Here is a 115,656-nt window from a genome sequence, read left to right as displayed (position 1 = left end):
GCTGGGCGCGGACGGGTTGTAGGAATAACTTTGAAAAGTAAATCATAGCGGCATTATTTAAACGCACATTAGTATTTAAAACTACTTTTTATAACTTGCAGTGTGGTCACACCAATGTCAGCAGTAGACCCCGAGCGTGTGCCTGACGCCAGAGGTGGACTCTTACTCCGGGAAAACACGCCTTTGAAGGAAAAGTCTAAAACTATTATTCGTGCTTACACAGGTAACCTTGAAAGTTGCAGGCATTCCTGGAAACATTCAAGGTCAGACTGGACGGGCCTCTTCGCAATCTGATGAGGGTAAAGGTGTCCCGCCTCACTGCAGGCAGACTGGAGCCAGATGACCTTTGAAGGTCTCTTTCAACCCTAACCATTCTATGACTCTCTGGTGCAACACCACTACCGTAGAGAGCTGCAGCAAGAAGTATGTTTCATGCTAGCACTGGGGGTTTTCTTCAGTGGGGGAAAAAATTTTCTTTAGAAATAGAATCAGCATTTAGGTGGGAAAAGACCTTCAAGATCATCAAGTCCAACTGTTAACCCAACACTGCCAAGGCCACCACTAAGCCACTGTATCTACACATCTTTTAAATACCTCTATGGATGGTGACTCAACCACTTTCTCACACAGGTTGTTCCAATGCCTAACAACCCTTTTAGTGAACAAACTTTTGATAATATGCCACCTAAACTTCCCTTGGTGCAGCTTGAGACCATTTACTCTTGTCCTGTCACTCGTTACTTGGGAGAAGAAACCTAGGCAACCCACTCTACAATCTCCTTTCAGGTAGGTGCAGCAGTTGTCACTTGCTAAGGGGTTTTGATATCTATAGTCACCTCCCAAGGTGTCATTAATCTGAATGCTGAACCTTGACAACTTGAGACATTGTTCCCCCAAGTTGCATAATATATACCCTTGGAGGTAATCAGATTTTGGCAGTAGTGTTTTCTACTACAGGAAATGTGGAAATTAAAAATTTATTTTTTAGGAGTTCTACCAGACTTCCTTGGACCTTATTCTCTTTAGGAGCAGTTATTAATTGAAAGGAAATTCAGAAAGTAAATCTCTTCTTTTACAGATTTGTTTTTCTTTTCACTTTTTCACAGGTGGCTCTTGCTTCTCCCCCATATAGATGTAAATATCATTTCCTCCCTAGGTTATAAAATAAGGTATTAGAAAACTGGCTATGGGAAGGGAAGTCGCCCATGCAGGGGGGGTCAAGGAGAAGCCCCCTAGAAAGATGCGTTTATTCTCACAGTTACCAACAGTGAAAATGAAAACATCAGTAGTTCTATTCACATGGATACATGAAAGTGAATGCAAGTAATGCTGCACCAAATGAGAGCAGTGAGTTTCTCTCCCTGTGCACATCTGGCCAAGCACTGGGAACTGCAGCCACTCTTTCATTCACAGAATGCATGGAGATGGCATTTGGTTACCAGCTGTTTCTCCAAAAGAGAGAAAGAGGATTGGGTTAGGGTCACAGTGCCACTGACCCACCTCCTGGATCAGCCAGCAGAGCTGAAGGAGCAGAGAAAGCCAGAGATGGTATGGCCTCTCCAAGGCCCATGGTGAATCTCATCTGCCATCTGTCGCCCCACAGCTTGGCTTTGTTCAGTGGCGGAGGAACTCCTCAGTCCACACTGCTCTGAGCGATTGTTATCTCTCATCCATGTCAGCTCTACAGAAACAAAGTGCCTCTGGAGTGAACAGTTTTCATTCCCCACATATAATTAATTGTCAATTAAACTTGAGGAGCGGGACCACCTATAAAATGCCATACACTTATACTTGGAAACTAGTTGATGTAAATCCAGCTCCCTTGACTCCCTAAATTTATCTGCTCCTGTACCCACTGTGAAAAAAATCCTAAATGCTTTTGCAGTCTGAAGCATGTTTTCACTGACATGAGAGTTCATGTCTGAGGTTATAAGGTTGTTCTCACAAATCGTTGAATGGAGACCTCAGTATAGCTGGAGTTCAGCATTTAATGACAAGGACCATCTTGTGTCTCTCTTGGGTCTTCAGAACAGATCTTCATCCTTAGAAATTAATGGCTGCCTATTCAAGGTAGAAGATTTTTGCACATTTCAGTTAGTTACGTTTCCCAACCATCCTGCTGCTGCCAAAGAGTTTACCTGGACTTGCTTTTCACTGGAAGACACTTCCACAGAGATGCCTGGGTGACTGATTTTTAGACCGATCCTATATTTGAATGTGAGTGCACGTAGTTACTAGTTGGGATACTTTGAAGAAAAGACACTTCTATGGTGGGCACAGCTAATGTGTCCCAGAAATGTTCATTCAGGTGGAAGGATTACCACCTCTCCTCAAACAGGAGAAGTCTGGGTTTGCCAGTTCAAAATCAGTTTTTAGCACAAGCCAAGGTAAGATAAAACTGAGTGGAAGATACTTACATGCTCAACCCCTTGTATCTCCATCCCCCTGTCAAAAGTTTATTAAGACAGAGGTGGAGAGGAATGCAAGAAAACCATGTTTAATCTACTTATGCTGAGATTAACTCCAAAGGGCTTCTCTTTCTATCTCTGCATTTATTTGACAGACTGTAGATGCTTACATAATCCGTGCAAACTATCCTGATGCTTTGCTAAACCCTCTGCAGATCTTTAGTCTCTTGTGTGGCAGGAATATCCTTCTGAAACCAGCTGGGCAATGTTCAACTGTGAGAATGTGGTCAAATTGTGAACCTGATTACCCACATACTCAGGTAACTTGCCACTTGTGCTGTATGCAGTCACATAACTGGGGACTGTTGCCTGCGGTGCATTACCTGCTTTTGTTTTGAGACTTAGGTAATGAGGGTAAAGTGTGTAATTCGGGATGATAAAAAGCTTTGGAGTGCTGTCTTTGAAGGATGGCCTGACATTAAGAAAATGGTGCTTCTGTATGGGGTTTGAGGTTTCTGAAGTGAAAAGTTGTTGAATGCAAAATAAGGAAGCTAGGCTGAGCATGCCATGTGTATGGCTCAGGGACAGCCTGAGGGACGCATCTGTAGTATATGCAAACTCTTGAGCACAAACCTAAGGCTGAGCCTCAGCCCAAATTTGTTATTTCTCACATTACCAACCTACATTCAGACAGTCCTGCAGTGAGATTTGGAATGTCCTTTTGTAATCAGAGGTGGGAACGTAGATAGATGCGTTCAGGTTACTCCTATGAATAGTGTGAATACAAGTTGCTTGAGGAACAGGTATCCCAGTGTAAGTGATGGAGATGTATAATTCTCCATCTCACTGCCTCATAGATGCAGACAAAAATATGTCAAGAATGGTCAGACCAAAGGTCCGTTGAGCCTGATTGGCTTCATTCTACCACTGGTCAATGACAGATGCTTATGCAAGAGGAGAACGGGCAGATATACAGAGGTACTTTCCTGATAATGTCTCCTGACCTGCAACAAGCTGAAGGCAGTATCTTAGGCTTAGATCTACAAAAACCTGATGAAGGAGAAGAAGGCAGGACTTCATGGAAGGTGTGGTAGGGTGTGCTGCCGTGCAACAGAACAAGCTGATCTGCAGCAGAGAGGGTGGGACTCTATGAATTGGAAGACAAAGCAAGTAGTTGTAGAAGAGTTAAAACTCAGGATGCTATAATCTAAATCTGCTTCTGAAGAGATGCCTAAGTTTTTTTAGTGCTTTCCCCTAAACAGAAACAAAAGAGGAGATTTGTTTTCAAATTCTAAAGTAAAGTTACTTTTACAAACTGTTTTCTGTTCTCTTTTCACCTGTACCTTTATTCCTTAGGCTGTAAGTATTTTGGCTGAAGTTCTGGGGCAATCACCAACACTCATCCAGGGACTGAGTGGTTGGGTATCATAGTCTGCATGGCAGGAACATTCCTCTGAGCCTAGTCTTTCTTTTTAGACCCAGCAAAGTTTAGGAGCACCCAGATCCAGTGTTCAGCAAAAACATGAGGTTTCAGCTAGAGACCACTGGGGAAGAGTGACTTGACAGAAAGCTTTGTCTTTCAGAAGCTGATCAGTATGTGTTTGAAAAAAAACAAACAACAAATGCATGCTAAAATGCAGAGAATTCTGTAGTATTTTAACTCTGCTCCAGTTAAGTGATTTCTAGATATTTTATGGCGTATCTGTGCTTTTTGACATAAAAATTGTTTTGAATTGATCTTTTTTATCACTAATGAAAAGCTTGAGGCAGATTTATACAGAAGTCATGCTTTCTTAAATGCAAACAATTTTATTTTTAAAAGCTAATAATGAGAACAACTATTTGATTACACCTACTTTTCTTCAAATGTTGAGTGAGCACACTCCATTCTGTAGACTGCATACACTAGCTACCTAAATGTTGTCAGTTATGTTATGCTATAAAAGGCACAGCAGTTAGGGGGCTGTCAATCAAGTCTGTTATGAGAGAGATCTCAAAAATCATTCTTCCAACATTATTTATCAAACATAAAAATAGCATTTATATGACAACAGCAAATACACAGATATTGCATTTCATTTTCTAGTGAAAGTAGTTTGTACTGAGCACAGAATTAGTAACGGTGAATAAAAACTAGCTGGAGATCTCTGCTTGTAAAGCAGTGCCCCGTTTTGTTCGTTCCTACAGATTTCCTTCTGTATGAAAGAAGGTGTTCCCCAGATCTTCACTGCACTTTGGATCACAGCCCCACATCTGTTTTGTCTTTTCTTCATAGTCCAAGAGTTGTTGGTTGGTTTTTGACTTTTATTCCTCACAGCTTCTGAGTATCATTGAGCACTGCAAGGCATTTTGGGGAGCATTCTTTTCTGCAGTGTTATGTTCCAGCTCTGCCATAATTTATGTGCTTGAGTAGCCCCCATTGAATTTACAAACAGTTCTCAGAAAGAAAGAGAACTTATATGGATGTAATTTGGAGGCATCTGAAGACAGTTTTATTCCACATGGATGCCAGAGTCAGCCCAAAGAGATCCAAGTGCAGTGTCTGGGCCTATTTTTACTTGGCAAGTACTTTTAGACTATGTAAAATGTCTTTGTCATTTGTCTGCCATATGCTTTGCCTCCGTATGTTTATCACTATTGCTATTGCTGATTCAGTATTTCAATAATAGAATCATTTGGAGATGTTTTTGACTTTTTTGTCTCTGTATAATTAGACTAATGTCATTACTGAGCCCAGCAGCAACTTTGAGTCAGAGCTGGCATTATATCTAGAAGCTGTGCTTGTACTGCTAAATGAAAGAGGCCTGAGGACTGGCCTACAATGTGACCGTGATGGAGTCACGTGAGCACTGATCAGGGCCACCTTCCTCATACAACAGAGCTTCTTGAAACTGCCCAAAACAGAAAAAGAAATTCAAATAACCTTTCCCATCCACAGACACAAAGCAATTGTCTCTTAATCACACAGCAGGAAATTTATTTCTATTCCCATTACTGAACTGTTCAGATTTATAAACTTTTCATTATTGATTTTTCTAAGTACTGGAGACATATATATTCAGAAGAAAACAGCAGTTTTTCAAATCGTATATGCTTCCTGAGATTCATTTATAGATAGGGAGTAGACACTGTAAGTCCTGTCTACTTCACCAGATAACCAGAAAATACATCTCAGAGCGTGCCTTGTGAGACAACACGAGGGATATGCCAATGCACAGTTTATGGAAGCTGCTGGAGGTTGTGCACTCTATCTGTATCTTTGTCAAACTGCAAGCGCCATTTTGGATTTAAGGGTGAGATGAGCCTTCTTGTGGCCTCACATCTTTCTTGCTGGATTAAAATTCATGTAGGGTGTGTAATTGTCAGTGGCCAAGCATTATTCCATGGAGTCCTATGGTCCCAGACACTATGTTACTCCTTCTGAGGAGATTAGGTTGTTGAGAATACAGTCATCTTGGCCACAAACGAACCTGTCAGGAGACCTCATTCACCTGTTGAAAGCTGGATGTGAGCTGAAAAATTACAGAATAGAAGTGGTCATCCCAGTTTCTGTGGAGCTCAGGAAATGGCAGATCCAGCACCTAACACTTTTCCATGTTTCTTGGAGGTGCTCTGAAGAGGATAAAGTGGTTATACAGAATTAAATTTTTTCTCCTCTTAAAATGAAAACGATGGACAAAATAACCAGCCCATCCACAGCTGAAAAGGAATCTTGAACTTTATTTCAACAGGCTTTGGACCAGCCTCTGAAGTAATGAAGGACAAGGAAGTATGACTTAAAACATTTGGGATTTTTAAACAGCCATAGCAGGAGAAGCTTCTGAGTCATGAGGGCTTCCACAGAAAGTGTAAAGAAATACATGCAATTCATCTTTCACAGAAATAACAGAGAAAGAGGAGGACAAATTTGATCCAGATCAAGAAGGGAAAAAACCAACCAAACAAAAAACAAACACCAACTACTGCTGTTACTTTCTGACCATTATATTCAAATACAAAGGAAATATTCTTCAGTTTTCTGCTATAGAGCACTTTATAGAAACAAGCTATTTGTTTGCCTGTATTGAATTTATGGGAAGGTTATAAAGTGTCCAGGCAAACCACGTGTTTAGCGTGATACGGATGTCTTCCCCAGATGTCCTGAGAAAAGAACTGATTGTTCTTCTTTGCTTTTTTCCTGTTTCAGCGATGAGGCACTACCTACATTCTGTCCTGTAGTACCAATACTTGAAAACCCAGTCAGAGCAACAGCTGGAAAAGGTCCCTTTCACTCATTCTGTTGTACAAATTAGAACAGCTTAGTCCACAATAATCCTGTGAGGGTGCAGATGGAGAGGATGGTAAGCACAGGAAACCACTTTATTATTTGAATGTCAGTGCAAGAGTTAACCTGAGTGCAGAAGTAGTGCTCTGCTCTCTGACAGCTAGTCTGACACCTGGAAAATAGTTTTGCCTCCAGGCATTTCATGCTTGCCTGGAGAACCTGTCAGCCATTGACCACGTTGGGCCAAGTTCCAACTGCAGGAAATAATCCTGAGGAGAACAGTAGGAAGCACTATAGAATGTTTTCTCTTCTCAACCATCTGACCTGCAGGTAGAAAGGCAGTATCTGTTTTGACAGCTCTTGCTCTGTCATCTTCCACCATCAAAGAAAGTGCTTAAGAAGGCAAATGACGCAGTCTGGAGCTAACTTAGGAAATAGCACACATAATTGAGATTATTACAAGTATCAGTAGGAACTGCCTGAATCATCACCTCTTTACATGTGAGACTCTAATACTGCATGTCAGCCTAAATCTGAACATCTGCAACAAGCAACTGTGTTTCATGGATTATGGTTTCAAAATGGGAGGAGAAACAGAGGAGAAAAAGTTTGCAGATTTCAGGGGGGGAAAGAGAAGGGATCTCCCAACTTCTGTGAGCATAGTCACAAACTGACTGATTTACTTACTTTTTGATGTCACGGGTCATGCAATTTATAATGTGCTGCCACAATCCAGATGACCATGGTTGGCTGGCAGCAAATTATCCTGAACCTTGTGGAGGTAAATAGCCTCCAGCTTATTTTAAAGAATGACAGACATTTTGTCTCTTTGGCCAAGCCTTTTCAATAATTTATAAAGTTACAGGGAAAGGTCAATCTATGCTTAGATATACAATATGTTTAAAACAGATCACATTAAATTATTTCAATTTACTTACATAAAAGCAAAGCAAAATGAAAAAGCTGGTTAAAGGTCTCTTGGGACAGGACTCCACTGTCCCCTGAGGTATGATTGATTTCCACTTTTCTGGATACAGTAAAAAAAAATAAAAATCAAACTGGAGTTTCATTAAGATTTTTTGTTGGAATCCAGGGATTCTGAGTAAATATAAGGCTTCTTTATGCAAGGAACATTCAGGGGAAAAAAATCTTTTTGAGAATGAAGTTGTCAAGGAAAATGTAATACTATTCAAAATAAAAAAAACACGTAGTTTCAAACAGTAAAAGGAAAAAAGTCAGCTACTCTTTTGTGGGATCTATAGGACAGACATTTGTCTCTTTGGCTCTCATTATATTTCTGTGTGACTATCAGCACTGTTTCCTCTACATTCTAATAAATCTAGCGTTGAAACAGAACTTGAAGGCAAGTCTAAAGAGATGACACCATTTGGTATTTTGCTTTTCCATAAACTTCAGGGACTGCTCCATACCTTACTGATCTTGCCTATACATGCTTGGCCTTACGGATTTGATAGATGCTGTATCAGATCCTGTCTAGATGACTTTTATACACCCATTTTCCTTGGATTTTCATTCTGCTATAATTAGAGAACACAAGACAAGCATGTGTTTACCAGTTCTGGGACCAGCAACTGTTAAGAGCAGGACTCCAGTCCCACTACACCTATGTGCCAGGACAAAACAGTAGAATGATTAAGAAAGGTTACTTTGGTTTTTAAAAGTGCTTTCCTGACAAACTGCAAATGTTGTCCCTTTTCAGAGGAAAAATATTTCTTTTACATGCATTTGTTGTAAAAGATCCAATTCTGAAAATGCTCAAACAAATGAGTAACTTTACTCCTGTGGACAGTATTTAAACAGTTCTTTCATTATTAGGTTATTGATTATTGTTCCTGTGTTAGAAGTACTTTCTCCTAACATCTGAGTAGGAAAAGGATTGAGGGATATAACTGGCAGAAATATTCCTTACATGACTGGGTCTGTCCTTCTCCCACCTCTTTTCTTGATAGAGCTATTATTCTTGTCTTGATATGGACATTTTCACTCCTATCTTGTCAAGGCTATTGCTTCATCCTGACCTGATAATGATACCTCCTGCTTAAGCTGATAGCATGTTTTAGGAAACACACATGTGCTTTACTTATAAATAAGAAAGCTTTCTGGTGAGGTGTTTCTCTCAGTGTCATTTCATTCAGTGGACAATACACAGAAGAACATTAAATTAAGTGGGGAATTACCTGGTAAAGTACACCCAGAATAGTGCTCAGGTCACTTTTTAAACATCTTCCTGGAACCTGGAAAAAGTTTGCTTCACAGTGAGGAACAGGCTTAGGGAGCCAAAATTTGTTTTGCTTGTTCCTGATTTAAATTTTCTGCAAATTATATATGAGGTTTAATTGTTACTTTAAATTGGGGGTTTTTTTTAGGTTTATTGAAAGCTGATTTTACACTGTGCCAACATGTGATAGCCAAGCACCTTCTAGTTATTTTGAGAATGTTCGCAAACACACATCGGTCTTCAGATTTTTTTCTCAGATTAAGGCAAATATTAGATGTATAAGATTGGAATCGTTTTAAATTCTTAAGAGGAAGTAAATTTTTATATTCTGATGTTCATGCTTTGTAAGGGTTTAAGAACCATAGGGAAAAAAGGTCCTCCAGAAGTACCAGAAGGTACAAGGGGGAGGACACAGGAAAGTGTAATCTTTGTTATTTCATTCCCATCAACCTGCACCCCACTATGTAAATGGACATCAACCTGCACCCCACTATATAAATGGACATCAGCCTGCACCCCACTATGTAAATGGACATCAACCTGCACCCCACTATATAAATGGAACCATGTCTGTTCTTCCCCATTATCTCTTGTTTGGTATTTCAGGGGGGTTTTTCCGCCTTGAGTGGCCTGGCTAATTTTTGCTAGGCTGGCTAATTCTGGCCTAGGCTGGGAGGGGGAAGCAGTGAGGCATGGAGGGGGGCTGGGGGGTGGTGTGCGGCAGTTAAGGCTTGGGTTTTGGCCTGGTTGGGGGGAACGTTTTGCAAGGTTTTACCCTAGTGAGGTTTTGGGGAAAGCCCAGGTGAAGACCTGGGCTGAGGCTGAATATGAATGTTTTGTATTTTTGTATATATTTGTGAGTAATAATTTCCATATAAATGTTCAATGTTGTGGAGCATTAGTATTTTACTCCTTGAGGGGGGGAAGGAATAAAATAGCTTTCTGTCCGCTCAAATGAAGACAATGCTGAAACTGAGATTATAAATATTTTGCTTCTTCACTCCACTAGTAGAACGAGTCTGACAAATGAGTCAATATGCCTGAGTGAGATTTCTCTTTTCAAACATTAGAGGACCCTCACAAATTCTCAAATCTTCTTTGTATTACTGGATAAACCTCTCAATTAAGGTTGAGTTCTAGATAACGTTTCTGTGGTTCTGTGATTCTGCGATAATGACAACAGTGTGTTTTAGCCGTTAGAATACATAGAACAGCTTGCCCCTATCTCTGAATGATGGCACTGCTCTTACTGGTAGTGAATATGCTTTTCAGAAAAATGTAAAATTTAGGAATCTTCAGAAGTTAAGTTTAAGGTCAGTGAAGCAAATTAACAGAAATGTAGAGCAGATGATTATAACAAAATCAAATGTAAAGAGCACTGTGTTTTTTGAACTTGGAGGATCTGAATTATGAACAGAAGGAAGAACAGTTACCTCCTCTAGGAAAAACACATACCATCAGTGAAGGCAGAGAATAAATGACTAAAAATATTTTCAAAAATTGATGGATTATGTTCTCTTGAAACTAATTTTAGAGCTGACCTAAGGATTCTGCTACCTTATTTCTTAAAAGATCATCTTCTCCAGTGAACAAAGCTGTGGCTATTAATGGCATGCTATTCAATGTGTTCACCCCCCAAGAAGGGATTTCAAAGCCAAGTCCTTAGGTTTCCAGGGCTGGTTAATGAAATTTCTTCAGGCCAGGGACTTTCAGCTTTCTGTAGAAGATGGCAGCTCTACCACACTACAGGACTGTCCTCAGGAGCCCAAGAGTTCAGCCTCCCCCTCCACAAATCATGCCTTTCTAGCCAGCAGAGAGTCATCAGATGCCTTGTCAGGGTGGTGAGCGCTCTAAGGCTTAAATGTTAAATCCCAACTACTGTCTTGTGAGTGCTAGCCAATAAACACACCTTGAAGTTATGTATATGCAGCTTGCAGCCTCTTAGAACCCTACTGAAGAGGTGTGAACAAGCTGACCCAAGGGAGGAGCTGTAAAAGGGACTGGACAGGGAAGTGTCTCATTTCTGCTTAAAAATATGCACTTTACACCAACATATATAGTGTTTGTTTATCCTAACACAAGATCAGCTCCATAAATAAAAGACAAGAATAAAAAGAGTAATTAATACTCTCCCTTTTGTACCTATTCTGTACTTGCTTTATAATTTGTAGCAGATGGAAGCCAAATGTTTTGAAAGAATCAAAACCTATTTTATATGAAGATGGTTCACCATCTCTAAATAACTTCTCCTTAGATTGCAAATTATGATTTTAACCTATAAAAATATTACTGTTGAAATATGATAATATTTTGGGTAGCTCCAAGTGAAATCACATTCTTGAACCTTCCTCCATGTTCCAAGTCTGAAGAATCTTCCTTTTAATACCACTCTCTTATTGTTTTACTTGTCTTTGGAAAAATCTAGAAAGTTTTATGCCACAGCAATATTCTCACTCTCTGCTAACAAGCTGTTACCGTTCTATTTGTGGTAGATGGTCTTGATTTAGATCAAAATCTGTTTTTTTTGAGTTTAATTTGTTGCAATGGCATATATAGTACATTATGAGTAATTCTAACACAATCCAAAAAAAAGTGTCTGGGTTTTTTTTTTTTGTATTTGAGATTTAAGTCAATATTTAAAGGAATAAAAGTCAAGATATGAAAATAAAAGAAACAGAACTGAGTGAAGTAGAACAGAGAAGGAAGTTGGCAAAATGGACTTTCCAAATGGTGACAATTCCAAATACGCATTTAGAAGTGAAAATTAAACAGGCCATGGTGGTGGGAGAGAAAGGAAACAATAGTGTGTGTCCAAAGCACCCAAATAAACAAGACTGAGAATAAAAGCTCTTATACATAAATGCACAGAAATTATTTCTCCAAATACATCCTTAGGTTGCTTAGCCAGAGCTTCAAAACATCTAATAGCAAAAGTACAAAATACAGATTAATTGTATTTAATCTTAAAAAATCAATTCAATGTTTCAAGTGTCAATATTATCTAAAAATGTTCAACAATGACCTATTCTGATCTTTCCTTTAGACTGCTGGAGAAAACCCAGGTGAATAAGTATATTCAGAAATGTAATTTCTTAAATAACTCATTTGCCAAGTAGGCTATCACTTAGAAGCTTCGGTGAAACTATTTGTTCTTGGAGAGCATCTAATGTGTTAGTATTGCTGGGAGCAGTCCTGGTATGTTGGTGTCAGTGTAACAGAGAGAGCTCCTAACTTTCAAAAATACATGAGAAGAAAGTCAGACAAGGCCAACTGTCACAAAGTGGTTTGCATCCACAGACAGAAAACTTTTGTCCGTGATTTTTTTATGCCTGTCCGCCCCGAAAGAAAAGTCCACAAACTAACCTGTTACGATGATTTCAGGAATATCATTAAGAACTCTGTGAAAATTTGAGTGCCTGTTTTCTGAATGGTTGCCATAATGGAGGAGTGGTTTATAGCAAGTGTTTTTGAAGCAAAAATGCTTTCTCTTGCATTGGCATCAGAGAAGAATAGCAAGTGGTTGTGTAATTGCATGTCAGAAATACAAAAGTGTGAAGAGCCTGGAAGCAGATAATGCCACTGTTAAATTGTGCAGGAAGGCACATCATGTGTACTTTACACTTCACATTTTATGATGCCAAAAGTTAAAAGTGTAATATAAAAATTTCAGAAGCTGAACTATGATAATTGTGATAATTGGGCATATTTCTCTCCAGGGAGTGAGCACAAATAGTTAAAAAGTGACTTGATGTTAAAATAAAAATATCTCTGTGCACTGATTACTGAAATAAAATAGAATTCAGGAGGTTTATTGCATGGTAGTAAGGCATATGATTTGTACTTCCTGTGGGCCACAGTATATGTTTATTAACAACCATGTCTGTGTTTACAGGAAGTTAAGACAGTAGCAGGACGTACCCTCCCATCTGAAAATTACCACTATGGAAACGAACACCTAAGTGGGAATCACAGAATCACAAAATCATAGGGATTGTAAATGATGATCTGGAGATCATCTAGTCCAATCCCCATGCCCAAGCAGGTTCACCTCCTTTTCACTTTCATATTCCCTGTAAGTGCAGCAGTCCCATGCTCTGTAGTGCTTTCATTTCTGGTAGCCACCAAAAGCAATACTTACCTTACTTTCATTGACAAGCACTCCTCAGCAGCATATGCAGATGAGGTATTGCTCTCCAGAGGCACTCCAGAGTGCCTTGGATTTCTGAGGGCAAGTGAAGTGGTCTGGCTCGTCATCCACCCTCGCAGTGTCTCCAGACCTTTGGGGAAAAAATGTTTCACATCTGGTCCTGAATTTCTGCAGAAGCAGAGTATGTCTTCAGTTGGCAGGCGTTTAGTCTACATTTGGTGGTTAGCGAAGCCTCCTGAGGCCCTATTCTGGCACTGAGGCCAACTGTCACAAAGTGGTTTGCAACTATATTAATAAAGCTTTTACCCTTCAGCAAAGGGCAGCCACATGCAAACCACTGGCTGGACGTGGTGCCAGGGCTGAACTAATTCTTGAACTATGCTTGGCAAAGCCGAGTTTGGCAGAGGCCAAGCTCTGCCTGAAGCCATTCTAACTGTGTAATTTTACAGTATAGCTGCTGGACTTCCCCTGCTCTCTTTAATTTGTTTGTATATAGCCCTAGAAACTGGCTCAATAACAGTCCCAAGAATCAGTTACATCAGTGAAGCCACTAGCGGCTTCTGGAACAACATAGTGGGTCTCAAGTGAGCTCTTCTGTAGGGACTGCATGCAGTGTAGCAGACTACTGTGGCGTAACCGGACATTGCTTTAGGCCCAAGATACAGCCAAGGTTTAACTTGCTTGTTGCTCTGCTAGGTGATGATTACCGGTAGAATCAAACCCATCAAGTGTAGTCCTGTGGTCTGCATTGCAAAGAGTAGTGCTTCTTTCTCTAGTTACATTAGGTATTCTTTTATCTTCTCCATCCCAGTCCAGATGTGTCATGCGTTTTTCCTACTTCTCTTCTCCCCTTTGCTGAAACAGGCCAAGGAGTGTGATCTTCCATACCCTGACTTCATGCATATTTAGGAGAAAATCTCTGCTGACTTTAAGAATCCCTTTCATGGTGACACCAAGGTCCTTGGTATTGCCTTTGCTAGGAGATGTTCTCTTCATGCTGCGAATGGGGTGGCCTGGGCTTAGAAGGGGATGACTGTCTCTCGTGAGGTACAGAGGTGGTTAATGGTAGGTGAAGTGACATTTGCCATATTCTGTGGGGAGCTGAGCTGCACCACACAGTACCAGAGCTCATCCTATTGAGATCGAATCGCTGTAATTCTCTCAGGATATAGCTATTAGACACTTGGGCTCTTGGGCTCAATCCTTTAATTGATATATTTAAATAGAATATTGTAGATGTAGAGTTTAGAATGAATTATGCTGTTTCTCCTCAGGAACCAATGGTGGATCAGTGCTGAGCCATCTTAGGTGGTAGAAGGTCAGGCTGGTTTCCTCATGACCTTTGGACTGAGGAAATTGATAGAGGTTTTAAGTGCTGAATGTATTAGGTGTTGTTTAGAGTTAAAAAGGGCCTTTTTCAGAGTTGTCAGGCTTGGTTGAACACCCAGCTTCTGAAATCTGTAGGGACAGAGTCGAGCAAGAAGAAAGCCTGGATAAACCAACTGGTACAGGGAATGCTCTCTAAATTCAGAGAAAATCTTCTGAAATTCACCCCCCTGCCAGACTCCTCCTTTTTAAATGAGAGACTTCTAACACAAGTCCCTCAGCTTATTTGGGTTGATGCAGCGTGACATAAGACAAGCAGTTTAAAGGCTGAGGCAGCTCAATCTGGTGTTCATAGACTGACACTGAAAAAGAGGACCCAATTGTTTTCATTCTGAAACAATTTTCATAACTGATTCGTCAAAGTTATTTTCACTCTATTAGGTTAGAGGAATATGATGATGGCATGGTGATAAAGCCTGTTTCTCCTAGGCAGCCTATTTGTGATATTTGTTTATTGTCTTTGTAAGTACATTCTATTAATGGCATATATTTTTACTGTGTAGACGATGCAGTGTTAGAAGCCACTTTCCACACAGTTTATTCTGAGATTGTATGTCATAACATTGCTTATACTGACATGAATATTACTTGAGCTTACAGTGGCAGAGAGATAGCTATCTCAACAGGATAGTAAAACAGCTGATTACTTCCCAAAGCACCTCTTTAAATCAAGAATCTTCCCAATAAAATGCCTTTTTAAAATCCTTTTAATATTAGAGCATACAACAGTTAATCACCTTCAAAAACTGTAGGTATAGCAGTAAAAGTAGGGAAATGTCCTTTCTCTTTCCACTGGTACTTCATCCTTGTCTGAGTTTAAAGTACAGCTTTGATTTAATATTTTTAAATGTCTTAATAATGAATTCATAGATTTTTTTTTTTTGCAAAATTGAGAAGAAAAAAAAAGAATGCTGAAGGCCTCCACTCAGTCTAGACTGCAATTTTTCTTTTGTGCAGAGGCAAAATGTTTGATGTTATCCCTGAATAATGTTGAACACTGTTTTATCTATCAGAATTATCCAAATACAAGCAAAGGGCAACTCCATATTTCAGTGACCTCACTGGTCCTGTTGTTGGATGGCCAGCTCCACATAGCTGCAGGTAGTTATATGATGTAAAAGCATAAGGCATCATAAAAAGTGGTGCTGTAATCTCTGGAATACACTTTTAGTTGTCTGTGCACATATTTGCTTCTGCACTAGAAAAGTTCCAAAAGATTGCAGCAATTAATTTTATTTCATCTGTGTTACTAGGAAAAAAAATAATCCCTGACACTGACATTTTGATTCCAGTTCAAACTTGTTTAGATTAACTTCTCTTAATTAACAACCTAAGTGCAAACAAAACAAGGGTAAAACAACTTCCTGGGCACCACCGATGGATGTGTCTTCAGTGAAGAGTTAATGTGAATTATCTGTACTCAAATTACTCTGTTTGTATTAGCTCCACTTGCATGGAAGCAACCACACTGTGAAATAACACCTGAGTGTTTTGTCCACACCATGCTTGTAGGTAATACTAAGAGTTGCGGATGAGCATCCTATGGATTTCTTTACTGAAGCAAGCTGCAAAACAGAACAAAACAAAACATGCCCAGTTAATTGCTTGTAAGAAAAGGCTGACCTCTTTAGATAAGCAGAAGGCACTGAGGGACAGTATATCCTTGAAGTTTTCCCATGGAGCAAACATATGTTCCTGCTACAGGGAGATCAGTTGTTAGACTGCATCCACTAGTGGGCCAGCCAGTTAGCGCTACTGGCTTCACCACACTGAAGTTAGGATCCTTGCTATGAGTGAAACTTGGGCAACATTAAAGCTAAAGTTAGCTTTGCAGAGATATTCCTGCATTTGGGATTTGCGCTCCTGTACAATAAGACACAGATTTTTTCTAGTATTGCAAGACTCATAGTGTTGCTCAGATCTTCTTAGTGACAATAATATGACAGATTCTGGATGAGCTCTCCTGGGTGTGCCATGTCTGCAATGTGCTTTTGAGGTCAGATGTCTGTTCAGAGAGGCATATTTTCCTGAGCTTTATTCTGTGATATACCCTGGTTTACCTATCCTCTGACATATGCATAAAACTTAGTAATTACATTAAAGAGGTACCTTCACTCTTCCAAACTTAAGGAAAAAAAAAAAAAAGGCAAAGAATGTAACAGTTTGGAGGACAGATTAGTACATATGGCAGTTCAGTGCTGAAGTAAATTGAAAATACTAGCTAGCCTTTCCAAATAGGAATCTATGTTTAGGAATATAAATACATTTTTGCTCTCTTAAATGCATTTTGAAGGTGCTGAGTTGATGCAAACTCTGAATGTTTTTCATCCTCAAAAATCTGGCCAGTTGCTTTCATGTCCCTGTATGTTATGTAGTCACCCAAGTTTGACAGTTTTGGCTCTAAGGTTTAGCTTGACTGAAAACAAACTGGCTTCAAAACTGTAGGGGAGGTTAGTAGCAGCTGCTCAAACCTATGTATCCAAGAAAGTAAATCTTAAAATGTCAAGTGGATTTCTTTTCATGAAGTCAACCAGCAATGAACAGGAATGGAGATGTATCTGGAAGGGTAAAACTAGACCTGCTTCTGCTCAGATGATATTTCTGAGCAACCCTGCCCTGGGTCAGGGGCTCAGGTGGACTGCTGTACGGGAACCTGAGGATTGTCGTATTTGTAACAACATCTATGATTTAGATATTGTTCTCTTCAATCTGCAGTTGAGGAGCTATGAACTGGCACAATGATAAACTCTGTATCATCCCTCTTCAAAACAAATTAATAATCCTGCAGCAAAAAAGAGCTGCCCAGGCTGTGGCAGAGCGGTAGAGAACTGCCATAAAGCACTTGTAATGCTTTGTGCATCTACAGGTAGAGTGAAGTTCAAGGTAGCTTATGGTAGTTAGCAAGCAATTGAATTTGGTACTGCTGAAACTCAAAAGCTGAGAGCAGAATTAGTGAACCTTTCAGATTCAAGTGTTTGAAATTCTAGCATAAAATTATCTTTCAGTAATGAAAAAAAAATTAATATTGGAATGATTCTTCATTCAAGAAGTGCAAATCTGTCTTCAAGTTCATTTAGCAAAGTGACATTTAAATTACTATGAAGAATTGTGTGCACACTATATGTTATTTGTAACTTCATAAAATGTTGAGATGAGGTTGTCCTGGGATCAGCATGTGATTAAAGTGATTATATACCTTATATACATGGTATGTTTCTTATTCAGTCACAATCAAAATAGAATCTTCTATTAATATAATAATTTGGATGTCATTAATGAAATCTCAGTTAAATATTTTTATGTTTCTATTCACAGCCTTTTATTCTCTATTAACAAATTCATTCCTCTTACCTAAAAAAATATGCTACTTTTCCCATCAGCACGATGGCTGACATCTGCTAGGGTGACCTCTTGCCCCTAGCAGCAAAGCTCTGCTATGTAGAAATGGACGACAGGCAGATGCTCTTCTCTCAATTCTACAGAAATTTAAAAATATGAGTGGGTGCAGAAGAGGGCACCAAATACTAACCATCAAAGCAGGCACTGTTTTTCTCTCCTTAACACTCATGCTGAGTGTTTTTCTCTTCCTCACTACCAACCGTTGTGTATGCATATGCATCTTAATACTCAAAATGAGTTTTTTTATTGTATTCTAAGTCCAGGAACACTTACATCCAAATTCCTTCAGGCCTGTTGGTCTTCCTTTTCTGCTATGAAAATTAGGATGTGAGTAGCAGACAGGGAAAGAATATGCTACCATAACCCATGCTGGGACTCTGCGTCGCTCATGGCTGATACCTTTAATGTCAGGCAGAGGTTAAAGTTACTAGGCCCAGAAGCCCACATTTCAGTTCCTGCTACACTTGCTCATTTCACCCTGAATGTAATACAAAGAGGACTTTTAATGTAATGTGATGTTTGTAAGGCTAAAATTACCTCAGGAAATTCCAACATTAAGATTTCTAGTGTGGTATGGGATTCTATTGCACAACTAGCACCTTTTTCATTTTTTGTTGTTTTTATACTTGCAGTTTATTATCTGTGACACATGCATTCTGACCCAGTTCTTCAAAGTCAGTTGAAGTCAAAACAGGCAAAGTTTCATCACAGCAATACAGGGATAACTGAATAATTGCACGCTGGTGATAAGATGAAGGGGCACAGCAGAAAACAGAAATTATGACTTTACCTGGTTATGGGATCCCTGGACCACAGAATCAGATTCCTCCATCATCGTTTGCTTTTCCTGCACCCTCTGTGTGTTGGTTGAACTTTTTTTGTGCATTGTAGGTGATTATCTATAGTCTGTTCCATACATAACTCCCGTGATAAAAAATAATCCAATCTGGAATGCCTTTGGACATGTGCACATGTAGTTTTCCTCTGGATTAGTAGAGCACTGAACTCCCTAGTCCATGATGCATGATAGCAAAACTCTCAAGCACGTGCTGAAGAATGCTTTGTTTTGGTGTCTAGGAAACTTCGTGGCTGAAAGCAAAGGAAATGGTAGATGTTGGACGTATGAAAGGCAGTTATGCTGGTTTTGTTCAGAGACTCAAGAAACAAGCAGATGTTAGTATGAAAGAACTGAAAAGGTTATGAATTAGCAAGTGAAAAGATAAATGTTGTTATGGGAATACAGATTAACTAATGACAGTGGAATACTCTGGACATACTATATGTAGAATGATTTATTTTTATCTGTTTGTCTGTCAGTCTGTCTCTCTAATAATATAAATGCCTAAAGAGACACGGAAAAAAGTATTCTTGCTTTCCCATACATAGGATAGAAATCTGTACAATACCCTTTCATCAGATCTGCATTTTGTTAGGGCTATGCATATTCATAACTCAAGCTTTGGTAAAGCTTGGGAAACAGCATGGGTGCTAGTAGCTTAAATTCAGACTCTCTAAAAATCTAGAAAAGGTACATAACTTGTCTGTAATGCAATGGTGATGATTGGAGTTCACTGATGCTAGGAACCTCACTAAGAAGTAGCTGGCTGTGCATGTTAATTCCAGGTACTCCTCTGTCAGGTTACCGAGGGGTTCATTAGGTTCTATTCCATGTTTGAGAAGGTAAAGGAGTCTTGGATAGTAGCTGTGCAAGCATCACTGTCAACTCATGGAAAGCTGAGTGCCACTGAAAAGTGTTTTGACTTCCACTGAAAAATACTTATTTTAAACTGAAGCTTTACTGTATCTTTTTGCTTCTCTCTTCTGGTTCCTGTACCACAACTGACATAAAGCACTCATGTCCATTCTCCTGGATCTTTGCCATCTCTTTCTACTTGATGTATCAACACTGCCATTATTCCAAGTCTTTCATCTAACTGTCCTATGAAACCACAGTTGCTTCCCACTTACCACACTACTAAATAAATGCTTTCACCCTTTTGCTCGAGGTTTGTTTTGGAAGGGACTCCCAGCAGACGTCTGTAAATTTACCTCGTTTCTTGCTTTGAAAGCTTCATAAAGCTTGCAACACATGTAACAGCAATCGGGCAGCTGGCTTCTGACTATGATGCTGAAAAACATCAGCTCCCCCTTTCATTGTGTTTCCCTGTCAATGTCCATGTTCCCACTGATGTCTCTAGTTTCAGGCTTAGACTGTCTCCTCCTTTGGGCAACAGCATCTTTTGTGATTTGCTGGTGCAGCACCTCATCTTGCAGTATAATCTGGGCTCTGGGTAAGAGTATAAGGTAACACACTAGGACTAGATGGTCTTAGGCAATTGCTGTATTTCTCTGTTCAGGAAAACCGTTTGCAAATTCCTGTACTGGATCTTCAGGGTGCAGGCAGAGGAGGAGAGGGCTGGTTCAGGTGGCCCTTCTGACCCAAACTGCTGTACAAAGAATTGTCCAGAGCAGATGGAAGTGAAGACTGAGTAGGGTCAGGTCCCACTTTCCCACTGTTATAATGGCCTTTTGGTTTGCAAGAAAAGTTAAAGCTGCCCTCCAGAGCTTTTATTGGGAAGCCTCTGGCTGGTGATCTGCCCCATCTGCTTCATCCAGGCAGTGAATCAAGCCTGTTGTACTTAAACCATTGACCCCTACTCTGAGAAATACCAGAGAAGAATAGACTTTAACTGAATCTTTCAGTAGCACCCTCTCCCCTTATTTTGCTCCCTCCCTCCCATTGTTTTGAAGCCAAGTCACTTTTTGTTTGCCGGAGGAAGATTAAACAAAGGAACCCACCAGCAGCGCCAGGGTTTTTTGATGCACGTGTTGGCTGTATCACTCAGGCAGCCTTCCAGCAGGTATGTCCATGCAGCTGCAGAGCCTTTCACTGCCAAGCCATAAAACTGCTGGCAGGTCTCACCATCTGTGAGGAAGATTGTGTGAGAACTTGCCTCCTTACTGGATGGCTTTCAAGACAAATGTCACCACTGACCCCATTAAGATAGCCAATGTTCAAGAGGCACCATAAGGCATTGCAAGGGTGTTCTCTTTTCTGTCCTCATTGAGTGAGTCATGCAGTTTTGTAGGTGTTCCCACAACAAAAATACTTTCATGCTTGTGACATTTTAATACTGAGAAACACTGAGTAATTGTGAGACTCTTTCCATTGAGTGTCACATTCTGTGGTAGCCATTAAGGTGGGAAATTTTGAAATTTTTAAGCTACACTGCTACCATTACAGGAAAGAAAATGGGTGGGGAAAGAAAAGGAAAGCCAACCCAAGAGCTAACATTCAGAGTCTGGTTCATTAGTCTAGCACAGTCTCTGGAGAGAAATAAGTGTCCTGTGTATCTGGTTGATCACCTATAGATTTTGGACTTGCTATTCACAAAATTGAAATCCTTTCTTCCTCAAAGTCCTTGCAAACAACTCTACCATCCAAATGGTGTGTGAATTTAATCTCTGGCTGATTCTGAAAGATACTGAATCAAAAATAATTTGAAACAATATCTGACTGCTGCAGTGCCAGCATCTGTAGCTAAGACCATGGCCTGCCTGTAAGTTTGTGTTTCAGGTGTCTCATAGTCTTAGAGAGTGAAAAGATATATGTCTACTGCATCTGTTCAGTATTCAGGTTACATAGCTATCCAGAAATTGTTAACCAAACATATTTGCTTTCACGGGGAAAAGTACATTTTAGTACGAAAATCCAAGCCTTTTTATCCAAAGAGATTAAGTTGTCTTTTCTGTTCTTTTCTTTAACCTGTATGAGTTTCACCTACAGCCATAACAAATGCAGATAAGGGGAAAATAACCAGTAGGCTCCTAGTTCAAAGGCCACAGAAATCAGTGGGACATTTTCCCTTGCCTTCAGTGGATCATGGATCATATCCCAAAAGCTGACCTCTGACTTGACAAAGAGCCTAGCTTTCCGTTCAGCTCAATGATGCTTAGTGAGTATGTCTAAGGCATTTTTTGAGCAGTCCTAGGGTGGTGCAAGCAGGAAATAACACTGAGCATGATTTAAAGAGATAAAAGTTATCTGGCATTTTCTAAAGATTATCTTGCACCATCCAAACTTTTTAATCCAGATGCAGCTAGCTGTTACGGTTGTGTTAACCATCTGGTACTATAGTCTTTGGCTGAAAACGGAAGCAATACACATCAGCATTGTTTTTTGTTTCCAGGAAAAAGGAACGCTGTTTTTATGATCATCCATTCATTTGGTATCAAGCACATTTCACACATGAGTTAACTGGAGACCTGCAGTTGATATATTCTGGGGTAAGAAGAAGGGCTTTGTATGGCTGATGGTAGAAGCAGAGATGCAGAGCAAAAGGTTGCAGTTTCAGTGTAACTGAATGCAGTGTAATTGAATATAGTATCGTTAGGATTTTTTAGCTTTCCCTTCATAAAAAGATTTTTTTATTCAGTGTTTCATTGTCCCAACAAAACTCTTTGTAGTACCTTCTGGTTTTGCAGTTCAAAGCAGGTAACATCTTCAGCCATATTATGCTGAGCAAAAAAAAAACCATTTGTAATTGCTTTGCACTAACCTGCCCAGCAAACTACCAGGAACTTACTTTTGCATTATTTTATACACTTGAAAACTGTGTTTTATTCTAAATAACTGATGTGTGGAAAAAAATTACCAGCATTAGAGGGCAGAAACGAAACTGTGAAGGCAAAGGACATGTTAGCGGCTTGAAAATTATATTCATGGTACACGGCAGCACCAAATTACATCACCCGAGGGAACCTCCTGGCTTCTTATTGCAGGGGGGTTGAACTAGGTGACCTTTAAAGATTCCTTGCAGCCCAAACTATTCTATGATTTAGTGACTGTCTCCAGGGAGACACAACGTCTTTTCAAGAAGAAAAGGAGTGCTGCCACCACACCACACAGTAAGGGACACTGAAGTTTTCTGTTTCTTCCGTGTCCTGTCTGTGACAGAGCTGGAGTAGGTCTCTAACCTCAGGTTTCTCTGTGTCTCCTGGAAACAAGCTAGCACCGAAAAGGATCGAAGATAAGAAATTCTGGGTTCATAGTTCTTGGCTTTGTTTGACTGACACACAGAGTTTGGAAGTGATACAGGCCAACAAGGATGCTCAGCTATTGCCTGCTTGGCAGCAGTTGAATCAGCTTTTGGGAGGATAGAGTCCAGGTCCCCCACAGGTTGCCACTAAAAATGCCCCCACTGTATTTCAGTGAAACAAACCTTTGTTTCTGTCAGGCTGCTGTGTGAGCCCCTTCTCTGCTTCCAGTTGTGTTCAAGCTGACATGTAGTGCTCTCTGTTGAGAGGCTCACTGCTATGGCTCAGCTCCCAGAAAGCTGACTATCATGGAGATTTTCCCTGTGCCATGCCTTCTGTATCGGCATAAGAATTTTCACAGCCTCAAGGGCCTCTGTCAACACTTAAACCGCCTGACAATTTTACTCCAGGGCTATTGGTGGCCAGGAGATACCTGTGAGGGCCACATGGCCTTTTCCTGAGCTGTCACTCAGCTAAGGATGATCCCTCATCCCACAGTGCTCAAACACCCATCTTTACCTTATGTATGTCATGCAGCTCCTGTGTATCTTAGAAACCTGTCACCTCAGTATCTAAATCCCAATGGAACAACTTAAGCAACTGAGGGGAAGCTGGAACTGAGGCCAGATTTCAGTGAAAGCTACTCATCTAACCCGCTGAGGCGTCTGAAACACTTCCACTGAGGTATATATATCTAAGTACTTGAATAGCTTAAAGGATCTGAGCTTAAGTGCTGATGTGACTGTTGAAAATGGCTCCTACGTCACTTACACTTTATTGAAAAAAATTAAGTGTTAAATACGGAGAAGCTTCAGAAATGCTGCAAATACATACATAGAAAGAGCTGCACAGGCTTCTTTGAGCACCAGCAAGTTATACCAGATAGCATAGCTGCTCACATATCTGCAAGAATGAACAGATCAAGAGGCCAAACAATCCAGATTCCTGAAACCCCACTGGAAAAAAATATTCTAAGTGATAGCAGCTAACATTACTACAATTGGAATTACTCTTGGGATTAGAAAGGTCCACCATATTGCAGGTAGATTAGTAGGCAGCTGGGTTCACCCTGTCCATTAAGATGTAATAGCACATTCTGTTTCTTAATAGGTCAAACATAATAAATCTGGTCTTCAAAACAGTCTTCAGAAGTATTTTGCATGGGCAAGCTCTGGTAAGTTTGAAATGCAGGGCTATGCCTGCACTTCTTAGGAACAGCAAGCTGCAGCACAGAGAAGGGTAAGCTCTGCTTTTTGCAGTTTTCTTAGTGCCATTTGTGGTCCAGCTAACTGCTGTGCGGGAAAGCTTTCCAGCATACTTGGGCATCCTCAGGAATATGGCTTTCCATATGATCCGACATGCCACACAGCAGCCATGCCTGCAAGCCTGCAGTTGGCACATCAGGCAAGGCTGATCTTGAGGACAGACTTTGGCAGGCAGGAGAGACATCCCCTCAAGGGAAACTCCATGTGTTTCATTGAGAAGGGAGCTGGCAAAAACACCTTTTACACGCTTCTGCTGTTGCCGTTTACCGTTTGTGAGCAGTAAGGGTCAGACTGCCTGCTTGTGGTGTTCCTGTAGTTGTAAAACATCAGCTCTTCTTTGTTGTTTTTCTCTCTGTGTTTGCATTTGTGCTGTGTGAATCCACTGTTCGTGCCTGAAGAAAAACTCTTGCTAGCAGTATCAGGAAGGAGAGGAGTCCCCAGCCTGTCCTCCAGCTGACAGAGCTGGAAACTTCCCACTAGCAACTGCCTCTGTATTGCACTCAAGTGAAGGAGCAGCTAAATCTTGTGCCTCATCTTCAAAGTGCCTGGCAGTTTTGCTAGCTCTGTAAACAGCGTCACTGATAATTTTTAAAAGGAAGAAAGGAGGGAAGAAAAGAATCAGTAAATCAAATGAGCACTGTCCAAAGCAAATAAGGAAAATAATGGCATAAGGGGAGGCAGCAGGTAAACTCCCTTGCCCTGCTTTGCTCAGGACCTCATCTATACTTCCACTACTCTAAATTGGCATGGTGACATGATGAGGAGACAGCCATGTTTCAGAGCTAATATACATCCTACATCCTCCTCATCACAGCTGCATCTCACCCTGCGGTGGGTTATCCTCTCTCTCCAAATGTTCAAGTCATTATCAGTTTGACAAATCCAATATATATAGAAAGATCTCCAGGCAAAATCTGTATTTCCAGAAAACGAGATTCCTATACCATCTGCAGCTAATTGTTTCATACCATATTTGTCTCAGTCCTGCTGAGCCCACTCTAGGCCTGCTGAGCCCATCACTTACCCACTTACCCTGGTTTTACACTGGAGGAGCTCCACTGTCTTCAGCAGATTAATGCAATTAACACTTTTGTGTGTGAGAGCAGAATCCAGGGATGAAGGAACATACACTGACACCACAAATCACCCTCATCATCACCCTAACACCAATGGGGACACAATTTGGTGGCAAGCAATGAGTCTGGTTTTCAGGGGAGAAGGAAGGGAGGCAACCAACCAAAACTCAGGTTGTAGTGAGAAGGAGAGAGAGTTATTGCTGCCTGTGAAATCAAATCCAAAAAACAGACATGGATATGCCTGCTGCAAAGGGCTACGACAGTGGCCCGGTGCTCCCTGCTCACATAGGGTGATTGGCAGAATTTCATCTCATTCAAAATTAGAGAAAGCAACAGAGCTCAGCAGTAATCTTGATTCTAGAGCCTTGTTGAAACTCTAGACACACATATCTGACAGATACAACAGAGATTAATGAGCCATGACCAGAAGTTTGATTTTTCTGTCAAGTGCTCCCATCCGTTTTAAATAAACAGGGGAACAACATTGTTGGAGACATGGGAGTCCATACATGCATTCTGACATAACATAAACTCCAGCTCCTGCTCTCTGTTGTTTAAACCAGGCAGGCTGCTTTTGGTACTGTGTGTGTCTGAGCTGAGTTATAACTGCAAACCACTGAAAAATGTTGAGGTTTTGTTGCGTATTTTTTCCCCCGTTGGCCCTTTTGTGGCTACTCTTGTGATGAGCTTGGCTCCTTGTGTGTTGTTTCTTTTCTCCTCAGCATGGACTGTCTGGTGTTTGACTACTGGAAACTGTCAAATGTAGTATCATGTTTACAGCTAAATTAGTTCAGTTTAGTGTCATTGGTGTATTATCTGGAGCACATGAGTGCCTAAAAAGCCCTCTGCTTTGTTTTAAACAGCACTCTGCTTTGTTTTTTTATGGGATTTTGGAACATGGCTTCCTCATCCCTTCCAAGTACAGTGGGCTAAGCCAGCTAGAGCGGAGCCTGAGGAACATGTCGTGTCATCTCTTTACCCTTCTGGTTACTTGCATTAGGATCAGGCGTTGCTCTCATAAAATAATAATCAGTACATAGACATATGAATTTGTCAGGAATTCATGGTAAAGCAGTCCCAAAGGATTTTATGCCACAGAAATGTGTTTTGAGATTTCCTCTATTTTTATTTCTCAAAAAGCATGGTAGAAGCCACAAACAAAAGAAAACACTATCAGAGGATGGTTTATACCCTGAGGTATTTATGGGAGGAGAGAAAAAGAGAGTGAAAGAATGCTGCCATAAATCTAACTGGCCACAGAATGTCACTCTTGCTCCATGCAAATAAACCTGAAAAGAAATTTACCTGGTAATATAAAACTTGAGTCTTAAGGAAGGCAGCTCAGGGAAGCTCTTGCCTATAGAGAGATGAACTACAGGTATAAAGGCATGTACAAGTACATACACACACCCACTCCCACTGGCAACTGAATGTTATACCTGAACAAAATACCTTTGCAAACCACCAGAACTTTGATCCAGGTCTGCATCCAAAGTAAAACCCTGCAGATGACTCTTCTCCCGAAGGGTCTTACCAGTGGGTCTGTGTTGAGGGGCTTTGAGGGAGAAAATTCTCCCCACACTGAGAAAGGCACACTCAGAAAGTCCCAGCCTGAACTTGGGCCATGTCAGTCTCACTGCTGAAAACACCTGATTCTCGGTATGATTCTGGTTGTGAGTGAGGTCCTTTCTGAGATGCAGGATCAGGGCCATGGAGAAACTGGCTAGGCTATATTATTTCAAACAAAAGCTGATTTTGAATAGAAAGCACTCTCAGTTTTGAAACATGAAATGAAAGCTGCCCTGAAATTGAAATTGTCCTTGACTTGATACTGCCTACAAGTGAAATTGCCACTAAATTTAACAGACCGATGCTTAGCATTTAATTACCCCTGACAAGAAGTCACCGTCAGGAAGGAACAGTATCAGAAAAAAACAAATCTTTTGGCTTTTTCTCAGGGCTTTATTTCAAGTAGCATGTTTCTGCTTCTTGAGGCTGTGACCTTGGCCAAACTGGGATGCAAGGTCACTCCTCAGGCAAGGAAGGGACCGCACTATGGTGCCGCCTCTATGTAAAGGGTGAAGGCACCCGCTGCAGGGCACATCCACATTTATCCCTTTGGGGGAAAAAAGCTTTCTCTGAAGTACAAAATGAGACTGGGTAAGCAGAGTAGAGATTATTTACTCTCCTCCAGGGTTGGAGAGGTCTGGGCGTGAAGGACTAAAGTATCCCTGCTTCCAGCTTGGTGAAGCTTCTCTGGAGAAGATACTAGAGCTTGTATGACCTGTCTGTGGTCTGCCCCAAACACATTTTTACAGATCAGCAGAGATACAAGAAAGTGTTTTTCTTCTCTCACCGTATTTTGCATGACTGCAAGAACTTTTCATGTCTCAGGTTGGCCTCAAAAGTGCAAATCTTGAACAAAACAAAACAAAACAAAACAAAATCCCAACATCAACAAAATAATAAAATATAAAAATGTAAATTGAATGAAAAAAAATTAGTTATTAAATGTTGGTCTTTGGTAAGCTCCGAAGTGTTTTGACTTAAGTTTAAAGGTTTTTTATGGTTTTGGTGTAAATTTACTTAGATTTCAAAACAAGCTTCCTTTCAGTCTAAAAATGACATCTTTTCTTTTGAAAGTGAAGAAAGAGAGTCATTTAATCACTTTTTTTTCCCAATAGTATTTGAATATGACATAGTCATTTAAAAAAAATAAAATCCCTCTCCTCCTTAAGGCTTTGATTTTGGCAAATCCACATTTTCCAGTGAAAATCGTTTCCCTCAACACTTCCCAGTTTTCTCTAATATTTACATCTGTTCTTCTCTGAGAACATGTCACAGCTGTAGATCAACAGGAATCACACAGAACACAGTTGATTTATGGTCAAAGTAATATTTCTAAATCAACTTGCATTTAAGAGTAGTGAATAGTACATGTCCATTCACCAGCAATGTATCGTAAGGACTTTGTACTGCTTTTATATTTTTTACATTGCTTTTTGCATAATTATACACAATTCATGTGTAATTGTAATTTTTACAATTATTTTACATAATTACATGTTATTAGAGCTGAAATTTGGGCACAGTTAAAGACTGTGAGCCAATGTTTCAGACACCCACCCTGATGGCATCATCTGTCTCCAGAGCTGGACAAATTGGACCAAAAGGAACTACTGTACTCCAAAATTAAGACAACATTCACAGCTCATGGCTGTGAAGTGGCAAACAAAAGGAAAATTCTTTGGCACTTTTATACTTAGCTGCAGCTTTGACCTCGTATCACATGATCCCAGTTAGACATGGAACTCCCAGGGAGTCCTAAGGAAATTCGTGGAAGCTGCACACCACTCTCCTGCGTCTGTCCCTACTCTGCCTATCTCTCCGACCCCCAAATCACAAGCACTTGGATGCTAGGCAAACCTACCAAGGGGCTTCCATTTAGTCCCAGAATGTTGATTCCTCTGGGAAAAAAAAATATAAAATAAAGTTTCCATGTACTTGGTAAATATGGAAAAGAAGAGTCCCTCATGCAGCAGCCATGGGGCGTTTCTTTACCAAGCAGCTCAGTCATTTTCTTTATAAGAGCAGTTACTTAGTTGGACACACTACCCTCTGTGAAGGTGAACATTAAAAACAAGTTCAGTTCCCAGGCTTCATCGGTGCCTGCGTTTTGGCTGGCTTTCCACTCCTCAGAGCTCGGGAAGGCCTCTTCAGCTGAGGCATGCAGGGTGGGTACACGCCTTGCTTCCTTGGTTGGATTATCCCTCATCCCCTCTGCATTTTAAGAGATTTGGTGGGCCCGTTAACAGCTTCTACCTGTTTTAAGACGTGTGACAGGAGGCTGAATGGCTTGCTTCATGCAGCCCCCTTCGCCCGCCACTCCTGCGAGTGGTGTTGACATGATTTATAGAAATCATAAAATGTGGTGGGGTGACCTCACGAGTGTCCAGCTCTCCTCACGCACATCTCCAGGCAGAAGGGCTAGTATTTATAAACAGTGATATATTCATGTCTCAGTAACCTGCTTTATTTACATTGCTCGCACAGGGCCACTGCCGCACAAATGAAATATTATTCCCTAGCATGTGCGTTTCGTTTTTCTGTTGGCTGTGTGTTTTCTTTCATGCATTGCCCTTGCTGTGTCGGTGAGCTTGTCAGCAGTTCTCCTCAGCATGGGGCTGGGAAGAGGGGAAGGGGAAGAGTTTCATTCATTGCTATTCCCGGGGTTGCATGGTGACAAACAAGTGTGGGATTGGTGAAGCCTGTGCTGGGGCTGCGAGCTGCACCTCAGTAAGAATACATAGAATAAACCAGGTTGGAAGAGACCTTCAAGATCGTCGCATCCAACCCAGAGATCATCGCGGGCCAGAGGGGAGCGACCTGGTCCCCCTGCATTATCAACTGGTTGGGCTGCTGCCATGCAGTCTTTTATCACAGCTGAACCTGCTGCCTTTGGCATCCCGGCCTGCTGCATCCTCTGCTTGCTGTGCTGCTTCTGGTGGGATGCTACCTCGTGGGAGATCCTGCTCTTGGCCAAGCATTGATGAGGGCAGTTGAGAGTTAGTCAAGCCATAAGCTCAGGCATCTGGATATGGTGGAACCAGCTGGAATTTTCTAGTGAAGCTATCTATCCGCAGTCATTTTTAAGATCTTTTTACTACAGCCTCCAAATAGCTCATTTCTGGCTCATGAATTAAGAGAAAAAGTGTCTTCTCTCCCAAAATAAGCACAGTAATGAACTCAACAATAAAAGCTTCTTATCACCCTTCTGGGTTTTGGTAGGTTTTTTTTTCATATTTTCTTTTTACCACTAATTAAAAGGGAGAAAAAAAAAAAGGAAGGAAGGAAGGTTGAATGCTTTTTTAAATATCTTGTTTAAAGTTGTGTCTGGTTCATTATCTCCAAAGCTTCTGTTGTTTTGAAAATGTCTTTTTTTTTATTATTTTATTTTAATTTTCTCATTGAGATGTTTATGGTAAATATTAACTTATGAACAAGTAAAAAAAATAAAAATCTATAAATGAAATTCCATCAGCTTTGAAACACTGTGCACATTTCAAAATGAACTCCACGGCCTGAAGCTCCAGAGAATACAGAGAATACATAGAATAAACCAGGTTGGAAGAGACCTTCAAGATCATCACGTCCAACCCATCAACCAATCCAACACCACCTAAACAACTAACCCACGGCACCAAGCACCCCATCAAGTCTTCTCCTGAAAACCTCCAATGATGGCGACTCCACCACCTCCCCAGGCAGCCCATTCCAATGGGCAAGCACTCTCTCTGTATAGAACTTTTTCCTAACATCCAACCTGAACCTCCCCTGGCGCAGCCTGAGACTGTGTCCTCTTGTCCTGGTACTGGCTGCCTGGGAGAAGAGACCAACATCCGTCTGTCTACAACCCCCCTTCAGGTAGTTGTAGAGAGTAATAAGGTCACCCCTGAGTCTCCTCTTCTCCAGGCTAAGCAACCCCAGCTCCCTCAGCCTCTCCTCATAGGGCTTGTGTTCCAAACCCCTCACCAACTTTGTTGCTCTTCTCTGGACTCGTTCCAGCAAGTCAACCTCCTTCCTAAACTGAGGGGCCCAGAACTGGACACAGAGGAGAAAGAGCTCTTTTATGACTAAGGAAAAGTATCTCATAGGAAAAAAGAAAAAAAAAAAAAAAAAAGAGAAGCTCAATTTCTGTGAACTGCATACAGATAACTCCTCTTGCAGCACTTGAATGACATCTACATCATGAGGCCCCAGAGTGCTCACCAGGTGCATGTTCTGGCCACATCCTGGCCGTGTGCAGGGAAGGGACCTGTGTCTAAAATGGATCCTCCTTCTTCCATGGGAAGAAAATGCCTGTGTCTGGACAAGGAGGGGACAGTTGATGCTGTGAAATGTGTTGGATGCAGGAAACACCTCTCTGGTGTTTGTTAGAAACCAGAACAAGGGCAGAGCTTAGGAAGGATGAGCGTTTGGGCAGTGACTTATTTGCTGGGTACCCTAGAGACATTTAGCTGCCAGTCTGGAGTTGTGGGCTGTAAGATGAGGGAGCAGAACTGCTGGGGCCAGCAGGCACATCTGGAAGTAGACATTTATCTTGTGGCTGCAGCCCATGTGTCAGTCTTGGCATGTGTCTGGAAATGTATGCTGCAAGGGCCATCACCCCCCGGGACTGGAGCAAGAAGAGCAGGAAGAGCTAAATCAGTGAAAAAACTTGCAAAGTACTTTTCTGTTTATGTGCTTGCATGTGCTCCTACCTGGTCTCCCAGGTTCACAGCTGCATTTGCTTTTCCCGTGTAGAGGTTTCCCTCTTGTTTTTCCTTTTTTTTAATTCCCAACATGCAATGGAGGAATTTCTATTTGTTAAAGACTTTCAGCAAGGCTGTGGTTTGTTGGTGGGGATCACAAGGTAGTTTAGTTATTTGTCAAAATGCACTTAAAACCCGGGCCCTTTTGCATTTCCCCATCTTTCAGGAGGCTTTTAGGAACGGTCTGATTCTGCCTACCCTCCCTCATAGCAAATAGCACTGCTTTTCCCAGCAGCAGTGGGATTGCCTATGCACAGCCTGCACAGAGGTAGCAGAATCTGGCTTCAGGGCATTTTCAGTAGTCTTGAAGTATATAAGAATTGTTTTCATATATTTAAATTACTCTGTCTGAAGTGAAAAAAATGCCCTGATGAACTAAAGGGAAAATTGACTGAGGAATCCTAACATGTAGTATTCAGTATTGTGAAAAATATCAGTATTCTCTTCACCTTTTAGTTTAGGAACTGAGACCACACTGTAATTCTTACAAGATGGATTTCCTGCTCTCACTCAAGGGGTTTTCCCCATGAAGTTTGGTAGGAAGTGTGTTGAGCCTCATTAACTCTCATCTTGTTGCTGAAACAATGTGAGAAATTGTTGAAACTGTGTGTTATGCAAAGGTACCTTGACTGTGTGGACAAAAGTGAGGAGCTGCCGCAAGGAGGAGTGAACCAAGGTATGGTAACAAGCAAAAGCAAATCAAATGAAATATGATTGAAGAAAGAAGTTTGTCTCTGACAGCACATAATTCTTATATTTCAGTACCTAACACCAGATTTCCTCTCCAAAATCAGGCAGGACTGAGTTGAGAACTAAGGAGGCCATTTCAGATCCCTATCCTTTGAGACAGGTCTACCTTTATTACTGTTATGTTTAATGAACTGTCCATAAAATCTCCATAACGTCTCTATAGTTCTCAGGAAAAAAAATCTTTTGCTTTTACTTTCTCCATCATACATTTTACTCTGTCACTGTTCTGTTGGCTCCTGTAGAGCTACTTCTCATTTACAGAGGGGTGCAGAAGAGGAGAAGGAGAGATTCTGTGCCTGATTTTTTACACACTGTACATAAGCTTTCTTTACCCCTACACAAGACTAGGTCTTGGTGAAACCAAGTTGCTTTGAGGATCTGGCTCTGAAAACAGTTCAGCAACTCCTAAAGAGAAGACAACAGGAGCCAGCAGTGCTCAGGATACTGCATCTCACATAACTAGACTACAGCCTTGCACACATTCTGTTGGTTTTATTCCCTGACTTGGAATTGGGATAGCCCACTTACATGACTGCAGATGCTGGCAATACAGAGAACACTGAAAGCGCAGCTGGGCCAAAATGCTCTCTTTGGGCTTCTTCAGGAATATGGGAAAGTACAGATTGAGATTCAGGGTGTAAACTTTCCCAGTGGAAAGACTGATACAGTCAGTGTAATTTTTAGGCAGAGGGAAAAGGCAGGCAAAAACCTGTTCCCTCCAGTGAATCCTCTGTGTGATGTGAGCAGCAGCACTTTCCAACTGGGCATCAGAAATTCTGCCTAGGATACTGTGTACGTTCTCTTGCTGAAAGGAAAATAACATGGTATTGATGTCCAACTATGCAGGCCTTAACCTTTTAGCCCCGAGGGACCGCTGGGAGTTTTTTCTGAAGAGCACCCGTAGGGTCAGGGCACAAATTTGCAGGTGCAAAATAGCATTTGCAACTTCAGATCACAAAGGTGCAAATGTCACGTTCTGGTGTTTTGCTCTTCCATCCTCCAGGCTGTGGGTGGAAAGCCGGGTGCTGCGTAGAGCTCTGGGAAAACCTGTGATCCTAATTGCTTAATAATGTTCCAGTCAAAGGATATATTTTCACCTGCTTCTGTGATGTGCATTTTCATTTTCTGACTGGACTCAGACACCGCCTCTTTCTGACAGCTTCTCAAGTCGTGACCTTCAGAGCCTGTGTGTGGCTTCTTCTGCTTTCTGCATCCAGCCTAGAGATTTTACAAACCTCCCACCAAGGGGGCTGGATTATTTTAGATCTCACTGACACCTGCATTATTTTACCTTTCTGTGTTCCCAAAGAGCTGTAATATTTACCAACAAGCATCTCTTCTCAATCTAATCCAGTTCACATGAATATCACATGAGGCTACCTCCTGCTTGATGCAGCCTTAAGATGTAATGCGTGTTTCTGTGCTTACTGTCTTCCTTCCTTTGTCCCTGTTTTGCCTTCAAAGGGACCGGCTGTGTGAGAAGGGCAAAGAGACGTGGACCTTGGAGCGCAGACCTGACTGAATTAACTTAACAGTGAGTGCAGCTGAATATTTGCTATCTGGAGAGCATGCTGTACAGTGACTGCATTTATTAAACATCAGGGTAATTTCCAAACTCCGGCACTGCCCCAGTGCTGTGAGAGAAAGCTTGTATTGCTGCACGAGTCCAGCTTGCCTGCCAACGTGTCTATACCAGTTCTGCAGGTGTATGAGTTACAGCCCAAGGCAAAAATACCCATGCCTTCCCCAAAGATCTCATGGTGCTTCTGCAGGCCAGATGGTTCCAATTTGAGGCCTACGCTCAGTGATGTAGCTGTATTGAGTTTCTTCCCTGAAACCAACAAAACCTGCTTTAGCATTTTGCTTGGATTAAAATATTTGTCCCTTTTTTCACAGGGCAGAAGAGGGACTCCTGAAGCCACTGAAGGAAGGAAATCATTACAGAGTTCTACAGAAGTAGGTCATGTGCTACAGCTGCTCATAGTTTAAGAGGAAGAAACATGGGACCTCAAACATGGAACATGACTCCTTCAAAATGCTTGAGAGCAACCCAAGAAAAACATCCTCAGAGGCTTATTTAATAAACATTATCTATAATAGTCTCAATGTGTGCTCATGTTTCCTTAGGAGTTTGCACCTACTTCCCAGAGCTAACAAGTTTCCAAAATGAAGCACAGAATAATTTAATGAAAAGGATTTAATAGTTTGTGTTAAAGCTAATATGGTCCATTAGGAGCTGTCATTTTATAAACAATGAAGATATGTCACCCTCTCCGTTGCCGTAAAGCCATTCCAAGCAAGGTTTGTAAACAGTCAGTAATGATCTATAGAACATGCACAAAAGACAATTAGAGCCACATTTGAAAAATATGCTTTCCTTCCCATTCAATTTCTTTTTAAGCAAACCTAAGAGAAGCATATATGTATATAGAAGAATAAATGCCCAGCATATATATACATATGCATGTGTGTATACATATGTATGCATATGTGGATTTCATTAGCAGTCATACAATGTTCATTATCTTAAAAGCACTGCTATTTCCACAGCTCAAAAAAATGCCTAAAGTGAACTGTTAAATCAACTGAAAAGTTTTTAATTACAATCAAAGTGTCACTTCACTGCAGCTTTCTTTTTTTGAGCAAACTAACATTTTTGTGAAGACTCAACCTGCTTTCTCTAACAACTGTGAACACAAAATATTATGCATCAAAATAGTGCCAATTTCAATGTGCAGTGGGGTTTTTTTGTCTTCACAATGAGACTAAATGTAGCTGTAAAATATATGCATAACTTCAGCAAGGGACTCTAAAAGGCTTGGGGCTCCTTGCTTGGGGCTCCTTGCTTGGTGCTATCTTCCACCAATGTGATCCCAGAGGACAGCAACACTGTTGTGAGCCACAGCTTAAAGCAGCCTGAGAAGGAGAAGGTCAGAAGAGCTGCCCAGCCCAGCCCCCTCCCATCCCAATAACCCCATTTTTTGGAAGGCAGGCAAGAATGAAGTATGAGAGAAATCAGACCTAATGTCTACAGGGGAGTTACTTCTGGTGTACAATGAGGTAAGTGTTTGGAAAATTAGGTCCATAAAGTGCCTATATTCCTTATTACTACATGATCTAGAAACAGACAAAATAGTCAAAAGATGACTAACTTGGTAAAAGAAAATGGATACAGCCTTATTATTTATAAAGCGGACTCCTCATTGTAAAGGGGCAGCTTTTTGAAACACAATTTAGATTCTTACTGAAGAGAACAGGAAAGAAGGAAGCTTCAGACTGAGGTCACTCTGTTACACATTTACATTGTAAAGATTTATCTGAGCTACTTCTGTGAGATTTATGCAATGTCTTAGGACTGTCAGGTAGTTGAAAGTCAGGTATCTGGAAATCTTACTAAAAAGCTGAGTGGAGATGTATAAAGAAATAGATTCAAATCTGGGTAAGCAGTTGCAGAGTTACATAATCTTTTAGGAAGGTGTGATTATTCAGTATATTTTGCTGCTTCATTATATAAATAGTCTATCATTATTCAAACACAGGGTTGGGCTGAGATCAAGTGTTGAACGAGACAACAGATCCTACTTGAAATCCTACACAAATTGTAAGGAGAAGGAGGTGGTAATATCTACTTCTTCACATGACAGCAACACCAAAAAATTACAGGGGGAAAAACCCTACAAATGTGCTCTTTGTGTATTGCCTTCTCTCCTACAGCATGTTTAATTTCTCAGGTGAATTAGAAAGGAAATGGCTTTACATCTATAATTTCAGCTACTGTCAATGGATTTCTTTGAAATTAGTATTACTGATTTACAGTACTGCCTTGTCTGACTTCCTGATAGCACACTTAGAATCAAACCAGTTTCCTTGTTGGTCAGTGAACATTTTTTAGATATTTTTTAATGGGACCTGCACTGAGTCTGATCTAGCATTAAATCTGTATCTAAGATTATTCAAATCTGCTGCTTAAGTGCTAGGGAAAACCAAAAAGGATTCACAAATTGCCCTAAAAAGTAGAGACATGTGGCATGAGAGTACTTTATTGGCTTATACAGTCACAGGAACAGAAGCACAAATCAATTGTTTTCTGATAGAAGACAACCAAATGAAACTAATGTCAACAGGTAAAAGTAGACCCTATTAGAAGAAGCTGAGAGGACGTGTGAAGTATGAGGATACATATGAGCACCTGGGGCTCATCATGTTTACATCTGAGATGTTTACATCACATAAGACTTTTGAAGTCAATACAGAAAAATGGGCATTTCTAGGAGCCACTTATTCATGAACTCCTAGGGCTGTCATCTACATCAGATCAGATGAACTGAGTTTTGAAAACACTTATTTCCTCTTGTTGACATTGAAGGTATCCAAGTAATCTACCTTGGGTGTCAAGTACAGAGGACAAGTATCTGAAGCTAAGGACTGAAGGTGCCCATATCACAGTCTACAGAACTACTCTTGCAATTCAAACAAAGGATATAGAAGCATATTACACCACATCACATCCTTTGATGTGGAGAACATCTAGAGTTTACCAGTCCTAAATTTCTGGTTTACCATTGTTGCTGATCTTGACCCAGAGAAATAATTGGTACAATTGACTTGTTCGAAGATTGCCTCTATTTGCAGTATATTCAAGGTATATTTCACTATTTATGTCTTGGACTTGGTGAGTAACAAGCCAGTCTCATAGTTTCAAACATAATTTAAAAAAATCCTTCTACTTGATGTTTTTAAATGAAAATTATTAGGAAAGAGAAAATGTTAGGGTTTTTACCCAAATGGATATGTTTGTAATGTTTACTTACTCCGACAAATTTCCTTGCAGCTGGAGAGGTTTGAAAGAGCAGATAATGGATAGCAAAAGAGATTCCTGTGTTCACATTTGCTTTGCTTTGAAGGAAAATTTCAGTGCTTTAGATTTCTCCCTTCACAAGTGAAAGAAGAGAAAACAGAATATTGGTGCTAGGGACAGGTGCCTCTAATGTATTCTTGTCAGACATGCTGGGAACAGGAGAGCTCTATTTTTGAAATACTACTGTTAGCTACATTACGTGGAGGTCTTGTTAGCGGTAAGCAGCAAATTGGTGTTTAGCGATGCAGGTGACAGCACTTATTAATTTGGGGGGAAAGGAAAGAAATCTCCAAATTCTCAGGGAGACAGGCATAGTCTTGTGTGTCAATATGAGGAATTTATGCAAGCATCCTCTCATTCTAATGAGGTAGAAAAAGCAGTACTGCAGAGACAGTAGTAAAATAAGAGCTTATGCTCTGATTCAGAAAACATGTTCTTAAACCATCTTTATGCAGGACAGCACTTAATCCTCTGCTTAACTTTGATTTACACGGGTGCTTATTTGGTATCTTGGGTAGGAATGACTAAAGACTGGGATGAGCAGTGCCTCAGTTGTTAACAAACAGAGCTCTGCATTTATCTAGTAATAACAATAATAGTAATGACAATAAATTGTTGCTAGGTAGTTACTTTCATTTCAGCAGATCAAATATTAATCTGTACAAACACCAATGGTTTAAGGCTCCCTGCATTCCTGAGATGGGGGGTAGTCTTGGTCATTCTTCTATGGTGGAATGAAGCACCTAAAGATGGCTAGTGTGAGTATAACACACCACTATGAGCAAATCAGCCTGCTTGGTCTCCAGGAGGTACTTGCCAATACATTCACTGGGCACTCTGAACAAACTGCAAAAAGCGAAATCTCCAGTCCACAAAAACCTTCTGTTTCAGAATGCAGAAACAGTGGGATGTCCTTATTCCCCCAGGCCATCACACAGTCACAAGACCATTCTTTCCATTGTCATCATCTAATAACGTACGAAGGGGAATGTAATTTTATTTACATCTCTCGTGTGGAAAAAAAAAAATAACGACATTTGCATCACCAGTGCAAATTTTTTTCTTTTAAATCAAACCAATTTGGAAAGAATAGAAGCATGAGATACATCTGGTTTCTTGTCTGGATTACACTCCAAAGTTTGATGATCACACCCAGATGACTAAAATAATGAAGGTGATAGATTAGTGTATTGATGCATAATCACTGTCTAGCCTGCAAAACTCATGAGCTGCATGATTTTCAGAACAATTACTTGTAATTAAAGCAACACTGCTCCCCCCTTAAATAAATATTTTGTGGATAACACCAATTAATTACATTTTTCAATGAGAATAGCTCTTAAATGCCTGTGCTGCTATTTATTTCTGACCACATTCAGAATTCTGAAGAGATATGAATTATGTATTGTTTAGTAGTATTATTTTGGGTTTGGGATTCTAAAAAATACCTCCCTTTCTTTTGATAGCGTCTCTTGAATGAGTTAAAAGCTAACCACTTCCACAGGGTGAGGATATGAACTGACTCTCATAATGATGAAAGGGAGTTTTTAGCCAGCCAGACATTGTCTGATGAAGTCAATACATCTATCCAGATTAGCTATCTGCTTTTTCATCTCGTTTTTTTTTTTGTTTGTTTTCCACACCCTTCAAAGATAGATTTGATGAAACTAAAAGGCACTCTCCTGACCTGGAAAGAAGACATTTATCACTGTGCTAACTAAACTTTACTACATTTGCCTTTAAAAAGTCAGAACATACCTTTTTTCAGGCTGACACAATGTAGGTTTTCCTTCCACAGAAGTAGGAGTATAGGGTTATAGCCGATCTCAGTATTAGAATATTGCTGTGAAAATAATGTTTAAAAAGGTTCTTGCAGTATATTCTAGCTCTACATGTTTGAGCTGTTACTTTAAACATTAATCAAAAGATGAGATTGGCATGTGACTCTTAGACTTGAAAGAGTTGTACCAAAAAAAAAAGAAGGGGGGGGGGAAGAGGATAGGAGCCATCCATGTTTCTTTTCTAGAACTGCAGCTTTTTCTCATTGATTCTAAAATAAAATACAAAGCTTGATCTTTATTTGGAGAGATGCTGCGTGTATGCAATTCCCATTAAATCTTTTAGGCCCCCTCTCCCCTTCCCTAGTTACCACTGAAGCCTGTAAAAAAATTTGGTTTGGTAGCCGCATCTATCTGATACCTTTCCTTCTGGCAGCTGTGGTTCCCTGAAGAGATAGATAGGTCTCACTCTCTTTTCTGCTTCAAAACAGTGAGGTCTCACTTCCTAACAATGGCCAGGCTTCTCCTGATAAATCTCTTTCCAGGTTTGTATCACTGGCAGAGACATGAAATGGTGTTTTCTCTCCAGCACCTCTCTTCCATGTGAATTGCCATCCTCACCTTGGGAAGTGCTCTGCAGAACACGGCCACAGCAACTGTGAAGAGAGGAACAAGGACTGCACTCCTGCCTTCCATGCTTGCTCCTGCCACCCTGAAAATGCCTGTGTACCCAACAGGCATATGAGCAACTGTACTCAGAGAAAAGCATATTTAATACATCATATATCTCACACATGCCATGGGAACAAAAAGCAAGACAAAATTTCCTTTAAAATCAGTCAGCACTCTCAGCAGAGAAACTTATCCTTATAACCAGACACTCACTTGTGAGTAGTAAAGACTGAAATCATGGCCTTGATTCATTTTTGTTTTTCTGATCTGTCATGCTGAGGTCTCTGCAGCAGCTCAGGCACCCAAGGAACTGCATGCTCAGACTTTTCCATGACCCACAGAAACATTCTCCATGTCTGTTTTGGCAGCTGGGCGTAACTCAATCTGCTATGGTATCCACGCTTAGACAATTCTACGAGTAAGCAAAACAGCTACTGTTTTCATCTTACCATGTTTTTCATAGTATCTGGATGTTGAAATAACACTGCCAAAAAATTGACATCTTATGCTTTGACAATGGTTGCTCCTGATCATACACAGTAATACATGATCTCAGGCACAGCAAGGGGCCCAAGCCTCAGCTTTCTGACGTGTCAATCAATCCTCGGCACCCATAAGGCACACACACACGCTCCAACTAGCCAGCAAGTTCAAGCACCTCCACTTGCAAATAGCTGCTGCGACAGTGGAAAAGGAGGCATGTTTTCCAGAATGTTGTGAACTTGTGAAAACAACTCTGCAACTGAAACTGAGAATAGCCTTCACAATCACTACCCCTCTCAGGCAGCCAGCTCACTCTTGGGTGCTATAAATACACAGTAATACACCATACCAAGAAACCATGATACAGTAATGTTACAGTAAATTCTAGTAGAATTGCTTTTGAGGTGCACCAGCCTGTGAAAGAGGAAGAGAAATGGGAGACACTCACATGTTCGAGGGAATGAAGAGGAAATACTTTTGCAGCCTCATTTCCCTACCTCTGAACACAGCTCTCCTGTACTTTGTCTGTAGCCTATGGTGCCCTGGCAGCCCATTCATGCATAGAAAGACTTGGCAGAACACATGGTTACCCTTACACGGAATTCTTTCGCCATGTGTGTTTAATATATCTCTGTGATCTGATTCAAGTAGAGCAGATTTGAATATCTCATTATACAGAGACCAATATGTCTTCATACACACAGTAATTATATTGTTCATTCTGATGTTAGAACACTGGATCTCTTGCTGAAAGTCAGAAGACTTGCATACATTTTTCAGTCACTTAGACATAAGTGACTACACTGACATTCAGATTCTAAACAAATTGCTGATGAGTTTCCCCACTTTTTTCCCCCCCTTTCCCTTCCCAAAAGCAGATTTCTCAGCCTCTCAGAGAAACAGAATGGAAGAGCTTAAATGAGAAGAGGCACACACATGACTACAGTCTAAGGAATAGAAGCCCATTTCTCAGCCAGTGTGAACTGCCAGAGCTGTGTTGGCTCCTTGGAGAGAGAGGAAAAGGCAGGAGAAGCAAGGGGAGGAAATTACTTTAACCATACTTCAGATATCTACCTTTTACTTGGCTTTTGTAACTAAGACTTATCTAAATCTTAGCCAGTGAGTGTTTTCCCATAATGGAAACATGGGCTGCAATCAATCATTCCTTTGTTTCTGCGCTTTGTGAATTTTTATTTTTGTAGTAGTCTTTTTGTTTTGTTGGCGAAATTTGTACTTGTGATGTTACTTAATGTGTACTCTTTGGGGTTCCCAAAGTCTAGGGGTGCTTCAGGACTGCAGAGTACTCTCTGGGCATAGACATACATAGGACAGAGAACACTTTATATGACCAGAAGTGAGTTTTGCCATTTAAAGAACATGCCTTTGACCATCACAATGAGTAGCATAAAAGCACCCCTTCAGCAATGTCCTTGGGATGTGACCTTGTGTTGCCCCCACAGGTGATGCCTCGGGCAGGCTGCAGGCATTCAGGGCACTCAGTACCCAGACTCCCCTCCCTCCATCACCACTTATGGGTATAACTCCCTGTTTTAGCATTACCCTATAAAGATCTGTAGCCTTTGGGTTCTAATTGCTTGGCAGTCATCTTTTCTTCCCTTCCAGTACCTTGATATGTGAGGTCAGGTGTTGAAATGCCACTTGGGTGTCTGGGACCTGAGAGTTAGCAGCTGGCTTTCAGTCAGTTCCCAAACCATTTTCTGTGGGGGTCTGTATTCACTCAGAGTTCACTGTGACATTCATACCCTCATTATTATCCTGAGTTAATTAAATTTCATATTGTTCTTAATTGTGTATGTCGCCCCTGAGACAGTGTGAGGGATTCATTATTAAAAAGATAGAGTTTTATTTAGTGCAGAATTCAGGGCTAAGAGAGACCTCACTTCACCTACCCAGAGAAAAAGAAGCGATAGAAGGGAAATAGCTGCTGGCATATTGGTCAAGTGTGAAAGCAATGAGCAAGGCTAAAAAAAAGGCAAGACTGGAAGGGCGAGAATAAGAACATTTAAGCACGTGTATTTCAATTTCGTTTTAGACTAAAATGTACTAATAATGTTATGTGGCATTCCAATTGTCTTTCACCAACGTTGTTGTCTTATGCAAAAGTTTCTAATGTAGCATTTACTCCATTTTCAGTCACAAGATGATTCAGATGCAGGAAGGAAAGGTGTGCAACAGGGTGACTGACTGCACCCATGTGGCTCAGTGCTTGTGTATGGAGCTGGCAGTGACAACATGCCCCCTTTCCTACTTCGGGAGCTGTAGAGGCCATCTTTGGGCATCAATCTAGACACTTGCTTGCTGATCTGCTCCTTCACTATACTGAATTTCTTTCCACATTCTGTGGAAAATAAATTATACCACTGTGCAGCATGGCATGTGACTTCTTGAAGGGGTGATGAACATTTAGTAACAAAATTCCTTGTCAATCTATGTGGCTCACTCCATGCATTCAGACTATCAGTTAGTTGCTCTCCCTGGTGAAAACTGGAAGTACATGTGCTTTCTCTGCAGTAATATAATATGATGCCCCAATGATATTGTCCTACCACAGGCAACATCCTCTTGTCTGTCTCTCTGGTTGTGGGAAAATAAATGAACACCCAGTGTGTGTGCTTGTTCTCAGAAACTTCCAGATGTGTTTACTGGTTTACATGTTTTTGTCAAACCGTTGTGGATGCCCTTCCATTGCTTCCCATACAAAAGGAGTTCTGGCTGAATAGAAATATGTACCAGCTGGCAAAGGGAAGGGTTCCCAGCAGGCTTTTGGCATTTGATATGCCTAATGTATGTGAACAAGTTGATATGATTAAGGTTAATGAATAAGAGACCATTTCAGACTTTTCTAATTGTTGTATAGCATTAGGTATTTGATGGCACTTTTTGTTTTAAAGCAGCCAAGAAGCTATTTAATGTTCAAAATGGTGACTTGATGGTTAACAGGTGAGGATGCTCAATCCTCTTCTACCATCGCTATGACCATAAACCAAACCACAGTTGTGAGAGGAAAAGAATACAGCACAAAACAGAACTGTATTTCTGGATGCCTACATTTGAAAAGCTTCCCCATCGGCAGGACCAAAACTATATGGGTTTCATTTTAATGCCATTCTGTAGAAAGTTGCTGGGCAGTGATATGAGGAATTCTACAGCTGTAAAACCAAGGGGAGAGAAATCATTGTAGCCAGCACACTGCAATTTACTGATTGGCTTGGGTCTCCTTCCAGCCCCACACTATTCCCAGTTCTCTTTGTGCTGTACTCAGGAAGGGCACAAAGCTGTTTTCTTTCCAGAAAATTTACCAATGTGCCTCACTGCTTAATTGGTTTGGCATGGGATACCAGAGCTCCACCATTTGTCTACGCTTCCTGTTTGCTTCTGGTCTGTAATTCAGGCTGTAGAACTGCTCTTCAAAGTTTAGTGTGGTATGGTGTGGCAGATTGTGTAGCAGATTGCATGGCTTCATATTTGGTGACAAATTCAATGTTATTTAGATGGCTTTAGGTAGCTCTTGACCCTCCAGCCCCTTGGCTACTCATTTTCAGCTCCATGTCACTGTAGTGCTTTGCTTAGCCTAGTGTTTGTGTGGCTGTAAGTACAGCAGCTCAGGGAATTGATCTAGTGATCTTGCTTTCCCTACCTTGTTCACAGTTTGGCTGTGCAGGCAGCTGCGCCAATGCTGTCCAGAACACCAGCCCTGCTGTTGGAAGGACTACTTGAGGAACTGTGGTCTGCACCAGTCATCACCCTGTCCATGGAAGCACAAGTCCCTGCAGTGTGCTCACAGCAAAAATCCAGGGTTTGCACTGGTTTTTTGAGCTTTTTTTTTTTTCCTGCAGAGACTGCAGGAGTTCTAATATCAGGGTGATCTGTTTGGCTCAGTTGTATTCGACTTCTGCTTTTTCAATACAATATTCAAGAGGAGTTTGTGCTCACATAGAATAAGAAACTAACTTTATCAAGGTTGTACAACTTGATTTTTAAGTTATTTTTTAATAAATAGTTAAAACAGATAATTTGGGAGATCTGTTACAGAAGAAGCATCAGGTTGTGAAAGAGGAATGTTGAAGGCTTAGGGCAGATCTTTGGTGGACAAAAGGCTGAACACCAGCCAGCAATGTGCACTTGCAGGCCAGAAAGCCAACCATATCCTGGGCTCCATCAAAAGAAGTGTGGCCAGCAGGTTGAGGGAGATAATTCTGCCTCTCTTCTCTGCTCTGGTGAGACCACACAGGAAGTATTGTGTGTAGCTCTAGCATCCTCCACACAAGGAAGACATGAGCTTGTTGGAGCGTGTCCAGACAAGGGCTACAAAAATTATCAGAGAGCTGTAACATTTCCTCTGCTAAGAAAGGCTGAGAAAGTTGGAGTGTTTCAGTTTGAAGAAGAGAAGGTTCTTGGGACACCTTGTTATGGCATTTCAGTACTTAAAGGAGGCTTACAAGAAATATGGGGACAGAGTTCTTAATAGGGCCCACAAACTGATAGAGTAGGTAAAAGGAAGATGTTTTTTACCATGAGGGTGGTGAAACACTAGTGTGGGTTGTCCAGACAGGTGGTAGATGCTCCATCCCTGGAAACATTCAAGGTGAGGCTGGACAAGACTCTGAGCAACCTGATCTAGTTGAAGATGTCCCTGCTTAACGCAGGGTGGGGTGGACTAAATGACCTTTAAAGGTCCCTTCCAAACCAAACAATTCTGTGCTTCTATTCTATGTTAACTTAACAATGGCATTTCTTCTGCTGATTAGAGAAAAACACTATAAAGCAACTGAGGGTCAGATTCACATCTGATCTTTTTTAGTAAAGCTCCACTGAAGTCAGCAGAGCTTTGCTGATTTACATCAGTTGAAGACCTAGTCACAACTTTTTGTAACTTAACTCCTACAGTAGCTTATTTTTCACTTGAAGGAAGGATTTATTAGTTTGTTTGGGTTTTGGTGGTGGTGGTTGGGTGGTTTTTTGTTTTTTTCTTTCTGAATTTTTAGAGCATCTTTAGCTTTATTTTAAATTTGCTTTTAGAGTTGATGGTAGGTTTTTGACTCTTGTTCTCATAATTTATCTGTTGAAAGTTCTTCTGAATGTCAAATGCTTAGAGTATCTTTCAGATTCTCAGGTGACTAAGATAGGTTTCTTTTTTTTTTTAATTAAAAAGAAGAAGATGAGTTTCAGGGCAATCGTGTTTTGATATTCCCATATGTATCTGAAGTCACTCACATTAGGAGAACTGGGCTTCAGTTTTTGAAATCAGACTTCTTTAAATTCAGCTCTGAAAGTGCATTTCCCTATCTGACTAAAATACCGATGGTTTTAAATATTATATGGTAAGCCTCATCAACCCTGATAGATGCTAAACGGTATCTTGCTTTATGATTTGATTCCAACCTCATTTCTTACACTGTAAATCCAGTGTAACTCCTTCAAGTTCAGTAGAATTGCTCTAGGTTTACACTGCCATAACAAAGGTTAAAATCTGTCTCCAGACTTCTACTCCCCTAAAGAAAAATTATTTGCCATGGTAACTGTAAAAACCCCTGTACGACAAATAATAGAAACTTAAAATACCATCTTTGGAGTATTTTACTGAACTTACCTAATTATTACAACTAATTGGAATTCAGAATGTCTACCTCTCAGGCACCATATCAATTACCTCACTGAATAATGCAGGGCTAGGCTTCCTTATTTGAGTGAGAGAGGTTTTGTTGGCCAGGTGCAGTGGACCAGTGTCACACTATTCAGTGTCATTGTCTCTTCAGGACAGAGGCACATGGTCACCATCACTTCTGAGGTCTGCCTGTGCACAGAGGTCCTGAAGCATCCACACTGTTTATAGGTCACTTTTGCACCACCCTTGCTCATTTTCCCACTCCTTTCAGAGATGCCTTACTCCCCTGCCTTCCAGCCTCAGAAATCTGCATGTCATCAGCTAACAGACATCCCTAGCTTGACATGCAAACATGTGCAAAGCAAAGCAAATGCAGGAAGAAGACAGAGCTAATGCAAGTGAACATCACAGTCCAACAGTGTCTCCCGCTTCAGATTCCACAGCTGGACTCTGAGGTCCTCTCTCCTGTTGTGCAGCAGTGAAGGCCTTGAGCACATCTCTTCTTTCCAGTGAATGAAGCATATTGGAGCTCACTGTGAGAGTTTTTTGCTGAGATTCAAGTTCTCACACTGACACTTCTTTCTCTTCAGTGTTTCTTCTCTCATTGCCCTTGTAGGATAATAGTATAGTGATGGTTGCTTGATGCAGGAGAAGAGGGAGCCAGCAATGGCAAGGAGTAGCTGATTAAAGTAGACATTAGGATCAAGACTTGCATACAATGAAGGTTTATGACTTTCAAAGCAATAAACATCTAGCGCTGCAGCAGCTCCAGCTGTGGTCAGGGGCTCTGCACAGAACAGGTGGGCAAAACATCCATCACAGTTTGGCTCATTTGGCTCTGATGGGTAAATGAATGTGATTTCACAGTGTGTGACTCCACCTCCTGCTCCAAACTTTTCTCATCTGTTCCCACTTGTATAGAATGTGGTCTCAAGCCTGATACAAAAAGTTCACCATCTTGCCCTTAACAAAACAGGGGCAGGAGAGTAAAAAAAAATATTTAAAAATCCTCCCATTTCTGCTCTACTTCTCTTTTTTTTTCTGATGAAAGGCTAAGTGCTCTTGATGGAGGCATATATTGACAGAACAGGGTTGCTAAGGTAAGACAGATAGCAGGTAGCATGATGGTTCTATTGACTTTGATAAGTTTAGGTGCCAGGACAAACTAAGATACCTGCAGAACCTTGGACAAGCAAGGTCGGGGCGGGGGAGGGGAAAGACAAAACAATCTTTGAATCTTCTAGCAAATGTAATTAGGGTTGTCAGATTCCAAATAATGTTTACAACCATCTCCTCAGCATTTCCTGAGAATGATGATAGTCATCTTCCTCACCAGCTGAGATGTGGCTGAGACTTCCATGAAATCTATCTTTCTTCATTCCTTAGTTGACCACCCTTCATTTACAGTGTACTCCTCCTCTGTTGCTATTGTGGGCCCTTTGCAGCCCAGATCAGGTCTGTACCAGTCTTGCCACCAGGTAAAATTGCAGCCAGCAGCTCCTCGTGACAAGCAACACATGCAGTTGCAAGTTGTAACTCTGCCTGGGCCCTTGGTTACAGAGCAGTATGCAGTGGGAACTTGCATCCATCCACACTGACACATAGGATGGCTGTCATGACCAAGAATATCCTACTTTCCACTGCTGATTGCAAAAGGCATGGAGATAGGAGTGAGAAACACTGATGTCCTACTGCTGAAATATTGTCCTGGATGCAGTGTGAGCTTCTTTACTGTAAAAATGGCAAAACATCCTCAAAGAGCATTCCAGAAGGATCATCATAACTAATTCAGCAGGGCTGAGTTCCTACCCTCCTGATGAGCCAAGGCCAAAGTGAAAAGTGAGGCTGTAGGCGGTGGGGATGCAGCATACAAATGTCATAGAATCATAGAATCAATAAGTTTGGAAAAGACCTCAAAGATCATCAAGTCCAACCTGTCATCCAAGACCTCATGACTACTAAACCACAGCACCAAGTGCCACGTCCAATCCCCTCTTGAACACCTCCAGGGATGGTGACTCCACCACTTCATGTGGGGTGTGGTGGTTTAGGCTATGCCTTTAAAATTTAGTTACAGATTTCAAGCAGAAAAGTATAAAAGTATAAATAAATCACCATTGGGTGTAAAAAGAAAAACAAAAGATTATTCTAAACAAATTTATTGGACAAATGTCTGGGATAAGAGTAGCTGTACCATAACAATTCTTCCCATTTTCCCATTCCTTTTCTCTTCTCTTCTGAGCTTGGCTGTTTTGCTTCGCTCGGGAGGGAAAGAACGTGCTTCTGGCTGGCCTTGGATAAGTCTAACCCACTGCTTTTTCTCTTTCTGCTCCTCTCTCTCTCTTGGGACAGGGGGCCTGGGGGTGGGGGCAGTGGAATGACTTCCTGTGTCTTTTGACCGGGGGAGGGGTTCGTGTTGTTTGCTAATTGTAAATATCTATATAATATTGTAAATGCTGTATAATTTGTATATATTCATTGCATTCCACTGCAGAGTGCAGTTTTTGCTTGTAAATACAGCTTCATTTCTTCAGCTTCTGAGTTGGTCTGGCTAAAAGTTAATGCTGGGGGGAAACTTCAACCCTCCACATGGGAAATTAAATTAAACTGTACACGTGCCACGTATGAAGGGGGCAAAGTGCACTCTGACAAATAATGCATGAACTCAACACTAATGAGTGTAGAACAGGTAGCATAGACAGGTTAAACATAATTTCACATGCACGGCGCAAGATTGCTTTATAATGTTGTGGATGTAATATTCCCTTCTTACATAGAAGAACTTTAGCCACATTCCTGCACTTGATTAGGGTGAAGATGGAATTGAACACTGCTTTCTTACATCAACATCCAGCATGGACCAGTAGTTCATCCTACCCATGCTGCTACTTTTGCCTGGAGTCCCCTTCAGATATAGCAGCCTGTGTACAAACTGCGGGGGAGCTGTTCACACCCAGCTTAGAGCTGTGAAAAGTAGCAGGCACCTGAGACAAGCTGCCATCAGCAGAAATCATCAGCAAGGAAGTCTTCTGCATTGCTCAGTTTACAATTTATGCTGGCCCTGTATTTAAATACACTGATGACAACTTGGGGCAGAGGTGTCATTTCAGCATTTAGGCAACCTCATACCCCTCTCCTACTCGTCGCCCGGCAATACTTTTGTTTCTGTCCCCTGACTGATCTCATGTGATTTGAAGTGGCTGAAATAGGTAAAGATAGTAGTTGTTATTGTGTCATGTTTACATGCATTGATGTGCAGTAGAAATGGGGAAAAAGTGATTGTGGTCAAGTGAACTACTGCAGGATAAAGAGAGATAAATAATTCAGATTCTCATTATAACAGAAGAGAGCAGCTCCTTTAGAGAGAAGGGAGACTGTCTTTGTGTGAATTGGTATGCACAGGCTGTTTAGTAGCCATAGCATGTAATCTAGCATTAGTATTAACATAAATCAGTGGCAGGAATTAACAATATTTCTGAAGTCTTATATGATAACTGGATCCACACTATATTGTTTAGTCCTCCTGGGCATTTTAATAATCATGTAATAGAAATGTTGGAGTAGCTGAGATATTCTTTATATTGCTCTATGAAAGGTCTTTAACACAATGTCTTTAGCAGACAGTTTTGATAGAATGTGTTGTACAAAAAGAAATATGCCTATTTTGGTAATATGGGTATGTTTCATTAGCTCAGCCTGCAGCAATATGACTTTACATTTAAAAAGGAATACAATTAATAACAATGAGAGGGGTTTTTTAGCTCTCAGAGTATAGCTGGAGGAACTGAGCAAGGTGTCAGGGCAATTAAATAGAAGCACTGTATTACCTTTGTCTGAACACTCATAACATCATCCTGTCTCAATATGCTGAATAGGGCGTCTCTTTGCAGTAGGATTCTCAATTTATTTTGATGTTTTCTGTAACTCAGATAATAAAAATATGGACTTTTTTTATTGATCTTTAAAAATGAACAAATCTTGGGAATTAACATGTCTGTGGATCCATATATTTTCAATTTTCCATAAAGCATGGAATGATAATATGAAAGATACACAATAGCTTCTCAGCACTGAACTTAATGGAACCATCATATCAGTGCCATGTGAAAATACAAAATACTGCCAGTCCATATGCAGCACATGGATTAAATAACTGCAGTCCAGGGAAAAAGTCATACTTTGAGACTATTAAAATAATCAGCACAGGTATTATTTTCTTCAGCATTAACCTTTATGTTCTGTGTTAAGTGACAATTAAACTGGTGGAACAAAATCCTTCCCTGGAGTAACAATATCCAGCATTTCTTTCATCTCTAAAGAGGCTTCTTAATATCTTGCAATCCTAAAAATTCTAATTTTCCCCTCATTGCAGGTCAGATTTAATGAAAGTAATAGGAGATAAATGGCTTGGGCTCATCTGAGCCTTCAGCAGCCATGTGAATGCGAGGCAGAGATCTCTGGCCTCCTGGGATAAGCATCAGCAGAACACAGCAGGGACACTGCAAGGATGGCCTCAGGGAACAGAGTCCTTCTTCTTGTTCAGGACACAGTCCTTCACGTTGCACTCACTCCTCTGCTGGAGGGTCTTTTGGGTGTCCCAGTCTGGCCTGCATGTCTAGGTAGGGAGGTCAGGAGCATGACCTGGCCACAGGAGCAAGGGCAACAAAGACGTAACCCAAGGCTTCACTGCAACTGGCACCTAAACACATATGGACTCTTTGAGAAAAAAAGGTTGAAAGCATCTCTTTTGCAGGGGCAGCTTGCTGGTAGTGTTCATGCTCTTACAGCAGTGACAGTTATGTGGGAAACACATTAGGCAGGTGCCAAAGCAGAAGTGACCTTCCCTTCTCCCCACACCTCTATGTGCCCCAGGTGTACCAGCACCATTTCCTGGGTGCCCAGCAGCAGCACATGGGAGGCTGCAGGAAAACACTGTCCTGGGGCCCAAGAGGATTAATGAACAACTCCACAAGCATTCATGAGTAACATATTCCAGCTCAGCTGAGAACAGTTTCCCAACTCGCAGAGCTCTAGGTTACTCCTCCCCACAGCAGCTCCCGGGTTAATGGCAGACGGCGCCGGCTGCCCTGTCTCATCCCCGGGCAGCAGCTGCCCCGACCCTGCTTAGCCCTGCATGTATGCAGCGGCACACGGCGCCTCGAGCGATTAAATCACCCCAACGTGCTGGCAAGGGCCTCCCCTCCCCTGCTAAGTGTTATTGACAGACCCATCAAAGGCAGTGATGCATCGGCGCTCACCTCAACCCCGGCAGGCTGAGCTGAGGGCGACATGCGGTCGCCATGGCAGCAAGCGGGGCGCAGCGCATGCCGGGAGGGGTGTGGCAGGCACCGGGCAGCCATTTTGGCAGGGCCCAGTGGAGAAGCCTTGAGCCCTCTCATTGATCTGGCAGCCCTCGGCGCTATCGACCATTCCAATTTGCGGGAATTTATGGTATCGATGTGGGGCTGATTAACATTTTGCGCCAGAGCAGCTCAATACGGGCTGGTAACAGCTTCTAATGATTAATTGACTTTTATGATTCCACCTCGGCGCTGTCAGCGAGCTGTGAACGGCGGCTGCGCTCCTCCCCGGGCTGCGCTCCTCCCGCAGCTGCTCTCCAGTGGCACAGGCAGTGACTGAGTGCCTGGGAAATTAGTGTCCTTGCTGTCTCGTTACGTGAGAGATAAATGCTGTGACATTTAATGCAGACCTTAATTTAGAACAGAACTAAGCAGATCATTTTGCAGTTTAATCATAAACAGGTAAATATCAAAACCTGTTAGCGTTTCACGAGTTAGGTGGACAGACAGCAAAGACGACTCCAAGGTGCTGCCTGCTTTCACTCACACAGGTGAACCGAGCACGGACTCCGCCTTCTGAAGGTTCACAATACTCTCTGCTGGAGCTGTGACCCAGCAAGTCATAACAGCTTGAAGTCCTGGAAGACAGTCCCACAGAGACTGGGCCACTGAAACAACAGAAGGCTTTTCCGTCTTCATACAAGAGAGTAATGGAATGGTGTGGCCAGCAGGAGCAGGGAGGTCATTGTGCCCCTGGACTCTGCATTGGTTAGGCCACACCTTGAGTACTGTGTCCAGTTCTGGGCCCCTCAGTTTAGGAAGGACATCGAGACACTTGAACGTGTCCAGAGAAGGGCAACAAGGCTGGTGAGAGGCCTTGAGCACAGCCCTATGAGGAGAGGCTGAGGGAGCTGGGATTGCTTAGCCTGGAGAAGAGAAGGATCAGGGGTGACCTCATTGCCCTCTACAACTACCTGAAAGGTGGTTGTAGCCAAGAAGGGGTTGGTCTCTTCTCCCAGGCAACCAGCACCAGAACAAGAAGACACAGTCTCAAGCTGTGCCAGGGGAGGTTTAGACTCGAGGTGAGGAGAAAGTTCTTCACTGAGCGAGTCATTCGTCATTGGAATGTGCTGCCCAGGGAGGTGGTGGAGTCACCGTCCCTGGAGGTGTTCAAGGGGAGATTGGACGTGGCACTTGGTGCCGTGGTCTAGTTGTGAGGTCTGTTGGGACAGGTTAGACTTGATGATCCTTGGGGTCTCTTCCAACCTTAGCTATACTGTGATACTACTGTGATACTGTGAACATCCAGCACACAGCACTCCTTCACAGTGCCTTCCAGCTGACAGGGCAAGCCAGGCATGGTGGCTAAAAGACAGTGGTCCATGTTGTCCTGCAGGCTGCTGACAGCTGTGAGCCTCACATACCCATCTGCAATCTCACCTTTTTTGCAGAAGAGGTCCCTGAATGTTGCACACATGTAGGCACAGGTTCCATTGTGGATTTCAAAGTGTAGACAGTAGCCATGTGTGGTAGGTTGAAACTAACCCCCAACATAAAATTGCCAGACCAGCTCAGTTAAAAAGGAAATTAAGCTACATTTACAAGCAAAACTACAATCTAAATATGAAATTTGTGGCACTTGGTGCCATGGTTTAGTCATGAGGTCTGTGGTGACAGGTTGGACTCGATGTTCTTTGAGGTCTCTTCCAATCTTAGTGATACTGTGATACTGTGATGCTGTGAAATGCAATGAATATGTACAAATTCTACAATATTTACATATATCCATAAAATTTACAAACAGCACAAGAACCCCCCTGGACAAAATCAGAAGCTATTAGTAGTTTCCCCCTCCATGCTTCCTTCCCTCCCTCTGCCCACCAGACAAGACAGAGAGCAGAGAGTTGCTGTTAGTACTTAACTGCAACAAAGCAATGCAGCCAAGGTCAGCAAAGCCAGCAGAAGCCAGAAGCTAGTTTCTGCTAGAGCAAAGAGAGAAAATTAGTTTACAGATCTAACTTTTATGTGTGTTATCTGTCCAATGGGATTATTTAGACCTTATCATTATTTCCCTTTTTTTACATCCAATGGTAATTTACTTATATTCTACTGCTTTCTGTTCAAGATCTGTGGAAAATTTTCTATGTACAGCCTAAAACTACCACACCATGCAGTCCATACTCTGGGTCAGTATCACCCAGTAGAGGCTGATGAAGTGGACGGGCATAAGAAGAAGCAGCAGAACCCAAGATGCTTCTCTCCATGAACTGATGATAATGAAGACTGGCTGAGACAGAAGCGATCTCCTTTGTGTCCTTCCAAAGGCCTACTAAGAGTCCTGGCTTCAGAGTGAAGAGCTGGAGAATGTTGTCAGCACCAGGTGCTGTCAGATCAGCAAGATGGTATTCAGCAACCAGGGAATGGTAGCGAGGTCCCTTCCTGCTCTAAGGAAATAAAGGCGCAACTCCATAGAGCCTGAGTGTTGCGAGGACATCCAGACATGGCCAGTTGATACCATACCAAAATATGTTAAGAAATGCATCCTGAAATGATACTTTTCTCTTCTCCTTTAGGTGTTCCTTTCTTCTCTTTCAGGACAAGCATCCAGCTCAAGCCAGCAGCTCTCATGGCTTCTTTGTTTTCACATGGCAGAGGATTTCTGAGCAAGTCCATAGATCTAATCTCGTTTGGACAGCAGCTATTTGGAGATGTATTTTTCCTTCCAGTGGTCAGAACTTCTATCCTGCAGAGCAGCACAGCCTGAGCAAAGAGTTTGTGTTGGTCCTGAGTTCATTTTCCAAAATGCCCTTTTTGGTTTGAAACACTAGGAGTAGTTTCCTAGCTAGATGACATTGTCACTGGCCAGCTGATAGAAGCTCCTGTTCATACAGCCCACAGACAGCAGGGATTCAGTATCCAGAAGGGAAAAGATCATTATTAGCAATTCTAGTGGCAGGCTCTCAATGCTTGACCTGGGCTCTGGATTCATAGCAGGTTTTAAACACAGACTCTCAACTCCAGCCCTTGCAGCTTCAGAACCATCCCCAGGCCAGGCAGCAAAGCTCCTTGACCTGGGCCTGACAGCACAGCCATGCCAAAGGGCACCAGCAGCAGGCACAGGGCTAAAAGGTGGCAGCAGCCCTGTGGAGAAGAACCTGGGAGTCCTGGTGGACAAGAAGTTATCCACAGGTCAGCAATGTGCCCTTGTGGCCAAGAAGGCCAATGGGATACTGGAGTGCATTAAGAAGAGTGTGTCCAGCAGATTGAGGGATGTCCTCCTCCCACTCTACTCTGCCCTGGTGAGACCACACATGGAATATTGCATCCAGTTTTGGGTTCTCCAGTTTAGGAGTGATGGGGATCTGCTGGAGATAATCCAACAGAGAGCTACCAGGATGATTAAGGGACTGGAGCAAGTGCCTTATGAGAAAAGGCTGAGAGACCTGGGGCTTTTTAGTCTGGAGAAGAGAAGACTGATAGGGGATTTAATAAACATTTATAAATATCTGAGAGATGGGTGTCAAGAGGGAGGAGACAGGCTCTTCTCAGTTGTACCCTGTGATAGGACTAGGGGTAATGGATATAAACTACAGCACAGGAGGTTCCACCTCAACATGAGGGGGGAGCTTCTTCACTGTGAGGGTCACAGAGCACTGGAACAGGCTGCCCAGGGAGGTTGTGGAGTCTCCTTCTCTGGAGACTTTCAAGACCCATCTGGATGCATTCCTGTGTGACCTGTGCTAGATTCTATGGTCCTGCTCTGGCAGGGGGGTTGGAGGTCCCTTCCAGCCCCTAACATCCTGTGATCCTGTGGTCCCGTGACAGCAGAAGTAAAGTGCAGCAGGCAGCTGAGGAATGGCAGAGGTAAGGTAAGGTAATGAAACTTAGAGCAAGCAATGTTTTAATAGTAAGAGTGTAAGTGTATGCAGTGTAAGTGTAGAGAGTGTCATATCTGCAGTTCAGGTATGGTTCTCTTTAGCCAGATTTGGTGACGACGGAGGTTCTTGGAATCAATACGGCTGACCAATATGATCGGGTATTGATCCTTTATTGTTCCAGTATTGCAGGCCTATGGCTCAGGCCTATGGTGAAAGCATGGCACAGTAAAGCATGGAAGGAGAGGAGACAGGACAGGCAGAAAAAGAAGTGCGTAGCAAGGAAACTGCTACAACTTATATAACCTTGGTGTGCCTTGTTGGCATGGATTCATTGGTCCCCTATGAGTGACCACACATCACACTATCGTAGATTATTGGTCCAACTATAGATGACACGTGAGGTTTGTTGATGCAGGTGCATGTCCTGTTGTCCCGAGATAACTCACTATGTTTCTAGCTACCAGCGTCTTGTTTTAGTTGCAGTCCTGCAGGCACAGCACTGTTTTGGCATACTGCTAGCTGGCTCTGCACTTCTGCTGAGCATGGCCTGCCACCATGTCAGGCTCTAGGCCTGCACTGCCAGATTGCTCACACCGCTCGTCACTGGCATTCTCACAGTTCTCCTACATGGCCGTCTCACTATTGTTCCTCCTATAATCTCAATCAGTGTTTTCAAGATAACCACAAAATGAGGGCATGATATATGGAGGAAAAATTAAAAAAAGAAGTCACCTGAAGTTAATCTGTTACCTAAACCAAACATAAACATTATGGAGAATTTGCACAGGAAAACAAAATTTGATTATACTCCATAACAAATTAAAAAAGAAAAAGAAGATTGTCTGGAAGGCTGTGTGCTGTCAACTCCTACCTTCCCATGTTCATATTTATAGCCTATGCCTTTGCATTCATTTTAATTAAAAAGATTGTAAGTTTCTTTTTAAATAACTGTCTAAACAAAGTGTCATATTATGCATGTTTATACTTACAAAAGCTAAAATGGCATATTTTGATCCTCTTTGAAATTTTAATCTCTGCCTTCTCACCACTCCATCATCCCTTGTATTACAGCTGATTTACAGAGGAAATGAGGCTGCAATGGGCCAGATTCTTAAATCATCTTGACCCACTTCAGAAGAGCTGGAGAGCTGCCGAGTCTCCCCATTTGAGGATTCCCTTGGCACGAGGGAGTTCCTAGCTTGTACAAAACTGACAGAGCCAATTCCTATGCCATCTGTTCCCGCAGCCCCTGTTTAGAGGAGCCTAGCTGGGGCAGAGTAGGGGTGTAATTGGGGTATTTCTACCTTTTCCTTCTTCCTTTCCAAGACTCTCATGGGAGCAATAGCCAACTTGTTAAAGCACAACATGAATTCCAGAAACTGAAAACTACGACGTTATCCCTTGCTGCCTCCTTCTAAGCTGCACCCAGTGCTCCTTTTACAAGTTGTCTGGGATACTCCAAGAAGCTGTGCAGACAAGGCCACCTCCAAAGGCTCTTCTCTTTTAACCTGAATTGGTCTCAAGGAGCAATCAAACAAGGAGTGAAACTGCAAAAACTGTTGTGCAGTAACCTCTGGGGAAAGAGGAAAAGAGGACAAACTTCTGAACATCACAGAGCATCCACATCTTAACTGTGATCAACAGAAGTCAGAATAGGTCATCTAATAACAGCCCTCAGTGATGTCATACCAGCTATGTAATAAGTGCATAGCTTCCAAATCAAAATTCACAGTGCTGAGCCAGACTCCTAGAGGTCTGCATACACTGGATGTTTGTCTACGGATTTGTTCTGATGGGCTTTGGTGCTATGATCCAAATGGCATGTATTCTGACAGGTATTTCCACTTGAAAACATCACCTATTAGCCGAGAGGTAGTCAGGGATGGCATTTTAAACCACTTCTCAACTAGTGCCACTTGTTACACTGCAACCTGACAGTAGAGGCACATCCCTTCCTTCTCACTGCGGGCAGGCTGGTGGGGAAGCGGGGTGCACACTTCCCTGCAGTGAATCGGGAACAGACTCCACACAGTCAGCCTGCCTCAGCAGTAAGGCAGTGACTACATGCTGAGGGGAAGCCTTGACTTGCTATCTTTTTGTGTTGTTTTTTTTTAACATCACCATTCAGATATTTGCTTCTGTCTCTCAGCCTGAGCTTCTGTGCAACTGGCACATTCAGAGTGTGACAGCATACCACACTGTGCATGGGACAGACTGAGAGGGTCTTTGCAGTGTCCCAGAATCCAGCTTTGTTGCCCCAAGAAAGAGAAAGCACAGCAGGTCCCCAGGGCTGCTCCAGCTGTAAGAGGTGAGGGGAAGCAGTGAAACATGTCAGAGAGCCATACTTGGATGCTGCTGTCACTGGATAACTGGAGAATGACTGCTGATCCTGGGAGGAGTAGCAGGTTCCCTGATGCATACTCTGACCTCTCACTTTGTGTCATCAGACAGCCTGGCTTTCAAGGATGCAGAACACCAGTTAAATGGCAATTATAAGAGCCCATTATAACCTGGGTACAGGTCAGTCTAAGCCACTGCTCTCATTTTGCTTATGCTAGCAGCTGGCCCTCAATAGAGATTGAATGTGCTCACACAGACTGCCTCTTCATTGACCCAGCAATTTGAAGATCCAGATTAGCATGTGTGTATTCTTGGCTTTAGAGATCAGCAGTGAGTAAATTCCTGAGTTAGTCACAAGCTTGGACTAAGGAGTAGGCAACATGCAGGTAGATAAAATTTAAATTCCCTTGACATCAACTGTGATAAGCTAGCCCTTACAAAGTGACCATGTGAAGATGGGTACAGGTAAGACAGATGCCTGCTCCCGTCCTGCATGGCGACCCAGCTCTGATCCCGCAGCTGTGTACCCACACAACTATAGCGCAAGTCTTAACTTCTTCTTAGCCTTACCTCTATTACTTCCCTCCTCAGCAGGACAGGGGAGAGAAAATATAACAAAAAGTTCATGGGTTGAGATAATGACAGGAACTTTTCTCAGCAATTACCATCATGGCCAAAACAGATTTGACTTGGGTAAAATAATTTATTATCAATCAAAGCAGAGTAGGAAGACATCTTCAGACCTAAGAACATCAAACATACAAAAGAAATTTTGTTCAAATCTCAGACAAGTTCTAGGGAGATTCAAAAGAATCTCAAATGTTTGTGAAGTGAGAAATAAATTCAAAAATATACCTCCCCCCTACTTTTCCTTTCTTCCCAGGCTTAACTTCATTCCTCATTCCTCTACCTGCAAGTGGCATAGAGGGCGAGGGAATGGGGGTTGTGGTTAACTCATCACATGTTGTGTCTGCTGCTCCTTTTATTCCTCATGGAGAGGACTCCTTATAATCTACCCCAGCTCCAGCATGGGATCCTTCCCACAGGAGTCACTTCTCTGTAAACTTCTCTGTGAACTTCTCCAGCATGAGTCCTTCCCACAAGCTGCAGTTCTTCACAAACTATTCCAGTGTGGGGTCCTTCCACAGGGTTCAGTCTTTCAGGAACAGACTGCTCCAATGCGGGTCCCCCATGGGGTTAAAAGTCCTGCCAGCAAAATTGCTGAAGTGTGGGCTGCCCATGGGGGTCACATCCTTCTTCAGGCATACATATGCTCTGGTATGGGGTCCCCCACAAGTTGCTAGGTGGATATCTGATCCACCATTAACCTCCATGGGTGTGGTGGTTTTAGGCCATGCCTTTAAAATTTAGTTACAGATTTTGAGCAGAAAAGTAGACAAATATAACTAAATCACTATTGGGTGTAAAAAGGAAAACAAAAGATTATTCTAAACAAATTCATTGGATAAATATCTGGAATAAGACGAGTGGTACCATAACAATTTTCTTCGTCTCTTCTGATCTCTGGCTGTTTTGCTTCGCTCAGGAGAGATTAATCTGTGTGCTTCAGCTGGCCTTGGCTAAGTCTAACCCACTGCTTTTCTCTCTGCTCCTTTCTCTCTTGGGACGGGGGGTGGGGGTGGGGAGGCAGTGGAACAGCTTCCCTGGTCTCTGACCAGGGGAGTTTTTGTGTTTGCTAATTGTAAATATCTGTATCATATTGTAAATGCTGTATATTTTGTACATAATCATTGCATTCCATTGTACAGTGTAGATTTTCCTTGTAAATACAGCTTCATTTGCTTCTAAGTTGGTGTGGAAAGTTAATGCTGGGGGGGGGAAACTTCAGCCCACCACAATGGGCTAAAGGGGCACAGCCTGTTTCACCATGGTCTTCACCACAGGCCACAAGAGAAATTCCTCTCCCACACCTACAGCACCTCCTGCCCCTCCTTATCTTCTGGTTGCAGAGTTGTTTCTCACATACTTTAACTCCTCTATCTATCTGAAGTTGCCATTGCCCAGAGGATTTTTCATCTTCTTAAATACATTATTCCAGAGGTCCGACCATTGCTGATGTGCCCAGCCTTGACCAGTGACAGATCCATCTTGTAATCAGCTGACACTGGCTCTATCAGACACAGGGAAAACTTCTAGCATCTTCTCACAGAAGGCACCCCTGTAGCTCCTTCACTATCTAAACCTTGCCGCACAAGCCAAATACATGGGTTGTCCCATGGTTAGCTATCTTAGTCACACATTTGGAGACAGGTGGCTCATTTCCATTCTCCTTTCAGATAGGGCTCACAGTGATACCACTTACAGCTGGTCACCTGTTGAATATGTGTCCCAGAAATGAGACTTCAGACCTATCTCAGTAGACTCTACAATACTGTTGAGGACATCTCTTAAGAAGAATTTAGGTGGGAGTGCTTCTAGTTGGGTTGTTTTGGGGTTTTTTTTCTGTATTAGCTGGCTCACTGTGCAGCCCAGAGGCAAGAAACTTAGAGCCAGAGGGAGTGGAAAGGAGTGCCATGAATGGAGCATATAAGTGTTCCATTCATCAAGAATGTGAAGCTCTGTTTTATGGTTCATGCTTGTCTACACATAATGGAAAAGCAGTACCTCACATTTGTCCTAGTTAGCTCTGCAACTCCCGATTTCTTGGCTGCAGCTTGCCTCACTTGAGTGTCAAGTATGTTGTGGTCTTCTCCATGACAGTCTCCTCAAGAGACCTTCAAACCCATACCTTAGGCTAAAGAGAACTTAAAACTTTCATTTCCCAAAGTTTCCCAACTGCCAGGCAATTGCACAAAAGGTAGACAACAATTGTCACATTTGAAAGGAAGTGCCTGAGAATACTGAAACCAAAAGTGTACAAAACTATGCTGACACTGTCTTTTGCAGATGGAGGTGAGCCTGTTTTGTTCTTTTTCCAAGCCAGCTGGGGAACTGCTTCACTGTGTTTATCCTGAGCTAATGCAGCTACATAGCTTCATGTTCAAAAGCTTCTAGTTATCACTGTGTGCCCCAGAAAACAAGCAGAGTGGCTCTCAATTGCTGTCAAAAGCCAGAGAAATGTTCTGGTGCTGTGCACCTCTGGGGCAAATCTCGTTGGTTGTGACCCAACAGGGTTATGAGGTAGGAAGGGCCCAGACTGTGAAAGGAAATAGGAATAGTTCATCTGTGTGGCCCTGTAGCAGAGCCAATTTGAGATGCAAGACAAGCAGGCTGTTGCTTTTTCTGCCTCCTGTTGCAAAGAAACTCCAAACAAAAAAACCAAACAACAACCCAAAACAAAACAAAAAACCAAAACACCACCTCCATACCACTACTTTACTTCAGAGAGAGCCCAGTAAAATGAGGCAGAAGTCTGTGTCCTGGGGCAGTAATTGATGCTTCTGCTCCTTTATTTCCCTGGCAGGACCCCAGCCTCTGTCTTATTCTTGACTGTACCTTAGCATTTTCTACTGCAGAGGAAAACAGGGTCCAGGTCCTCCTCTGCAGGAAGGCCATGCTCTTTTTCATTTGAGCTAGCTGTGGGTAGGATGGTTAGACACATACAGTAGGACTGTACTGGTCACATAAGGAAGTCCCTGCTCAGCAACATACGTGTCTGGGAGATGCTTAATAGAGATTGACGGTATTTTCTGTGTGACCCTCAGTGTGCACCTGCATTCTGCCTAAATTGCATTCTAGGGACATGAAAACCAGCTTGGGATCATGCCCAGATTCACCTCATAATTCCTTAAAAAAATTCTACCTACTTACCTTCAAAAATGAGACTTTTTGCTTCCTAATCCCCCAGTGGGGGATCAGAGGAAGCAGGAATTATCCTGTGTTGTCTGAATAGTACAGCAGAACAAGAGACACAGAAAAGAGAAGGTAAACTGCATGGGAAAATCTCACCCCATGGAAGTCTATGGCAAAAATTCCACTGACTTCAACAGCTTTCTGTTTTGTAGCTGTGTGTCCTTGTATCTGACCATAGACTCCTTTCAGTGGCACAGTGTTAATAAGTTATATGGCTGCTACAAAATGGCAGAATGCAACCTTCTCCATTTTTATCATCATAGAATCACAGAATTGTCAGTATTGGAAAGGACCTCAAAGATCATCTAGTTCCAACCCCGCTGCCATGGGCAGGGACACTTTGAACTAGATCAGGTTGCCCAGAGCTCCATCCAACCTGGCCTTAAAAACTTCCAGGGATGTGGTTTCCACCACTTCTTTGGACAATTTGTTCCGGTGTCTCACCACCCATGTGGTGAAGAATGTCTTCCTAACATCTAATCTAAATCTACCCTTCTCTAGATTGCATCCATTCCCCCTAGTCCTATCACTACCTGACACCCTAAAAAGTCCCTCCCCAGCTTTCTTGTAAGCCCTCTTCAGATACTGGATGGCCACAAGAAGGTCTCCTCAGAGCCTTCTCTTCTCCAGACTGAACAACCCCAACTGTCTCAGCCTGTCCTCCCAGAGAGGGGCTCCAGCACTCTGATCATCCTTGTGGCCCTTCTCTGGACACGTTCCAGTATGCCCATATCGTTCTTGTAATAAGGGCTCCAGAACTGGATACAGTACTCCAGGTGGGGTCCCATAAGAGTGGTGTAGAGGGGGATAATCACCTCCCTCTACCTGCTGGTCATGCTTGTCTTGATGCAGCCCAGGATGTGATTGGCTTTCTGGGCTGCAAGTCACACTGGTGGCTCATATTGAGCTTCTCATCCACCAGCACTCCCAAGTCCTTTTCTTCAGGGCTGCTATGAAGCCAGTCACTGCCCAGCCTATATTGGTGCCTGGGATTGCCCCGACCCAGACACAGGACCTTGCATTTAGTCGTGTTGAACTTCATGAGGCTGGCTTGGGCCCACCTCTCCAGCCTGTCTGCTGCACCACACAGCTTGGTGTCATCAGGGAACCTGCTTGAAGGTGCACACAATGCCACTGTCCATGTCACCAAGAGAGATGTTAAACAAGACTGGTATCCGTACTGATCCCTGAGGGACTCTACTTGTCACTGGCCTCCACTTGGACATGGACCCATTGACAGCCACCCTTTGGGTGCTCCTGTTTCCTTTCTGAGGGGGCCCACACCTTCCCTATGGCACAGCACATGCACTCTGTGTAGCAAGCAGCATCTTTGTGTATCAGGTAATACAAGAACAGCATTGCATTATTAAGAAAATGGTTTTATCACAATGTAGGATGACTGGCATTGAATCTTTTCACTATTGTGAGGGGCTTGGAGCACAAGCTCTATGAGGAGAGACTGAGGGAGCTGGGGTTGCTTAGTCTGGAGAGAAGGAGACTCAGGGGTGACCTTATTGCTCTCTACAACTACCTGAAGGGGGGTTGTAGTGAGGCAGAGGTTGGTCTCTTCTCCCAGGCAACCAGTACCAGAACAAGAGGGCACAGTCTCAGGCTGCTTCAGGGGAGGTTTAGGCTGGAGGTTAGGAGGAAGTTTTACACAGAGAGAGTGATTGCCCACTGGAATGGGCTGCCCGAGGAGGTGGTGGGGTCGCCGTCGCTGGGGGTGTTCAGGGCGAGGCTTGACAGGATGCTTGGTTGCATGGTTTAGTTGATTGGGTAGTGTTGGATGATAGGTTGGACACGATGATCTCAAAGGTCTCTTCCAACCTGGTTTATTCTATTCTATTCTATTCTATCTTTGTGTATCAGGTAATACAAGAACAGCATTGCATTATTAAGAAAATGGTTTTATCACAATGTAGGATGACTGGCATTGAATCTTTTCACTATTCTGTCACGTTCCTCTCCATCGTATTGCATTTTGTGCCATACATGTGCTGCATTCTCTGAATATTCCTATAGTCAGCCTCACCAACTTTTGCTTAAATGCATGGCTAGGGATACTGGCAGAGAACTGGGGTGGACTGTATTTACAATGACATCTCTGATATTAATCCATTCAAAAATAACAAAACAGAAAAACACTGAGCAAAGATAATATTCAGCACTTTGCCAAGAGAGACCGTTGTTTTGCTGCAGCCACGTGCCAGCCGTTCGTTAACAAAATTCCACACATTATCTTCTTTCATGGGTTCAGAGGGCACTTACCAAGTGTAATTTCCACCTGTAGGCACTGCTTTAGTTTTGGTTTTATGATTCCTTTTCCAGGTTCATAAGAGAATTTAATTAGGCTTCTTATAGATTTCTTTGGCAATTTTTGAATGTACATATATTTCTGCTTCTTGATTACGATCCCCTTTAACTCACTGGATGTCCCAAATTATAAGCTTTGCATGGAATCAGTTGCCTTTGGCTATGTTTGGTATTATGTTACCTTCTGTTCAGTTAACGGTGTGGAGATAGGCCATAAGCACTGGAAAAACCTCAAAGCTCTTTTCTGCTGTTTTGAAATTGAGAAAGCAGAAACATAATTGCTTTTGTTGGATCACAATCCTGAATAGCAAAAGACTTTTTAAACATCTGCCCTTCCTTTGATTGGCTTTACATCTTCTCTCTTTTTTTTTGTCTACTGTTCATTATTCTGCATTTTATTCACTAATGAAAAATCCTATCCATGACAATATTTTCATATGCTGTAAGATGACTAGGATTCAATGCATTTAATCTGATCTAGCCCTACAGAAAACCTTAATAGAATGTGACAATATATGTTAATTCTGTGAGGTTTGTATTTCCTTCTTGCTTGGGTAATATCTGATCTGTCTTGCCTACAATCTCGGCACAATCTCCTGCAACCCTGACTTTTGGCAGAGCCAGACTCTGACTCCCAGGATGTATTTGCAAGGCCCATTGAAGTCAAACAACACTGTGTAGCTATATGTGAAATACATTTTTCTTTCTTTGTTACTGGGGTTCTGCTGCCATTCAGATCTCTGGCAAATCCGGCACCAGCCTAAATTCTGCCAAGAACAGGCAGAATTGTTCTGGTTTACATGGGATTCTCTCGGTCAAGAGAACTCACACGTGTCTCCGTTTGCTCCCTCTTTATCATTAATCAAATTCCTGTAATGTAATGGTTTAACCCACCTACATCAACAAAAACTTGGCTGAGCCCAGTCAGGGAAGCGAATGGAGCTGTATTTTACAAGCAATAATGGAACGCAATGATATATACAAACTATACGGTGTTTACAACATTGTACAAGTACTTACAAAAACAAAACAAGATGGAAATCCTCTCTGGGCAGAAGGATTCCACCTCGCCTCCCCCCAGCCTCTCTCCTGTCCCTTTTTCCTCTGTTAATTAGAAGAGAAAAGGAGAAAAATGTTAGGGGAATTTCAGTTAGCTCAAAGTGTTGTTAGTAAGTCAGCAGTGCTTATCTCAGGGTTTGCTCTCTCTGTCCAGGACAACGTGCATGCCAGGAGAAAGACAAAAGATGGAGTGAAACTTAGAGAAAGGAATGTGAGAGATATTGCTGTGGTGCATCTCACATCTGATCAATGAAATTTGTTTAGAATCAATCTTTGTTTTCCTTTTTACACCCAACTGTAGATTTGCTCAGAATTTTTTTAACTGCACAGCCCAAACTGTCACACTTTATATGTCTCTCTTCCTTCTCTCGTCTTCCTCCTTTTCTCTACTGCCCCCCCCCAACCCTCCCCAAGCTGTCAAATACCTGTTATGATATTAGCATTCATTCCCAGGGAAATGTAGCAGCCAGAAATAATGTCAGTCCCTGCATGGACCAGAAGAATCTGTTCATTCTACAGGGAATAGCTATCCCTATTCAATAATAATAATAATGATAATAATATTGAAATTAAGAAATAACATTCTCTCTTTAACATGGGAAGACAATACAAATAATTGAGGAATTTCCTGATGAGTTTGTTATTAAAACAGTATCTAGAGGAAATCTGACTACACAGCACACTGAAATGTGTCCTTTGGGGATTTTTTCCTGGTTGGAGCCTAGTGCTTGACATCAACACCACCAGTATTTTCACTGCTACCTGGGAATAAAGGTGGAATGAAGTCTGGAGGCTTTTAAAAAGTCACTTCTGATTTTGCTCATTTAGGAGCTAAGTATTTCAAAAGCATTGAAGGCCAAATCTGTAAGTGTCGATGGTCCCCAGTTGGATCCAGATTTTCGGAAAGATTCCATTCCCATTTACACTTCTCAGTAGAGTATTTTTCCACAAGTGCTCAGCAGCCAGCAGTTCTTTCTGGCCAAGAAGCCATTGAGAATGCTGGCTTTTTTTGGTTGTTGTTGTTGTTGTTTTAAGTGCCTAAAAGAGAACGGGGAGCTCCTTTGTGAATCAGAGAGTTTCTTCAGACAAGTTATGCCTGATGAGCCTGTCTCTGAGGCAAGAAGTGAAATATAGCTTTCCTCTCTGAAACCTCTAGAGGCAGCTGGCATTAGAAAGACCCAGCAAGTGTACTGCTGGGCAGAAACAGCTCCAAGAGAGCTAGCTTGGCGAATGGAAGCAATGGAGAAACACCCATAATTCCTCCTGGAGCTTTGCAGTATATGAGGAAACAAGTATTTCCATGAATACCAGAATTATTCCAAAAGCCTAGTTTCCAATGGAGTTAGTGTTTCATGGCTGACTGACATTTTAAATGAATTATACTATTGCTGCAGTGTGAATTCTGCCCTTATCAGACACTGGAGAAACCATAGGGGAGAGAAGCCTTGGCTGCAGAATAGATTCCCTTATATCTAATAAGGTATAAGCTCTGACTGAAGCTTTCCTTCAAATACATCCAGTCTCTCTCCCAGGTGGATTCACTCCGTGTCAAACAACAACTGAGCGTGGGCTGCAGCCTTTCTGTTTGTAGGAAAGCTCCTCAGCTTTCTGTTTTCACTAAAACTTACAAACTTATCTCTGCTTATCTCTGAAACTTCTACCTTTCTTCCAGGTTCAGCTACAATTGGCCAGTGGGTTCAAACGTTATTAGACAACCATGTGCACAAGCACAAACATATTGCAATTAAATGAACTGTGCTTCCTTGTGGAGCCAGGCTTAAAACACCCACTGCTAAACTCTAAATGACTGCAGCCTGCTGCATCTATGGCTGAATTGGGGAGGCTTTTAAAAAGGACTGAGTGAAAAGAGAAATAAAATATTCTTGTATCTCCTGTCCCAGAAAGCAATCAGTTGCACATCCGCCTCCATCCCTAGCCATAGTGTCTCCCTGTCAGACACAACTGCTGCAGAGCCGTTTGGTGTGGAGCATGCTAGGGGGGCAGTCAGGGGAGCTGGAATCTTTCCTGGCTAGTCTACCAGTGTGAAGGATTGGCAGCACTTCTTGCAGTTTCCTTTCCCATGAGCAACTAGCAGCAATCAAACACAATCTAGCCCTCATTATTTGCCGTTAGTTTCTTTGATTGTGATTTGGAAATACGTTGCTAAGGAAAGCAAAAACCATAGTTAACTGATTGACAGAAAATAAGAGTCATAGAAAACATCTGGAGGGCCAGATGAGTACAAGCCATTGTTTAGTTTAATACTCTTGTAATATTTGCTGCAAACAGCCAAGCTGAAGGGTGGATTCTTCATCACTTTTATTATGTGCTTATTCCAAAATACTAGTGAATGGACTCTGACAACAATGTTTGAACCACTGGCCCTTTTGCCCAGACCATGGCTTGGCTTCCTGAAGCTGTGTAAGGCCAAATTATCAGAATATCATATCAAAATATGAGAATGGACATTCTGGATCATACCAACATCCCTTTAGATTCTGCCCTCTCATGATGGCTAATAGCAGATGTTTAGGAAAAAATACAAAGCCAAAAAATTCAGCCGTTGTTCTCCAATACACCCTCCTAGCTTCTAGTGACTAGAGAACAAGCTGAGCCAGAGGTGGTATCTTTGTATTTGATATGGGTAGCTGGACTTTTTTTTTTCTTCTGGAATTCTTCCCCTCAGCCTTTGAAGGTAGAAATAATGAATAGCTTATGTTTTGTCCAGGGAAAAATTCAGAAGACCAAAATCCTTCACCTTGAAATTTCAGACTCACCCCTAAGAAATGGGCTCCATCAAGCTGTAGGAACATGTTTAACCCTAACTTGAAGACAAAGAGACTCAGCCTCTGATTTTCATTCTGGTATTCACTCTTTGGCTAACTGCACAGTTGTTGAGCAGCAGAAAACAAGGAAGAGGGTGGAGAGAGAGGGGGAGTGGGACAAAGGGAAGCAGACTGCAGCTTCCCAGAGCAGCTTCTCAGAGCCTCCCTTCAGGCAGGCAAGAGAAGAAAAAGCCAGCACATCACCTGGTTGACCACATAGCCCACCAGCTGCAACCCTGGGAGCCAACACCCTGATTGAAATGTGTTTCTCAGATACCTTTAAGCAGGGTGGTCTCTGTGTACATATAAATAGTTGACAGAAATGTGGTTAATGGCCAACTTTCTGAAGTCTTTCCAAGTCCATTCCTATGCTGACTGTAGTTATTCAACAACTGTGGGAGGGGAGGGAAGAGGAAAAGAGAGAAGGGGAAGGGAGTGGAATAAAGTATGGAAGAAAAAGAGGAAGAAAAAGAGATAAGAGGAGAAGCAAACTGTGGATGCATTTTATCTTTGCTGATCAAGTGACTTCCTTACTTCTTCAGGTTCACCTACAATTAAGCATGTTTTTTCTTACATATTTGCCATTGTTATGAAGTCATTAATATTCTAGGTAGTTTTTATAGCTTAACATGATCAAAGTATCATTTTACCACAAATGTCTGCTAAGCTTTTGTTGAGGTCATGGCTCAGAAACACTGATTCATGAGCAAGTTCTCTGTTCAGAGAATATTCACAAGGGCATCCACTGTAGCCTTTTGCAGTTTTATGAGGGCTTTTCCTGCCCATTCTCACATAACATTCATTTCTACCCATAACTGGTGTGGCCCTAAAGTCACCCCACTGAATCACCCTCCAAAGCAGAACAGACACAGTGTAGTCCCTGCTCTCCACTATTCCATTAGACCTTGTTCAGCACATGTGAAAGGGCTTGCCAGCAAAGCTACACTAATAGAATACCAGCAGAGCCACCTCATTGGAACCATTTTGATGAACAAAATAATAAACCAAAAAAATACTTTCCCCCCACACACCCCATTGTTCTGTCTACATCAGGCAATTGTTTTCATGCTTCTGACTGACACAGCAAAGGCTGGCAAAACTCTACGCAGACAGAAAATCCTGAGGGTGGGAGCAGAATACTCACTGCTGGTTCTAGCTGTGTCTCAGTTGCCTCTCTGGGTTGGCTGCTGGCATGAGGAAATTTGCATTTAGAACTGTATTACCAAAGATTTGTGGCAAATGTCATTACCATTTTTTCATTTTGTTTATTTTAAAAGCACTCTGTGTTCTAGCATTTCCTAGTGCTATGTGAAATAAAAACTAGGCAAAAAAAAAAACCAACAAGAAAAAGGTGCTTTGAGGGGGATCAACAGATAGCCAAAGGACCAGCAGTATTTGACCATTGGGATGTGTTTACTGAAAGATCTTTTTTGAAGGACAGGCTCCATCTGAGCAACTGTGGAAATAGCCTTCTGGAAGCAAGTCTGGCAGAACTGATAAGCAGAGCTTTGAACTAAGAAATGAAGAGTACAGAGTCAAAGACTTGAATAATCTCCACACGCTTGTGGAACACCAGAGGAGAAAGCCTAGGTACACGAGGGTATGCCAAAGAATAAAGAAATTTCAGTGATCAGAATAGTCAGGAATAGGAAGATAGAAAGTGAAAACTGTGATGAGAACTGCTTCCAAGTCAGCAATACAGTGCCTGTCAGGAGCAGGTCTGAACAAAGCTGTGGTATGGGGTACAGAAATATTTAACAAAAATATTGGTACTAAAAAAGGAAAGAGCATGAACTAAGCTGGCAGGACACTAGGCAGAACAGGTATACACCGGTAACAAAACAGAATTGCAATCATGGCTGGAACACTGGTCTGGAAGCATATGTATTATTCAGAAAGACAGAGATAAAGGTGAAGGTGATGGCAGAGAACTGTGCATTAAGGACACAAAACACTGCAAAGGAAGATGTGCAGAAGGGATAGCATGCAAAAAGCAGCATTTGTTCCAGTTACAATCCCGTTGGGGAAGGCTGGTAAAAGGGTTCTTGGAAAATGCAAGCCCTCTCATTTGGCTCTGGTTATGGGTAAAGTCAATGGTAATGCCATTAGAGAGACAGGTTTTGCTGGGTTTGTGTCATGCAGGAAAATTTTACCTTCTCATTTACCTTCCCAAATATGGGTCAAAGAGCAAATGTGAGACAGAGCACTGGAATAGTCTGCCTTGAGAGCTTGTGGAATCTCCTTCTCTCAAGACTTTTAAAACCCACCTAGACACATTCCTGTGCAGCCTGATCTAGATGAGCCTGCTTTAGTACAGGAAGTGAACTAGATGATCCCCAGAGGTTCTTTCCAGCCCTTACTATTGTGTAATGATGACAGAATCCAAATACTTCTAGATGTAGTAGTCAGCAAATTTCTTAATCAAATTTTCACAGAAACAGTAAAAAGTGATGCTGACTGAGAACTGGGGTTGGTAATTGATGACTTCAGCAAAAAATTGCCTTGGCTTAAGCGGTCAGGAACTGACACTTCCTAATTAAATGGAACAGATAAATGAGTCTGTTAATAAGCTTTTGCATTTCAAAAGGCAAAGTTTGGTAAACTCCTGGAACTGATTAGTAAAGTCAGATGGATTAGAGTCCAGGCATTAAAATGTGAAAGAGGCTTGGAGCTTCTACAGGTCTGAGCAACTAAAAGTTTGGGGAATCTGCATTAACAGGCAACAGAGAAAGCCTGGTTGCATAACCTCTTCAACAGAAGTACTAGTGCATTAGCTTATGTTTTTTAGAAGAAGAACAGGTGTTAACCAGAGAACAGACTAAAATGTGACAGGAAATACCAGACCAAAGTTCTTCTAAGATTTTTTGAATGAGATGATATCCTACATAGAGAGATTAGGGTAAATACTGTCTATTTAAATTTCATTACAGTATTTGACACAGTAGTAGAAGACATTATTTGTTAGCTGGAACACTACAGAATAACTGTGTGTAACAAGGACTTGGCTCATAGCATACAGACACCACTGGGAAAAAAAAACAACAAACAAAACAAAACAAAAAACATTGCAAGGCTGGAGAGAAGCAATTTAGAGAGTTCTTCAAACTAAGTGTTGGGACCAATCTTGTTTAATATTTTCATAAATTACGTGACTTAAGTGCAGACTTTGATATTTTTGATGACACAATATTGAGAGGTGTTGGTGAAAAAAAAAGTGCATATCCAGACTGAAAGCAGGTAAAGATTTACAAAAAACACCCAACCATTAAATGCAAAGTAAGGATTAGCAGTACAGTTTCACTTAGTTGCTTAGAGAGCAGAAACACTATGCCTACACTATCCAAGGTGAACCCCATAGTATCACAGTATAACCAAGGTTGGAAGAGACCCCAAGGATCATCAAGTCCAACCTGTCCCAACAGACCTCACAACTAGACCATGGCACCAAGTGCCACGTCCAATCTCCCCTTGAACACCTCCAGGGACGGCGACTCCACCACCTCCCTGGGCAGCCCATTCCAATGACGAATTACTCGCTCAGTGAAGAACTTTTTCCTCACCTCGAGTCTAAACCTCCCCTGGCACAGCTTGAGACTGTGTCCCCTTGTTCTGGTGATGGTTGCCTGGGAGAAGAGACCAACCCCTTCCTGTCTACAACCACCTTTCAGGTAGTTGTAGAGGGCAATGAAGTCACCCCTGATCCTTCTCTTCTCCAGGCTAAACAATCCCAGCTCCCTCAGCCTCTCCTCATAGGGCTTGTGCTCAAGGCCTCTCCCCAGCCTTGTTGCCCTTCTCTGGACACGTTCAAGTGTCTCAATGTCCTTCCTAAACCCAGAACTGGACACAGTACTCAAGGTGTGGCCTAACCAATGCAGAGTCCAGGGGCACAATGACCTCCCTGCTCCTGCTGGCCACACTATTCCTAATACAGGCCAGGATGCCATTGGCCCTCTTGGCCACCTGGGCACACTGCTGGCTCATGTTTAGGCGGGTGTCAATCAGCACCCCCAGGTCCCCCTCTGTTTGGCAGCTCTCCAGCCACTCTGACCCCAGCCTGTAGCTCTGCATGGGGTTGCCGTGGCCAAAGTGCAGCACCCGGCACTTGGACTTGTTAAATGCCATCCCATTGGACTCTGCCCATCTGTCCAGTCGGTCGAGGTCCCTCTGCAGAGCCTTTCTACCCTCTAACTGACTAACATCTGTTCCCAACTTGGTGTCATCTGCAAACTTGCTGATGACTGACTCAACCCCCTCATCCATATCATCAATAAGATGTTAAAGAGCATGGGGCCCAGCACTGATCCCTGGGGCACACCACTGGTGACTGGCTGCCAGCTGGCTGTGGCACCATTCACCACCACTCTCTGGGCTCAGCCCTCCAGCCAGTTCCTAACCCAGCACAGAGTGTTGCGGTCCAAACCACGAGCTGACAGCTTAGCCAGCAGTTTACCGTGGGGGACGGTGTCAAAGGCCTACATGCTGCAGTACAACCCAGCTTTCAAAACAAGTAACTAAAATCCACTGAGACAGAGATCAGAAACTGTTAATGCTTTAGCACAAAACCTGATGAGACCTTGTTTGCAGCTCTGAGCACTTGTGGGCAGGAAAGGAAAGCTCCATTTCAGCTGGAAGCACTGTGCTGAAACATGGCTAACCTGACCAAGAGGAAACAAGAAGATGCCTGAATATCTTGGCTTGTTAAGATGGGGCGGAAAGGAGGGGGGGGGTGGGGGATGAGAAGCAGCAGCAGCAGAGAATCACAGAATCACAGAGTGGTTTGGTATGGAAGGGACCTTTAAAGGTCATCTAGTCCAAGCTCCCTTCAGTCAGCAGGAATATCTGCAACTACTGCAGGTTGCCCAGAGCCCAAACAAACCTCACCTGGAATGGTTTCAGGGATGGGGCATCTCCCACCTCTCTGGGCAACCTGGGCCAGTGTTTCACCACCCTCAGTGTCAAACAGTTCTTCCTTCTCCCCAGTCTGAGTCTCCCTCTTATAGTTCAACCCATCACCCCTTGTCCTGGCACAACAGGCCCTTACCAAAAATGTGTTAGCAATTTTCTTATGGCCCCTTGAAGTCCTGAAAGGCCACCAGAATGTCTCCCTATTGCCTTCTCTTCTCCAGGCTGAACAAGCTCCACTCTCCCAGCCTGGTTTCAAAGCAGAGGGCTTCCAGTCCTGCTATCATTGCTGTGGCCTCTTTGGCCCTGCTCCAACAGGTCCATACCTGTGCTGAGGACTCCAGAGCTGGCCCCAGCACTGCAGGTGGGGTCTCAGACTCACTCTTGGGCTAAGCTGATGTTACCTACTCTGGGGTTTTTGTAGCTTCTCCCCGACCTTGAGGTCCACAAGGATTTGGTTCCAGCATGAGGTGCTTTTGGCTTGCCCGGCTGTGAGGTGGCTGCAGGGATGGTGCTGTGGGCAGTGAAGGGAGTGCTGGGGCAGAGGGGGCTGAGGACTAAGAGGATAGAAGCTGGCCACAGGAAATCAGCAAATTAGGAAATATTTCCTAGCTGCTAGTCATCAGTCTTGCTGCAGGAGGGAGTGAGCACCAAGAATCTAATGGCTTTTATGACTGAATTTGACACACCATTGAAAGTAAATCCATGTGTTTGTGATAAGAGGAGGTATTGCTATTCCAAGTAGCCTTTTCTAATATGGTGACCTAATGTGTCTGAATATCTGAGGGAGAGATTAAAAGGAGAGGTTTGTCTGATGAGAGAAGACTGCAGACATCCTTCAATGTTTGATAAACCTTTCAGCTGCTTCTCAAACCTAAACTTTTGCTAGTTTGCTAAACACAAACTGAAAAAGAAAGACTTGAGTCTTGCAAAAAAACTTTTCAAGTTTTATCAGTATTCAGGAGTTTGAATGGTGAAAGAGGAAAAAATGGAATTCATACTTAATATATTATGGAGTTCTTAAAACTGAGCAGGTGGATATTTTCTCCTCTGTCCACAGGGTCCATCTGCTTCTGCTGCTTTTCCATAGAGGTCCTTGGAGTGAAATTTTCAATAAAGGTGACAGGGTTTCCCAAAACATGTTCTTCCTGAAGAAACTACTTCTTTGTTACTTTTTTGCATCTGCCACTGTTAATCAGCCATTGCTTATACTATGCACTACTTTTGAGACTCACCTGCCCAGCCCTAGTCTTGCACTGTGGTACCAGCAACTTGCTTTTCTCCACTCCAGCACTGCAAGCTGTATCAGGCTAATGACCTTCCAGGATAGATGTGATTGATCTCACCACCACTTCTCTCCAGCTGACACAAAAATCCTTGGAGCAAAACACACAAGAAATGGCTTTGGGCTATGTATGTCTCTCCCACCACAGCCCAGCACAGCATGTCCCCTGCCTCCATACATCCCAGTTCATCAGGTGTCACTAATGGGGTAGAGAGAGAAAGTTTCAAGTTTATTGCTGCGTAAATCTAACTCTATATAAGCTATATGTGCCAGCACTCAGTAAATGAGTGTATTTCACTCTAGTACAACTACATGAGAAGATATTCTTACATTAAGTTCTGACATGTTTTCTTTTTGGTTTTTTTGGAGCTCTTTGTTTTGTTTTTTATGACCTAATGCTATTTGGCATTTCCTTTAATTCCTAACTTCTAGACTTAAATGATTATGCAGGAAATATCTGAACAAAAGGGAGGGTCCAACTCATCCTGTCATGAAGAAAAACTAGAAGACCTCATACCTCAGAGAAGCACCACAGCCCGGATGCCAAATAAAGGGGTGCCAAAGTAAAACCACATTTCAGTTGGCATGATTGTAAATTGATCAAATGAGCTATGAATTGGTGTCATGTTTCCTGCTCATTTTGCCACTGGCTACAGTAAAAGTCAGGCCCCCTTTATAAAAGATTTTGTTTGATATGAGCAAAATGCGTTCGCACTCAGTAGCAACAGCTTATCTTGACTAATCCTGAGTCCTGAGATTGTGCTGAATGCAGCTTGTCCTTGTCTGCACTGCCTGCAGGCAGGCAGGACAGTATCCATCTACCCTAACTTCATCCATCTGGTCAGGTATGCTATAACTGAGCTAGCTGCTTGGCTTCCTGCTATAATAAACTGAGTGATGCAGGCAAACGCAAAAGGCAGCTCATCCCTCCCTTCAATGGGTGCTCAAGCTAGCTGGCATGAATCTCCGTCTTTCTCTACTGAATACAGAGGGAGCCTAGACTTGGCCTACACATTAACCAGTGTATGGCTGAAGTTAACAAAGATAAATCCCATCTGCAGTCAGTGCTGGATCTGATAACTCAACTGCTAAAGCCGCATTTGAAATGCAGACATTGCTTTTAGAAGTAGGTATCATAAACTTATTGGTATCAGATGTTCTCCATAAATGGGCAGCCATAAAGGGGGGATGGGGCAGGGGGAAGGATAGTAACCCCTTGATTGTGAAATTACATGATTACTAAATGAATATGATTCTTCAGCAGGCTGTTTTTAATGTCTAGGTTGTGTTTCTAATGAAGGAAAACATGTTGTATCACTGATCCGTATCACAGTGCTCATGCTGTCTGCTATCAAGAGAAGGCAGGCTCTAAACACAGGATCTCTCAGATTTTTATTCATACCTGCAGAAATAAAACCAGAAGGTTGTTCTTTTTAAAAATCAAAATAGTCTCTGTGCAGTGTATCTGATTCAAACCATATTGCTAGCAAGGTGGAACCTTGAAAACATTAAGATTTTTCTATGGTAAAAGTTAAAAATTAGAGGGCCCTGAGGAAACAGAACACATGGGCCAAAAGTTTTAAACCCAAATATTAAAGACATTCGGCCAAGTCAAAATATTGGCATCAACATGAAGGTGTCGTGAATTACAGAGGGACCAAGAACCCACTGAGTCTACTTACTCCCTAGCACTTCTTAAAACGACTCCAATTTTAATTAAATGCCTTTATGTGGATGAAACTGCTGCAATTTTGTACAAAGGAATTCACGTGCTTCTTGCTTTACTGGAAAAAAACACAAAAGAATTTGGTCCCTTACCTTTCTATAGTGGAAAAGGATGAAAGATGAAAGAAGCTTTTGGGGCTGACAGGGGTTTTTCAGCTGATCAGAACCAACCTCCTCCAGAAAAAAAACAAACAAACAAAAAACCACCAACACCAAAAAAAAACCAACAAAAAAAAACCCAGAAACAAATGAACCCAACATATAATTCACCTACAGCTCAGCAAAAAGGACTTTGGATGACTAGAAACCTCTTCCACCCGAACTTCAGCAAGTTCAGGATCAAAAGCTTAGGATGGGCTATCTGTGAGTTGCACTAGGAAAGGTAGCTTTGACTTGCCACAGCTGATCCTGCCTACAGCCCTCCTGGGACTGACCTGCAAAATGCATTGCTTTTAGTTAGTTCCAGGAGCTCTTCTCATCTTTCAAGTATGAGAAAACTCACAATGCTGGAATAATTTCAAAGCCAAAGATTAACTTCTTTAAATTATAACAAAACCCCCAAGGTACTCTAGATTATAATGAAAGAAAATAGGTGTTGTGTTTTACATCAAATTGCAATTGTTATTTCTCACCAGATAGAAACAAATATCTGCTACTGTAGAGCTAAAAGTAGCTCTCCCTCATCAATATAAAGAGTTGGAAGTTTCCTGAGCTGAAAGTTACGGCAGCAAAATGTGCCATCTGCCATCTTTCTGGACTCTACACTTTGTGGGGTGACTGAAGAACAACATGGGGAATCCTCCATCTGAAAGACATTGGGCAACTATCCTTCTATCACTCTTCACACAGAAGTTGGAAAAAAAAACTTTTCTGTCTTAGTTTAAAATATTCTCTCAATTAAAAACAGTAATTCACATTTCCCAATGTAACCACAAGCCTGGGCTTCTCTGCTGCTCCTGTCCTTTGCTAAACGGTATGGCTTTGGACAAGGCACAAAAGATTTGTCTGTACACACCTTCTCCATTCACAGTATAGTGAACCACAGTGCCAAACACAACATCAGGGATCCCAATCTCAGGGTAAGGCACTTGAAATTTAAGTACTGAGGCAACTAAATTTTAAGACCTGTAAATCCTTCACTGGATATAGCCATAAACCTCCTTAGCCTATTTCTTCATAGCTGGCTACTGAACTGGAGTATGTCTGATTTTTCATGCCTATTCTGAGATATCCTGGCCTGAGTAGCAGAGGCTGTCTATTGTCCATACACTCAAAAATGCATTCTTATTTCAGTGTAGATGGAAATTGCTTTCTTCTAATTACTCAACAAGATGAGCATTCCCAGCCTCGAGAATGAAAAACAGTTTCTCTCTGTGGGTATACACATTACAATTTCTTGTTTATAAAGCCACTTCAGTAAAAGCATTCTATCTTATTTTTGTTGTGTGAAGTTCAGTTCATATTTACATGCCTTATTTTGATACTGGAATAATAGTGTGTTATTTTAATTATTAGTGCTCATAAGGTGTCAGAAGATTACACAGGACAGGGATTACAAATCACACTTTCACCTCTGAAAATGCAAAAGCCAATAAAATTTGACCAAGCAGCAAAGAATTGATTGAGCAGTTGTTACTGATGCATAATTGTCTAATTTATGTTAGCAGCCTGTGGTGCAGCCCAATCAGAAAGGAGAAAGTCCTGGTCACCTTGCACTTCAGATTCCTTCTGGTGTGTAGGAAGTTTTTGCTCCATATTATAAAGAATGAAAGAAAACCTAAAAAGTCTGTTTCTGACTGTAAGGAAACTGACTACAGAGTTAAATTTCAAGATGCAGGTTTTTCAGCGTATTTAGTTGTTCTCTTCAGAAGGCATAGGCAACCTAGGGGGGCAAATCCCATTTCCAAGTCATGTGGAACCCATCACAGGTGTTTCAGATGTTACATCAAAATTTAGAATGTAAATATTTTAGTATGGGCTTTAAGACTAAGGTCCACATACAACAAAGGGTTTAGACCTGTAACTCTTGTTTAAGATTTTATCCCCTTGTTGGTGACTGGAGGAAGTCAGGACCTCACACAGGAGTTCAGAGTCTAAACCCTCAGCTTGGGCTGGGCCTTAAATGCCTTAGCAGTGGTAAACTTCAGAGTCAATAAATGTCAGTGATACTTAGGTACCTAATCTGCCAAAACCACCTTGCCTAATGTAACCCAGCCATACAATTTGCCACCCATAGAAGTGATATCCAAGGGCACTGGATGGACAAACTGGGGCTGAACAATATATACCATTTCAGTGGTTGATTTGAATACAGTTGTTGCTGGCCAAAGGATACACTACCATTTTATGACTAGAGGAATGGACAGAAAAAATTCTGTGCTTTTTTGGGACTCCCTGCCAGCATACATGTACTGAAGACCTAGGTAAACACAGCAAAATTGTCATGTGTGTATGAAAATGTAGCTCATATTCTGTATCTGTAACAGAAATATAGAAGCAGAAGAAGAATTTATCCTGGTTCAGCAGAAGGGTCTGTATTCTGTAATTCTACCTGGAGCCCTTAGAGGTGGTAAGAGCCATAGAAGCAGGCCCCTCTGGAGACCAACTGAAATTTTACGTGAGCCCAAACTTGTCCCATGGAGTCTCTGTTTCTTTTTATTGCACATGTCACGGGCCTTGGGTGAGCAGGCTTCTAATCTAGGTTCCTCAAACAAAGGGGGTGACTGGGTCAACTGCCTTCCAAATTAAGTGTTACTCTGGCTGCAAGCACAGGCATAGCTGCAGTGCCATGGAAAAAAAAATATCATCATAATTTAACCTTAAAAATTAGCATATGCTCAAAAGTTTTGAGAACAGAGAGCTTCCCAGGACACCAAAGAAGCAGCAGAAATGGAGGCTTTAGTCACTTGTAAGATGCAGCATGTGGAACATACATACATAGAATACATACATAGAATAAACCAGGTTGGAAGAGACCTTCAAGATCATTGCATCCAACCCATCAACCAATCCAACACCACCCAAACAACTAACCCACGGCACCAAGCACCCCATCAAGTCTCCTCCTGAAAACCTCCAGTGATGGCGACTCCACCACCTCCCCAGGCACCTCCCTGACCTCCCAGAAAAGGGAAAGAAGTCAAATATGCTGGACTAAGAGGGCCTTCTCTCACCCAGCCTCAACTCTGGCCTTGCTGAGATGCATTCATTCCTCCTCCTGCCCCCATCCCCTGCAAAAAAAGAAACAAAAATAATTTTTTTTAAAAAAAAAGGGGGGGGGGGGGGGGGTAGTTCTACTGGATCTTCACACCTACAGTGCCATTAAACAAAACAAAACAAATCAGTTAAAATGCAGAGGCTAGGGGAAGCTCCTGGGGGAACACCCTTGGCCAGATTAAAAAGCACCTTCAGGGCAGCTTTTATGTAGAGGATCGAAACCCTTCCTTCTACCACGGGCACCACCACATTCCCAAGAGCGATCTCCACCCAAGACACACTCCCCACAGACCTGCTCCCGCGGGCCACTGTATCCTACATGCCCCTCTGCACTCTGCAGCCTGTGCTACTGAACCTGCCATTAAAGAAATCAGCGTGCCCTGCGGCTGGCCTCTGCTTTGCCTAGGACAGAGGTGCTTTAAAAAAAAAAAGAAGAAAATTAAAAAGGAGGGGGGGGGAGGAGAAAATAAAGATTTACGAAGGAGGGGAAAAATATTTTAAAATGAGAGTAGAAAAAATAGAGAACATTTTATTAAAAAAAAAAAAAAAGAGGTTTTTGCGTTTGGGTTTTTATAAGTAAGGGGGGGGGGGGGGGAGGAGGATATTTTTTTTCAATGTAATAAAAAGGCAAATAAAAAGTGAGGGAGAAAGGGACGGAAGAGGTACCCGAATCTCGGCGTTTCTGAGCGTTGGGAGCATCGGGAGGAGCCGACAGTGGGGGCAAAGCCCGCTGGGTAGCAGCGGCCGGGCTGGGCCGTACTACCCCCGGTCGTGCCCCGCCCTGGGCGGTGCGGAGCTTCTCGGCCCGGCCGCCTCCCATTAGATGGCGCTACAGACTTACAACCACGGGGGGAGGGGGGGGGGGAAGAGGCTGCAGGGGAGGAGGCGTAATTTTAAAAAGTAACCCTTTTATTGTCCGAAACGCGGAGGGCCGGGGCAGAGGAGGAGCAGGGTCCGGCAGAGGGATGGCATTTCCCCGCGGGGAGCGCCCAGGGCGTCCAGTACCCCGGCGCCCGGGCTGGGCCCCTGTGGTCCATCGGGGCAAGACGGGGAGCAGGCGAGCGAGAGAGCGGGGGCTCGAAGGAGCCGGCGCACCTTCCAGGGAAAGATCCTGCAGGAGTCGGGGGTACGGCTTGCCACCGGCCGGTGCCCGCCCGGGAGCTCAGCGAAGCGGGCGCGCAGATTCCCGGTGTACCCCCGCGTTACTTTTCCAAAAAGCAACTCAGGGCATTTGCACCGGCTGCGTGCTCTCTGTTGGCTGATTGTTTCGTTAACACTCCCTCCGCACAAACACACATTACATGGCTTTTGGAGGTTTGTTTTGGTTTGGTTTTTTTTTCCTAGAGACCCGCGTTTTCTTCGGGTTTAGGGGATCTCGCAAAATTTTGGGCAACCGGTCGGGGACTATTGCAGGAACCCGCCGGAGCGGGACTGCACTCAGTGCCCGGCTTTGCTTTTCGCCCATCCTGGCCGAGAAAGGGGGGACCCTGGGTCGGGGATGCGGGATGAAAGCGCTGCCCCGCTGGAACGCAGTTCCTGGAGCCAGAGAGCTATTCGCCCGCACTGCTCCACCCGTCCCCGAACAGAGAGGCGGTCGGGTGGCCCTCCGAGGCCCTGCGCTGAAGACTGTAAATGAACACCTTGCAAAGAAGTTAGGGCTGTCCTGACGCAAAGGCCACCCCACCCCCGCACCCCCCGCCCCGTCCCGTGCTTGCCGTCGGGCTGTGAACTTTCCAGTGGGGTAAGTTCTCCTTTAAGAAAGCGAACTGTTCCTTATGCATATTTAAGGCCGTTTGTCTTCAGTACCCAGCTGACGCGGGGCTGGAGGCTCACACGCGGGACCTGAATTGTAGGGAAGTAAATCATCCACACTTTAAATGCGCCCTCTGCCAGGGCTCCAGTTGGGAGCCCCTTGCCATTGCTCTAAACACATGTAAGTCAGAACCGGAGGGGCTGGGGAGGAAGGGTCGGGGGAGGCTGAGTCTAGTTAGGGAGATGAGTATGGTTTTTTGTTCATTCCCATCACAGGGGAAAAAAAAACAAAAACAAAAACAAAAACCTGACTCCCTCAGTATGCGTGTATCTCTAAGGGAGCTGAGCGGTGGGATTTCGGGACTCCCTCCTTCTCTTTGCTGGATGCCCAAGTGTGCCTGTGAGGGTCGGAGAGGAACGCCAGGGGAATGAATGAACCCCTCGCTTCAGCCTTGGGGGGAAGGGGGAGAAGACTTCTGTCCTCGGCGTATCAGAGGGCTTCTCCGCCGTGTCGAGATGGGATCCCTAGCAGTCTTTTAGGTCTGCAGCGAGAGGGGGAAGCCCCCCAGGGATGCGAGCTCTTAGGATAAGCTCCCGCCATCTATATGCCACTTACAAGTTTCTGTACTTATACGAAGCGACAAAGTGTACCTGAAGGGCCAGGAGGACGATCTTTCCACTGCCGCTCCAGCGGGAAGGAGCAACTTTTAGTGCTGTGCTCTTAGCGGTTTCCTGCCTTTTAAAGTGAACTTGTTTGAGTGTGTTATTCAAAATGTGGTTCAGTAGTTATGCCTTCAAATTAAGTTGCTTCTAGGTCCTTGGGAAAAGCAGGCATGTGTCCTCAATTGTATAGTAGGGGAAAAAAAAATAAAAATCCACTAGGTACTTTATGATTCCATCTGGAGAAATTAAAAGCCCAGAGCTGTAATGTTTATTCTTACATAGTTTAAGGGAAAAAAAAAAAAAAAGGAAAAAAAAAAATAAAAGGGAGGGGGTGGGGAATGTGTGAGACACATGTCTCCAAATATAACCAAAGTGCTTTCCCTTCTGGTTAAAAAAGTTGCATGCGAATGTTTTCATTTTAACACTCCCTGCCACCTGTACTTCTCAGGAAACTTTTCTTGGCGTTAGTGATGAAGCACCAATAGTACTTATTAATGAATTAATTATTATTATGGCTACTGAATTGACTTAAAGTGCTTTAAAGGCCAAACTAATCCATGTTAATCACTTACAATTAATTGTGTTTCAGCTGCTATTTTAAACACAGTTTCAAAGACAGAGGTAAGCAGGCTATGTATGGGGTGCAAGAGGGGGCGGTGTGAGCTCCAGGGGTCCTTCCTGGCCCCCAGCACAAAGCCCAGAAGTTCCCTTTTGGGTTGTGAAAACTGCACAAAGATGCGAGAGGCAACGTCTCCTGCTGAAAGCTGCAAACATTAAGGAACTCCTGAGCTTAGGAATAGTCCCAGAAGGAGATTCCCCTCTGGAGGTGTCCGGAGGTTTTGTGTTATCATTGAAGAAGAAGAAGCACCAGTGGGCAGCGAGGATGAAGGGTGTTCCGCGGAGCGCCGAGGCCTTTCCAGAGGGCCCGTCTGCAGTCTTCACCCGGGGTTGGCGGGGGAGAGGGAGGAGCGGCAGCTGTTGCTGGGCTCTGTGCGTGCTGGAGAGGACAGGCAGAAAGAGGAGACACGAAGGAGATAGTTCCTTCTCCCTCCCTGCTGCTCCCTGGCCGCCCCGCCGCCTGCGGGACCTGGGCACTTGGGACGGCGGTGAGGAAGGCTGGGAAAGGGCAAGTCCAGGGAAGGGAACTGAGAGAGTTAAGAAAAACCTGAGAAAGACCCCAGGGGCGACGGGCTGGGGAGGACGGGGGCTAGTCCCAAGGCATGACCAGCCAGTCGCAAGGCCGCCCGTTTGTGTCCTGCTGCGAGGAAGCATCTCCTGCCCGCGGGGTGAAACAAGAAAGCAAAGCGGGCCCTGGCTCAGGTAGATCGGGCACTGGCTGGCGTCCGCACATGGACTGACCGCACCTCCGGCGGGGTGAGAGGGTTGGGCTGGCGAGGAGAGGATGGGGACCCAGCTGGCCTTCTAGTGTTAGGGAAATGGGCTTTTCCATAGTGGTAACGACCCGCCTCCAGAAGTTAGGGATAGGAGGGAGAGCCTGTGGTCCCTCCCGGCCTGAGCACCGCGCTCTGCCGGCTCCTAGGCCCCCCAGCATCCCCCTGGGGACGAGCCTGTCCGGGGACACCAAGTGTCACGAAGGATTCCTTCTCCTTAGAGACTTATACTTCACAAAAGTAAAACTCTTCCCCTGCCCCAGCCTTCAATGTGATTATTATTATTATTGTTATTATTGTTATTATTTTATGGCAGTCCTCAGAATGGAAATTAGGATACTGCCCTTCCTCCCACCCTCTCTAGAATTGGGTTGGTTTTGTTTTGCCAGGTTTTTTTTTGTGGTGGCTTTGTTTGTGTTTTTTTTTTTCCCTCCCAGTCAGGCATATTCTCAGAGATTCGCTCACTTATATCCTTTCTTTTTTTTCCCCTTTAATTTTTTTTTTTTTAATTCCATTGACTTTGCTCAGACGAACAAGCAAAAATACAAACAAGCCTCTTCCCTATAGGTGCAAAAAGACCTTGCTTGGATGGTAGTAAAACAAACAAGAAACTTTTAGCTGCATGCGACGGTAGTGTACTAACTCCCCCCACCCCCGCCTCCCATCCATACAGCAGTAATTAAATGAAAATTAAGGGAAGATACGCATTTTCCACGTGGAAATTGAAAAAAATAAGGTGGAAACAAGAGGCCAGGTAGGACACCTCGTTCCTGCTCAGCACCCGTGTAACCGTTTTTACAGCTGGGGCGGGTGGTGATGGTGTTCCAGGCAGAGGTGCAGGAAACAATCCCCAACTCTCCGTCACAAAACCAGGCTGCGCTGGATGAAATATGCGTGATAAACAGTCCCCGTCCCCCCCTTATTTTTGTTTGTTTCCCCTGGCTGCGGGATCTAGGTATTCGGGGGAAAAAAATGCACTACCGTTTGTGACGGCACTTTGTCGTTGGGGCAGCACACCCGCATTAGATTATTGCCGGGGATTTATTTGCATGCAGCTGCAAACCCACAACCCGGCTGCTGACCGCTGCGCATAAAGGGCCGCCGGGGCTGGCCCCTGCCCGGGCGCCGCGGCTCCCAGCGGGAGCGCGGCCCAGGCGGGGGCAGGAGGGGGATCTGGTCGAGGATTTTCTCTTCACACAGCCCGGGGGTAGTGGAGGGTGGAGGGAGCTGTGTAACCGAGCCGGCAGCAGCAGGGTCCCCATCGCAGCCGGAGGCTGCAGGTGCGGGAGGGGCGGCAGACCGGCCTGCAGCCCCCATCCGCGCCGCCCGGCTCGCCCCCAGAGGCAGCCGCAACTCCCGCTGGGTTTTTTCACAAGCACCTCCGAGAACAGTTTTCCCTAGTCCGTATGTCCCCCCCCAAAAGAACCAGTGGTGCGTCCTTGGGGGTTCTTAGAGCTATTTTGAGTGTTTTGAAATTTGCAGTAATGTTGATGTTCTGGTTTTCACCCTTCTCCGTTCTCTTCGGCCCAGTAGCATTTGACAACGCTTGACAAGGGAGATCTTAAGCTTTGGAGCAAGGGCTTTAGGTTCAAACTGCCTCTTTCGCTTACTCTCTTATCACCGCACATATCCCCACGTTGTGAGGATGGATTTGGCTGCATCTGGGATCGATGCGTCTGTCTCCTAAGACCTCCCTCTACCTCAGGCTATGCCACCAGGTCTTCTTCAGCTTCTCCCACAAAGCCAGGCGAAGGTGCAGGGTTCCCAGAACTTGAACTTTCTCCCCTCCGAGCGCGGAGGGAACAAAAGGTGCCCCCGACGTGGGGCCACCTCAGGGCGAGCCCCGCGGCAGCGCTGCCGTGGCCTGCACGGCTCCTTCTCGGGGACAGACCAGTCCGCCGCAGACTTGGGAAGGGGGGCTGTCGTATCTCCTCCGTTTGCCCGAAAGGCCGGCATGGGGCTGGAGGAGAAGGGAAAGACAAAACTGTATGCAGGAAGCTTAATTACTTTGGCAGAGTAAAGAGGCGTTCACACCCCATACAGGCTTCTTCCGACAGGCGTGAGCACGGGGTGCTGTTCCGGGTGTTTCTGCGAAATACAAGGGGCTACTGAGTGGGGTCTGCAAGACAGCGAGCAAGAAGGCAGGGCAGCGCAAAGTGAGCCCCTCCACGGGGAAAATCACCCCGGGAGGGCGAAGCTGGAAGGACAATGGAGATACACACACAGAGTCATGGTGCCCCCCCCACCCCGCCTCCCTCGCATCGCCACCGTAGTGCGTGGGGATGTCGCCCTGTCCCTGGGCCAGGCCACGCTACCATGATGGGGCGAATCGCTTGCCTGCTGCCAGGCCGCGGGGACGGTCACGGCTTGGGTCGCTGGAGGGCAGCCCACCTCGCCGGGCCGCCCCGTCTAATGAGGACCGCCCCCGCCGAGTGGTACCTGGCCGGGCTGCGGAGACACAGGAGCGCACAGCCCCCTCGCCCTCCGCTTCTCCCTTCTTGGAGCACGATGGATGGCTTCTCCAACACCTTTCGCCCTGGAAACTAGGGAGTAAGGGGACAGAGCTGCTTGAGCAAATTGGGAAGCTCCTGTGGGCTGCAGCGGACAGCGCCTGTTGGGAAGCGGGGCAGTTATGAGAGTGGCCAGAAGTGCAAGGGAAAGGCAGGAGGGGATGAAACCATTCGCAGACTCTGTATGGAGCGGGGGTGTGCTGTCATCTTTGTTTTGGTTGTGTTGTTTTGTTTTCCAGGGGATTTAGGACAATAGCTGTAGTGGATTATTCATTCCCGTAGGCAGTACTTCACTGTATAGGCTTCAGGATGCAGTTGGAGGCTAGGGAACAAAGCGGGCATCTAATGTCAAGGTAACTGGTCCCCTTCCTTTGTTTATGCCATTGTTAATGACGGGGCTCGCTCAGCCTTGGTTTCAGACTGCTGTATGGCATTAATATGGACTTGAGAGAATAGGTAGGACAATTAAAACCCAAACCCCAGAACAATAATAGCATCGACCCCAAGCCCAGTTTTTCAGGTAAAACATTACTCTTCTAGACTCCTGGGAATTATATTGTCATTTCATCTGAAATTCGCAGAAATTCACGTATCCTTCATACAATTAAACAGATTTGTATCCATCATTAATAGCCAGGGGAGACACAACAGCCCTATCCTTCAGTCCAAAATCAGAAAGGAGAGAATTATTTTCAAATATCCACTACTAGAGCACAAGAAGATTCTCACCACACTAAAAAAAAATAATAATTATAAAAAATCCTTTAATTACAATAATCTAAAAGTAGCAGAAACCTAAGCATTTATTGACTCTTTTTTTTTCTTCCTGAGGTAGTGGATGCTATTTGAAGTTCAATGTTTCACACAGCTCCTTGTTTAGTTTAATTTCCTCAACAATCTAGGCGATTTCAGCAAACTGACTTAAGAATTTCGGTACACACTTGAGTATGGATCTGCATAAAATAGAGAAAGCAGCAGAATTGGAGAGAGGCTATTGTATTATTTTAGGAAGGGAAGGAAGTGTATGCTTGCATGTATGTGGGTATGTGTGTGAGAGAAATAAACAGGTCTTTGCACCATACAGTTAGTCTGTGGCTTTAGTGTGGACACTTAAATAAATGTCTATTAGATTTCTCTGAGAAATGTCCCACTCTGGGCCACTATTTTGAATGAGAGCTCCAGAAGATGAAATAAATGTATGTTACTCCAGCACAACTCTTCATCAACCCCCTTTCCCCCCTGTTCCCCTCCTCATCCTTTACAAAGATTAGTTTCAGCTCTGCTATCCTGGGCCTATTTTCTGTCAGGGAAGGAATGTAATAATGATCAATGCCCAGCACTTCTAATTTCTTTTGTATTTGGTGAATATTCCCAATATCTTGAACTTGGAGTGCAGGTGGAAAGATGAGCCCAAATTCAGCTTGAGGATGTTGCTGTCCTCTGGCTATCACCAGCACTCACACAAAAGGGAAAAAAAAAAAAAAAGAAAAGAAAAAAAAAAGACCTGAGCAACCAAAGCAACCCACTTATAAGATCTTCCAGCCCACACCTCTCCTATAGCCATGTGCTTGCTTTTAGTATTTTAGTTGCCAGCTCAGTGAGGTGGTCTGCATACATCAGGCTACCTGGGTTTATGTGCCTGACTCAGGGTGTATATTAGTATTCCAGTTGGAAATAGAGCCTGGAGTTGTTGAGCAAACAGTTCCCGCTCGACTGTAGTGCAGAGTGAATGCTGTATAGTCAGCTCTATGGAGCGCTGGCAGGGAAGTAGCACTAACCATTTCCAAAACTAATAACAAAAAGGTTACTATATATAAAACGTTTATACAGCCCACACTGCCTCAAGTTGTTTAAATTTTGGTTTGATGCACATAAATATAGCAGCCATGCAGTTCCCCATTAGCCAGTCCCTGCTTTTTTTTTTTTTGTTTTTTAAATCAATGCATTTCAATTTGAAAGGATGGCCCCTGACGCAAGATAGTCAACAACCCTTTGGCTTTCTCCTCTCAGTGTGGACCTGAGGAAGAAACAGCATCTGTCTTTGTCATTTCACACCCATATCTTCGAGCCTTGATGTTATATTTAAGAACAGGCCTACTACCAGAGGGGGTCACAGTCCCTAGCTGGTTTCCCCATTCTAATCTATTTTCCCCCTTCTTGTCTTAAGCTCCTTCCAAAGAAGAAATGATTCTGCTGAGGCCCCGTGCCTGGACTTTGGAAGGCATGGCACAGTGGTCTGATCTGAAAGCACCATCCGTCTGGGTAGAAACTCTCCTCTGCGTCTTGCACCTTGCAAGAAAGGCAACAAGAGGACACTTGGAGTGACCAGGTATCTGGCATCCAGGAACAGCAATTTACTTCATGCTACTGCAGAGGAAAGTTTGCTTCCAAACCAAATATTTTGTGGTGCTCAGTACTGGTGTTGAATCCATTCAAACCATCCCAAGTCTAAAATAAAGACCTCCGTTGTGGTATGCCAGTGAGCTTGTTGTGCTAAACCTTCACTGTTTGTGGGGAAGGTATCAAGCTGATGTAATACTGTCTTTACACCCTGCTGATGTGCACAAAAAGAATACTTCAGAAAAGTTCTGTTTAGCTTTTCTACCCTTGTAGTTGAAGAAATGCAAGCTATCAGAAACAAGTCTATGTTTGAAAGTACACTTTTCAACATGTGAGTGGGAAACATATGTGCTGGCACAATTCAGCTGCTCTGTAAGGGCTGTGCTCAGATTTTGGCTTTTAATCTCAACTCTGTTAGAGAGACAGAGACAGAGACAGAGAGATGCAAAATGAAAGGGAATGTGATTATTTATGCTGTAGCCTTGTGATACACATCCTATAACCGTTTGGGAGAAAAGCAAAATACTCTGATAAAGCTTTGGGTGAACCTGAGCTTCAAGAGGACTCTAGTCTTCACGTGTTCTCACTTTGTTGCCTTTCTTCCCTTGGTATTTGTTATATGGGATTTTTTTTAATTATTATTATTTTATTTTATCTTATTTCACTTTTGTTTTAAATTTATTTTTCCAGTCTGCTGTTCTAGCTTTTAGAGTGAGTAGAAACTAAATCCTGCTGGGAGAAAGCTCCCTTCATCACAAAAGTTTGGAAAATGCCTACCCCCCTTGGTCACCCCCCTTCAAGCCATCCTCCTTCTTTCAGGGGAGAAAAGAAAACCTTGAAAGAGAGAAGGAAAGGGGGAGGGAAGAGGAGGGGAACCTCCTGATTCCTTAGTGACCTGCACAGCTCAGACAGACCTCCACGTTTCCTTTCCCTTCCTACAGAGAAGCCCTATCTAAAAACAAACAAACAAACAAGAAAACAAAACAAACCAAAACAAAGACATGCCTAAACTTTCAATGTGGCTTGGGTTTTGCAAAAGTCAGGCTCAGTTTTAGCAGTTTAAGGGGGGGGGGGGGGTGGGCTGGAACCAACAACACCACCACCACCCCCCAACAACCATGAAAGTAGAGAAGAAAGTTTGGATTTAACTCTTTATTGCTAAAAAAGCACCATAAACAACCCCTCAGCCATCAGTAAACCCCACTAGTGGCCAGTGCCCCATCCTAAAGGCAGCCCTTTTCACGGGCAGCGGCCTGCACACAAGGGCAGGCAAGGAGATGCAGCTCAGTCCCTGGCTGCCATCGCTCTGTAGTGCTGCATGTCCCAGGCCTCCCTCCTGCTGCCCTGCAGAGAGGGGCCACCCTCCCTCCAAATGCTGCGGGGGAAGTCAGCCCTGCCTGGAGGCTTCTGGGCTGGCAGGGAAGTTTTTTGGTACTGCTAAAGGCACACACACACAGAGATATATATATATGTCACACACACACACATCTTTATATATAGATTTATATGTAGGTGTCTAGTCTATGTTTAAATAATCCTATCTATACACACAGTCCTCCTCTGATGAGGTCATTCTTCCATATATACAAGATTGGGTGCATGGTGCCAGAATCTAACACCAAGATCTTATCTCCACCGATTTAACAGCGATATAAAAGTAAATGTTAGCAGAAGGGGAAATAAATTTGGGAGAGAAACATTCAACAAGGTGGCCTGAAGGCTTCTCTCCTGCCCTACCCAGCCGAAGTACCCACGCACTGTATGCCAAAGAGAGCCATTTCATTGCAAGAGATTTCTGTTTCAGAGCAAGGACAGGCTGCACTCTGATCGTGGGGCTGTGCCTGGCTGGGGTTTCACCTTGATATATTTAATCTCCCCCTTCCCTTTCCTGAGAGATGCTCACCATTCTAATGCTTTAGTTGGCTGCAGATTATATTTTTTTCACACACACACACCCCACCACCACCACCCGCCCCATGGCTCCAAATGTCTTAACATTTTTTGTTTTCAGGAATCTCAAAACGGAAGAGGAGATACTACTTGAAAGTGTGACTCAAAAGAAAAGGTTTCGCTTTAGAGCCATCAGTAGCACCAGGAGACAGCTCCATTAAAAAAGTAGTTTTCCACTGCTCTTGAAAAGCCGTTATTTTTTACATCACTTTTAGGAAGATAGATTAACAAAACATCACATTTCAAGCCACTCTGATCTGTAATTAAATGGAGGAGCCGGTTTGTATTCTCCTATGGCTTTTACAGAAGTTGCAGTGATCCAAAGTCAGGTTGCTGTGTCAGAGTGGCATTTTTATTAATGAGAATACAAAAAGCTTGCATATTCTTAGCCCGGCTTGAATTTAGTTGCTAAGCAACCGCTGTATGGTAATTCATCCGCGAAATTTAAATCTTTGAGAAAGGATCCTGCGTTTTGCTGAATGGTAGCCACGAGGAAAACAACTTGTGGGACCCGAAGCAGCTGCCGCCGAGGCACCGCGCCGCCCGCCCGCCGTCTCCCCTGGGCTGCCTGCCATCTCGGGACGCCCCACCGCCCGCTAGCAGCACCGGCCTGGCCGCCTCGTCCGGCCCGCTCCATCTCTCGCTCTGCCCTATAGGGGAGAGAATGCGGCCGGGCATCGGCGGCCGCCCCGGCGGCGCTGCCCCCCACAGACCTTCCACTCTTGGGGAAATGCGGAGGGCCCGTTTCCCCGTGGCCCGGATGCCCCCCGCAGCCACCCCCGGGAAGGGTGAGGAGTAGAGGTTTGGAGGGCCAGGTCGTCCCGGGACGGCCCTGACCAGTGGGGGGGGAGGAGGAGGGGGGGAGTGGTCGCCCCCTCTGTCCCAGCTGCTCCTTTGGCGTAGAGGAGGACGGGATGGGGGGGCGAACCTTCCCCCGCTCGGCCTTCACCCCTTTGCTTTTTTGTCTCGCCAGAGCCACTCAGTAAGAGAAAAAAAAAGCTCCCTACCTCCCTACTGCTGTGTCATTGATACCGAGGGCTCACTCGCTACCTCTCTCTCCTGCCGCCCATTGAGGGCTGCGCCCGCTCCATTATTCCAAACTGCAACTGAAAATACCGGTGGGGTAACCACTTCCTTGCATCTCCTCCACTCGTTCCATCCATCCATCCATCCATCCATCCATCCATCCATGCATTTATCCATCCACCCACCCATCCATCCATCCGTTCGTCCGTCTCATCTCTGGGGACCAAGACCCTCGCCATCCCTTGTTTTAGCAAAATCGGTCCCTGTCCTAAAGCGCTAGCTCCACGCCTGCCTCCGAGGCCGAAACTTGTTGCATCCCTTTTAGAGTTTGATTAATTACCCTGGAACTTAAGCAAACTACAGTACATGTGGCGAAGCAGCTCACGCCTACGGTTTGGTCCTACAGCCTGCCAGCTTCTGGGGTAATCTTTACGCTCTTGTGCCAATCGGAACCAGTATCTCTGCACCACAAAAAGATATCCGTGTGTATTGGATATATAGAAGTATCGATTTTTCTGAAGCTTGAAGATGTTGATCATTTATTACAAAAATAAACGAATAAGTACAACAATATATTGTTGCTTTCGACAGGATATTTTACAAATATATAATTTAAAAAACCAAATTTAATTGTTAAAATTATTTAAAATATTACACTTACTGATAAAATTATCAATAGTATATACTGCATTTCATATCAGAACCAATTATTCTCTAAACGTTCCATTTAAATCCATTCATACAAAACAAGTTATGAGCATTGTAATGTGCAAACACGAATCACTACATTAAAGCATAAGGATTCTGTAAAGATCACTTTCCGATAGGAATTGCGTCTCTCTGCTAAATTTTGGGAATTATGCGGATCAACAGCAGTGAAGTGACTGTTTTAAATACACAGAAAAATGATTTATTATGTACAGACTCGACAGGGGAAGGATGGGATATGAGTGAGAAGGCTGGGGTGTAGTAGAGGACCGCAGGATATGAAAATGTAAACTATAAATAATCACATCTCGGGATTACCCAGACTGATCAAACGTAACTTTGTAAAACATTTGGCTTTCCTTTAGGCAGGGAAAAAAAAAAACCAAAACCAACAAACCAAAAGCAAAGCCCAAAACAAAAACAAAACCCAAACCGAAACAAAACAAAACAGCCCGAAAAAAAGACAGTAAATATTATGTGGACTCAGTTACCAAGCAAAGAACACTGATATTATAAATGAATACAATTACTAAATTCATTAAGAGATCTGGGGATATATAACAATATTTTCATTATTTACACGTGTAACAATATAACCCTTAGCGCAAACCCTCTCAGTTATTATCTACCTCTTGTTATCTCATAGACTCACAACCCTGAAATTCCTAAATACATTCAAAGGATTCAGTTTCTCGGGGGCGGGGGTTAGAGGCGGGGAGGATGGAGGCGGAGGGGGAGCGCCCATGGCCTCACTTTTTGTGCATAACAAGTCCACGGCACGGGAACATTTTGCCCGTCCCTTCCACCATACGTTTCTCTTCCAGCGTAACCCCCAGCTTTTCTCAGGCAGCCGCCCGGAAAGGTTGCCTTTAATAGCAATCGGTGCGAAGCCTAACGTTAGCTCTTTGTTGCCGTCCAAATTCAGTAACCTAATACCGCTCCTAAATTTAAATAGACCTTCTCCGTGACCAACAAACCGCTCTCCGTCATGTATGAAAAGCAGGACCCCACCTCACGCGTGAGTGGTACCCTGTGCCCCGAGCGGAACCCGGCGCTGCAGCCCCCCGCGACCGGCCTTTCCCCTCCCGGGATGCAAAATTAGCCACAGCTTTTGCTAAAACGAACAAAAGAAAGACCGTCCTTTACCCTTTCGGGTTTTCTTTCTCTTTGTTGAGTTGGGATTTTTTTTTCCCTCCCCCCCCCCCCCCGTCAGTTGGGCCTTTCGGATTTCACAAATCAAACCGCCGGTGATATTTACTACGAGCTGCTGTTAAAATAATGCATCCCGGTGCACGGTTCTCAGGTTGGCTTTGATTTATGGACTGACACAAGGCCTATCTAAAAGGAAGAAATGTTTGTTCTTCCTACAGCAGTTTTCTGGGGGTTTAACCCCCTGCTTCTATAGCAAGTAGAGAGGGGGGGGGGAGGAGGTGGCGTAGGGCGGGGGGGGGGGGGTGGCGCGGAGGGGAGGGAGAGGAAAGTGAGGAAGGAGCCACAGACGAGATGGAGCATAAAAGAAAACCTTATTCGCCGGTAGACTGTCAGTGGGGGTGGGTGGAGGTGTTAGATGCATTTCTCTAGTTCCCACAACCTCCCCGCTTCAAAATGAAGAGAGTTGAAACGGTCATTCACTTGTCCCTCTATTGCAATAAATTACAGCAGATAAATATGACAAGCCAGCCAGCGCATCCGTGGGTATCTCCAGCGTTACCAACACATGCGTGTGCCTGCAAAGAAGGTACGGCAGCGCTACGGCAGAGTGGAGGAGAAAACTAGACTACACCACTTCACACCCCATAGAAAAACCCTACAACAACAACAACAACAAAACCAGCAACAACAGCAACAATAGAAACGGTGAACCAGGCTGACTGCACGCAGGATGCTGAAAGTATTATTCTAGATATCCTTTGGGGGGGGGGGTAGGGGGGGAAGAAGTGCCTTCTTAAATTATAAAGATAAATTAAATACATATATTTATACAGACATAAAATGCATCAAAAATAAATTACAGTCTGGCCCTTCTCCCACCACCACACACGCGTCTCCTCCCCCCTCCGCGCCCCCCCCTCCCGCCCCCCCGATCCCCCCTTCTCCTGTCCCCAAGGCTCAGTTTGAAAAACAAGACTGAACTTTTGGAAACATCCCTGATGTACCGGTGGTTCTCCGCCTGCGGACCGGCTCCGTCACCTCCCGCCCTGCTTCGCAAGCCTCCATCACACGGGCACGGGCACAGCCTCTTCTGCGAGAGGGTGCCCTTTGCCCATGCCTAATTCTCGCCTACCTCCCCTATGGTACGGGGGCTCTGGGTTGATGGAAGGGGCCAGGGGCATCTGCCGGACGGAGGGGCGGGCGGCGAGAGAGCCCCGCGGCTGGTAGCTGGCGGCGGGGTGCCTGGGGGCGGCCCGGCCAGGAGCGCGGCACAGTGGGGGTGCCGCCAGTGAGTCGGGCCCTCCACTTTGCTCTCATTTCAGCATTTGCAGCATTCCCCTCCAGAGAAGTTTTGTTTTCTTTTCTTTTCTTTTTCCCGACCACACAGTGTTTATGCATCAGACACAGACTATTTCATTCTAACAAATTTATTTTCTCAATCAGCTCTTACGGAATCACTACTCAAATTAAATTACAATCAAATTATCACATCAAAAGATACCCTTATTACCTAACAACTGTCCATATTCTCATTTCATTTTGATTTGTGCTCGTCTGAAAAAAACACGTAATACAAGATCTGGGGAAAAAATAAATTACCGTTTTGCAGCAGTTCATAGGTATTCTGAATAAAATATTAAAAGAAGTCATTTAATGAAAATATAAAGCAAATTTTTTTTTTTTTTTTAGATCAACAACGGATCTAACAATTCTATATTGCCGTCTTTTTGAAAAGTCTGTTTATTAAAACCTACCAAAAACACTGCTTGGAAATGGCAGTATTATATAATCACATCCACAGCACCCATTCAATCAAAGTTGGCAACGGATTTAGGAGAGGAGAAGTTCAGATAAGTGCAGCTGCAGATGCTCAGTCCTTCTAAATCCCTTTATCTGAATCAGTCCAGAAATAAAAAATAAAAATATTAATAAAAAAAATATTAGCAGTGGATTTTTTTTTTTTTTTAATGACTCTTCCATGATGATTGGCAGCCGTCAGGAGCAGGACTATGACAGCCCTAAATTATTTCCCTTTCTCTTGCTGGTTCCCTTAATTCATGCAAAGTCCTTCTAAAAGAGCTCAAACTTTAGGGACCAACAATCTCTCCTTCTTCCACCCTCCCTCCAGTCCCTCCCCTCCTCCCCCCTCCCCCTTTCTCCTCAGGGTAATTTTTTCGGTGTGCGGGCATTTATTTCCATATTTTTGTTCTATAGCTATACCTATATATATAGATAAATATATATATATGTATTTGCTTCCCTATGCAGTCTGCTTGGTTTTAGTGCTGTGTGCATATTTTATTTATAATTTTTTTTTTCCTGGAAAAAGTGGCCCCTTTCATTTTGCAGAATATATAGATATATAGACATGTATGTTTTCAGAGTGGATGTCTCACTTGCACCAGTAGTCTATGGTTTGGCCAAGAAAAACAGGGTGCTGGCACATAGCAGGCACCCTCTGACTACTTTGTTTCTGCTTCCTTTTTAATTTTTTTTTTTTATTGCTCCCATTGAAAAAAAAAAAAAAAAGAGGGAGAGAGAAAGAAGAAAAAAGTTTCCATGATTCATAGAAGAGAGCCCTTTTGGGGATAGAGAGAAGAGTGTGGGGAGAAGGAGAGAGAAAAGGTGCAGACATCAGTGGTGTTCCTCACTGTGAGAGGAAGGTAATTTGGAGAGTGAACAATAAAAAAGAAAAAAAAAAAGCCCAAGCCCACCCACCTAAGCCTTCACCCCACAACCAACCTCCCGGCACATCTGCAGTTTTGGTGCATTACGCATCTCCACCCCATTTCCCCAACGCGGTCTAAATGCTCCGCTCCTGTCGCTCGGATCGACCTTCTCCACCGCTCCCTATTGGTATCGATCTTATATATATATAGATGCACGCATATATCCATATATATATAAACACAAGCAGTCTGAACGAGCCTGGATCGTGTGTGTGTATGTGTGCGTGCGTGTGAGTGTGTCTGTGTGAGCGTGCGGATGTGCGCGGCGCTGCCGGTGGTGGTGGCGATGCCCGGCGGCGGTGCCCGGCCCGGCCAGGCCCGCGTTGCCCGTCGCAGCCCCCGGCCCGCCCGCGGTGCCCCTCACTGCACGCTGGTCTGCAGTCCGTGGTGAGGGGGCGGCGTGTCGGAGTTGACGGTGCCGACCTGGGAGTAGACATCGTCGGGGGTCTGCTGCTGGATCCCCGGGGGGGTCATCCGTTTCTCTTTCTGCCTCCGATTGCAAAACCAAACCCTGACCACCTCCTTTTCCAGCTGCAGGCTGTCCGCTAGGTTCGTAATCTCCTGGGCGGAGGGCTTGGGGCATTTCAGAAAGTGGCTCTCCAAGGCCCCCTTGACACTCACCTCGATGGAGGTCCGCTTCTTCCTCTTCCTGCCCTGGGCGGCGATCTTGTCGATGCTGGTGGGGCTGCCCGTGGAGGAGTCGGCTTCCTCCAGCCACTTGTTCAACAAAGGCTTCAGCTTGCACATGTTCTTGAAGCTGAGCTGCAGGGCCTCGAAACGGCAGATGGTGGTCTGCGAGAAGACGTTGCCGTAGAGGGTGCCCAGCGCCAGCCCCACGTCGGCCTGGGTGAAGCCCAGCTTAATCCGCCGCTGTTTGAACTGCTTGGCGAACTGCTCCAGGTCGTCGGAGGTCGGCGTGTCCTCATCCGAGTGCGGGTCGTGGCTGTTAACGCCGCCGTGGTGCGGCGGGTGATGCCCGGGGTGCTGGTGGTGGTGGTGGTGATGGTGCCCGGGGTGCTCGCCTAGCTCCGGCGTCTCGCCGCGCACCAGTCCTGGGTGCACCAGGCTCTGCCCGCCAGGGGGGGGGCTCAGCATGCCGTTCACCGTGAAGCCCCCGGGCTGCGAGTAGAGGAGCGACTGCTGCTGCTGCTGCCCGCCGGCCATGGAGGGCAGGTGGGCGGCCGCCGCCGCCCCCCAGGCCGCCGGGTGCCCCTGGTGCGGGGGGCCCAGGTGGGGAGGTCGGTGGTGAAGCGCCGCGCCCGAGTGCAGGTCGTCGCGCCCGCCGCTGCCCTTGACGTCGGGCGGCGGCGGCGGCTGCTGGGGGCTGCCCGTCATGCCCACGGGGCTGCCGGACCAGGGCGAGCCCGCTTCGGCGGCGGCTGCGGCGGCGGCGGCGGCAGCGGCGGCGGCGTGGGGCAGGGCTGTCACCCACTGGTGGGCATGGCTCAGCATATGGCCGCCGTTGCTGGCGGCCATGGCGCCCGGCATGAAGTCGCTCTGGACCATCTTGGCCGCCGGGTCGCCGCGGTAGCCTCCCGCCACCGAGGTAACGGCCACGCTACCCGGCTGCATGCCGCCGCCTCCGCCGCCGCCGCCGCCTGAGTCCGCGTGGACGATGGAGCCGGCCGCCAGGATGCCGTTGCCGGGGAGGTAGGGGTTAGAGGTGGCCGCGGCCATCCCGCGCCCACCGCCCGCCGCTCGCCCCCGCCGCGCCGCCGCGCCGCCGCCGGCTGCCGGGCGCCCGCCGCGAGCGCCCTTGCCCGGCGCTGCCGGGGCCGCTGCCGGGGCCGCCGCCCGCGCCGCCGCCGCCTTCCCAGCCTCGCCGGGGCGCCGGGGCGCGGGGTTCACCTGCTAGCGCTCCGCGGCGCGATGTCCTCCGTCCGTCCGTCGGCCGTCCTGCCTCGGCTCCCCGGAGCGCTCTTTACAGTCGCCGGCTCTCGCTTCGCTTTTTTTTTTTTTTTTTAAATCGCTTTTCTTTCTTCCTTTTCTTTCTTTCTTTCTTTCTCTCTCTTTTTTTTTTTTTTTCCCAAAAAGGAGAAATATTTAGCTGTACATATATTTTTCCTCCGCCGCCTTCTCGCCCGAGTTCGCTGCTCACAGGGAGGAAACCAAACAAAGGCTAAAAAGCGAAAAAGAAGGGGGGGGGGGGGGAGATCAAAAAGCCCCCGTGCCTTCTCCCGTCCGCTCCCCTAGGAGTACATCTCCACCTCTCAGCCTTCTCCTCTCAGAGTAAAACTTTTCCTTTTCTTCTTCCTTTAAGGCTTTGTGTGTGGGTAAATTTCCTTTTTCTCTCTATTTCTCTCTCTCCTCGGCTCCTCGATCTCCTTTTGCTCTTTTATTTGCAAGTTTTGTTGGTGTCCTAAGAAAACTTCCTGTGATGATGATGGTGGTGATGGTGGTGATGATGCATTTCTCAAAGTTGTGCTGTTGCTGGAGCACTTTGTCCCCTTTGAAACAAGAGTCCTGTCGGAGCCTTCTTGCTAGAGTCACGCTCTGGATAAGACATTTTTTTTTCTCTCTACCTTTCCTTTAGGCGGTTGGAAAAAAAAAAAAAAAAAGAAGTAAAAGAAAAAAAATTAAAAGTTGAAATTTCTCGTTACCTCGCGAATTGTTTCTCTGCCTCTCCTGCTCGCTCTCTCGCTTGGTGTGTTGTTTTGGTTTGCTTTTTTTTTTTTTTTTTTTTTTTTTTTGGTGTTTGTTTTGCTTTTTATTTTAATTCCAGCAGTTGGTCGAGGGAGGAGGCGGAGGAGGAGCGCCTTGGTGGAGAGGTGTGTGTATGTGTGTGTGCATATATGGTATCCTTTATACACTAACTCCAGCGGGGAAGTTGGCTGCCGGGCTGGCAGCGCGCACTGGCGGTGCCGGAGTCCCGCCGCTCGCCTCTCCCCGCCTCCCTCTCCCGGGCCGTGCCCGCTCCCTCCCCCCCCTCCCTCCTCCTTGCCTCCTCCCTCCTTCCTCCTCCCTCCCTCCCTCGTGCCGTCTGCCTGCTGCCGCCGCCACCGCCCGCGCCGCCACCGCCCGGCCCCGCCGCGAGGAAGCTGGCCACCGCCGCCCTCGCCGATTGGCTGCCCGCCCCGTGACGGACAGCCCGCCGCCGACCGCGCGGCCCCCCTTCCGGCCGTTCCGATTGGCTGCTTTTTAATTTAGGCAAAGTGGCGTCGGAGCTGGAAGTCCCCCCTCTTCCCTTCCCTCCCTCCATCCCTCCCTCCTCGCTCCAGCCTTCCCTGCCCTCTCTCCGTCGCTTAACTCTTCCCGCCCGGCAGACACGCGCACCGTGGAGCTCTCCCGCCGCCACCGCTCGGGCAGGGGCGAGAATGGGCGGTTATAATTAATAACCACAACAACAGTAATAACAACGATAACAACGGCGACGAAGCCGGCCGGGGGTGGGAGCAACGTTTGTGCAGGGGTGCCACCGCCGAGCACACGAGTCCCCCCCCGCCCCGGCAGTGCCCGCACTGACACTGAGAGCTGCCTTCCCTTCCCTCCTCCGCCACTGTGCCCTCGAGGCGCCCGCCCCCCGCCTGCCCCCTCCTCCCTTTGTCCGCACCCCGAGGTGCGCCCAGGCCCCCGGCCGCCTGCCCGCCAGCAGCCGTCACACCGGGAGGCCGGGCCGGCAGCGCCGTCGAAAGGCCGCCCCGTCGGCGGGGGGAGGGAGGCGGCAAGGGGAGCCAGCGGCCGGGCTTGCCCTACGAGCTGCGATCTCTCGCAGGGAGCCGGCCCCGCGGCATGAAGCGCTGTATTATTTGTCGTCCAGCGGAAAGAGTTAAGGGGGGTGGAGGGAAGGGCCGGGGGGGAGGGGGATTGGTGGTGGGGGGGAGCGAGCAGGGGAGATGCGACAGAGCGGAAACGCTGCTCATAGGCAACCCCAGTGAACCACGGAAAAAGAGAAAGTGGCAACAAAAACAAGGGCAAATTGAACGCTCCTCAGGGACTGCCGGTGCAATAACACCGTTCGGACATTCAAGGGACACTGCGCTGCTAATGACCTCCGTGCCGCCCCGTCCCACGCCCGCCGCCGCGACCACGCGTTTCCCTAACGGAGGGGCGGCGCGGGGAAAACACGCGGTGCGGGCATTAAAATGGGGAGCGTGTGTCGTGTGTCTGCCCCCCCGCCTAGCGCTGCCCGCCAGCTCTCCCCCACTCCGCACGCTGAATAATTGGGCCCCGGGAGGCGGTGAGCCGCGTCCCTCTCGCAGCGCCTTCCGCGCCCCTCCGCGTCCGCGGAGCAAGCCGCGATGGCTGCACGGCAGCCGGTGTTCAGGGCTGCCGACCGGCCCCCAGCTGTCACGGAGGAAAATACCATGGTAGGTAGGTTTAGAAAAAACATTAAAGTGAGGCGTAGGGACCTGAAGGGCACTGGTAACTAAACCCCAAACATAACGATTATATATATATATTTTGTTCCCATGCGTCCTCCAAAGGTTTCTTTTTCTTTACATAAAAGATCCAACACAGATTTCATTGAATAAATCTGAGATCTCCAGGTGCAGACGTTTGAATAGTCAGTGCCAGAACCCCATGTTTTCCTTTCCAGCCGATTTTGCTTGGATCAGGCTCAAAAACCGAGTGAGTCTCGTGGTTTTGTTTACACTGAATGGGGAGGATAGGAACGGTGCCATGGGGCCGTCTTTCATTAATATACAGTGAGGATTTTGTCTAAATTACTGCTATGAATTTCACAGTACACGCTTTCAAAAGCCGTCTCAGGTGGCCTGATGAAACGTGATAGCGCCTCTGCAAACAGATCTACTTTCTTAATAAAAAAGGAAAGGGGTGTGTGTGTGTGCGAGAAAGCCCCCCACCCCCCAATAAAGAAAAAAAGTGTTCCCTCATAACAGCGACAACAAAAAATAAAATTCGTACTGGAGTAATGTCTTTTATTAAAAAAATGAAATAAAATTAAACCCCAACCAACTTAGTTCCCCAACTCTTCCCACCCCCCTCCTTTGCAGAGTGTGATTGTTTTGTCTGGAAAAAAATCCAAAGTATAACAAGGGGAGAACAGTTAGTGCTGATTTTCATTTGCATAAATTTTCATATATTTTGGTGAAAATAATAGACTAGTGGAGAGCGGGGCTTAGTGGAGTCAGTGCAAAGGAAAATCTTAACATGGATCGTTTCGCTGGAGTTGAGAACATGCTTCCCCCCTCCCCCCCCCCCCCCCGTCACCTTATAAAAATCAAAAAATTAAAAAAACCAAAACTCTAAATCCTGGAAGTATGATCGGTAAGTGTTTTACATTTTTTAATCTACTTTTGCTTTCTTTAACGTCTGCTGGACATATATTTTCAAAAGCTTAGGACAGGACAGGGAAACCCATGGCAACTGCCTGGAAGGAAACAGGGGGTTTTTGTTTGATTTTTTTTTTTTTTTTTAAGGGGAAAGGAAAAAATAAGTCCCACCAGCAACAAAAAGCACCTTAGTGAAATATTACATAAAAAGCGTGGATTCATTCCAAAACTCAAGGCAGCAGAGCAATTCTTCAGCGCTGTAAAGTCTTTTCTGGTTACTACTTCACTTTTCTGGACACTGTTAATTATTGTAACTCCAGGACTCGGGGAGGGCTTGAGGGGAGGCGGGGGTGAGTGTGCGTGTGTGGGGGTGAGTAGTGGGGAAAAAGGAAAAGCTCTCGAAAATATTACGGATTTGTAAAACAGAGGCGAGACAGAGATGCGGGCTGTTTTCAAAGGCTGCTTCGCGGAGGGGGGGTTGTCCCGGTGGGTGGGGAGGGGGCTCGACCGGTGAAGCGGGAGGGAGCTGGGCCGAGGCCGGGCCGGGGCCGGGCCGGGCTCGCGGGTGATCCTGGGCACCTGCTGGCAGCATCGGTGCGGAGAGACGGGCGCGAAGGGGAGACAGGGGAAGGTGCGGAGCTGTGGTGCACGCAGAGGGTTAATATTGTAACTAGGGAACAGACGGTTAAGCACAACATCTAGAGCTCTGTAGTGAAAGTCCATCAGAAAGAGTATAATCAATCAAAACTAACCAGGACATCCCTTCATTTTATTCTCCAAGGAGATTTGGGCTGGAGGATTACAGACCAGATTTCACTTTGTTTCTCTCTGCTGACAGTCTTGCTTGTCTCTCTGCTTTCCCCGAATCCCGTCTAATTGAGAGGTGCAGGCTAATGATCTGAAACTCTTTTATAGCTTTTGGGTCAGTGTGATAAATAATGTGATAAATAATGTAGGATGAAATTAGTAGGCCAGATACTGCTCCTGAAAACTTTACCGAGGCTTAAATATCCCATTACGTGACTTTAATTTATTTTAATTTTCCTTTGCTGTTTGCCTTTTTTTTTTTTTTTAAAAAAAATTAGTCTTATTTTTTTTTCCTACCCCCTCTCTCCTCTCTGTCGCTGCTCTTTTGGGCACACAATAGCTGGTGATCATTGTAATTTCCTAGAATTAGTTACTTCTTTGGAAACGGTCGATAGTCAAATCAATAAAATGGCTTGTAAAACTAGGGAGGTATAGGTTTCAATTTGGGGGGGAGAAGAATCGCTCATTTTCCACTTCTTGTTGACGTGCCCAGCGTCTCTTTTGACTGGGGTTAACTCTGTGTGCTCCATCGGAACAGATGCCGTATAGAGCTGCTCCCTCAAGATCATTTGTTTCCTTGATGGGGGAACATTTCTGAGCAGAACATATTGGTTGCCATAGAGAAAGAAATAAAAGGAAGAACACTAGTCACATTAAGCTATATGTTTGTGCACTGGGCTTTAGATAAAAGGACCCCAGTTCAAGTCAGGGAGAACGGGGGCCAAACTAGAGCTTCTTAGCTTCACTAAAACTAGCTTTATTTTGTTTTGGACTTTTACGGTTGAAACATGTAAGCTAATTTTATTGGCTGTCGTTAATTTGGTAAGATACGGCTTGCTGAGCAAAAACAACTTTCAGCGCGCTCCGCCAGGCGCCGGCTGCCCGCCAGGGGGCGCCATGCATCTACCCCCGTCCCGTCCCTGCTGGTCCCGGGTGGCGGCGGCGGACTTGAGGGGAAGGTCTCAGACTTCCTTCGGCCGCGGCCTCTGCCTCCTCCCCTCCCTAACGGCATACCCCAGCCCATGAGGCACCCCGGCCCAGAGTGAAAGCTCCCAAACTCCTAGGGCAGACAGGATGGAAAGTGCCGGGCGACGGGGAGCGAGGGCCCTGCTGGTTCAAAGGCCGCCCCTTAAGTGCCCCAAGTTGTTGCAATACCTCCAACGAGGGAGGGAGGGATTGAGGGTAGCTAAGGAAACACAGGCACGGGCACCGCGGCTCGGGGTAACCTGAGGTGCCAGACGGGTTAGTGTTTTTTGTTGTTGTTGGTTTTGTTCCCCCACCCCTTTATCCCCCTCCCCCCAAGACGCTTGAGTCTCTGGAGACGTCATAAAACGACTTGGGTATTCTTACATCACTTAATCGCTGTATTAAATCTAGAAAAGGAGCTGCTTCTTTTATTCTCCACCCTATCCCCCTAGCCAAGGTGGCCACTCCCCGCTCCCAACTTCTCTCTCTACCTGAGAGAGCCTGAGGCAGAGCTCTCGCCGAGTCCCCTCCGCCCTGTCTCTTGCGCACAGCGGCCGCACACCGGGCACCAGTTGCCGCCCTTAGGGGCACTCGCAGGAGTTAGCCTCAACTAAACCCAACATCGATGGCGGTCGCGGCTCAGCTCGATACAGCCTGGCTTTCCGTCCTTTCCCAAACATGCGTAGTCTCAGCCCCTTACCCAAAGAGTCCTCTTTTTTTTTTTTTTTTTTTTCCCTATTACCCTCCCTAAGGGGTTGCAAGAGGGGACAGGAGTGAGAAATTTAGGGGGGTTGTGGTATTCCTGCCTAAACACGGCTGCTTCTCCCATCCCCTCCCGCCGGCGCGTTGCTGGGCAAGGGTTGACAAGCGTGGCTGCAGCATCTCTTAACACACCTGCAAGGGGGATGTTCCGGGCAGCCTCCGGCAGTCCCCGGCAGCGGGGGCAGAAAGTGGCGGCCCCGGGCGGGGCGTTGAATCCACTTTGTTCCCCCGCATTAGAGCCCCAGCAGTTTTCGTGTGACTGGGAAAGTTTTATTCCTTTCTTCTAGAAAGGAAAGACCAATTGGAGCCCTGGAAATCACACAGCCCATAAATATGATAGATCCTGGCAAGATGAACTCCCCGCCTAAAACGCCCAACACATACACACACGAACAAAAAAGAAAAAAGAAGGACAAAAAGAAAAAAAGAAAGTAGAGACAAGTAATCAAAGAAAGCAAACAACCTACAAGAAGATACACTCATACGCTTTTCATTTAAGTGTTCGTAGGTCTTAATTTGGAAAACGGAGCCACGTCTCTCTCTGTGTATTGACCATGCGGGAAAATGGTCGAGATATTTACATGAACAAAACTTTCCACTTACTGCATTTGGCAAAATAAACACTAGCAATATTCCAAACTAGTAAAACACATTTCCAGAGCGCAATTCTCCTCAGCAACGTGGTCGCTTTACTTGAGGTTTGCCGTAGTTTAGTGAACATTTCCCTAGCCTTTGTAGCGGGCGGGATTTAGAGTTGAAAGAGCCCAGCAAAGTTCAGCATCCCGAGTTTGGGACTAAGCGGATTGTCCCCCAGCTTTCGTCTGCTGCCTCCCCCTCCCCGCCTTTCTTTTCTCTCAACCCACCAAGAGTAACCTGCGTTCTATTTTAAACAACTCAAGGATTAGCAGAGCAGCTTCTCTGCTGTATACTCGAATTGGGCAGCAGCAAGCTTTAGGGTACCCCAAACGGACAGAAAATCTAACGCTAAAACGAGCAACAAGTTAACCCGAGAAAACTTAACTGATGGCTGCCTCGGGAAATGCCCGGTACAGCCAGAAGCTGTTCCTGCAGAAGCTCCTTGAGTGTAAGAGTACTATAAAGAGATTTTTCCCCCCTTTTCTTCACCCTCTTCCCCCCCCCCCCCCCCCCCCCCCCCCCCCTTTATTTTAATAAATGTCTATTTTGTTTGAATGGACGCCTGTGAAAAATGAATGTAGAAGTGATACTGTCTCGGAGGTAGGAAAAAGAAAGTGAATGTTTACCGTGTTTAGCATTTAGTTACTTATAGTGGGAAATGATTAGGTATCTACTAATATAACCGTGGAGACCAACTGCCTAATTAGCATTTACAAATTAAAATGTTAAACATAAAGACATATTCCATATACAGTCTGCTATATGTAAAACACATTCGTGCATAATACAGCAGTCAGCTGAAAATGTGAAGTTGACTGGCTTCCAGATATGTAGTGTTCTTGGCTAATGTGATCTGCTCTGGGTTTTTCAGGCTTACTCATAGCATATTTCATAGTTCTTATGACCACGTTGATGGCTGTGCTAGGGATACTAACCAATCTAGAGAAAATAGGAAAATATACAAATTACTTTTAGATAAACACAAAAGGCGGGCAGATAATTTCTCCACACCTTTTATTTTGAAGGCTTCATGCAGAACCTTATTGTTTTGAGCATAACAAAGCATTTTAGGTTCTGTAATAAATCAGAACAACAATACTGAACTGAATATGCAAAGCAGGACAGGTTTTAAAATAGGGGTTCTTTTTTTTCCCAGCTGCAAAATTCTGGTATTATCCAACGTGTTGTGCTGAGGGTTCAACTCACACGGACTGTAATGAAAGTTGCCAAATCAATGGGACCTTCTATCTGTTGGCTTGAACTCAACGTAGACATGATACACATGATGGAAACCTAATGCTCCCACCGACGTTAAAACCAGAGGAATATATAGTTCCAGTCCAGCTTCTTGAACATGGTGATTTTTATTTATAAGAATAATTGTGCATGTAGTCACATAAAAAAGGGATTTGTAAGTTAGAGTCTTTTAAAAGAGACTGTGAAAATCTTAGCCTCGCTTTTATTAGACATGATATCTTTCTGATTTGCGTGCTTGCCATCTCAATAGCGATTCACATGTGAAAAAAAAATCCATATGCATTACATAGATTTTCTTTTATGTGCATAAGGACTGGCAGTCTCATAGTGGATAAGAGGGTGAATAATTGTGATACACCAGAAAACGGTTTGTGCAGCTTGGCAGCTCTGGATTTTTATTATTAGGTTTTTTGACATTTGAACTTGTCTATTGTCTGAGGAGCTCAGTGCAGATTGCAGTAGGTCAACCTTAAGGCTGCTCTTTTTGGCACTGCACACAAACACGCACACGCTGTTTGTCCTCCTTGCATGAATGCAGCAGCTACAGTTTTACCATGCATTAAAAAAATGCATATGTATTCATATTTATCTAATCCACTTGGGGTTTTCATGGTCGTGTGGTTAGTTTGTGGTACTCACATTCATTATTCACCTCTTCCTCCAATCTATATATTTGTCTGATGCTGGATACTTTTAAGCACTCAGTTGCTTTTACACTGTATAATTCCAGCATCACGTTTGATAAAAGCAAATTTGGTAGCCCTGGGATTAAATGACATATTTCCCCGCAGCTTTGCTCAACTCCTTCCACGACTCCTACAGTCAGAAGTTAACATTATTCGTCATCTCCTCGCATTTATTCCCTCCTCCCTTCTCTAAATTCAGCCCCACCATCAGACTTCTGAAACAATTTCTTGCCGCCTGCTAAAGAGCTGGGGGCAGGGGGGAGGGGGGGCGGGGACGGGGGGAAAGGGCTGGAGAAGAGAAGGGGGAGACAGAGGCGGGGACCCAAAACCCCGGCGGGGAGCCCGCCGCCACCTCGTAGACCCCTGGGGTGGGGGTGCCCTCTCCGCCGGCCCTTCCGAGGGCGCAAGTTGGGCTGCAGCCGCGCCAAGGGCTCGGCAAACACCCCAATCACCCCCCGGCCCCCGGAGGCGGAGAGCCAGAGGAGATAGAGACTGAGCTGCTGCTGCTGGGAAGGAAAATGTGAAATAGGGATGGATGCCCCTCGGGTGGGAGGGGAAGGGGAAGGGGGAGTGGGAAAACTGGATCAAGCCCGGCTAGGAGAGTCAGTTTGTTCCGGGGAAAACCAAAGATTGCGCCTAAATAACTTTTCCCTGGAGTGATTTGTGTCTCTTCCTCTTTCTTCTCTGTTTTGGTCGGTGTTGTTTTAAATTGAGTCTTTCCTCATCCTGCCTGGATGCAGGGACTCAGACTGAACAACAGCTGACTTCTTCTAGCAGATTTTCATTTAAATATGTATTTACATCCATGTATAAGTATACACATATGCATATATAGGTACACACACACCCCTAGGTATGCACAGATGTATATACATCTAGATTTGCTCCTTCCCTTCACTCCTACCTTCCTTCTTTAACAAGCGCCTGATAACGCATTTAAGGCTTGTTATTTGAACTCTCAGATCAGTATGCAGAAATGTAATTGCATCGTTTTTCATCAGGAAAGAAAAGAAGGAGGAAGGGGGAAGGGGGGGGGGGGCTTCCCCCCTTACACGCGCAGACACCCAGTGCTCAGTAATCGCTGAGTCACCGTATTGGGGGTCAGTGGATAAACACGAAGGAGAGAGCAGCCTCTTATTGAAAAACCCGGCACAAACCGCATCCCTTCTCATCTCCGGCATGGAGATCCCTCCCCTTCTCCTTCCCCTGGATTTATTAATCTGGACTTGGAATAAAGTGGCCCGAGTGTGGCCAGAGCCCTCTTTTGGGGCAGGATGCCCTCTTCAGGCACAGTGGCACTTGCTTTGTTTCAGCAAGGTTGTGATACTGGGGAGCAAATCAATATTAAACTGCCGTTTGGGCTGAGGGTGATGGGCACCTTTTTGAGGGGAAAGTGGAGAAGGAGGAAAGGGGAAACGCTGGGCAGTTCACCTAGGGATGTAAAGAAAAGGGAAGCTTTCTCTGTGGCTAGGCTCTGATCTGGGCATGTTTATTCCTGTTTAAACGCTATTGTTCCTGCCAGCTTTTGACACAAACAGAAGGGGTGGGGGGGTGGGCGGCGTTACTGCAACAAAGCTGCTCAAACCTAAGTAACCCCCAAAGGCTGAGGGGTACTTTTCTTTGCTTTAAAAATGTACACGATGAGACTTTCTGTTTGAGCTTGTTCTCTGGATTCCCCCACCTTCCTCTGTGAGCTGAGCAAAGTGCCTGACTGTGATTCACTTACCTGGGCCAGTTTAGTACATGTGCCCCCCAGGTGGGTGCCAGGAAGCCTCATAGAGACAGGTTCTTGGGCCCCTGGGCTTCTGGTGGGTTGAAGGAGCAGACCTGAAACTGGTTTGCGGCAAGGCCTAGAGTGGGAAACAAAGAGGCAGAAATGTTGGGAACCCAAGGAGAGCCTGAAATACAGGGAGGCATTGAGCTTCCCAGAGGTGCTTCAGCTTCTCAGTGGGAGTCAGGACAGCATCCTTTTTGGGCTGGATCAGTGCAGTTGAAGGCTGGACTGTACAGCCCACGCTGAATCAGAGGCAAATGAATAAGTGCACATTGTTTTGAGATGAGGCTATTGTATTTGGGGCTAGGGGGAGGAGAGGGTTATATTTTTTGTGCATGCATGTGCGCAGGTCTGTGTGCTTTTGAAAGGTGAGTGCAGATTGCAATAGTTACTGCTCTGTTTTTGTTTGTCAAATAGGGCCCTTCTCTTGGGAGAGGGGCATGTGGCGGATCCCAGCCCAGGATTACATTAATCAAAGCATTATTTCCCCAGGGATGCGCAGCACAAATGATAGTAAATCCTAATAAAATTGGATCGCTGAGAAATTGAACGCTTAAAGTAATCTGCTCTGCCTGATAAAAACTTCAAATTTATAAGATATTATGCATCCCCACCCCCAAACACCTTAGTTATCATCACTATGTGTGTATTATACATCTGTCTGTGAGAGAGAAATCACTGCTCAGTTAAACAGGCCCATCACTATTGAATATATATATATGTGTAGATGTAAACATGCATGTGTGTGCGTGTGCACATGTATTGCACACACACACATGCAGAGTCATAAAATAAACTAAAACCTATATGCACATAATTAATATGGTCTTTGCATGCAACATCTTTTCTGTGGCAGGTGTGGTACAAGGCTGGGATGGGGCTGTACATGATTGTGTACCAGTGCTGTAATCTTGCCTGGGGACTCTATTTTATCTTGCTTTTTACTGATTCTCACCATGGGGCTACATAACGACACCTGCGATCTGAGTCCCACTAAGAGCAGCTTGGCTTTTTAAAGCTGATACCATGGGATTGGTAGAGAAATAAAAATAAATAAAGAAATAAAAATACATGGATGTGAGCATTTGAAGATGAGTTTAGAAAGTCTTTGAGAGGTTGAGCTTCCGAAGGAGACTGCCTTGGACTGGGTGGGCACAGTTGAAAGAAGGGAAGGTATTCCCAGGCCAGTTATTTTGTCTCAGATTTGCAGCTTTTTGCACCCACAGCTCCTCCATGCATGCCCCTTGGAGAGGACCAGGGATGGCCAGGGTAACCACTGGCCACTCTCTACCTTCAGACCTTCAGTCTCAGTTACTTCCTCTCTGCAGAAGGAAAGTTAGTTTATAATCGCAGCTGTAGGACATGATGGTAGGTTCAAAGAGACCAACTGTCCATCATGGGAAAAAAATAAATTGCTTTCCCCCCCCCACCCTCCTCCCTCTAAAAGACTGCTGTGCTTTCCAGTGTGAAAGGGCAAGAGGCATTTCCACTCACCCAGCTGAAACTCTTTGAAAAGCTGCGAGTTTCCCCCGTGGTCAGAAATGCCGATCATTTCTCCTACCCCTGCCCTCGAGGAAGTCCGTCCAGCAGTGGGACCCCGTCGGAGCTGTCCCGGCCGGAGACTCCCACTCGTGACCGTGACTGGTCCTGCCCACTTGCCCTACGGCGGACGCATCCCTGTACACCTCTCCCTGCCCCTTCCTTTTCTGGCAGACCGAAACCGGTTTGTCCCTTCCCTTGGCGTGGGATTTTCCTGCCTCATCTCTGCCCCGGGAGCTTGTGGGGAAGGGAGCGGGGAGGCGGTCCCGGCGCCGCAGCCCCCCGCTGGTAGGGGGACACCTTGCCCTACCGGTAGCTAACCCGCGGGTCCTCACTGAGGGGGGCGAAAGGGGAAGCTGAGCCCTTTCCCAGCCCCGAAATGACGCAGCCCCTGCTCCAGCATCTTCTTCCTTCTGGGCTGGCTCCATTTCAAGCGATCCGTCTCCCCCCACCCCCTTCTTCCCAGCCTTCTTCCTTCCTCCTCCTCCTCTCCTCACCGTCACTCTCAAACACCCCCCCTCCCGGCTCCCTCGCTCTCCCCCGCCGCCCCAAACTCCTTCCTCAGGACCGTGGGATGCTGTTGAGCTCTGATGAGAGTTGCCGGTCTCCATTTCCAAGCGGGGAGCCGCCGGGAGCGGTGAGGCAGCCGACGGGGCGGCGAGGGGACGACGACGACGACGTGGGGGGCGGGGGGTGGTGGTGTGTGTGTGCTGTGCGGGCAGGGGGAGAGCAGCGCGGGGGGTGCGAGAGAGACGATGAATAAAGGAGGGTTTAGGGGTCGGCCCTCAGCCCCCCTCCTCCCTCTCCCTATTTGCAGCACCCTCAGCTCCCGGGAATGGGCATCCCTCGCACCCCACCCGCCCCTGCCCGCCACGGACGCGGCGCAGCAGCGGCTCCGCACCGCTCTGCGCCCCTCCGCACCTCTCCGCGCCCCTCCGCAGGCAGCGCTGCCCCGGCGGGTCTCCCGCCGTCGCTCGTACAATTCCCCCCGCCACGCCGCGTGTGCGGAACGTCCGGGAGGGGACCCGCTCAATCCGCCACTAACGGTGCCTCTTGTCCTCTATCTTCCCCTGTTTTCCTAGGAAAAAACCCGACCACTCCCCCCCTCTCCCCCCACCCCCCGCCCCAAAAAGCCCCAAACCAACCATTCATTTGCATACCGTTTGGCATCCGCTGTCGGTATTTTCTCCCCCTCCCCGCACTCTTTTTATCCTCCCTCCACCCCCGCCTAGGTCTACTCTTCTTCCCTTCCTCCTCCCGCATCCCGGGTACAACCGGATGACAAAAATCAAAGCTGGTTCCAATTTACCCCAGTTGTCTTCCTTAGAGCATTCGTAAGGTAGGTATGGTGGGATACTGCGCTCCCACTCCCCATGTGTTCAGTAAGGTGCCTTCCTGCTCACCCCACCCTCCTCTCCCCACTTTCTGTTCCTTAATTGGCTCTATCTGGATGTGCACTTGTTTTGTTTAGCCTGTTTTACCATTGCGGACAAGATAGGCAGAAAAAGGAGCTTTTGACTTGGTATGTCTCTCTGAATTTTCCCCCCACTCCCCTCACCCCCCTTTCCAAGGCTAATTTGCATTTGAGGTCTAATTCATATTTCAAAATCCTGGTGTTTGAGAATTGCATAGGAACAGGGCATTAATTTCTGTGTTTTGAGGAGAAGGCTCTCCTGTACTCACTCTTCTCTGCACAGTTTCATTGTGATCACAAGGGATTTGCACCAGTTATTTTGCAATTTATGTTTTTTAAAGAGTTGGATCAAATTCAAAAACATTTCTTTTTTGTTTTAAATTACAAAGGGAGCAAATACCAGGCATTAAGAAGGGAGGATACATTACCAACAACGATGCAAACTTGAAGTTTAAGGCACAGACTATATATTCATATAAACATATTAATCTACATTCATTGGAGTTGGATTTCTAGGCCCTGAACATCTGATTTTGATGACAGTGAAAGAAAGTCTATTGTACAAATACTGAGGTGTATTTATAATTCCTTAAATTTATTTACAGGTGATTTTACTGCTCTTAACTCTGCTGCTAGTCTTGCTCCAGTACTTTGTGATTGTTTCACTCTGGAAAGGCATTGCGTAGGATTAGATGCTGCTTTACTCATTAAAGATTGCCAGCCTGTCCAGGTATAGCTTCCATCCGCATCTCTGGAAGTACCTCTGTGGCCATGTGGACTTTATGGAAATACTATGAAAGATATGTGGCCATACAAAGTTATTCTGTTTTATATTTACTTTTTTTTTTTTCCCCAGTTTTTTTGGACGTGACGAAGAAACCATCCAGGTTTAGGACCTTTATAGGTCCTTTAAGGACTTCCTTCACATATTTCATTCGTATCCGTAAAACGAATTTTATTTATATATATAATGATTACATGAATGGCATATGTTGCATAATATGCATATGAGGCATTTCAAGTATTTCTACACATGCACACATTTACTTTTCACAAATGTATATGTGTGCTGTATACATGCGTGTTTGTACACGTGTGTGACGAAATACATGGCGGAAGGGAAAACCACCCAAAATAGAAAACGTTCAGAAAGACAAATCTGTTAAGGTAGTTCACTGAGAGTTCGCATCTGGCACCTTGTAAAAGTCACTTAAGTTACAGACTTTACTGTAAATATCTACATACGCCCTATCTCAGCATAAAAATATTTGTCCTTCTAGAACTAACTAAACAGGGCTATGAATTATGCCTAAAAAGATGCCACAGAGATAAAAAAACCCCCACTTATAAAATTATAATGGTATATGGAATTTTATATAATGATAACAACTTCAGTGTGATTCTTGGCATAAGCAATTTAGTGCAATTTCATTTGTCTGAATCAGGATGATATTACAAAGTGAATTAATAGAACATTAGTACTGAACAAAAAGAAGCAGTTCTTCCTTTGAAATGTGAAGTGCCACTAAGTTGAGATGAAACCTGAAAGTCAGTGAATAATATATGGGGGATATTAATATTTTAAATGTATCATATTTAAAATTGCTGTGAACTTAAACAAGGTTTCATATCAAGAAAAAAACAAGTAATTCATTTTAGGTTTCCCATTTTAGATGCAACATTTTACAAATGAAGCAATTCACTAAAGAACTGAAGTCAGGTACATAAGCATATTTTGGGTTTTTTTTTGCACATTAAATGCAGCCATTACGGAGTATGAATTTAATTTCAGAAATGATAAAAAAAAAGAACATTACAATTTTTTTTTTCCTGCTGCACTGCAAGGAAAACATTTTAAAGTTAGCTGATTAATGAGATGAAATGAACGGACACAGCCCATAATACCTTCATGGGCTTTTATACCCTGTGAAACCACACCACAGCATCACTTTTATAAAAAGTCAAATAATGCAATCATATTTTGAATTTAGAGCGGGAGCTGAAACAGTTCAGCTTGGTGGTGTAAAAAGTGAGCCCTCTGGCATTTGACTTTGCATTGTTCAAAAATCACTCCTGCGAGGAAAGTAAGTAGAAATAGTGTGGTGTGGTTAAATCCCAGCAGTAAAAGCCAGGGGCACCTGGCTACCACCTGCCTTGTTTTTGGTTTTAGTGGGGAGAAAGTGTAGCCCTTTCCTTAGTACAACGTCTACTGACTCCCCATTTGACTGCCCTGCTCCAATGAGCAGGTGCAACTTAACCTTTAGAAACCAAACCTTGTGCTCCTCAAGATGGGCCAAATCCTGCTTGTCCCACTCATTGGTCACCTGCAGATCTCTCATCAGAATAAGCAGGATGTGGTTGTCAGTTCACTCCCTGGTGTATCTCCATTGGACCTTCACATCAATGGATATTTTTGCATTTATTTGTTGTGGATGGACTTTTGTCTGATGGACACATTGACCTTGCCCTTTTGCCTCAGTCATCTAAGGGGCTGATTCTACTCACTTTGGCTCTGGTGAACCAGGCCAGAAAGAACTGCAGCCACTATGTATGATATATAGAATATATATGACTGGGCATTTTGAACAGTTGGGAAAAAAAAAGCTGTCTCTGCACTGATGGGAAGTGCTGGATGTGTATGGGCTTAGTGAAAAGGGCAGTTGCATATTCTGGGAAAGACTCCTGCTGTCATGAAGAGTATAAGCACTTAGGAACTGTCTTGTTGAAGGACAGCGAAAGTCTGGTTAGTCTATAACCTGGTTCCCACCAGGAGCTAGTCACAGATGCTATAAAAAAAGACAGGTTGTTTGTGGTGAGGAGGGGACATGCTTGTCACCTGCCACAGAGCAGATCTCTTTCTGTCCACTTTTGCTCAAAGCCCTGGGACGTTTGCTGGGCTTCCCCCTGTTATCCCCATCAATTTCAGTGGCTTGTGTTTTCATTACAAATGCACAGTGCCCTTCTGAAACTCACTGCAGATACTTTAAATTCAGTATAACTGTGATGGGAAAAAGCCCACGCTTTTCCTTTTTAAACAGTTTTGCCACAAGTTGTTTGAATATACACTTCTCTGCTGTGAAATAACCTTCCTTTCCACATTTATACCCATATGCACAATGCTAACTCATAGCAGAAAGAACATTTTAAAACACTGTGTCATGCTTATAGGATAATTATTAATCTTGTCAGAATAAAAAGCATACCAGAAGTACTCTGTACAAAGGTTTGTGCCTCAATGTTTTTGAAAGTGTTTTTTTTAAAGTAATCAGAGATGTCATAACAGTGGGAGAAACTATACTATATATAGCATGTAGTAAAAGTATATGACTCCTACAGGACTATTTAGAAATACACAAAGATTATTTTTTCTCCTTTTGGTTAGCAGACTACGTGATGAAAAGGTATGCTTTTATTTTCATTCCTGCTTGTATCTTACAGTTCTATGAAGATGATGTGAAACTGCAAATTCCAAATTTTAGTAGCTTATAAATGATATAAAAATAAGGAAGAGAAATATTCCTGATATGTATCTGGAGGGGTAAATACACAATCATCATGCAATCTGATAGTAGAAAGAACAGCTATTTGACAATAAAACCAATGCTAAATACAAACAGAATAATATCGTTCTAGTGAGAAATATAACAAATAAAATGATACAACAAAAAGGCACTTTTGAAACTCTCTTTCTCTGTAGATCTTTTCCAACTGAATGTTTGTTTCTTATGCTTTGTTACCACTGAGACATGGTTAGTGAACAAGTTAGTCAAAACTTCTCTGTCTTGACTTTCATATCCCACTTGCACGAATCCCCGAACACAACCTGTAGCAGCCCCACGTAACTTTAGGAAGGTGGTTTTGCTGTTCTTAGATTGGGTTTTGCTTGAGATCTGATTTTGCGTACTGAGATTTGTGTACTGAAATTGCTGGGGCATGTGAGCAGTGTTTGCAGGGTCATCTACTTATCTTGTGCAGGAGGGACAGGTTTTTCGTACTGGGGGTTCACGCAGACACGGGAAAGGGAACTACTGCAGGAAGGGCGTTGGGCATTTATATTTCATTTGACTTTACTGAAAACTGAAAACTCCATATTAAAAAAAAGTGCCAGTTTTTCTTTAGAAAGTCAAACATGGATATAGAAATCTGACTTCTGGTGTCTGTGGCTGAAAAATAAATGGTAAAATGCTATCATTGGAAATTTCTGGTTTTATCTTTGTATAGGTTTAGCTTTGCCTTATGACTATAATGCACAAACCTACCTTTCCCCTTGTGATGACTGTTTGCGTTGCCTTCTCCTTCAGAGAGGTAGGAGAAATGGTTAAATCACTACAGACCTAAGACAAACCAGACATCAATAATAATTGTCCATTACTTAATTGAGAAAACAAGAAGTCTGTAATCTGCATCAGGTGAATTATGATTTTAAATACTGATGTTTTGACTTTCTGAAATTAGGATCATAGTACTGAACCCTTCCAGTTATTTCTTACTACTATTAGGGAAGAGCAAGATACAAATTATAAAGCCCTGTTAGAGGGACAGCTTTTTGCACTGTGACAAGGTGAAAACTAAGGAAAATATAGCAAACATTTTGAGGAGCAGCCAGTGACAAGGGGGAGGCAAATATGCTGTAGAGTCTACGGTGCCAGTGAATCTCATAGTAGGTTGCAGCAACCTGGTGTTATGGGCTCCTCTTCAGAAGCAGGAGAAACAAAACCTGTGATCAGTTATTGGTCAAAGTCCCCTCAGTGCAGCATCACCAAATGTCAGGATTTTGGCTGGGTGGTGTCAAGTCAGAAGTGGGAAAGGGGCCTAATCCAAAGCTCTGCACCCACTTGGCACCTATATTTGGGATAATTTCTTTGTCTGCAAGTGGTGGGTGAAACCATGACATTCCTCTCAGTAAACCCAGGGAGAAACCAGCCCCATGGCCTCTGTCAGGAGCTGGCATCCCTGGGGTGGGAGCGGTGCCCCTCTTTGTTGTACTGTACCTGTAAGGATAGGGCTTGCCTCTGAATCCCAGCCCCAACTTCACTCTTTGGTTTTGTCACTAGGTTTTTATTTTATTTTAAATCTTGACTTAGTCTAGAAATGATTGGACTATGCTCAGCACTAGCTGTCTTGATAGGTTTAAAATTCCCAAGAAACCTCAATACTGGCATTTTATAAACAGAGTAAGCAAAGCACACAGGAATATTAATGAGTGAAACACATTTTAGATGAGCACCACTGCTTTGCAATTTCATCTGTTAAAATATATTGGAAAGTGGCAGTTTAGGGGAGTTGCAGCAAAGCTACAAGTGTTCTTCACAATTTAAAGATTCTGTGTTTTAATGATTTCTTTTTCCCCCCTGTCACTGTGGAAGATCTCTGGAGACAATAGGGGCTGTGACACTGAGGAACAGGTTATTCTGACTGCGCAGGGAATGCTACAACTGCCACAAAATGGGCATACAGAATAAAATACACTCCCACAACCCTTTCCAGTTTCTCTATTTTTTGGTGTTTATAATAGTTATGTTGTATCAGCAGTGGGTAAAAAGGAAAACAAAAAAGCAGATGAAAATGTGGTCCCTAAACTGATAGATCTTCTTTAAATTTACTTGAAGAGCCATCTCAGAATAAATCAAAACCAAAACCAAGCAACCCCAAAAACCCCACAAACAAAAAAAACCCAATCCCCTCCAATAAAAAAAAAACCAACACCACTGCCAACAAAAACCAAACAAAAAACCCAACCCACAACAACATACTACACTGCTCTGGATTTTATTTGTTTAAATGCAAATTCATGGAGCTGGACACACACCAAAAATTGGAGAGTTTGTTACTGCAGTTGCTTTGGTGTGTTTTTCAGCATTGTAATGGGCTACAGGGAGACAAAGGAGAATATGAATATATGGCAATTGATATTGAGATTTGGGTGACATTTTTGCTTGTTGTAGCTGTTATTTTTAAAAATCCATTTTCCTTCTATCATGCTATTGAATCACAGCAGACATCAA

At 44.3% G+C, this 115,656-nt stretch overlaps 1 protein-coding gene and 1 pseudogene across 1 annotated transcript; both read right to left on the bottom strand.

Moving 5' to 3' along the window:
- Positions 1–5,224: 5,224 nt before the first annotated feature.
- LOC104310052 (F-box only protein 15-like) lies at positions 5,225–79,175 on the bottom strand (annotated as a pseudogene).
- Positions 79,176–93,994: 14,819 nt separating this feature from the next.
- POU3F3 (POU class 3 homeobox 3) lies at positions 93,995–96,253 on the bottom strand. The gene has a single exon (XM_054163181.1). The coding sequence runs from the start codon at positions 96,251–96,253 to the stop codon at positions 94,937–94,939; it is 1,317 nt and encodes a 438-aa protein (XP_054019156.1). The 3' UTR covers positions 93,995–94,936.
- Between the last annotated feature and the right edge of the window lie 19,403 nt (positions 96,254–115,656).

The sequence above is a fragment of the Dryobates pubescens genome, chromosome 7, assembly GCF_014839835.1.
Source record: "Dryobates pubescens isolate bDryPub1 chromosome 7, bDryPub1.pri, whole genome shotgun sequence".
Taxonomy (NCBI): Eukaryota; Metazoa; Chordata; class Aves; order Piciformes; family Picidae; genus Dryobates; species Dryobates pubescens.
Note: the sequence above shows the minus strand (reverse complement) of the source record. Positions and strands in the feature narration are given on the sequence as shown.

Bases quoted from the DNA above. Each gene is read 5' to 3' on its own strand.
- POU3F3 (XM_054163181.1), bottom strand. From the start codon at position 96,253: ATGGCCGCGGCCACCTCTAACCCCTACCTCCCCGGCAACGGCATCCTG.